Source organism: Panthera onca, chromosome E2 (genome assembly GCF_046562875.1).
Source record: "Panthera onca isolate mPanOnc1 chromosome E2, mPanOnc1 haplotype 2, whole genome shotgun sequence".
In the NCBI taxonomy this organism is placed as follows: domain Eukaryota; kingdom Metazoa; phylum Chordata; class Mammalia; order Carnivora; family Felidae; genus Panthera; species Panthera onca.
Genome location: NC_138353.1, coordinates 43,676,822 through 43,799,042, shown reverse-complemented (window position 1 = coordinate 43,799,042; position 122,221 = coordinate 43,676,822). Strand labels below are relative to the sequence as shown.

Below are 122,221 nucleotides of genomic sequence, written 5' to 3'. Positions count from 1 at the left end.
TGAATGCACAGGGGGAAAAGGTTGGAAGGACGCGTGCCAAACTGTTGCACCACAAAATATGAAGGATTAACATTCAGGTGGTCCTCACTGGTATGGCCAAACACACTGGTTATTTATGGGTGCTAAACTTTACTTGGATTCCTTATTATAGGCCCTAAAGGCCAGAGTCCTAAAATCCCATTTTGCAGATGAGAAGCAGGCCCAGAGTGAGAAAAGGATGTTATATATCCATCCCCATCCCAGAGCTCAGGTTCGTTTTCTCCAACTCACTCAGAGTCTGGTGACTAGTTCCAGTGCCAGGGGAATCTAGATCCATCCACAAAGACCAGCCTTGGCTAGAAAAGGCCACTTCTCCTCCTCAACACCTTCCAAAAATCCCAGGGGAGGAAGGCCAGTCTGCACAGTGGCTGTTTGGTTTTATTATTAGTCTCAGCTGAAGATAGGGTTTCAGGCTTTTCAGAGAGGAGTTTAAGATAAGGGGCAGCAGGTGTTTGCTGGCTGAGACACCGAATCCTCTCACCTTATCAGCAAAAGCAGCAGGGCCCTGAGACAGGGGAACCTGAGGCCACAGGAGCCAGAGGCTGCAGCTTGAGGGAGAGCCAGGAGGTAGCCTTGACCTGCAGGCTAAGGAGCTGTGGACCAAGGATGGATGAGAAGGTTTCTCACTTAACTTCGTTCCCCTTTGACTTCCCATCCATGATCTGAGACTTCGGACACCCTCAGTCACATCCTCCAGAGCCTTGGTGGCAAATCTGACTGGACATCAGAATTGCCTGGAAGGCTTGTTAAAGCAGATTGCAGGGTCCCACCTAGAGTTTCTGATTCGGCAAGAAATGCAGATGCTGGCAGTCCAGGAACTGCACTCTGAGTACCAGTGCTTTAAAGCATTAGTCCCTCTTGTGGAAAGAAAATTTTTAATTCAACTTCAGCAATCCCTATGGCTTCATTTGAGATTCTTCTCTCTTGGTTCATCGCAAAGAAAATGTTAAACTTCGCTTTAACAAAGGAACGCACGGAACAGTTCTTTCCCTGCTGTCTCTTCATCCTTATTCCTGCATCCGTGTATTGTTGGGATCGCTCCAATTTCACGTACATCCTGGGTGAGTTCTCTAATTTTCTGTCTGGCTTGATTTTGATGATGATCAGGTGTCATTAAAAAAAAAATACAATGAGGCCATTCTTTAAAGGAGGAAAATCCCCTCAGAGGGTGATTGTGACGATTTGTTTAAAGGAAACAGTGGAAGTTAAGTGGTATTTGGCCCTAAAATGTATCAAATAAATGGTAGCTATTACCAGTGAACACAAATTGCACCTACAGTGTGGCAGATATGAAGCCATCCGGTCTCCATAAAAATTCCCCATTTTATACATGAAAAATGTGAGGCAAGTAGCGGTTAAATTACGTTGCTAGGAAGTGGCAGTATCAGATCCTCCCCAAACCGCCCCCTCACCCCCCGGCCCCGGCTTTTCCTTATAGAGCCCACCACACAGAAGAGGAAATGCTTGCCCACATGACAGCAGCCACTGTTCCAGAAAAGATGTTGCCTGCAGTCCTGGTGGGGGCTCAGCCTGGAGGTAAGGGAGTTAATGTTTCTGTCCCACAGAAGAGAAGCTCAGAATTTGCAGAGAGATGGGTGCCTGGCTGATTTAGTCAGAAGAGCATGAGTCTTGACCTCAGAGTTGTGAGTTTGAGCACCACGTTGGGTGGTTAAACAAAAAAAAAAAAAAGAATTTGTAGAGAGAGGGCAGGCTCACCCTCATCAGGCCTCCTCGGGCACGTACACAAATCCTGAGCTTCCTCCATCAGCAGGACAAAGTTGGGTGAAGCCAGCAGGGTTAGATGTGCTCACTTCCCTTATAAAACTCTGAAAATTCTAAAAACCTCTGAATCGGACACCGAAGTAGGTGAATGGTATGGTATAGGACTCATAGGGCAATAAAATGGCAATAAAAAAAAGTTCACTCCCCAGGCACCTCTGGGAAAAATTCCTTTAATAAAAAAGTTGTAATACATTTACACGATTGTCATCACCCTTTTTCTACAACACTCAATAGGGAAAATAAAAAATAAAGGACAACCTAGTCGCGCTCAGTATAAAAACGCAGTAATTCATTCCAACAGGAGGCCTTATCGCCTGGAGAAGAGACACAAATCCATGAGGGCATGTAAGTTGAGCAGTTGAGGTCTGGACTTCTGGAGGAATCCAGAGGACAGCTGAAGACCCGCCTGTAACTTTTTGAAGACAGTATTTAAAAAAAAATTAAAAAAAAAAAAAATCCAGGTTGTGATAAGAGGCCTCATTCTAAGGAGCTGGGTCCATTTCAGAGAAAACATCATCACTGGGTGGGGGGGAGGGGGGGGGGCGGTGCAAGGGGGTGGTCAGAGTCTGTCCAGTCTCAGGACATAGAGCCAGGCATTTTATGGCAGGTTATAGACTCCTGGAAATTTGGTCTCAGAAGCAACCCTGGCCTAGTCTGAGAGGTTTTCAGAAGTGAAATCAAACTGCGCATGGCCCTCTATTCTGAAAGGCTCAGAAACCACCCCTTAATGTCAGACTTGACACCTCTCTCCTCCAAGTTGCTAAGGCCACTTCTTGACAAGCTCCCAAGTTCTTGGCTGAGGAGAGGACTCAGGCTCCTTGGAAATGCCCCTGCGGCCCACCTTTAGCCCGGGTCCTGTTGGAAGGCCTAGTCGTCCTGGCCACCACCATACATGTCTGCCAGCTTCTTGAAGCGACTGCCCCACTCGTTCAGATAGTCATAGTCTTGGTCCTGGTCAGAGGCTGAGGAGGTGAGGGAGCTCAGGGACGCGGCATCAGAGCCGCTGCCCTCGTAGTCAAACACCAGCAGGGAGTCGTAGGGCGGGGCTGTGGGGTCCGTGTTTGCCGCCTTCAGGTTCTGTGGTGACAAGAGCAGGTGGTTAGGGGCGGCGGTCAGACACTCAGCAGCTGTGGGAGCTCGGGCAAGGTAGCTCACGCTGCCGAGCCTGCGTTTCCTCATCTGTGAAGACCTCTCTTTCCTCCATTCAGGTTTCAAGGGTGAAATGAAATAATGCACATGGATACTTAGCACTGAGCCCAGCATACAGCAGGTGCTCACTGTGGCAGGTCAAGAGCAGGGAGGAACTCTGAAACCAGACAGCTCGATTCAGAACTCAGACTTCACATACTAGTTTTGTGACCTTGGGCAAGCCCCTTTTTATCTCTAGGTGCTGTTTTTGTCTGGTCTCCAAAACGGGAGACTTCAAATAGTTTTAGAGGAATACACTAATACATGTAAATATATGTAAAGTGTGTATTAGAATAGTACCTGGCATATAGGGGAACATCATTTTCCTCATTTGTAAAATCAGGACAACAATAGGATTCCTTCCCTGCAGTCGATGTGGGGATTGAATGACAGGGTATTTGCAAACTATCTGACACAGAGACATTCTGGAAATGGTCTTCATTTAACTGGAGGAAAAAGTTCCAGGTATTTAGTCCCAAGGCATCTTTTCAAACCATCTGCTCTGAGCAACTTTCCCCAGATGCTTTTGTTTTTGCACAGCTCTCTCAAATATGCTCATGCTAAACAATAGAGTCTAACCACCAGGCTACTTCTAGAAGGCAAGAAGGGGAAGCAGAAAGGTTCAAGCCAGAGTGAGGTATTTTGACAAGCCACTGGGCCCTCTGCCCATCATTGCTTCCCCAAACCCATCTATCTATCTTTCCTCCCTTCCTTCGTTCTTCCCTCCCTCTTACTGAGCACCTCTATTTTACAGAGCACCCAACTGGCTCAGTCAGTAGAGCAAGCAACTCTTGATCTAGGGGTCGTGAGTTCAAGCCCCACATTGGGTACAGAGCTTAAGGAAAAAAAAAGAAAGAAAAACCTCCATTTACTGCTAATGGGGTCCCAGGCTGTGAGAGGCTCCTATCATTTATTTCCTGTGTACCTAGGTCCGTGGTTATCACAACCATGCCTGTATATTTGATTTTAAGCTTGGGGAGCTTTAAAAAAATTGGAGTCTTAAAAAGAAATCCCTGGTTTCCAGGAATTGTTATTTTTCAAAATCCCACAGATGAATCAAATGTATGATCAGAATTAAGAACACTGGAGACACTCAGCTATTATCAACAATAACTATCATAACCTAATAAATGCCAGGGGTACCTGGGTGGCTCAGTTGGTTAGGCGTCCAACTTCAGCTCAGGTCATGATCTCACGGTTTGTGAGTTTGAACCCTGTGTTGGGCTCTGTGCCGACAATGCAGAGCCTGGAGCCTGCTTAGAGTTCTGTGTCTTCTTCTCTTTCTGACCCTCCCCACCTTACCCTCTGTCTCTCTCTCAAAAATGAATAAACAAATTTTTAAATAAAATAAAATAAATGCTACATGCCAGGCCATTGGTTCCTAGACTCAAATTACTTGGGAATATTTTAAAAATTCTGAAGCCCAGGCCATATCCAGATCAATTAAATCACAATCTCCATGGGGAGTCAGAAACGTCAGTAGTTTTTTAAGTTCCCCAGGAGATTTCAATGTTTGGAAACTACTGTTCTAGGTGCTTACTCATCTGACCCTTAAAGTGACCTATAACAGCGGGTCCCCAACTCTGTTCCACATTGGGATCAGCTGGGATCTTTAAAAATTTAAACCCAGGTAGTCTGGCTGCACAGTTTTCAACTGTTATGTGTGTTGCATAAATGAATAAATTATTCTTAACCTACTGTTAACCACTTTGCAACTTAGGGTTTTATGGAGGAGAAAACAGAAGCCCAGACGTTAGCCAAATGTCAGGAGATCACACAGCTGGTTGGCAGGGGAGCCAAGATTTGAACCCAGAGCCAAGACTCCAAGCCCATGCTTTTTTTCCCATGCTGCTGGTGCTTGAATCAAGGGCTCCCCTTGGCTAGCCCCCTATGCCTCACCTCGATGATGAAGTTCCCAATCTCATCTGGGTTGGCTGGACGTGGACGGTACATGGGTGTGGGGATGAAGGACGGCGCCACATCATTGCGGAGAATGACCTCAGGCCGGGCCTCCAGACCACGGTGGAGTTGGGTGATGTCATAGTCCTTCATGAAAGTGAAGGACAGCATGGGGTTGAGAAGTGAACTCCTCCACCATTTGTATGTCATCCCATTTCCCTGCCACTTGGATGTTCTGGTTCATGGGTAGGTCTTAAAAGATAGCCTTTGTCAGATATTTCTGAAAGCCCTTGTTCCCACAGCTCCTCCTCCAAAATTAAGCACAGGCTCAAGGTCACCTTAGCTGGGGCCAAAGGGACTACAGCAGTAGACCAGACACCCTCTCAGAAGAGAAGAGGTATCAATCTTACATGAAGATGGATGCTTTAGGCCAGAGTCTGGTCAACGTAGCTAATATGGTTAGTTGGTTAACCCAACCATCCCTGCCAGTGGCCCTGGAGGCATCCATTTCCCAACACTTAGACCTTCCCACTGCCTCACCTGGTCCTCCTCACCACCTCCCTCTTCGCCATAGTAGAAGACATTGTCACGAGTGTCATCTTCTGGGAGCAGAAGGGGCTCCTTGACCTTCCTCTTCTTCCTCACCAACAGGAGGAGGACCAGCAGGAGAACTGCAAGAGTTAGGGAGTGTGAATATTCACCCCCCACAACCACAGAGCTGGCCAATAGCCCCAAACCCTTAGCGACGTATCTAATTTTAGACCCCTTCACTCCGCAGCCAGGGTTGAAAACACTTCAGTGGCTCCCCTGCACCTAGGAAAACCCCTAACTCCTTATCAAAGTGTACCGGATTGGCCCCTGTCTTTCTCCACACATCTACACCCCCACGTGGGTCTGGTCACATTTCCCTCCTTGGAGTTCCTCAAATAACACCTAGCAGTTTACCACTTCAGGAGTTTCATGTGGGCTTTTCTCATCTGGAACATTTTGTACACATGGCTCTCACCCTTCAGGCCTCAGTCTACTATCCCCTCCTCCTAACAGCAAACTGACTTCATTCCCCCACCAACAATTCTGTACCATTTATTGTCAGTCTTCCCTTATCGGTGATACTGGTCCTCAAGGAAACACTCCTCTATGGGGATGGGAATCTCCTAGCAGATGTTACTTTTCAACAAGACTCTTTTTCAGTCCCCAGTGACCCCTACATTAGCCACAGATTTTAAGTTAAAAAGCGAGACAGTGAAACTCTGATATGGTGCAGTAATTTGAACTTAGGTGCAAATACTATTTTGGTATTTCAAGAGAGGAACTTAGCTTTTAGTAATATGGTTTGAAAGGTTGGCAGGCCATGTGGACATGGGAGTATTGGCCAACTAATGCCTAGCTGTTCTCCCTAATGCCAGGACTACCCCCAGCTGATCCCATATGAAGAAGCGACCCCAGGGTCTTCTCTGTGGCTGTCCAATATGAGAGGATACACCCACCATTTAGCTTTAGCACTTTTTTGGGCCTGTTTACACAATTCCTGTCCATCTCTGACCAGTCAAAACAGACCTAGCCTTCTTGGGGAGTCTGTGGGGTTATCAGCATGCACACCCTATGTGGGCCAGACTGTAATCTTTGCCTCCCCTTTTCCTCCTGAGTCTGGGGAAAGGCAGGAAGGAGGTGAAGTGGACTTCTCACCGGCACCAAAGTTACGTGTCTGCCTACTGATATCTCCATTTGGACCGTCTGGCAATTCTCTTCCCATGATCCTTTCCAAACTGGCTAATGGAAACTCCAGTTTCTACTTGTTTGGGCATTAGAATCATTGATGGTTCTTTTCTTCATACCACATATGAATCTGAATAGATTCTGCCTTGAAATACAACCACCTCTCACCATCTCACTCCTAGAATATGGCAATAGCTCCTTAATAGTCTCCCTGTCTCCACCCTTACCCCTGTACAGTCTGTTTACTGGGAATCCTATAAAATTCAAGTCAAATCACATCACTGCTTTGCTCTAAACCTTCTGATGACTTCTCATTTCACCACATCCTCACAATAGCCTACAAGGCCCAACAGGATGCTCTGCCACAACCATCACCTCTCTGACTTCATCTCCTACTTTTTTCCCTTTTGCTTTTTCCACTCCAGCAATTTATTGTTTCCACACACTAAGCACAGTGCTGCCTTAGGGCCTTTGCACTTGTTGTTCCTGAGATAGCTGCACGATTTGCTGCCTCACCCTTTTCAGGTCTTTACTCGAATGTCCCTTCTCACCAACGCCTTTCTCACCCATCCTACTTAAGATGGCAGACCTCCTCACTCCACTTCTTTTTCTCCATACCAATACCTATTTCTCTGCCAGATGATTTACTGTCTGCTCTCTGCATGCAAAGTAAGCTCCATGAGGGCACAGAGTGGTCTGTGTTATAAAATGCTGCACCCCCAGCGCTGAAACAGTGCTTAGAGCACAGTATGTGGATTCGTTAAAGTTTGCCCTTGTTGAATTCGTACCGGATTGTGTTTCTGTGTAAGGAATTCAGAGGGTAGAAAAAACAAAGGTGATAGGTGCTACCTTTAAAGAACTTAGCTTGTAACTAAACACTTCCGCCCACTAGACTCGTGACTCTCAAACTCTAGCATACATCAGAACCCGTGCTGGGCTTGTTAAAAAACAGGTTATTAGGTCTTACCCCTAAGTTTCTGAATCAATGGGACAGGAGTGGGCCTGAGAACTGGCCTTTTTAACAAGTTCCTGGGTAATTCTAATGTCGTTGGTCTGAAGATCATACTTTCAGAACCACTGCTCTAGCCTCTAGATGACATGACAGTCGGGCTGGGTCTGTCTGTTCACGACTGTATCCCCAAAGCCTGGCACATTCCAGAAGTTCCATCAACATCTATTGACTGAATGACACTCCTAGAATTAAGAGTATCAGGAACAGATATGCAATGTTGGGGATGTCTTAGTCCCAGCAGTCCAGGGTATAACTGGGCCTTCTAACTACCCCGTCCAGAGAGGGGAGAGGGCACGGGTACTCACGCAGCAGAGCCAGGACAGCCCCCAGGACCGGGAGGAGGAAGCCCCCCTTCCAGGGTTTGGGGCAGGTCTCCACATGGCCGTGGCAGTCACACACCGTGGCCCTGATCACTGTGAGCTGTTCCTTGTTGCCATGGTCAGATAGAGAAAGGTGCACATTGTATGTGTCTTGCTTCAGGAACTTCTTCAAGGACAGGGCCACTGTGTTTCCTGGAGTGGACAGATAACATTCACCCTGGGAGACCCCCAAGTGGAACTGGGCAGATCATGTTGGAGGTCTGAGGAGACAGCCTCTACATCTGGGCAACAGGGAGAAATATCCCAAAAGCACACTTATGTCAAGTGTTAAAAGTTGATATTTGGCCAAAGCCAAATATGCACCATCATGGAAAGAATTACTGGAATAGGAAAATTTATTTATTGGGGCACCTGGGTGACTCAGTCAGTTAAGCATCTGACTCTTGATTTTAGCAAAAGTCATGATCTCGCAGCCTGTGGGTGTAGGCCCTTGTGTCAGGCTCTGTGCTGACAGCATGGAGCCTGCTTGGGATTCTCCTTCTCTCTCTGCCCCTCCCCTTCTCACACTCCTTGTCTGCCCCCTCCCCTCTCTCAAAAGAAATAAACCTAAAATTTTTAAAAATAAGGGAAAAGAAATTCATCATTTTCCCCCTTAAAATCATTACACTATTTTTAAAATAACGAAGTTTTTTAAAAAGTCATGTCATGCAAGGCCAAAAATTTCTCAGCACCATTAGCTGCTAGACTGTTCTCTGCCTCAAAAAAGAATACATTGGAATAAATTCTTTCTGAGAGATAATTAACTCATGAACCATTAGATCATGACCTGAGCTGAAGTCAGAGACTCAACTGACTCAGCCACCCGGGCACCCCTCAAGCCATTTTTAGTTCAAAGTTTCTGCATGGGGTGCCTGGGTGGCTCAGTCGGTTAAGCGTCTAACTTCAGCTCAGGTCATGATCTCACAGTTCGTGAGTTCGAGCCCCGTGTCGGGCTCTTTGCTGACAGCTCAGAGCCTGAGCCTGTTTCTGATTCTGTGTCTCCCTCTCTCTCTGCCCCTTCCCAGCTCATGCTCTGTCTCTGTCTCAAAAATGAATAAAGCATTAAAAAAAATAATAAAAAAAAGTTTATGCAGACTCTCTGGCCTCCTCCTAGCAAGATGGCTAGAAGGGAGAATTTGCCCTGTTCCAATTCAGCGATGGCAAGCAGAGAGGGAGCTCTGCAGGCTGAGAATTTAGTCTACTACATAGAGGCCAACATGGTGTGTTTCCCTGAAACATCCCTACCACCATCCTATCCCCATGCTGGATGGCGATTTCTCAGGTGCTGATGACAATGGTGGTGCCAGTGACTAAGCAGGCACTAACTGGGAGCCACGCCCTACTCTTCTCCACTACCACTTTAAGAGGCAGGTACTATTTTTTTTAATGTTTATTTACCTTTGAGAGAGAAAGGGGGGGAGGGGCAGAGCAAGAGGGACAGAGGATCCAAAACAGGCTCCACTGACAGCAGAGAACCCAATGCAAGGCTCAAACTCGTGGACTGTGAGATCACGACCTGAGCTGAAGTCTGACATTCAACTGACTGAGCCACCCAGGTGCCCCAAGAGGCAGGTACTATTATTCTGATTTTACAAATGCAGAAATTGAAGCTCAGAGAGGTCAAGTAACTAATGTGAGATCACACTGGGGTAGGGGATGGATTAACTCCCCTGACAACAAGGACATGATCAGTTAGAAAAACTAATCTAAGCTGAGGCGCCTGGGTGGCTCAGTTGGTTAAGCAGCCGACTTCAGCTCAGGTCATGATCTTGCAGTCCATGAGTTCAAGCCCCGCATCGGGCTCTGTGCTGACAGCTTGGCGCCTACAGCCTGATTCATATTCTGTGTCTCCCTCTCTCTCTGCCCCTTCCCCATTCGCACTCTGTTTTTAAAAAATGAATAAATGTTAAAAAAAAAACAAAAAACAAAAAAAAAAAAACACAAAAACTTAAGGGGCCACTGGGTGGTGTCCAACTTTGGCTCATGTCATGATCTCACAGTTCCTGGGTTTAAGCCCTGTGTCAGGCACTATGCTGACAGCTCAGAGCCTGGAGCTTGTCTCGGATTCTGTGTCTTCCTCTCTCTCTCAGCCCCTCCCCTGCTTGTGCTTACTCTCTCTTTCAAAAATAAACAAACATACATTAAAAAAAAAAAAAAAAAGGAAAGAGAAACTAACTTAAAACCAAGAACCAGGTATCAATACTATCACCAGGTGTTGGTACCAGTGGGCTTTGGTCATAATGCTCACACCTGACTGAACCAGATCTGTGATTGCTGCTGGGAAATAGTGGTGATGAATGAAGGTGGCTGTTCACACACCTACTGAGCACTGATGTACCAAACAACGTGTCTCTTGTGTCATCACTTAATCTTCACAATAACCGTATGGAAGTAGGTACACTTATCGGCACCATTCTACAGATAGGGATAACTGAGGAACAGTGAGGTTCAGTAGCTTGTCCATAATCATAAAGCTAGTAAATGGAGAAACTGGGTCTTGAACTAAGGCATTCTGGTTCCAGAGTCCATGCTCTATAAATGATAAGGTCAGGGATGGGGAAAAAATGGCTTCCAGGCCACAACGGGGTAACAGGAGACCAACTTGCACTCCTCAAAGGAAAGGTGCTGGTCATACACAACCAAATCACAGGAATCACAAAATTGAGATCATGTGGGTATCTGAAGCAGGTCTCCTGACCTTTCAGGGATAGGCTCAGCAGCAGTAATAGACACTGGACATATCCAAGTAGGATATATAGATAAATATCCTATTTATAGGGGCAGAACCTATAGATACTGGTTCCCCATTTCCTTCCTAGGGGACCTTAGCCCCAAGAGGAAAGGGGACACATTTTAAACCAAAGTGAACAGTGTCTCTCCAGGGGCCTTCCTGGCACTTGAGGCTGGATCCACCTTTCTCACACACCCGGGTCCTCACCCACTTGATACCAAGTTAGACCCCTTTTCAGTCCTGTGACAACTAAAATACCATGACAGACTGAGAACCTCTGGGTGGATGGAAAGAGAAAGCACAGGGAGATGGATTGGAGCGGGGGTGTGGGGGAAAGGGACTGTGGCTTCAATTTCTGCTCCATACTTACCCACTCTGTGCCCTTGGGCATACTATTTAACCTCTCTGAGCCTCATTCTCATCTTTAAATAGGTATAAAAATACTGACCGCAGAAGGTGGTAGAAATATTACAGAAGGAAAGAAAAAGCATTTTGCATATTGTTCAATATGCATTCAATAAATGGTAGGAAGCAGAGATCTAATGATAAATCAGACTGTCTGGATCCAAATTCTGGTGGCCATCATTTTCTAGCCATAAAGCCTTTGGCAAGCTATTTAACCTTCTGTAAGCCTTGGTTTCGTCGTGTAGGATGGGTGCATACACATTTATGTGTGTTAATAGTACCTTCTTCACAGGGTTGTTGTGAGGATTAAGTCACCTAATCTATGAAGCATCTGAAGTGGTATAGTATATACCATATATAGTACATACCAGTGCTATACTAGCACATAGTAAGTATGCTCACGACATGTCAGCTATTATCACTGCAGGAATCCTAGCTCTTTCATTATGTGATACTGAGAAAGCCACACCCTCTCTCTCCCCGCCTCAGTTTTTCCATCTGTACGGGAAGGTGGTTGGACAAGAACAGTCTTAAAGGGCTGCTGTGGATTTCCACAGGCTAACACAAAGTCAAAAAGTAGCCAAAGTGTTGAATGGTGTCTCTCCAACATTTTTGGTCTTTTTTTCCCTTTTTTTAAAAAGTAGGCTTATGCCCAGCATGGAGCCCTATGTGGGGCTTGAACTCATGATTCTGAGATCAAGAGTTGGATGCTTAGGGGTACCTGGGTGGATTCTCCTTTTCTCTCTCTTTTTGCTCCTCCCCCTCTGGTTCATGCTCGCTCTCTCTCTCTCAAAATAAATAAATAAACTTAAAAAAAAGTCGATGCTTAACCAACTGAGCCACCCAGGCACCCATTGGTTGACGTCCTTAACTCAGTGACCCACAAGATGCTGGAATGTGTACAGGGTCCCGGTATGGGGCAGACACCCACCTACTACCCACCACCACTCAATTACCTTTCTCATTGACCTCTGCTGTCCAGTAGATATCCGAGTCATGTGTGAGCTGGGCCTGGAAAGGGGAGGTGTGGGGGGACAGGTCCTTGTCCGTGATGTTCAGCACTTGGGGTACAGGGCTTTGGTTGCAGATAGTGATCTGTTGGGGCTCAGGGACCGGGCCATGGTCGTTGATGTCCATAAGTGTTAGCAGGAGGGTCCCAGTGCCAGTGGTGGGAGGGCTCCCTGTTCATAATTACACATAGGATCCTTTTAGTATCTGCCGTTGGTTGGAGTGATGAATGAGTGTTAAGCTCTCCTATGACCTATCCAATCAGCCCCAGGGAGGTTCCTTTTTACGCCCAGCTGTAACTTTTCAAGACCTTCCATGCCCTGCCCTGGTCTCATCATAGATCAAACCAGTGATGGTAAATCCATGGCAGTTATGCCATCTTTCCCATAGCAGACATTACTAAGTGATCCTAGCACCCTTACAGCCACTTCATCCATATGGCCACTACCAATCTATCACAAAAGGAAACCTACTGGCCATCTCAGGGCTGATGCAGTGTTTGCTAATGAGCTTTAGGGATGCTTCCCTTCACAGTCCTGCGGGAACCTTTCATCTGCCTCCAGACCTTGCTTCACTGTGTCAAGCAGCAATGTCAAGTCACATCCTAACTCCCAATCCTGTCATGGTATGACATCACTAATCAATCATGGCACTTCCCAGGCAGCCCCTTTCAGTCAATCACAGGGCCAATTCTGGGCTCGGTGAACCACACACTTAGGCTAAAAGAAGTCATTCTCCTAACACTTGGGTCTTAGGGAAACCATAGCCAATCCTGGTCTTTGAAAGACTCCTCTCAAGTCCCCTTTGACCCTCCAGATTGGTTTGCTGACATCTTTCCCTGACACCATACACTGTGGAGGGGATGTGCTGTGTCATGGGCTCCAAAGGTACCCAAGTGGAGGGATTGGGAGGAAGCTCTCACCATCATCTGTGGCCAAGACCATGACTTCATAGACATTGTTCTTCACAAACCGTTCATCCTCACGGTCTAAAACCCCCGTGGCAGTGACCTGTCCACTGTCTGGGTCCATTGCTAGCCACCCTGCTGGGTCTCTGAGGATGTGGTAGCTGGAGTGGAAAAGTTGAAAAGAGTCATATCCAGAATACTTAGAATTCTGGTTGTCCTCCAAAGCCTACTCATTCAACTGGCAGATGCTGTTATGGGTCTCGGGGCTCCTAAGCAAGATCACATGAAGAATGCATCTCACCCCAAATGGAAGCAAGAGCGGCAGAAAGAGGGCCCAGCAGGGACACATGAGAGAGAGTGGGAATACCTGCCCCCTAGACCTCTGTTCAGAGTCTTCAGTGTTGGGGAGGGTAGGAAGGGAAGGTCCCGTGCGGGGATGATGTTCAAAATATTTAGCAATCTTTCTGGTAATGGGAGCAAATGCTGGCCGTAATAAATAACCCGTCCAATACTACTAATGCTTTTGGATGCATCTGAGCCCAGCTCCTGTGTACCTGATCTTCTGATTTCCCTCGTCAGGGTCCTGTGCAGTGTAGGTGCAGACAGACTCCCCGACAGAGATGCCCTCCTGGACCTCGATGACTTTGGAGGGTGGGACAAACACAGGTGCCTCATTCACATCCTCCACATGAACTACTATGGTGGCCGTGGAGGTTGGGAGCTTCACCACAAAGGGAGCCTCGTTGGTCACTTCAACGTACAGGGTGTGTTGGTTTTTGGCCTCGAAGTCCAAGCCCTGAGAGAGAAGAGGAAGGAGAACCTGAGCCACCAATTTGTGAGGAGACCCCATGCAATGCTTTGAGGTCAGAAGGAAAGGGCCCACAGTGAGGGGCTCAAGGTTTCCAGGAACAGCAACGTTGCCCTTTCCATATAGCCTCCTGCACTTTGAGTGGACAGCCAGTGGGGCCTCTCAGACCACCCCTAAACCAGAAAGCCCTACAGTTGGTTCCCAACAGGGTGGTGGAGAAACTCGTGGAGGCCTTTCCGGTGATCCTAATGACTGGGGATGCCGCTGGCATTTATAGGCTGGGGCAGGGAAACCAAGAACTGTTCCACAGGCCGTGTGACTTGCCAATATTCCCCTGAACATTCATGTACTTGTGGGTGTGAAAAATCTGTTGATAATTCCAGTCTAGAACACGTTTTATGTATTTCTGGTGCAGTTTTAATATATATGACTTTTCTAGGAATGCAAGCTTCTGAGGGGAGCCTGTAATTTGATTTGTTCAGGCCCTTCCCAAAAGCTGTTTATTTGCTGTCCTGTAAAGATACCAGTATGACTTGTGGTGTGTATGAGCCGACAGAGTGACACGCAGCATCCGCTACAGTTGGATGAGTCTCCAAAGAGAGGCAAGTAACTGACCACCTTCATTGTGTTTTCTAGTATGTTCTCAGAAGCTTGCGTACAGAAATATCTTATTATCAGTAAATTTTCCTGTAAAATTCTTCTTTATTTCACAGTTAGGGCAATCTCTTTTTCTAGAAATTATGTAAGTTAGGTAAGTTTAATTATAAATGAAATTCATTTCACAATGTAAAAAGGGCATTACAAAGTTTTTGTTGAAAGAAGGGGATAGTTTTTAAAGTATTATATATAAAACTCTGCTTCTCAAACTAGGCCATTCTAAAAGCATCAATTTTATTCAAAGACTTTTTGAGAGACAACCATATCTCAAACTACTAAGTAACATAAAACATTTTGCTATGCAAAAACCTAGATATGTGTTATGGATTAAATGCAAAATTTGCAAGCATTCCAATAAAACAGAGCCTCTCTGTTTAAGAAGGCTGACTGGGGACAGCCACTGGACACCAGGATCTGGGAGGAGGAGTTCTACTCATCTGCCTTAATCAAATCAGTGACTCCCACCTGCTTTTTTGAAAGGAGTCCCTGGTTAAGATTTAGTTTGAACAAAGCAATACACTGACACAAGAGGGATGGGAAAGGGTCAGAAGCCACCAGCTTGCTACACACCCAGTTGAATGGTTCAAAGTAGGTGTCCCCAGGCAGATGATACCTCCTTTTCCCAGAGGCTGCAGACCTGACTGCCCCAGGTGTGGGCTTGTCTAAAGCCCAAAATGACTCACCTTCCTGGTTGTCAGAATGCCCTGGTTGCTCTCGGGGTGGGTGGTGATGGTAAAATGGTCCCCATCGTCACCTTCCAAGATGCGGTAGGTGGCGTGCCACGCGGGTGAGTTGGGGGCATCCAGATCAGTCACCGTCAGCCTCTGCACCTCGTGCCCCACCACGTTCTCAGGCACTTGGGCCTCGTACTGTTGGTGTGGGAAGCACAGCACAGTCAGAGCAGAGACTGAACACCCTGAGACCGTTCCACGCTTCACCAGCTATGGATCCTCCATGTGATTCCATGGGAGCTCCGTTCCATGCCGCTTACTCTTTCTGGGATCACCCAATACCACACACCAGGGTTTCAGGGCACACACAGATGCAGAATGTCCTGAGACTCAGCCTTCCAGCTTCTGGGACAGACCACAGGGATGGGGAGCCTACTATTCGTACATCCAGGGCCTACTACTCCAGTAATCGCACTGGTCTGGGTGCCCTAAACCCTGCCATGCCTAGCCACCTATCTAGCTGAGATCAGAAAGGTATGGAGAAGGTGGCAAGAGGGACTAGCTGCCTGATTGCTTTACGGCACTGAGCAGGAACTTTTTTGGAAGCTCTGGAGTAAGTGGCCAAAGTTGGGAACTTGGCTGCTCAGAACACATTTCTAATCAAGCCTAAATAATGTTCAGTAGCCAGAATTATCGAAGGATGGAAGGGGGGGGTGGGTGTCATCTTGACTGGCACTGAATCCCCCGTCGCTGCAGGTGTACGAAGTATTCACTGGGTGAAGGTGGACAGGTATAGGTGTGAGGCAAATTATAAGTTTTCATAACAACACGGATTTTGTTCCTTTCTTTCCTCCTTCCTTCTTCCATTCTCTCTGTCTCTCCCTCTCTCTTTCTCTGTAAAGTAACCTCTGCCTCTAATGTGGGGCTAACAGTCACGACACCACGCTCAAGAGTCACAAGCTCCCCCTGACTGAGCCAGCCAGGGGCCCCTCAACAAAGATTTTCATATTAAGCACTTATGTACCAGGGATTGTGTTATGAACTGTACATAGATTATTTCATTTAAAACTCAGAACAATGCAGCAGGTATTATTATTATCTCCATTTCACAGATTAGGAAATGGGGCACAAAGAGGTTAGGTAGTTTGCCTCCGGTCTCACATCTAGTAAGTGGTGGTACAGGACTGGAAGCCATGTGGGCTGTTTCCAGAATTTCATGAGAAAGAAAAACCTCAGGGGCATCTGGGTGGCTCAGTCAGTTAAGTGGCTGACTCTTGATTTCGGCTCAAGTCATGATCTCACAGTTCAGGAGTTTGAGCCCTGCATGGGGCTCTGCACTGACAGTGCAGAACCTGCTAGGGATTCTCTCTCTGACCCTCCCCTGCTTGTGCGTGTGCTCACTTTCTCCCAAAATAAACAAACTTAGAAAAGAAAGAAAGCTCAGTCCTTCATCATCTGATGAGGAAAGAAGGACTGAAATCAAATTTACCTTCTGAGGATCAAACACAGGAGCATTGTCATTGGCATCGAGGATTTCCACTATGGCCACTGCTGTGGTGGTAGAACCATCTCCATCCATGTCTGTAGCCTGGATGGTCAGTGTGTACTCAGGGACTCTCTGGGGAGGAAAGGCAAGTTCAGGCCAAGAGGTCCCTCAGCCTGGGCTCACAGAGGCACAGCTCTGGATATACGTGGAAGGAAGGGGAATGTTTCCCCTTCTCACAGTGCTCTCTTGAATCCCTGCCCCACTACTCACCCATGGCAGAAAAGAACAGAGGCAAAGGGTGGAGGGGGAGGGGAAACACAGAACTAAATCGTTCTCCTGGGCCAACTGTGGGATGGAGCCTGGGGATTGCCCCCTGACCCCGGGCTGATACAGAATGGGAGCTTTGAGTGGGGATTCGGGTAAAGGTATTAATTAGGAAACAGTAGGCAGCTCCAATATCCATGGAGCTAATTCTACTTTGTAGCACACAAGGGACAAATCTGGGCAACGTGCATGCTAAGTGAGCCACTCCGAGAGGAAATGAGAAAACCTACAGAAAATATCAAACGCTTGCATTTTACAGCTGCCTCCTCAGCCTTAACGAGATCATTTGGCAGCAGGCCATTGGCCCAAGAGAGCTGTGGGACATGAACATGGGAACACAGCAGCAGCCATTCCCAGCTGACTTGGATTCTCACTGCTCCACCTTGGGCTTTGGAGGCTTGGCTTCTGCTCTTGAATGTCAGGCCCCGGCCTGAGAAAGCCTGGGTAGGCGGCACTTTCCCTAAGGGCCACTCACCTCCCGGTCCAGGCCACTGGAGATGACGCTGATGGTACCCGTGCTCCGGTGGACGGTGAACATGAGGTCATGTGGGTCCTTTGGCTCTTGGCTATGGATAGAGTAAGCAACCACCCCATTGTAAGTGTTGATGGCATCGTCCTCATCTGTGGCTGTCACCTGCATCACAGAAGTGCCTGAAGGGGAGAAGGAATGAGTGAGCACCCTTCTCTCCCAGCTCCGATTACAGCATTGCCTACTTCTGGAACTATGAGAGGCTCCACCTTGGACCCATCCTCTACTTTGTGGCCGATTGCTAGGTGGTGTCCTTTTTCCTTTCTCTGCTTCTTTCTTAAAAACAAAATGCTCATCATCATTTTAAGCTGAGCACAAGGTCTGCCTGGAACAAAGATTATTTCCTATCCCTTCTTGTAGCTAGCTGTGGCCTTGAGACTAAATTCTGACAAATGGGATATACGACTTTGGGAGAAGTGTTTTTCTGAGTATGGGGCTTATTCTTCCCATCGCTTCCCTCCTTCCAGGTGTAATGGTTGGAACTCCAGGAGCAACCACAAAGTAATCTTGGAAATAAAGCCCCAATAGCAGAGCAATAAGAGAGAAGGAGCCTAGGTCTCCAACACTGCAAAGCACAATCTAGTCTTGATTGTCCACCTCTAGATTTCCTGAATATAAGGAGAAAGTAAGGTTTCATCTCATTTAAGGTCCTGTTCTTCTTTGGGGGATTTCTGTATTGGCAGCATAACCAATCATACTTCTCAAATCTTCCACAACTCAGAGAGGAAGGAAGAGGAGAACCCCTCCCCACCAGCATCGGATTTTGAGGTCATTATGTGTTATATCCAATCTTCACAATTATGAGTAATATAATTCCCATTTTCAGATGTGAAGATTGAGGCTCAGAGATCATGAACTTGCCCAGGGTCACAGAAAAAGAGGTCACATGTAAAGAGGCAAATCAAGATTCAAATCTAGATCTTTGTAGCTCTAAAGCTAGTGGTTCCCAAACCTGAAGCTTCTGGGAAACTTTTAAATATACAGATTGCAAAGCTGTATATTTAAGATCATCCTTATTCAGGGATCTTGGGATAGAGTAGGGGGAATCTGAATTTTTAAAGATTTTTGCTTTATTTTTCTTTTTAAATTTTTAATTTATTTTTTTAGAGAATGTGTGTGCAAGTGGGGGAGAGTGTTGGAGGAAAGAAAGAGAGGGAGAAGGAGGGAGAGAGAGAAAGAAAGCATCTTAAGCAGGCTCCATGCTCAGCTGGATGCAGGGCTCAATCCCACAACCCTGGCATCATGACCTAAGCTGAAACCTAGAGTGGGATGCCCACCCTACTGAGCCACCCAAGCACCCCAGGAATCTGATTTTTTAAGATTATCCCAGGTGATCTGATATACAGCCAAGGAAATCAAGTATGGAGGGTTTTTCCAGCCTTTAACGGTCTTGGCTGACTTCCAGATGGTTCTAGAAGTTGACCCAAGGCTATGTCTGGGACTAGCAGACCTCTCTAGGTGTCCCCCCCCAGTCCTCTTACCGGGTAGTACCCCTTCCAAGACGCTCCCTCTGAAAACATCCTGGGTGAACTTGGGCTTGTGGTCGTTCTGGTCAGTTACAATGATGGAGATGTTCATGGGGTCTTCCACTGAGGCACCGTTCTCTGATACAGCGTGGCCAAAGAGCTGTGGGTGCACAGGTCTAGGGTCAGCCTGACCCCACCCTCCCCACCTGGCAACGGGGCCCTGCTTTTGTTGGATGCTCCAGATTACCTACCTCATACTTCGCAATCTTCTCCCGGTCCAGCGGCTTATTCAACAACAACCAGCCTGTTTCCTTCTCTATGGTGAAGACACCCTCAGGGGGGCTGTCTGCTCCAGGGCCTGTGATGCTGTAGAAAATCTTGGTGCCTCTGTCCTTATTAGATTTGAGCTGGAAGCACAAGAAAATAGCTGACAAAGTGACAAATCTCTCACGACTGCCAACAAAAGTGAGGAGAGGTGAAGCCTTATCAGAAACTGTTCCCAGTACAGAAGCTTTCAGGGTCAAGAAAACTTATAGTAAGGCCTTTGGATGAGGGTCCCTGTACCCACCAGTGACTCCCTGGGAGAAAGCACAGTCATACCTGATTGAGCTTCTGGGGGAAGGGACCCTTGCCATTCTCAGAGACGGATATCGGTGGAACCACCCATTCTCTCTTGCGTCTTCGTAAGATACGGTTGGATGGGGAGATCTTCAATGGTTTCCTCTCCTGCAAGGAGAGAAGACCCCTTAACCCAGACACGCAAACAACTGGCAGATACTCGACATCCTCTCACTTACAGACATTAAGGGTGAGGAGGGAGACCTAAATAGGTTTATTGCACAAGACAAATTGAAAAGAATCCTAAGTGTGTATTTACAGAGAACCAATTAAATACACTAGAATATATCCATCTAGTGGAACTGCTATACAGCTCTAAAAATTAGGAATGAATGAAAAAGAACAAAGTTGACCTACAGTATAACTAATTAAACTACAGTATAGTTTAGTATTTTATTTAACAACTTACATAATTAGTATGTACCAGCTTTTGTGTATAAGTGTAGCAAAATAAAGCCACATATTCATAGTGGCTTATATGTAAACAAAACCTATTTTTAGATGCAGAAAGAAAGTGCATACATGTAAATAATATATCTTTTTGCATAAAAGAGAGGAGAAAAAAGTATTTTTAGATCTGTAAATATATAAAATACATAACATATGTTTAATATAAATATAGAATATATAAATAAACTTCAAAAGGAAAAATAACTGGTAACAGTGGTTATCTGTATATTCTCTTGGAAAGGCATTAGGTAAATGCAGAGAAACAAAAGGAGGTTATTCACTGTGTAACTTTTTAATATTTTAAAATTGTTGAGCCACATGGATATATTAGCTATTCAAAAAATTAAAAGAAAGAAATGTGGCTGAGTGCCTCAGGTCTGTCTTCCCAGAGGCTCATGGGATGTTCATGGGGTCTTGAATCACCTTCCCTTGGGGTTTAGCAAGATGATATGGGAAAGAAGGAAAAGGTGATGGGAAAGGGAATGCGAGGGGCAAAAGGTACTGGGCCATGGTTCACAAGGCAGTTCTTTGCCCCACTGGCAGGACTCTCTGGCGCCCCTAATGGAAGGGTGCAGGCATTACCCTGCTTAGATCAGTAGCCACGCCCATAGGTGTGAGCAAACTGAGGGCTAACACTGCCTCTTCTGAAGGGGTAACATGGTTCATAACCCAGCAACCTCGAACTCCTGGCCAGCAGCAAGCTGGGCATGCACAGAGAACATCTTCCTTCCTCCTGGCAGGTGCACGTGGTATCTTACCTGGACTGTTCTACCATTCAGCACAGCAAAGTCACCATCAGTGCTAAGCAGGGCTGACTCTTGCCCAGGGCAGTCCACGAAAATCACTGTGGGTAAGACAGAAACAGAGTATTAGGAAGAAGAAGGCTTCCGGAAGCTACCCTAGTGGAAGCAACACCTGACGACAGCCTCCTGGCTGGATCAAAGATGGTTTCAAGCCACTGCAGGAGACCTGGCTTTGGTCTCCATTATAATCAAATACAAGTTTCAGATGGGGCTTCCAACTTTGGCCTCAAGAGGGAGGACTACATGGTGGTTTGTGGGCCAAGCTGCTTTCTTTGTTCATGAGACCAAAGAATCAAGATCATATACATTCAGCAACATCAGCCCCAGATGGCCTCATGAGACATAGGGTTGACCTGAGGTCATGGTTGAAGGCAGGAGATTTTCAGCATTTCAGAAGACCATGAGTCCACCTATATCCAATATGCATCCTGCTACACTGCTACTCACACAGATCATTCTGGACAATCTCTAGCTGTTTCAGTTTTTCATGTTCCCTCTGAACCCCCCTGCTTAGCCACCTTTTAAATAAGCACTCCGAGGTGATAACTACCACTCACTAAGCCAGAGACTGGGCCCATTTCATCCTAAACTACCTTAGCTAAGGTAGGTATTATCTCCTTTTCAAAGGTAAGAAACCTGAGGTTCAGAAGCCCTATCAGCCTGACTCCAAACCATTGGCTAGAGAGTACTTACAACCAATGTTCTTAACCACCCTTCTTTGAAGCCAAAGCAGGAAAAGAGGGTACCTGCTGAGGGAACACATGGGCCCATCAGCACCTGCTCTGGCCGAGACACCAGTCTGCATCGTTTTCCTAGGCTGCAGCACAACGAGGACCACAGGGACAGTGCTGTGCCACAGAGATGTCAGCGTGAGGCCTTCCAAATGTCCTTTTTCGAAAAATTGTCCTTTAGTCTCAGATGATGAAGATTGTTGTCTCCCCACCCCTGCCTCCACCATTCCCTCCCTCATTTTTTAAATTATTTTGAGAGAGAGAGAGAGAGCGAGCATGGTGGGGGGGGGGGAGGGGGAGAGAGAGAGAGAGAGAGAGAGAGAATATAAATGAATATGAATCCTAAGCAGGCTCTGTGCTGTAAGCATGGAGCTCAATGCGGGGCTCGAACTCACAAACTGAGATCAGGACCTGAGCCAAAACCAATAGTCAATCGTTAACCCACTGAGCCACCCAGGCACACCTACAATAACTGTTTTAAAAAAACCCTTCCTTGGGTTGCCTGGGCAGCTCAGTCAGTTAAGCCTCCAACTTTGGCTCAGGTCATGATCTCATGGTTCCTGAGTTTGAGCCCTGTGTTGGGCTCTATGCTGACAGCTCAGAGCCTTGCCTTCAGATCCTCTGTCCCCTTCTCTCTGGCCCTCCTCTGCTCGTTCTCTATCTCTCTTCATTGGGGTGCCTAGTTGGCTTAGTCTGTAGAACATGAGACACTTCATCTCAGTGTTGTGAGTTCAAGCCCCACATTGGCTGTAGAGATTACTTAAAAATAAAATCTTAAAATCTGGGGTGCCTGTCTGGCTCAGTCAGTAGAGTATGTGACTCTTGATGTTGGGGTCATGGGTTCAAGCCCCACATTTGGGGTAGAGATTACTTAAATAAAATCTTTTAAAAACTCCTTCCATAAAATAAGAAAGGGTAATAGATGAGTAAACTACAAATGTAATGTGAACATGCCAAAGAATTCAAACAGTATATGAGTATAATATAAAAAAGTAGAATTCTAAATTATAAGTATCCAAAATATAAAACCTCCTAAAACTCATATTCAACAAACATTCTTTTTTTTTTTTTTTTAATTTTTTTTTTTTTTTTTTTTTTTTTATTTATTTTTGGGACAGAGAGAGACATAGCATGAACGGGGGAGGGGCAGAGAGAGAGGGAGACACAGAATTGGAAACAGGCTCCAGGCTCCGAGCCATCAGCCCAGAGCCTGACGCGGGGCTCGAACTCACGGACCGCGAGATCGTGACCTGGCTGAAGTCGGACGCTTAACCGACTGCGCCACCCAGGCGCCCCTCAACAAACATTCTAATTAAAGAAAACAAAAAAACGGGGGCGCCTGGGTGGCTCGGTCGGTTGAGCATCCGACGTTGGCTCAGGTCATGATCTCAGTTCCTGAGTTTGCGCCCCGCATCTGGCTCTGTGCTGACAGCTCAGAGCCTGGAGCCTACTTCAGATTCTGTGTCTCCCTCTCTCTCTGCTCCTCCCCTGCTCATGCTGTGTGGGTCTGTCTCAAAAATGAATAAACTTAAAAAAAAATTTAAAAAAGAAGAAAAAGGGGGGACAAAACATAAGAGAGAGACTCTTAAGTACAGAGAACAAACTGAGAGTTGCTGGAGGGATTGTGGGTGGGGGGGATGGGCTAAATGGGTAAGGAGCATCAGGGGAAACACTAGTTGGGGTGAGCACTGACTGGGTGTTATACATAGGGAATGAATCACTGGAATCTACTCCTGAAATCATTACAGCACTACATGCTAACTAAATTGGAGGTAAATTAAAAAATAACTAAGTAAATAAATAAAAGCAAGAAAAAGAAAAAAGCAAAGGACCTGAAAAGACATTGACCTAAAGATATACAAATAACCAATAAGCATATGAAAAGATGCTCAGTATCATTAGTCATTAGGGAAATGCAAATCAGAATCACATTGTGGTACCACTTCACACTTGCTAGGAAAACTACTTTATTTTATTAAAAAAAATTTTTTTAATGTTTTATTTTTGAGAGAGAGAGAGAGCGCAAGCGAGGGGAGGGGAAAAGAGGGGTACAGAGGTCCAAAGCAGGCTCTGTGCTGACAGCAGAGCCTGACGTGGGGCTCGAACCCACCAACAGTGAGATCATGACCTAAGCTGAAGCTGGATGCCCCCAACAGACTGGTCCGCGCAGGCGCCCCTGGGAAAACTTTTTTTTTTTTTTTTAAAGAAAAACAAAGTCCTGCCAAGGTAGGAAGAAAATGGAACCCTCCTGTATTGGGAATGCAAAATGGTGTGAAAAAGTTTGGTGGTTCCTCACAAGGTAAACAGAATTACCGTATGATCCAGCAGTTCTACTTCTAGGGGTTTACCCCAAAGAAGTGAAAGCAGGAATGCACAAAGAAACTTGTACACTGATTTTCATAGCATCATTTTTCACAATAGCTGAAAGGTGCACACCACCCAAGACTCCATCAAGATATGAAGAGATAAACAAAATGTGTTATATACATGCAGTGGAATGCTATTGGGCTTTCAAAAGCAATATAATTCTGATACATGCTACAATATGGGTGAACCTTACCAACATTAAGCTAGGTGAAATAAGCCAGTCACAAAAGGACAAATACTGTAGAATTCTGTGTATATAAGGTACCTAGAATAGTTAACAGACATAGAAAATAGAATAGAGTTTACCAGGGGCTGGAGAGAGGGGCAAATGGGGAGTTACCATTCAATGAGTGCAGAGTTTCTGCTGGAAGTAATGAAAAAGTTCTGGAGATGGATTACGATGCCAGTTGCACAACAGTGTGAATGTGCTTTAACGCCACTGAATTGTTTACTTTAAAATGGTTAAAACAGCCAATTTTAGGTCATGGATATTTTACCTCAGTAAGAAAAAACAGCAGAAGTCTGATGTGGGAGTATAAAACGGAATAGTCATTTTGGAGAACTGTTGGGTGGTATTTACCAAAGCTAAATATACACATTCCCCAAGACCCAGCAATTCCCCTTTGCAGTAGAGACCCAACAAAAACACATTCACCGGAAGGCATGTGTTATAATGTTCACAGCAGCACTGTTTCTAATAGTGAAAAACTGGAAATAACCCAAAGGTCCATCAAGGGAGAATGGACAGAAACACTGTAGTATATTCACACAATGAGATCAACCACAAGGGACAGATAACAACGTGGATGAACCTTACAAATATACAGCTGAGTAACAGAGGCTAGGTGTAAGAGAGGACACAGGTATGATCACATGGACAGGAGGTTCAAGAACAGGCACAACCAACCTAGGTAAAAGAAGTTAAGACATTGGTCATCTTTTGGAGAGAGGGGGTCAGTGAATGGAACGGAAAAGAGGGGAGGCTTAAAGGCATACAGAGGTGCCTTCAGCTCCCCAGAGCCCAGGGCAAGCTCCCTAGAACCCAAGAGCCCCACAGAGAGAGGCAGGATCCAGTCGGGGAAGGCTGGAATGTGCCTGTGACAAAGAGAGAAGATGTTTAAAAATCAGATTGCCCTACTGACAAGGTCCCCACTGAGGGGTGGTGGCCTGTGTGTGATATGCTTGGCCAGTAGGGGAAGAAAGTGGGATCTAGGCCTGAGTCAGTTCCAGGAGGCCCTGGAAACCGCGAGACTCTCAGGCCACCTTTCAGGGTGACCCTGACCTTTGCCTCCTGAACACAGCTCATTGGTCTCATCATCTGAGGAATTTGCTCTAAGGCTAAAAGGCCCAGGAATGAGATGTGGCAAAGGTTAAATCACCTTAATATAGAGCAACAGTTAAATAATCCATGGATTTACACTCCAGTGTTTACACTCCATGGATTATTTATCCAACTATGCAAAATGGTATTTATAGTCGAGTTTTTAAGTTACCTAGGGAAGTTCTTATGCTATGAAGTGAAACCAAGTAAGCAGAATGTAAGCAGAATGTAGAAAGACCTATATAATATATGCAACTATGCACATATAAAAAGTTTGGAAGGGGACACCTGGGTGGCTTAGTCAGTTAAGCCTCCAACTTTGGCTCAGGTCACCATCTCACAGTTCCTGAGTTCGAGCCCCACATCGGGCTGTCTGCTGTCAGCGCAGAGTCTGCTTCAGATCCTGTCTCCCTCTCTCTCTGCCCCTCCCCCACTCACACTCTCACTCTCAAAGATAAACAAACATTAATATTTTTAAAAATAATAAATAAAATACCGGAAGGAGGGGCACCTGGCTGGCTCATTTGGTAGAGCACATGACTTTTTTTTCCTTTTTATTTTTGAGAAAGAAACAGAGCGTGAGTGGGGGAAGGGCAGAGACAGAGGGAGACTCAGAATCTGCAGCAGACTCCAGGCTCTAGCTGTCAGCACAGAGCCCGATGCGGGGCTGGAACTCAAGAACCACGGGATCATGACCTGAGCCAAAGCCCAACATGTAACCAACTGAGCCACCCAGGTGCCCCAAGCATGTGACTCTTGATCTGGAGGTTGGGTTTGAGCCCCTCTTAAAAATAAAAATCTTTTAAAAAGACTGGAAGGAAATAAACCTTTCTGATGACTGTGGTTACCAGCAACTACTGTTTACATTTTTCTGTAGATCCATTTTTCTTTTAACATGAATCGTCTCCCCACCTCCCGCCCCCACTTCAACTCATATGTTTAAGTCCTAACCCCAACTACCTCCAAATGTGACTGTATTTGGAGACAGGGCCTTTAAAGAGGTGACTAACTTAAAACGATGCCATTAGGTGGGCCCTAAGCTAGTATGACTATTGTCTTTATAGGAGAAAGGAATATGACCACAGATACAGAGAGAAGACCATGTAAAGACAGAGAAGACAGCCAACTACAAGCTAAGGAGAGAGGCCTGAAACAAAACCGACCTGGCTGATACCTTACTTTTTGTTAAGACCCTCAACCTGGGTTACTTTGTTACCCTAGCAAACGAACACAGCATACACCATTCTCAGCAGTCAAGACTCCCTGTGCTCCTGAATTCTCCCAACAGCTGACATTTAAATCTTTTTATTTTAAGATTTTATTTTTAAGTAATCTCTACAACCAACAAGGGGCTCAAACTCACAACCGTGAGATCAAGAATTACATGCTCTGCCAACCAAGCCAGGCAGGCGCCCCAACAGCTGACACTTAAATACATTTTTTGGGGGGGCGCCTGGCTGGCTCAGTCGGTTAAGCATCCGACTTCGGCTCAGGTCAGGATCTCACGGTCCGTGAGTTCGAGCCCCACGTCGGGCTCTGGGCTGACAGCTCAGAGCCTGGAGCCCATTTCAGATTCTGTGTCTCCCTCTCTCGCTGCCCCTCCCCTGTTCATACTCTGTCTCTCTCTGTCTCAAAAATAAATAAACGTTAAAAAAAAATTTTTTTTGCCTGACATGGGGCTTGATCCCACAACTCTGGGATCACCACCTGAGCCAAAATCAAGAGTCAGACGCTTAACTGACTGAGCCACCCAGGCACCCCTTAAATACTTATTTAATCTTCACCAAGCACTCTATGAAGTAGATTTAATGTCTATTTTCTAGAATGGAAAACCGAGAGGTTAAATGAATTCACTAAAGTTACGTAGCTAGGAAACAGAGGAGCTAGAAGTGGTATCCACATCTGTCACAGCCTGTCATTTTCTTACCCACTAAGGTTAATCTTTCTGATACACCCAAGACTTAATTAATATCTTTTCCCTACCTCCCATTACCTCTTCTCCTCCAACTACTGAAATAGCAGACTCTGATTTCTGGATGCCCAATGAGGCAGTGTGAGATTTGGAATAAAGCACTAAACTTGGAAGAAGTAACAGCACTTCTCTTACAGTGTTGATGTGAGCACTGAATGAGAACACCAGTAAAGGGCTGACAGAATAGGATGCATCGGGTCAGGGTCTGCTATTGATGCAGTTAATGGACACAGAGACCCCTGTAGGCATTGACATGAACTTGCTTGGTGCTCCTGGGTAAGGCACTTGAATTCTCCGGGTCTCACAATCAATCGTTAGCTCAAGCTTTGAACCTGAGGCCTGGTTTCCCTTGGGTTTGAAAAGAGAAATGCATGCTATTAGAGTTACTCAAGAGTAGTATGGGGGCACCTAAGTGGCTCAGTTGGTTAAGCATCTGACTCTTGATATTGGTTCAGGTCATGATCTTACGGTACTAGGATCAAGTCCCATGTTGGGCTCTGTGCTGGCAGCACAGTCTGCTTAGGATTCTCTCCCCCTCTCTCAAAATAAATAAACTTAAAAAAAAAAAAAATAGCAGTAGGACCAAACATATTTGCTCCTTGATGTAATAAGAGTAAGAAAGGCTTAAAAGGAATACCTAAACCTCCTTAGGTGATTCAGCACCCTGCAGGTGTTTTAAAGATGCATACAAAGATCCCACAAAACTGTCAGTTGGAAACATCATTATGTTCATGCAGAAGTTGAAGCAACTTATTAGGAATTTATGTTTTCTCATTTGGAAGATGGAAATTAGACTTTACAGAGCCATCTTCAACACCAAATAAGATAGGGCTCAGGTCATCAAGGTTCTTGAGTTCAAGCCCCACATCGGGCTCTCTGCTGTCAGCATGGAGCCCGCTTTGGATCCTCTGTCTGTCTGTCTGTCTCTCTCTCTCTCTCTCTCTCTCCCCCTCCCGAGTTTGCACTCTCTTAAATAAACATTTAAGATAAAAGTCTAGGGGCGCCTGGGTGGCTCAGTCGGTTGGGCATCTGACTTCGGCTCAGGTCAGGATCTCACAGTCTGTGAGTTCGAGCCCCGCGTCGGGCTCTGTGCTGACAGCTCAGAGCCTGGAGCCTGCTTCAGATTCTGGGTCACACTCTCTCTCTGCCCCTCCGCTGCTCATGCTCTGTCTCTGTCTCAAAAATAAAATAAAAGAACATTTAAAAAAAACCTTTATAAAAGTCTAAACTACAAATTTGTGAGCCCCAAAAGCTTACATGGATTCTTATGCCACATGAGGAAACTGAGGTTCAGAACTGAGATGATAGCCCAAGGTTACACAACTAGTGAGCAGAAGTGGAGTTAGAACCCAGGGTAGTCAGATTCTAAAGCCAGGTTCCTCTTGTTCATTCAAGAGCTAGTTGAGCCCTTCCTTTGTGCTCAATTTTCTTCTAGAAACTAGAGATGCATTGGGGAACAACTACCTATCCTCAAGTATCTTTATTTAAAATTTTTTTTCAAATGTTTGTTTATTTGAGAGAGCAAGAAAGTGAGTATGAGTGGGGAAGGGGCAGAGAGAGAGAGAGAAAGAAAATCCCAAGCAGGCTCTGTGCTATCAGCGCAGAGCCCGACTCAGGGCTCCATCAAACAAACCGTGAGATCCTGACCTGAGCTGAAATCAAGAGTTAGACACTTGACTGACTGAGCTACCCAGGCGCCCCTCAAGTACCTTCAATAAGTACAGGATACTGCCTCCTGTCCAAAATCAACTTTTTCAGCTACTTACCAAACTAATTAACAATGCATTGACTGTAATAGCAAAACTCCAGACAATCCAAATGCCCATCAATAAGAGATTAACTTTATGCTATAACAACATCTATATAAGAGAACACCATGCAACAACAAAAAAAAGCTATAAATGAGGAGCAATCTCCTACGTATTATATGGAAAGCTTTGTAAGACATACAATTAATTAAAAAAAGAGATACAGATCAATATAGTCTTTGCTAATTTGCTAACATTTGTATTTTTAATTTTGTTTGAAAATACCTTTGAAGGTAACCCCCAAACTGGGTTTATAGGTGGAAAAAACAGCAGGTAAGGAACAGAGATGAGTTTTTCTGTACACTATTCTGAATTCTGACATGCATGAATGCAGTAGTTATTCAAACACTGATAAAAAAAAAATTAAGTCACTTTTCCCATTCATTTTTTTTTTTTTAATGTTTATTTTTGAGAGACAGAGAGAAAGAGACAGAACGAGTGCAAACAGGGGAGGGGCAGAGAGAGAAACAGAGAGAGAGAATCCAAAGCAGGCTCCAGGCTCTGCTGTCATCACAGAGCCAGATGCAGGGCTTGAACTCATGGACCATGAGATCATGACCTGGGTTGAAGTCAGACACTTAACTGACTGAGGCACCCTGGTGCCCCTCCCACTCATTAAAAAAAAAAAAAAAATTATATATATATAGATATATATAGATATATAGATATATATATATATTTTTTTTTTTTTTTTTTTTTTTTTGAGAGAGACTACACACACTTGCACAAGAGGGGTAGGGTCAGAGAAAGAGGGGGGCAGAGAATCCAAAGCAGTCTCTGCTGACAGCAGTGAGCCTGATGTGGGGCTTGAACTCATGAATCGTGAGATAATGACCTGAACCAAAGTAGATTAACCTACTGAGCCACCCAGGTGCCCTGCACTTTTCCCATTCTTAAAACAGCCTTCTTCCTAAGGTTAGGTCTTCAGCTAGCAGAGGGCTGGCCAGGTACGTCTGTCAGCTGTTTCCCTTAACCAGAGACTATCAGCTTTCCAATCCTCTCCTATCAGGTTGTCCAGCCAACAGCTAATGGACTGACTCCCCCAAAAGAAGCCTTAATTCCCCAACTCTAAAAGTTGCCAGGAACCCAGAAACCCTCTCCATGTTTTCTACCAAATCTGCCCTGCCCCCCAAAATGTACAATACACTTCAGTGTCCTGTGTGCTGGCACATTTCCATTATCATATGGTTCCAAATATTTATAGTTGGCCTGTCCTATTGTTAGAGAGGACAGTGCAACAATCAAGAAGTCAACAGCGATGCACTCCAAGTGTACATGCCTCCCACTCAGGCTGCATATTCCAGTTGCGTCAGAGGGCCTGGCCCCATCAGCTCTAACCTGCATTCAGTTAGATACAGAGCACATCAAGGGGCATGATTCAGGCAGGCAGGAACAAGCTTCAACCCACTCTGCCTGAGACACCTGGCTAAGTGTTTTCCTATCCAAATCCTCAGAAAATAACCTGCAAGGTGGCTATTACTGCCCCCATTCTCACAAGTCAGGAAACAAGAGGCTGCCTGGAATTGAAGTGCCTTAGGAAGCAGCTTCAGAAGGATCTGAGGCCCCACAGGTAGGAAGCAGTAGGACCAGATTTCAAATCCTAATGGCAAGTAAATGATGTGGGATTTCAAGTCCAAAAGACTTGGGCTCAAATTCATATTGTGTGGGGTGCCTGGGTGGCTCAGTCGGTTAAGCATCCAACTTTAGCTCAGGGCATGATCTCACGGTCCGTGGGTTCAAGCCCCGCATCGGGCTCTGTGCCGACAGCTCGGAGCCTGGAGCCTGCTTTGGATTCTGTGTCTCCCTCTCTCTCTGCCCCTCCCCTGCTCATGCTCTGTCTCTCTCTGTCTCAAAAATAAACACTAAAAAAAATAAAAATAAAAAAACTTCATATTGTGTGAGCATATGGAAGTGGTTTCCTCATCTAAAAATGGAGATGCTACTACCTAAGTCATAAGATTTTGGGGAGGATTACGTAAGACAATGTTTGTAAAGCACTGAGCACTATGTCTGACCCACAGCAAGCCCTCAATAAAAGGCACCTCTAGCTTACTCACAACTAATCGAGGTTTCTGATTCCAACTCTGAGTCTCTCCCTACACCACAGAGAAACCATCAGCTACAGCCAAATGCTTTACCTGAGGGATGAAGCACCAAAGCAAGGAGGAGATACACAGGACCAAAGAGCCTAAGAGGGAGCTGGCAGTTGGAAAGGACTGTGTTGCAGGGGTGCTCCATGGTTTATCGGGGACCTCAACAGACAAGTTCAACTGCCCAGGGAAACTTGCAGAGGCACCTGTAGGAACATGAACAGTTTTTTTCTGCAAGCCATGAGTCACAGAAAGGCTGGTAAATGGTAAGCCCTGGGGCAGATCGTTACAACTTCCTCCCAGATGTTCCTGGCACCACTGGCTTGTATTACTGGTTTCAAAAGGTAATTGATCTGAAACCAGGTCTCATCATCACTCATCCCCTTCTACCCCACCTTGTAACAGCTAGTGAAGTAAGCTGATTCCCATTCCTGACTGCGCCTAGCTCCACAAGGCCACACATCTTGGCCAAGTCATGGGGGCATGAATGGACTTGTGTCAGACTCTTTCTGGGGCAAGCTGGTGAGCACTGATGAGCACATGGGGCAACAGTTCAGATCCTAATACTGGAAAAGACACCTAAACACAGCTCTCCCACACCCACCTGGACCTTAAAGTCATGTGACCGCTTTAGACTCAAGAGATTCTGAATCACAAAGTCAATGAACCTGATGGAGAGTTCTGTATCTCTACCAATATAAATTGATAGCTTTCAGCCCTGAGCTTAAGTACACAATTCCTAAAATATTGTTGGGGAAGGGATTAGAAACTTGAGACTGCTTCCCGACAAATAGTTAAAAAATCAGAGCTCTGTGTATCTGCACTAGATAGAAAGACATCCAAGGGAACCAGGAGTCTCTGGCCTGTGCTCAAAGCTCCTGTCTAAAGACCATCCTACCAAGCCCAGCCTCAGACCCTGAACTGGCACCACTATACAAGCTGGTCAAGAAGAAGAGTTGAGTCCCTTGGGGTAAAAGAACTGTTGAAAAAAAGAAAGCTTTTTTCTTAATATTTATTTTACGTAATTTTTTTAATGTTTATTTTTGAGAGACAGAGCGAGAGAGACACAGTATGAGCAAGGGAGGGGCAGAGAAAGAGGGAGACACAGAATCCGAAGCAGGCTCCAGGCTTTGAGCTGTCAGCGCAGAGCCTGAACTGGGACTTGAACCCATGAACCGTGATATCATGACCTGAGCTGAAGTCAGACGTTTAACCGGCTGAGCCACTCAGGTGCTCTTTCAAAAGAAAGCTTTTAAAGTAGACTTCTAGGAACTGATGGATACTGGGCTGAGAATTCATCCCAGGCCAGCTTTTAGGTCGAATTGCCTAGACACCTCCAAACTGCCAAGGGAACACCCTTGAAGGGCAGGTAATTGTCTTCTCAGCCATGACACACAGGTACCATATTGTCCCAAAGTTCAACCTTACAGGGTGTTCTGACAAAATAAAACCACCCATCTCTCGGGAAATAAAATGTCCTTCAAGTGATCAATCTTGGCCAGTTTCCTGCTGATCTTTGGGCATTTTGACTAGAATGGAAGGGTAATATCAGTTTTAAAGTATTGCAGCCCAAAGGAAGCTTGTGGGGGATGGAAGAAAGATAATCAAGTCTCCATTCTGGCTTGGCTTAGGGATAGACCTAGCTCATAAAGCAAACATGTGCTCATAGCTATCACTGCTTTCTGGCGTAAGTATGCAAAATTGCTTGAAAAAAAGATTCTGGCATTTTCCTGAGTAAAACTACATATAGAAAAAAGTTCACTAAGAAACACAAAAGAACAAGTGTTGTGGAATACTTTGGAAACAGGTGCTGCTATATACTATTAGGGAGGAGGGGAGTGTAAAGTGGCACAACGTTTTTGCCAATTAAGAAGCCTTAAACAAGCCCTTTGGCCCAGGAATTGTGCCAGAAAGCATCCCAGACAGGACAAAACCATACCTGCAATTATGTCCATAACTGTTGCTCAAATTTAAAAAAAAAATTAGGGGCACCTGGGTGGCTCAGTCGGTTGGGCGTCCGACCTCAGCTCAAGTCATGATCTCAGGCCCTGTGAGTTCAAGCCCGGCATCAGGCTCTGTGCTGACAGCTCAGAGCCTGGAGCCTGCTTTGAATTCTGAGTCTCCCTCTCTCTGCCCCTCCCCTGCTCATGCTCTCTCTCCCTCCCTCTCTCTCAGAAATAAACATTAAAAAAAAGATTGTAAAAAAATAAGTCAGTCTCAACCACTTAACGTTCAACAGAATAACTATGTGTGCCACTGTCACTCAAAGGTCTCACCTACAGCATTCAATGTCATAAAAGAAAACCTATGGGCAGGGGGTGGGGGGGTGGGGGGTAGCTGCTGGGTGCCTGTCAGTTAAACATTGGACTTCGGCTCAGGTTGTGATCTCACAATTTGTGATTTCGAGCCCCGCAGAGGGCTCACTGCTATCAGCGCAGGGCCTGCTTCGGATCCTCTGTCTGCCTCTCTCTCTGCCCCTCCCTGATTTGCACTCTCTCACTGTCTCTCAAAAGTAAATAAACATTTTTTAAAAAGTTAAAAAGAAAGGGGGCGCCTGGGTGGCTCACTCAGTTAAGTGTCCTACTTCAGCTCAGGTCATGATCTCACAGTGCGTGGGTTCAAGCCCTGCGTCGGGCTCTGTGCGGACAGCTCAGAGCCTGGAGCCTGCCTTGGATTCTGTGTCTCCCTCTCTCTCTGCCCCTCCCCTGCTCACACTCTTTCTCTCTCTCAAAAATAAATAAACATAAAAAAATTTTTTTAAGTTAAAAAGAAAGAAAGAAAGAAAGAAAGAAAGAAAGAGGGAAAGAGGGAAAGAAGGAAAGAAAAAAAGAAAGAAAACCTATAGGGTGCCTGGCTGGCTTAGTAAGAAGTGCGTGCAACTCTTGATCTTGGGCTCTTGAGTTAGAGCCCCACATTGGGTGTAGAGATTACTTAAATTAATAAAAACTTTTTTTTTTAAAAGAGCATTTATTAAAGAAAAACTGCTCTGCTCAGAAAAAAAAAAAAAACAAAAACAGGTCACAAAACAGCTATCTATTTATGTTTATTTATTTATTTATTTTTTAAAAATGTTTTATTTATTTTTGAGACAGGGAGAGACAGAGCATGAACAGGGGAGGGTCAGAGAGAGGGAGACACAGAATCTGAAACAGGCTCCAGGCTCTGAGCTGTCAGCACAGAGCCCGACACGGGGCTCGAATTCACAGACCACGAGATCATGACCTGAGCGAAGTCGGCCGCTCAACCGAGCCACCCAGGCGCCCCTATGTTTATTTATTTTTAGTAATCTCTACACCTAACATAGGGCTCAAACTCACAACTCCGAGATCAAGAGTCCCATGCTCTTCCAAATGAGCCAGCCAGGTGCCCCACAATGCAGTCATTCATAGTTTGACAATTACAAAATATTAGTATTTTTATACCTGTAAAAGAGAGCAGAGAGATGGGGGAAGAAAAGACACAGAAAGAGAATGGGGCTGAGTCTTGGCACCAGTAAGGTGGCCCAGCTATCCCCAGAACCAACAATCCCAGAAGCAAAAGAAACCAAGATGGCAGAGGGTGACCAAGACCTAACTTAAGGCACTTAGATTGGGTCAAGGGAGCAGGTGCAAAGGAAGCTGGGAGTGGGTGGGGAGAGTCCATAAGGCATGCTGGGAAGCCAAGGGGCTCCAGGGGTCCCCAAGGCCATCCTCAGGACGTAGACTCTCCTTCCAAAAGCTGAGAGCAGAGCTAGCCAACTTGCTGTCATAGAGGTGTTCCTGATGATTCATCACTACCAGATCACCATTTTAGGGCACGCCAAGGAGTCAAGCACTGTGCTCGAGTGGAAGCACTCGGTGGAAAGTGGCTACAGGGGCAGCAGTGGCTTTGCATAGACAGCCAGCTCCTGGACAACAGCGTGACCCTGGCAGAGTGTTGCCATACCTGGCAGATGGCCCCCTCAACGCACCACTCATTTTGGACCTGGGTCTTCCAGCAGATGGGGCCAATGGAGCTCTGGAGGCCCTCGGCATGGAGCCTTCTCCTACCCACCGAAGTAGAAGATGAAGCTGGATTGCTAGGGAAGTGGGACTGGAGGGTGAAGTGTAGGGCAGTGAAGGAGTGGAGTGGAACTCAGGCCTTTTCCCTCAGATCAGGCATCAGTGAACACTTGGTTAGGGAAACGGACCTGGAAGATCTATTGAAAATGTTCATTTGAAACGACAAAGGTCCTTTATGGATGGTGGGCTTCCATTTGCTTATCTTCCAGTTTTCCATAAACATGTTTTTGATTTGTTATCAGAATGAGACGTTGTGATTCCCCCCTCTCCTGACTAGAAAAGTTGTATGGTAACCCCATATTGTTGAGGAGAAAACAGTTCTTTCTAGCAAGTTCCTTTTGTCTCTCTGTTGAAAATTCTGCAAAGAGCTCCATTATTCAGGTTCCTCCTTACCCTTGGGAGCAGGGGGGTCCTCCCTTATAATCTGCAGAGAGAAACCCAAGATGGGCTGTACTCCACAGCACCCTGGAGTTTGGGATAGGGCTGACTCAGAATTAAGCATAAAGTGTGCTGTCTGGCTTAATGATTCCCACCCTCAACAACCATACCAGAACAGGGATCCTAGCTATCACCTTGGGACATCTGGGATAGCAACTAAGGGTCTGGTAGCTAAAAGCATTGGTTCCCAATCATAGCTGAATGGTTCACCTGGAGAATTTTTGAAAATCCAGATCCCCTACTTCTAGCCCACCCATCACTTCTTCTGAATCATCTGGAGGTAATCTTGGGAAGGCGGTTTATTGGTTTTTAAAAGTTCCCGGGGGTGCCTAGGGAGCTCAGTCGGTTAAGCATCTGACTTGGCTCAGTTCATGATCTCGCAGTCGATGAGTCCAAGCCCTGCATCAGGATCTGTGCTGATAGCTCAGAGCCTGGAGCCTGCTTCAGATTCTGTGTCTCCCTTTCTCTCTACCCCTACCCTGCTCATCCCTCTGTCTCTAGCTCTCTCAAAAGTAAATAAACACTAAAAAAAAATTTTCTTTTCACTTTACAGACAGGATACGTTTATTACCAAGTCTATACAAATAGTATTAAAATAAAACTTATAAACCAACCTCAGTATGAATATAGATCCAAACACTTTATTTTTAAAATTTTTTTAATGTTCATTAAAAAAAATTTTTTTTAAAGCTCCTAATTGTTTCATTTCTCTGAAATAGGCCAATTGGAATGGCTTTTTGAGGGCACTTCAAAAGATGTTATCAAGATTTCAAACATCCAGATCCTTCCTCTGAACAGCACATTTATCTGTTTATTCAGTATCACCCCCTGGAGGTTTTAAAGGTGACTTGAAATCAGTATGTCAAAAACCAAATCCATGATCTCAGCCTAAATATAGTTCTTTTCCACTGTCTCCTAGAGAAATGACATATCATGCACTTAGATACTCAAACCCAAAATCTGGGTCTCAGAAGCAGCTCAGTCTGGGTCTAGAGTACCTGGGCTCAAATTCTGGCTCCACCACCAACCCTGGGCAAATTTGTTTCCTCACCTATAAAATGAAATGATGCTAATAGTATCTATGTCAGTTAAATGAGTTAATACTTAGCACAGTGCCTGGCATATGGTTAGCTAGAGTCATCATCTTCTATGACCATTTCCCCTTCAGACTTTCCTTCCAAGTCAATCACCAAGACTCATTATGCCTCTTCATCTCTACTCATGGTACTTTAGTACATACCACATCATATTCACCCTGAGAGTGCAAATATTTCCCTTTTAAAAAAAGGATCTTTTAAAAATGCAACAAATGATACATTTGAGAAAATGAAATAAGATCACTTCTTTGTTTGAAACTCATGCATGGTGTGCCATTTTTGTTCTTTAATGTGCTCTCAGTTTCCACTGTCTAGTCACAGTAGTACTCTCCTTAAATACAGCATAACCCCCTTCCCACAGGACCTTTGCACATGCAGCTCCCTCTGTCTAGAACAGTGTCTCCCTACACTCTCACTCCAGTTTACCCAGTTAACTCCCACCATCTTTCACATCCCAAAGCAGGTTACTTTCTCAGGAAAGCTCTATGTAACTTCCTGCCGTATAACTCATTACAACTGTAATTATATGTTTACTTGTTATTATCTAAATGCCTATCTCCCTTAATACTCTCAATATATGCCCAAAGGCAAAGACTATGTTAGAATTTGCTTATCACTGTATCTCAACACTTAGCTCAGTGCCTGATACAAGGTAAGTGTTCAGTAATTGTTGAGTGAACTATCAAAGTCCTTTGACCTAGCAATTTTGCTTCTAGGAATTCATTCTTTTTTTTTTTTTTTAATTAATGTTTACTTATTTTTGAGAAAAAGCAAGAGCAGGGGAGAGGCAGAGAGGTGGGAAGAGGATCCGAAATAGGTTCTGTGCTGCCAGCAGGGAGCCCAATGTGGGGCTTGAACTCACAAACCGTGAGATAATGACCTGAGTGGAAGTCAGATGCCCAACTGACTGAGCCACCCAGGCGCCCCTGAATGCCACATTTTCAAGCTCTCAACACCCAAGGAAAATAATGCAAGTGCTAAGAGATTTGACAGTTTACTTCTGAATTAAGCAGTTTACATTTTTAAAATTTTTGATGATCTGAAACATTCAGATAATTAAGTCATCAAACAATAGTTGGTGTGAAAACTAATGATTTTTAAACAGCATAGTAACCTTACTAAGCTTACTGCAAAGCCTATCTTAAAGGTATTACTCAAACATAAAAGCTTAATTTATCTGAATGGGGTTAAGATGAACAATTCATGTGATCATCCTTCTCCAGCAGTCTTTCCTAATAAGGTGATTCCTGACAGATTTCTGAAAATCCAAACACTTTACAACTTTTATGTTAACTCCTCCCCACTTCCACATCTGCAAAAGATAAAAGTGGGGTTAGCTAAATAAATCATGTATATCCACCACATAGAGGACAATGGAGCTGTTAAAAACAAGATAGATGTGTATTTAACAGTCTGCAGAGATGCCTGTGATTCAATTAAAAAGGCAAGTTGCAGGGGCACCTGGGTGACTCAGTCAGTTAAACCTCCGACTTGTGGTTTTGGCTCAGGTCATGATCTCAGTTGTGAGTTCGAGCTCCATGTTGGCCTCCACGCTGGCAGTGTGGAGAGAGAGACACTCAACCGACTGAGCCACCCAGGAGCCCCCCTCCCAATTCTTGTTTTAAAAATTCCTGAATGCACACAGAAGCTTCCCCTAAAGAGAAAGGTCTACAAGGATTCACATTAAACCATTGGATGTGCTCATCCTTAGGCAGGAGAACTAAGAAAGGGAAGAACTTTCATGAGTTTATTTCTGGTTTGCTTCTATTGAGAGGCAGTGGCATTCAGTGGTTAAAGCTTGGGCTAGTTAGATTTTAATCCAAGCTCTGCTATTGACCACTTGTGTGATCTTGGGCAAGTTACTCAACCTCTCTGGCCTCAGTTTCCTCATCTGTAAAATGGGGATGATAACAGTACCTACTCACAAGCATGTTATGGTGATTAAACATTTTATATTTATATACACACACACACACACACACACAAATATAATTATATAACACATATAAGATGGTAAGAGCTGTACCTGTCACATACTAAGTGCTACATATTTTACTAAAAAACACGGTCTTTACAGTGAACATATATTCATGTATTAATGTAAAATTCCAACCAACCAGCCCAACCCTAATAAACAATATAAAATGGTACATATGGAGGGGGATGTGATAATAATAAAAAGCTCCCTAGGCAATTCTGATATTCAGCCAAGCTTGCAAACTACTGACTCAGGGGCCAAAGACACTGGTAAACCAGTTGGAGTGTGGTTGAGTCCCAGCTGGGGAATGCAGGAGAATTCTGGAAGCGGAAAAAGACCATAAAAGACAAGAAAATAGCAGGTCAGGCAGCCCTGGTGGGAAGTTCTGGCTGAGGCCGACTCCACAAAGAGAGGGCAGGGTGTGGGCCTGGCACCTTGTTCTGGCTTGTAGATGAAGAGCCCACAAGCAGCTATCTTTTCTCTCTGCCTGAAGCTACAACAAGATGAGACTCGTTATGAAAAGGCAGCCAGCCTTAAGCAAGATGCCCAGCACAGTAGCATAGCACTCCAATCCTGCCCTCTTAGTGACCAGCCAGCAGTCCACCTCCTCATAGCTCCAGGGACATGAAGGCACTTCTCACACACAGGACAGTTAGAGCCTCAAGGCCGAGGAGCTGGGACCGAAGTAACTTGCCTCAGACCACATAGTTTGGGATAAGAAACCAAGTTGAGAACCCCCATCTTCCCCTGCCTGTGCCCAGATGCACACCACCAGGTCTGTCCCCACCACTGGGTTTGACAAGACTCTGAAGAACTGAATGGACGTGGGCTGGCGGCAGGGGCGGGCGGTTTGTGGGGACAGTGTAGAATATGTTAGGTTTGCCAAATTTGCGGGGGGGGGGGGGGGGCGCGCGTCATCTCAGAAAAATACATAGGCAGTCTTGGACACAATGAATTCCAGGGGAACAAGGACTTCCTAAAACTAACATGAGACCCTGAGGTCAGAACTCTAGGCAAGATCAACCTACTTCTAGCCTCCACATAGGTTTAAGGTTTCTTGGTAAGAGAGATGGAACACTGAACTAATCTTACGTGCTCTTAAGCAAAAGTTAGGGTCCTGAGATGGAGAGGGAAGAGGAAACCTTGGGATTGTGCCTCCTTGGCCTGATCTCCTCATCCAGTTCTTGAGATGCCTGGGTGTCCCAGTGGAGAACAGATCTCTCCTCCCTGGAGGTCTGTTTAGCCTAGAGAGGCTCTCATGAAGGGAAAGCAGCCACCAACTTGCCCACCTCCTGGCTGTGGGGCCCTGGCTCTGAGCACTCTCCTCGGATGTCAGACAACAGAGTCAGAGTTCTGAGTTCAAAGGTGGGTAAGGGGAGAAAGGAAGGTGTCTGTTTGGCTTTATTTCCAGGATAAGGCATTTTGGTTTACTGAGAGCATAGCAGGATGCCGGCACCCCAGACCCACTACCATAGCCTGGAGGGGATTCTGTCAGCTTGAGGAATTTGCAGACCACTGATGCTCTAGTGACCCAGAATTGCGAGGATGCCCAGATTTGGCTGGGGGAGGGGGAGGGAGGCAGAGTATATCAAGCTCCTCCACTCAGAGCATGGTGGGGGTGGCGGGGAGGTTGGGGGTGGCGGGGAGGTTGGGGGTGGCGGGGAGGTTGGGGGTGGCGGGGAGGTGGGGTTGGCGGGGAGGTGGGGGTGGCGGGGAGGTGGGGGTGGCGGGGAGGTGGGGGTGGCGGGGAGGGTAGGGGTGGCGGGGAGGTGGGGGTGGCGGGGAGGGTAGGGGTGGGGTGAGGAGAGGCAGAAGATAACCAGCCAGAAGGCAGATTCTCTCTGAGAACTGTCGGAGACAGCGCTTGCTATCAGGCCTGGTATCTGAACCTGCCCTGTCCTCCCACATCCTAGAAGAGGCCAGGGGTCCTGGATGAAATACCCCTGCCCCCTAACTCCAGCTCCTGGTGATTAACAAGAGGCCTGTGGAGGGAAAAGGAATTCAAATCCCTTGGGTCAGAAGTTAACTATTTCTCATCTTCCTTTAGCATGCCTGGGGTCAGAGGACTCACAACCTCTTCCCCTCTCTCACACTCAGGGAGAGGGAGCTGGGTTCAAATCCTACCTCCACAATTCACTAGCTGGGGGACCTCGGATAGGTTACAAAGTTACATGCCTAGGTTTCCTGTCCAGCTAAATGGGGCCAATTTCACCCCTCCCCCAGTGGGGCTTTTAGGAGGATTTTAAGGGCTTATTACATAAAGTACATAGCATAGTCTCTGGAACTCAGTAAGCTCTCAGTAAATGGTATTTAGGTTGTGATTTTTTTTTGGTTGTTTTGTTTTGAGCCCTTCCTTGCGGGTAGCCCTGCTGCCTGGCAATGACAGGTAACTAAATGAAATGAGGGGGGAAATTTGACTGAGACTTATAACATCCCGAGGTCTGAGAAAGCCGGGAAGGGGAGTCAGGAAGATATGCTGGAGGTGGGGCCCAGCATCCTGGTTCCAAAGGAGACTTCAGCGACTCTGGCTTCCATGAAGGCATAATTGGGACTTCAGCCACATGTGCCTTTCCCAAACACCTTGCTGCCTCCCTGATGGGGTAGGTGACAGTCTAAACTGGACTGGGCCCTGCCTACTTCTTTTATTTACCTCTCCCCACCTTACACTCCATGGTCCAGCCAGACTAACTGTAGTTAAGTTCCTGGCCCCCATGCTGTTCCCTTGCCAGGAACACTCCCTGCTACCTCTCATACCTCAACTCCCCTGCAGAATTCTTCCTCAGCCTTCAGTGTGGACATCACTTCTTTCAGGTCCCCCCAAGAACATGTCAGCAGCCTTTCTTATCTGACTCCATATTTTTTCTCCCTCACTTCCTGCTGGATCATATGTATATACAACATGTGAGAGATATATATATATATAAACATATATATAACTTATATAAAAACATATATATAACTTATTTTGTCTATCTTTCTCCACTAGCAGGTAAATGGCCCCCAAAGCCTGGGTTTTGTGCATGTTTTCCTCATTAATAGCACCCTAGCACTTAGAACAGCAGTATCTGGCACTTAGTAGGTGCTCAATAAATACCTGTTCAGGTCAGATTCATAGTTAAAACTGCCTGGTGGCTGATCTGCTTCCTCCTCTAATTGCGGAGCTCATGATGTTAATGAGCTATGGGTTTTTGTCATCTCTGAACATCTACTAATATTCGTTGGCTGAATGACCACTCAGCTGGGCCTTGGGTCTCAGACACTTCACTGCCTCCCTAATGAGGCAGGAGCTAGATTTAACCACCTCATCCATGTGAGGAACTTGTTGCCCACTTATACACTGTCCAGGATAAACATCATCCAGGACGCCCTCATCTAAAAAACCCAGGGCCATTTCCAGATTCCCTTTATATTTGGGGGGACAATAACAGGCATTGGCTTAAGGACAAATAAAGGGAAGGATTTCTCCCTCAACACAAAGGATGTGACCAAAGACATAATAAGATTTGCTGTCTCTTAGCATAGTGCTAAGGGAGAATCAAAAATCCAGCAAGGGTGGGGCACCTAGGTGGCTCAGTTGGTTAAGCATCCAACTCCTGGTTTCGGCTCAGGTCATGATCTCACAGTTTGTGGGTTCGAGCCCCGCATCGGGCTCCGTGCTGATGGTGCGAGGCCTGGAGCCTGCTTCAGATTCTGTCTCCCTCTTTCTTTGCCCTTCCGCCACTCATGCTCTGTCTCTCTCTCTCTCTCTCCCTCCCTCCCTCCCTCCCTCTCAAAAATAAAAGCTGACTTCTCAGTACAACAGCCACAGTACTGAGATGCTCAGGTAATCCTCAGTTAACCCAGCAATTATGCTCGCAGGTATGTACCTAACAGATAGTGTATGCTGAGACCGTCCAAGGAGACTGGAACGATAATGTTCACAGCAGCACCAGTCATAATGGCCAAAACCCATAAACTCCTCAAATACCCATCGACAGTAAACGTGTCAATTGTCACATAATGGAATACTACAGGACAGTGAGAATCACCTACAACTACCTCCAGAACTATGGAAGCATCTCACAAATTGTGCGATACCCAAGAGGATATTCTGTATGGTTCTTTTACATAAAATTCAAATACAAGCAAGTTAACCTGTGGTATTAGAAGTCAAGATACTGGTTTTCTTGCTGGGAAGGGTAGAGAACAGGAAGGGGCATCTGAGGTGCTGGCAATGCTGTTTCTTGATCTTGGTATGTGGGTGTTTTAAATCTGTGACACTCATTGAGCTGTACACTTAGCATTTGGGCACTTTCCTCCATTTATGTTATTCTTCAATAACAGTGATTCTCTGAATGGAGACAGTTCAGCCTCAGAACCAAAGCCTCAACTGATTTGGACAGGGGAGGTCCTTCTCTCCCTCCTGCTCCTCCATCATCCTCCAAATGCTTTGCAGAACTATAGTTTCCAGCCTTAGAAACCCACTGCTTAATGTAAGCAATGCCTTCCTCATCACACAGCAGGGAGGTGAGGGCACCCTGCACTGGGTAACCTAGGAACAGAGTGCCATGTGAGGAAGTGGGAAGGGAGATTAGAGGTTTGGGACCTGCTCCCCAAGCACAAGCTAACAGTGATGTGCAACAGGCTTTAGCAACCTACCCCAGTCTGCTGCTGAGCCAGGAAGGCAGCCAGCCAGGCTCAAAGCCTGATTTCCCAAATAATTCATTCCTGAGGCAGATTTATTTGGCCCTGTGAAATCCCACTGGATTTAAAATCCTGGCCTTACTGCTGACTGCCCCCGTGACCTCACACCAAGTTGCTTACCCTCTTTTACAACAAAAGGGAGTTACCACCACCTGCTTCGCAAGACAATCGTAAGCATAAAAAATATTGGACTATAAGCTCCCCAAGGGCAAGAGCTTAGTTTTGTTAATTGCTTTAGCCGTAGTTCTAGAATCCTGGTAGTTCTAGAATCCTGCCCGATACATGCAGATGCTAAATATACGTTTACTGAAAGAACAAAATGTAAAAAACAGAGGACATGGCCCAGGCTGGAGGCCCCAAAACAAAAGGCAATTTTTACACAAGTTCAAATAGCCAAACCATCTTGAAGTGAATTCATGCTCAGTCAGATTCATTACTGAACTTTGAAGTTTCCTACCGAAGCTAATGAGGGTTAGCTTTAATCTTACTCAAACACTGACTAAGGGTGAGTTGAACCTGCTGAGAGGCCGTAACGAAGTACTGGATTTCTTTTACTGTAATTAAGCTGCCTCTCTCAACCGTTTGCCATTAATGATGTATAGACCACAGTTAGGTCAATCACTTTTAATCACTGTACTAATACCATGCAAATTCCTTCCTCCCACCTCTTCTTTGTCTTAGCTTCCAGACCACACTGGAAGGCAGCCCCCCAGACTGTGGGGTGGGGGTGGGGAGAACATTCCAACTCTTCCTCCAGATTAACCTCTTGCTCTCAGTCTAGGCACCCAAGCCCCATCACTAGGACACTTAGAGACTGTATCAAAGCCAGTTTCCCTACAGGAATGTTTCTGGAAAACCTTACGATAAGAATGAACAAATGATTAATTGCTCTTAGGACAGGGGGTGGTAACTGGTGTCTTTAGGATCTGGCGCTCCAACATTCTACTTCATTTCATCCACTTCCCACTTTCTGGTAGTAAAAAATGCCACTGAACTCAGGAGTCAGAAACTTCCATTCAAGTCACTGTAGTAATGACTTTCGTGAAGCCACAACCACTCAGGTTTCATTTGTAAAATAGTCAGACCTTCAGCAGATTGTCGTGATTCACGTGAACACCTACTGGGCATCCTGTGAAGTATCAGGTCCTGGGAATAAACCTAAAGGTACAAGTGATGGTTTGTGACCCTCACGGAAGCTCATGAGCTGTTCAGCCTAGCAAACGGAATCCATTAGCTGTTCCTGTTTCTCCACCTTTAAAACCTCCAGCAGGGCTGGGCTACAGGTTTTCTGAAGTACCAACTCTGAGATTAAGAGCTCAAGCTGTTTAATAGTTACCTTACCAGCTTTGAGAGAATGTCAGGAGGACAAAGCAAGCTCAGAGTTGTGGAAGTGCTTTGAAGAGGAAAGTGCACATGCAAACAAGGTATTAATTATATCAGATAATTTCTCTGAGCTCGACTTCATAGACACCTGTGATATTCATAACCCAGGGGCGAACAACAGAGGCAATTGTTCCTTAGCAATAAGGAAACTTGTCTGCTTGGCCAAACTTGAGAGTTTGTATGTACCCTCAGGATAACCCTTTCAACATGGCTGGATCCATCCTGTGCACAGAGGACAGAGAGCCTGGGGTGGAGGTGGGGAGGTAGAAAGATGTCAGCAACTGAGGACTAAGAAGAGAAATGCCAGTATTTTCTGTTGAGGTGTCTCAATTAGTTGAGACCAATTGGACTGAGAAACTTGCTTTTACTTAAAAAAGAAGGCAACAGTCTATTTCACAGGAAAACCACTCTAAGAACCAGTCATGTTGCAGGGAGGCTCAAGGTTAGCCAAGCACATTAACCCCCCCCCCTTTTTTTTTATAACCCAGGTGTGCTCCTGGCATGAACCCACCATTTTCACAACCATAAACCAGACATCCAAGAAAGCAGAATTTTCTCAAAAGGTTTAAAATGCCTGACGTCACTGGGAAGCATTCACCAGCCAACCGGACCATGAAATCGAAAACCTGATCACCGCTTCCCCTCGACAACCTCAAGCTTAGTGAAGTGACAGTTAATCTGATATTTCTTGCTTCAGTAAGAAAGATAAGGCACAGTCAACACTCAAAAGCCACGAGATTGTAGCCAGAGAACTTGACAATGAGGGGGAGTACAGATCTGGCAGAGGTCTGGTTAGCAATAAAGCTTCCTCAGGGAGCCGGAATTGGATTTGGGGCCCTGCCCAAGGTAACATTTTTACAGGTTGGCTGAGTTGCAGTTTGTTAGCCAGTCAGTAATAAACCCATGTGCAAGAATTTAAAGTTTATGAGGCATGGCCTCTTAATGCCTCTGCTTGGCTCCCTACAGCCAAGAGTTTAAGGAGCCTGTCCTAGCCTGGGTGTTAATTGTTTTGTCAATCTGCAAGGTTATTCGGGGAAAAGAAAAAAAAAAGGGCCCCCACAAACTCCAGACCCCAGTCCCCTTTTGGAGAAACAAAGGAGAGCCATCTGTCCCCTAGGCACTGACACCCCAACATTCAAACTGTGGAAATTTGTATGTGGGGTGAGGGGTATGCTGACGAGGGCATTAGATTAATGCTAGGTGGCAACAGTTTTTAGTTGTTTTGAAAGCCAGGTAAACTGTAGGTCCTCTCCCTGGGAAAATGCATACACAAATTCTTAAACAATCTCACAAGTTAGGGATCCTCTGGAACCCCACCCAAGGATCCTGGGTAATAGCTCTTTTTAAGAACTTGGGTTTGATCCGTGGAGAAACCCCCACTGTCCTGGATGTTGGGAAAGGGGCCCCCATCGGCCGGCAGCTGCAGGGGTCTCCTAACACCAAAGTGACTCCCCACTCTCCAGTTTTTGAACTTGGGGGGGGGGGGGGGGGAGAGGGAGACACAAGTAAACTGGGTGATCAAAAACATGCTTTGATCACCCAACCACCGCCCCCTCAGCTCAAGACCTTCCAGCTTGGGGACCCCCCCCCAATTCCCCCAAGTACCCTAACATTCCAGTCTCAACACGGGGGTGGGGTGGGGCGGGGGTGTCCCCAAGTGCGTGATGGCCCCAGCCCAGGTGTGCCAAGCCCAGTTTCCAGGAAGGCTGCGGGGGCTCAGGCCCTCCGGGAAGGGCAGGGTTAAGAGTGCATTCCAGAAGGCGGGGAAGAAGGGGGGCGGAGGAGGGGAGCGCGAAGAAGAGAAACAGACCCGGTCTGTCTGTCGGGAGACACAAAGCACGGTACACAAAGGGGGCCCGAGAGGGGCGAAGGGGGCTGCCCGGGGCACGGCTCATCCCCACACCTGCGCGGGGGTTGGGGGAGGAATGTGGACCGCGCATTCCTTTGCTGGGGCCAGTGGGGGAGAGCTTTCCACGTCCAGGCTGGGTGAGGAGCGCAGGCGCCTCGCACCCCGAAGCAGGTCAAGGTAAGCCGCCGCAGAGGGGCAAAGAGGGGTTGGACGTCAGAGGGCGCTATGCTCTCCATCCGCCTCGGTCCGCCATCCACCCGCGCGTTAGCCCCCGAGAGCCTTTCTGCGCCTTCTCCATACCTGAGGCGGAGCCGGCGGCGCCAGAAGTCCCCCGCCCCGGCCTGGACACCCCTCGCGCGGATCACACCGCGGCGGACCACGTGCGACCCCCCGCCCTGCGGTTCCACGGGGCTACCTCCCGGAGGGTCCTACCTCTCCTCGGCGCCTGGCCGGGCTCCAGCTCCGCGCCTCCCGACTCCAAAGTCACTTCAGCTTCCCCGAAGCCCGCCCGGCACGGCTCGGAGGCCACGCGAGGCAGCCAGCAGACCTGCGCCTGAAGGAAGAGGGGGAAAGAGGGAGGCCGGGTCACAGGCATGCCCGGTTTCTGCATACCCATCCCGAGATTCTTTACTGGCCTTTCGGGGCCACCTTGACTCCAAAGAGCCCAGCCCCGCACTCTCCCCGACGCCACCACCGCCTGCGGACCCCACGCAGCCAGAACTGCCCGGCCCGGGCTAGGGCAAGACAGTGGAGTACCTGAAGGAGGAGGAGGAGGCGGAGGAGGAGGGACGCGAGAAACCCATTAGGGAGTCCCATGGCTGGAGAGAGAAGAACGAAGCTGCCGCGACGGCTGGCTAGCGCTCGGCTAAGCTTTCCGCTCCCCTTTGCGAGCAGCAGCCCGCGGGAGCGAGCGGGAGGGGGCCAGGTGAGCGCAGGTGGGTGCTGATTGGTCCGGCGCCGCAGGGTCCCGCCCCCTCGCAGGTGGGGCCGCGGCTGGCTTGGTCGAGGCACCGGCGAACGCCCTCCGGTCCTCTTTGATGCCTTCCAGCGATCCCTCGGCTTTTTTGGAGCTCCTCCCGGCAGGCGCGGAGGCCTTGTCTCACGGATTCCGGGTTCGAGGGGAAAAAACAAAAAACAAACCAACAAAAACCCACCCCGTTCCTCAGCCTCCGCAGCACGCGAAGAAAAATGTTTTGTGCCTTGCGGCTACAGTGGAAAAAACAGTGGAGATGCATCTGAACCCGACTGGAAACAGAGGCGCCCCATTCATACTCCCCCGAGGCATTCTGTTATCCAAAGCTTTGATGGAGGCCGGGTGTGTCCGCCCCACACCCGGCTACAGCTCGGGCTGCCCACTGCCTCTTTCTCCACCTCCCACGCCAGCCAGCCCGCTTCGAGGACACAGAGTAAGGTTTAAAACTGGCAGTGAGGTGCAACTTGCGGAAGACTCATTACGTCCACTGCACAGCCGAACAAATGGAGGCTGGAGAGAAGGTCCCAGTTTGGGACAGAGTTCGGAGGCTGTCGTGGGGCCCAACTGGGCAAGGTAGAAGGGTGGTTATTAGCCCCACCATCTCCAGCAATCCCCTTCCCCCATTAAATATAAATAACACTTTCTCAACTTTAGGTAACTTTTATTTTAAGTTTTTTAGTGTTTTTGAGAGAGACACAACGCAAGCAGGGGAGGGTCAGAGAGAGAGGGAGACACAGAATCCAAAGCAGGCTCCAAGCTGTCAGCACAGAGCCCCAGGCGGGGCTGGAACCCACCAGCTGTGAGATCACGACCTGAGCGGAAGTCAGATGCTTAAGGGACTCAGCCACCCAGGCGTCCCAACTTTAAGTAATATTTAAATAAAAACTTAAAAAAAAACATAAAGACATTTACCTGTTCCTGAGTGGTTCAGTTGGTTGGGCGTCAGACTTCATTTGGCTCAGGTCTTGGTCTCAGGGTTCGTGGGATTGAGCCTGCTTGGGATTCTCTCCCTCCCTCCCTCTGCCTTGTCCCTTCCCACCCCACCTCAAAATAAAAAATAAAGACTTTTCAAAATGCGGCTATTTTTATTGATCTGAAATACTGATATAAGTGAAAACTGTTATATGCAAGCAGCCTTCCAGTGAGCCTCCTTTGGCAACCACTCTCCCACCACCCTTCTCCCACCAACCTTCTCGAGAAATGCTGAACCGCCCAGCGGGGCTGGGATTTAGACCTACTTTAGACCTGAAGTGCTTCCCTCTTCAGGAAACACAACTGGGCCCCAGGCACAGAAACTGTCCTGAGACTCAGTCCCTCCACTCTGCCAGCCTTCTCCCAATCAAGCCGAGTTTCCCCATCTTCCAGTTCCCTGAGGTCTCTCCACCTTCTCTAGATGCCCTGAGAACCCAAGCTGACACCTCCTCGACACTCTCCTTCGTCCTCCCCAGCTCAGATTCAGGGGTTTGAGGAGGGGACTAGAGTCTCTAATTAGAGATTGTTTGGCCCTCAAGGGCTAACCTGGTGGCCTCCCTGGCTTTCCAACTACCAGTCCTGTGGCTATGAGGATGACACTTGCCCTGAGACCATGGTAGTCCTCTCTCAAGCTGAGCATCAGCTCTGGGGCCCTACCACCTGCGTTCAAACCTGTGTTCCACCACGATTAGTGCTACAGCCTTGGGCAAGTGAAATACCTCTTTGAGGCTCAAATGGGACTGTGAGCATCAGATGGGACTATTAAGACATCTGCCCTGTAAAGTACTAGGATTAAGTGAGTTACTACATATAAATGAGGATTAAATTAATACGTTTAAAACCAAATCTCAGTACCTGGCACAGAACAAGTGCCCAAATGCTGCCTGGTATTATTGCTTTAGGATCTGGCTCATTTGTCCTCTGCCTCGTGAATGGTTTCTGTCCTCCTTAGCACCCTCACATTCCCCAAACTAAGAAATGAGAAACACCGCAACCCTTCAATTTCACGGCTGATGGTAGAAGCAAGCAATTGGCATCTGGTGTTAGGGGAGAGCTCCTTTATCTGGCCTGTGGTCCCAGCAGCTGTGGGTTGGGCGTGGACAAGGCGCAGGAATAGCCTGAGGCAGCTTGCTGAGCTCCAAGCCTGCCTTGCTTGCCACGCTCCTCCGCAGGGGTCGCTTCCCGCCCTCCGCAGGGGTCGCTTTCCGTGCAGGAGAGAAGGTTAGATGTCCGTGCTGGGGAGCATGGTGGCAGCGAAGACCCCAGAGGGTACCCCGTGGCTCCACCTATCTTCGCCTCGAAGGTTCCGCTGAGCCGGCCCGGAACCAGATGAAGCCATTAGGTGGACCGTTAAACACAGACGAGCCTCGAGATACAGGCCCTAATTAAGTAAACACCCGGCTAGAGGGCTGTTGAGCGCGCTCATTTCCGCCTCCTTCCAGGGCACTCAGCATTCCGGGAGAGGGCGGGGAGAGGAGAAATGGAGAGTCAGCTCTTCTGCCTGCAACTTGGACCACACTCCTGTCTTCTTTGTGGCTCCCCCTTATTGGTCATTTATTTATTCATTCATTCATTCAACAAATATTTGCTGGTAGCATGCTATGTGCCAAGCACCGGAGATACAATAGTGAACAAAACAGATAACTCTGCACCCTTGGACCTTCCATCCTCAAGTGTGGGGGTGGAGGGACTCAAGGAAAATAACCAAATAAGTAAATGTATGTTAGATAATACATGCTGTGTAGATGAACAAGAACCAAGTGGGAAGTGCCAATTCATGAGACATAAGGTAGGGTTGGAAATTGTACATAAAGTGATCTGGAAGGTGTTTCAGTCAGGGTCCAGCAGAAGACAGACTCCAGGTCAGGTGGTTCAAGTCTTAGTGAAGGGACTAGAGGAATGGGCAGGGTTCAGAGAATCAAGAGGGATGTTGAGGCACCAGGGACCCACAACAGAAGAAAGGCCTTAGAACTTTGAAGCCTGAAGGGCAAAGGGAAGAAATGGTGTCATTGAAAGTTGGGGGTTGGGGAGAGCTGGAGAATGAAGGACCACCCCTCCCAGATGCAGCTTGTGTCCAAGCAGACACAGGCACTGCCCAGAGCAGGGAGGATGTGGGAAAACTCCAACATCTCTCTCTGTTTGCCATTCATCTCCTGGCAGCGCTTCCCATGGACTAAACCCACCCAGAAGCCTGAGGGCAAGAAAGCCCAAGTAGTGGAGTGTCTAGGGGTCATTCTCCCCAATCACATGGCAGGATGGGGGAAGATAGAAAGAAAATGGATGAGGGGTGGGTGAGCAAGGGGCAAAGTCCAGAGGCCTCAATGAGAAATGGACATTTGAACAATACCTGAAGGAAGTGAAGAAGCAGGTTACACAAGCATTCTGAAGAAAGAGTATGCCAGGCAGAGAAATCTGGGCAAAGGCCCTGAGGCAGTAGTTTACTTGGGACAGAAAAAAAAAAAAAAAAAAGAGAGAGAGAGACAGTGGCTGGAGTAGAGTGAGCAAGTAGGAAATGAGTCAGAGTTGGAAGGGTGGGGAATAAATCATAGGCCACTGTCAGAACTTGGGTTTTACTGAGTGGGAAGGAAGGAAGGCACTGGAGACCTTGAGCAGAGGAGTAGTATTGAGACCGCAGAGGATGAGGGTAGAAGCAGGCAGGTCAGCTGGGATCCTACAGCAATCATCCAGGCAAAAACTGAAAAGGCTTGGTTTAGGGTGGACATTATAGAAGGGACAAGAAATGATCGGATTAAAAAACAAAACAAAACAGAAAATAACAAGTGTTGGTGAGGATATGGAAAAATTGGAACATTTGTGCATTGTTGGTGGGAATGTAAAATGGTGTAGCCAGTATGGAAAACAGTGGAAAACAGCATGACAGTTACTAAAAAAATTAAAAATAGAATTATCATATGGTCTAGCAATTCCACTTCTAGATACATACTCAAAAGAATTGAGAGCAGGGACTCAATTAGATATTTGAATATCCCTGTTCGGGGCGCCTGGGTGGCTCAGTAGGTTGAGTGTCGGACTGCGGGTCAGATCATGATCTCGCAATTCGTGAGTTCAAGCCCCGCGTCAGGCTCTGCGCTGATGGCTCGGAGCCTGGAGCCTGTTTCAGATTCTGTGTCTCCCTCTCTCTACCCTTTCCCCGCTCATACTCTGTCTCTCTCTGTCTCTCAAAAATGAATAAACGTTAAAAATTTTTTTTGAATATCCATGTTCTTTTTTTTTTAATGTTTATTTATTTTTGAGACCGAGAGAGACAGAGCATGAACGGGGGAGGGTCAGAGAGAGGGAGACACAGAATCTGAAACAGGCTCCAGGCTCTGAGCCATCAGCACAGAGCCCGATGCGGGCCTTGAACTCACGGACCGCGAGATCATGACCTGACCTGAAGTCAGCCCGCTTAACTGACTGAGCCACCCAGGGGCCCCTTGAATATCCATGTTCATAGCAGCATTATTTGCAATAGCCAAGAGGTGGGAGTAATCCAAGTGTCCATCCACACATGAATAAACAAGATGTTGAACAGGTACAGAGTTTTAGTTTTGCATGATGAAAAGAGTTCTGTGGATGGATGGTGGTGAGGGTTGCACAACAATGTGAATGTACTTAATGCCACTGAACTGTATGTTACATGAATCCTACCACGATTTTTAAGAAGTTACTTTAAAAGAGTGATTAGGCTCTGAGTATATTTTAAAGATACAGCCAGGACACCTGGCTGGCTCAGTCAGTAGAGCATGGGACTCTTGAGCTCCTGATCATGAAATCCAGCCCCATTTTGGGCGTAGAGATTACTTTAAAAAATTCTTTTTTTTTTTTTTTTTTATTTTTTTTTTTTTTTTTCAACGTTTTTTATTTATTTTTTTTGGGACAGAGAGAGACAGAGCATGAACGGGGGAGGGGCAGAGAGAGAGGGAGACACAGAATCGGAAACAGGCTCCAGGCTCCGAGCCATCAGCCCGGAGCCTGACGCGGGGCTCGAACTCACGGACCGCGAGATCGTGACCTGGCTGAAGTCGGACGCTTAACCGACTGCGCCACCCAGGCGCCCCAAAAATTCTTTTTTTTAATAAAGATATTGCCAACAACAAGATTGGCTAAAGGATTGGATATGGGTGTGATAGAAAGAGTAGGTCAAGGATGACTCCAGGGTTTGAGGCCTGAGCAACCAGCAGGATGGCAACACCATTTTTTGAGTTTGGGAAGGTATGTGTAGTAGACACGGCGAGGGTACCACTCAGATCCTCCCTGGGATCCCTTTGATGGTTTCTGAGCTCCCCTTTCTTGGCTTGTGTGTGCTGATGCTTCTAGCAGCCTGCACATGTGACCCTCTTCAGAGACCTGCCCGTCTGCTACTGGGGTTCCTTTGCTCTTGTAAGGAAGTGCCTAGGAGCTCACTTCCCCAACTCTTAGCCAATAACCAACTGGTACAGGAATATGGAAGCCCAGGTCCCTTTCCCCCAGCCTGACAAATTCAGAGTAACTTATATCTAGCATTCTTCTGTGGGATCAGGCTGAAGCTACTCTCTGGGGACTTGGTCTGAAATCACACCCCTGTTCAGCTTCTTGCCTCCCCGTCCTCCTTCTTCTTTTTCTTCTTCTCCTCTTCCTCCTCCTCCTGATCCTCCTCCTCTCCTTCTTCTTCTTCTCCTTCTTCTCTTTATCCATCTCCTTCCTCTTCTTCTTCTCCTTCCCCTCCTTCTCCTTCTTTTTTAAATTTATTTTTTTCATAATCTTACACCCAACATGGGGCTCCAACACACGACCCTGAGATCAACAGTCACATGCTCTTCTGACTGAGCAAGCCAGATGCCCCGCTAAAGGCCTTTTTTGTCCTGTTTCTCCCACTCCTTTACCTACTCCTCTTGGGATCGCTTCCTTAGTAAGTCATCCAGGCACATGAATCCATCTCAGGGTGGGCTTCTTGGAATCCCACTGCAGATGGAACAAGTTTGGAATTGGGGGAAGATCAGGACTTCAAATTGGGGCATGTTTAGAGATGCCTGGTAGTAGCATGTTGAGGAGGCTGTGGTTGGAGACACCAGGTCTGGGGGAGAGGTCTTGTCTGGGGATATACATTTGTCATGTTGGGAAAGCATCAGTTCTAGGGGCAGTCTGTAGAAAAAGACCTGCCTGGGTAGAATTCTGAGCCTCTGGGGCCTTCCCATCTCTGACAGAGCATGGCCTTCAGCAGTCAGAATGTCTATACTGTCCAGGACACCCTCCACGTACACAGAGCCAGGAGTCTTTCATTTTTTGCTTTTTCGAAAAGAAGTACACAAAATGAGAGAGAGAGAGAGAAGAAAAGAACATAAGAAAAGTAAACTTTTCTCTGATTAAAAAAACAAGAATTACACTTTTCCTGAGTTTCTTGTCTGCATTTAAACTCCTGGTAGGGGTACCTGGGTGGCTCAATCTATTAAGCATGCAACTTGATTTTGGCAGTCATGATCTCATAGTCAGGTCTTGAGATCCAGCCCTGTGTCAGCTCACACTGGGCATGGAGACTGCTTAAGATTCTGTCTCTCTCTCTCTCTCTCTCTCTCTCTCTCTTTCTCTGTACCTCTGCCCCTCCCCCAAGCATGCTCCCATGTGCTTGCTCTCTCTCGCTCTCTCTCAAAATAAATAAATAATAAACTCATGCTACTTACTGTGGTGTGCAGTCTCTGGCATTGTTACTTTCCTCTGTCTTTCTACCTCACTCTCTAGCACCCCTTTTCTCCCTCATTGGGAACTCCTTGGGTCAGGGATCAGAATATAACTTCTCCAGATTCCCCCACACCACCCAACCCGGGAAAGGCCTGTGGCATTGAAATTAAGGTTGACAGAGTCTGAACCTTGCCTTTAAAGACGACTGCCTGGGTGACCCGGGGTGAGTTATTTAATCCCTCAAAGCCCTCTGGAGTTAGTCGTTCCTATTTGATGGGTGATGGTGAGAATTATCCCAAACTGAACTCCTGACTTCCCCTACAAACCTGCTCCTCTCACAATCTGTCCATCTCAGTGAAAGGCAATTGCATCCTTCCAGCCTGAGGTGTCTTTCACTCCCTGACTCATCTTGTACTCACTCTGCTTTTCCAGCACTTGCCTCCCTGCGGTTCTGGGAACACACCAAGCACGGGCCTGCCTGCAGCCTTTGACTTGTGCTTCCCTCTGCTGGATCGCCCTTCCCAAAGACGTCCACCTGCCTCTCTCCCTCAGTCCTTCAGGCCTCTGCTCAGATGTTGCTCCTGTGAGATGGCTTCCCTGACCATCATGCATAGAGAGCATTCTCCCATCACCCTCTTTCGCCCTTCACCCTGCTTTATTTTTTCAGAGCATTTATCACACACTAATTTATTAGTACATACATTAATTTTTTTTTTCTTTTTGGAGGCAACACACAGTAATGATTAAGAGCAAGGACTCCAGGGGCGCCTGGGTAGCTTAGTCAGTTAAGTGTCTGACTCTTTATTTCGGCTCAAGACATGATCTCATGGTTTGTGGAATCGAGCCGTGTCTTGGGCTCTGTGCTGGGGGTAGAAACTACTTAAGATTCTCTCTCTCTCCCTCTGCCCCCTCTCCCCTGTGTACTCGCTTGCCTGTGTTCTCTCTTCCTCCCTCCCTCTCTCTCTCTCTAAGAAAAGAAAAAGAAAAAGAAAAAAGAGTAAGTGGCAAGAGCCACTGTCTGGCTTTGAATCCTGAATCCAGCTTTTCTGACCTATGGGATTAGGTAGGTGATTCTAACTCCCATGTGTTCCAGTATTCTCTAGGGGTTCCGGGCTGGCTCAGTTGGTAGAGCGTGAGACCCTTGATCAACTCTCTTGTGCTCCAGCAGTCTCATCTAGAAAATGGGATAAGCATAATAATACCTTCCTCATAGGTTATGATTTACTATTTGTAAAGCACTTTAGAACATTATAAACATAAGTGCTTATTAAATTGTATTTATTGTCACTCTCCCCTCATTGAGTGTATCCTCTGTGAAAGATAGGTAATTTTTTAAGTTTATTTATTTATTTTGGGAGAGAGGTGGGGGAGGGGGGAGAGAGAGAGCTGGAGAGGCCAGAGAGACAGAGGGAGAGAGAATCCCGAGCAAACTCCACGTTGTCAGTGCAGAGCCTGATGTCAGGCCTGAACTCATGAACCATGAGATCATGACCTGAACCAAAACCAAGAGATGAATGAAGGTTTAACCGACTGAGCCACCCAGATGCCCGTGAAAAGTATTTTTGTCTGCTGTTCACTGTTGTACATTCAGCGCCTAGAACAGCCTAGCATAAAATACTCAAGTATTTATTGAATGGATGAAATCAACAAGATCTTCCTGATGAGAGATCCAATGAGCTAATACAGAGATAAATGTTTTGCAAAGTGTCATACAAATAAAACAAGTCATAATCAAATGAACTACTGCTACTTCCTGAGCACGCACTGGACACAGACTCTGTACTAATTACTTTTATGCATGAACTCATTCGAATCCTCACAACTTGACATAGTAGTTCATATTATTCTCTTTTCACAGACAAGGAAACTGGGGTTAAGTCCCTTGCCCAAGACCACACAGCTAAGGCAGAGGCAGAGCCACAGTGCAACCCAGTTCTGCCTCACTCCAGCATTCATTGCCTGAACCAGTTGCCAAGCTGCTATCCATCAATATTTGCTGGAAGAATGAATTTGTGAAGCAGGTCTTTGGTATATTAGGAAGAATTCCACAATATCCAATCCTTTCTCTTAAAAACCTCTTAAAATAAACATATTTGCCCCTGGTTCAAGGTTAAATTCTGGGTCCTCCAAGAAACACTTAGAAAGAGCTTTCCTGCCCATTTTTGGTAGCAAAAATTCCCAGATCTCCACTCCCACACAGCACATTTATGGGGATGTGTCCCAAAGACAAGCGGGTATTTTGTAGTCTTTTCTAGGAAGTAGCCTTAAAACTGGGTGAGGTCCTATTTCCTGTCCCTCCCCTCCACTGCCCAGTGCTCTGAACAAACGATTCCATAGTCTTACTTCTTTATATTTGTTCTTGATTTTTCTGAGACCTTCCTTTTTGTCTGGCAATGTCACTGGCCAACTCCTTCCATCTATCACTTCTGAATCCTTTAAGGTGCTGAGACAGCTGATCCCCAGCAAGAAACTTGATCCATATGCCTTCCCTTTCCTTGAATCTTGGGAGGGGCTGTGCTGCCTTCAGCACTGGTGAAGTTTTGCCAAGGTCTGAGCTGTCAGTTTCCAGAGATCAGAGGCCAAGCATTTATGTATGTGTGTACACCGAGCACACAGAATCAATTAATCGATAAGCACTCACAAAGCCCTGAAGACTTGTGGTTGGCCAAGGTCTAGAGACTTTGAGAAGCGTATGGCCAAAAAGGGCCTTAAGGAAAATAATAATAACAATAAAATAATAATAATAATCTATCCTCCAAGCCATTCTTCATCCTTCCTCTAAGAGGCAGGTGACCTGCAATTTACATTTCCCAGGCTCCCTTGAGAGATAACTTCCTGCTGGGGTCGGACAGTGGGAAGCACTAGAGGGAGACTAGAGGGTGGGACAATGGAAAGGCCAGGGTATTTCTTCTCCTACAGCAGTGTCTTGGCAAAGGCTGTGTCTTGTCTACAGCTCCAGCTCCTGCTGTGGTTCCAGGTTCTGCCAGACTCTGGGCTCCAGTAACACCACCGTTTCCCTCTCTTCTTCCTGCTCAGTGGTGGATGATTTCTTGCTGCCTAATCTGTAGGTCACATCACTGTCCTCTATTTGACTTCTCAGCCTCTCCATCACTTCTGTATTAAGTTCCCTTTGCTTTAAAGACTCACAGTGTTTTTTGCCTTCCCTATTGGAACTTGACTGATAGAAGAGTTAAAACTTACACAGTGCTGGGGCACCTGGGTAGCTCAGTCAGTTGGGCACTTGACTCAGATCATGATCTTGAGGTTTGTGAGTTCAAGCTCCGCATGGAGCTCTCTGCTGTCAGCACAGGGCCCACTTCAGATCCTCTATCCCCCTCTTTCTCTGCCCCTGCTCCGCTCATGCTCGCGTGCTGTCTCTCTCTCTCTCAAAAATAATAAACATAAAAAAAAGAAAACTTACGAATACGTGCCAGTGTCCTAAGTGTATTATGCAAGATAACTTTCTCAATTCTACCATCTGAGGAATGATTACAGTCTACAGATCACATTTACATCACAAAACTGAGGCACAAAGAGTTTGATCTACCCTAGTAACATCCCAAATCTGGATGCATATCAAAAATTTGCTCAGGAAGCAAATTAAAAATAGAGGAGATGATGGATGCCATCCTATACCTACTGAATCAGACTCGTTGGTCCATGGGGCCCAGGAATCTGGATATTTAAAAGATCCCCAGGTGATTCAGATGCTGCTAACCCAGCAGGCCTCCATGAACTGGTATTCAGGAAACCCTGACCTTGTTCTGGTGATGAAGACACCTAGATCCAGATCAGGAAGGTGGCCTGCCCCAGCTGCACAGCAAGCTCTCTGGCAGACAAAAACACCGCCAAGGGCAGCAGTTTCTGCTATCTTCACTGCCTTCTCCTTCAAGGTCACATGGCTGGTTCTGACGTCTGGACTTGCTTTCCCTAGGAGGCATCTGAAGCCACTTCTTATAAGAACTGTTTTGGAAAATTCAGTGTATAAACAGACATGTACGCAGGATTTCTGACTGGCTGATCAGTGTTTGGGAAAGAAAAAAGGAGGCACTTTAATCCACATAATCTCTTATTTTCAGTCCTTTCTGAACAACTTCAGGGAGTTAGTTAATCCTGCATTCTACCTTCCCTATTCTGACCAAGACTCTGGTTGGGTGAAGAATATATACTTTTTAACAGGAGCCCATGGCGATCAGACAATTTTGAAAAGATGATCAAAATCCAAAAAGCCCACAATCTAAATGGACCTCATAATAACCAACCCCATAAGGGCTGGATTTTTGTCTCCTCTCCGCACACCATTACTATATTCCCAGCACCAACGGCAGTGCCTGGCACTTAGCAGATGCTTAATAAATATTTGTTGAATGAAATAATAATAGTAATACTTTTTCTTGAATTTTGAAAATATTTTTGGTACAGTTATTCCCTGATCCCCACGATGGACAGGATAGATATCAGAGTCTTCATTTTACAGATGAAACTGAGTTCGGAGAGACTGGGTGCCCAACCAGGTCACACAGCTAATGAGAAGTGTCAGAAGCTCTCTCTATGAAATTCTCCCTCCCAGCCAGTGGTGATGAGGAGAAACACAAGTGGGAAGACGCACATATGAATGAAGAATAAACTGTCAGAATACAGTTCAAATAACTTGACAAGGGAAGAAATTCTAGCCTTTCACCAGAGGAGGAGATTGGGGGCTCAAAAATTCCAGAGGATACACAAATCTCTCTCTCTCTCTGAACTCAGCACTTTCCTTAGTCAGTTCAGGCAGCCCTTGCTTGCCTGCTTTATTGGTAATAGTAACTCCCCCTTTGTCCATATCATCAAATGCTAAACGCTTTGTGCATCTTATTCTACCATCTCTCTCCTGGACGACTGCAGTAGCCTTCCTTAATTCCCCTCCTACCTGTTTTCCCCACTCATGTCAGACTGATCACTTAAAACTGCCTAAATAGGGGCGCCTGGGGGGCTCAGTAGGTTGAATGTCTGACTTTTGATTTTGGCTCAGGTCATGATCTCATGGTTTGTGAGTTTGAGCTCCGCGTCGGGCTCTGCGCTGACTGCATGGAGCCCGCTTGGGATTCTCTCTCTCTCTCTCTCTCTCTCTCTCTCTCTCTCTCTCTCCCTCTCTCTCTGCCCTCCCCTGCTTGCACTCTCTCTCTTTCTCAAAATAAAGAAACGTTTTAAAATAAAACTTCCTAAATGAATAAACAAATAAAACATAAAACATAAACAAACAAACAAACAAACTGATCACTTTATCTGATTAAAATTCCTAAAGGCCTCTGCACTATGCTCTGTCAGGGTTCTGCCTGGTCTAGTCCCCACCTACCTCTCCATTTATTACATTCAAGAAATACTTATTGAGGGCCTACCATGTGTCAGGTGCTATTTGGGGCATTGAGGATGCAGCAGTAAATCAAATAAACAAGGTCCTTTCAAGGAGTTTATAAGAAAAAAAGTAGAGAAGTTAACAAACAAGATAATTAGAGACTACTGAAAGTGCTAAGGTGGAGATAAAGTAACAAGAAAATCTCTAGGGAAGCCAATTTATTGACAAAATGGTCAGGGCAGATGCTCTGAGGAAGCAACACTGAAGCTAAGACCTGAAGGCTGAGAAGGAGTCAGTCATGGAAAAGTTGGGAGAAAGTATTCCAGGCAGAAGGAACAGGCATGTGCCAAGGTCCTGAGGTAAGCAACTTCTACAAACCAGGAACAGAGAAGTCAGTGTGGCCGAAGCAGAATGAATCAGAGAGACAGATGAGGTAACGGCAGAGAAACAGGTGTGCGCCAGATCATACAGGGCTCTGTAGCCACAGAGAGTAGTCTTTTATTCCAGAATAAAAGAAAATCACTGAAAAATTTTAAGCAGAGGAGGAATATTGCCTGATTTATATTTTGTAGCAATCCTTCCGGCTGCTGTGTGAAAATGAACTGGGGGCAGGAGGAATGAATGAAGGACAAGAGAGAAGGCTGGTGCTGGGTCCAGACAAGAGATGATGAGCTTGCCTGGGGCCACAAGACAAGATGAAGTAGAGTGGTCAGATTCCAGATAGAGCTTTGGGGTGAAATTGACAAGACTTGATGATAGATTGATTTTGAGGATGAAGGAAAAGAGGAGATGGTGCTATTTATGGAGACAAAATCAAGTGCAGGAGGAATCAAGTTACATCTGGATTGTGAAGTTGGAGCTAGCCAGATGCAGATGTCAAGTTCACCATGGGCTATGGGCAGGGTTGGATATACCAACATGGGTATCTCCGAACAGTCAACACTTAGATGCATTGGATTAGCCCTGTTGCCCTGTGACATTTGAAGACTGGGCAGGGAAGGAGGGACTAAGAGAGGTAAAAGGAAAACCAACCATAAGATTGAAGTCCACAAATGAAAGGGTTTCAGAAAAGAGGAAGTGATCAGTTGGGTCAAAGTTGCTGGGAGCTTGAAAGATGTGGTCAGAGATATGTCCATTGAATTTGGCTGCTCGAGTTTGTTGGGAGCATAGTTTTAGCAAGAAGTCAACCCAGTAACAATACTGGATTAGACAGAAGAGTAAATTAGAGGTGAGGAAAAATGTATGGACAATTCTTTTCAAGTTTCCTTCAACAGAGAGTGTAGCTGCAGGTGTGTATGTGCAGCCAAGTGACAGTTTGTTTTTCTAGCTCAAATTTACTAGAACCATGTTCTCCAAACTTCAGTCATTGAAGAATAGTCTTTGGGGGTGCCTGGGTGTCTCAGTCACTTGAGCATCTGACTTTTGATTTTGGTTCAGGTTACCATCCCAGGGTCATGAATTCAAGCTCCACATTGGGCTCCACACTCAACATCGATTCTCTCTCTCTCTCCCTCTGCCCCTCTCCCCTGACTCCTGCTCTCTCTCTTTCTAAAATTAAAAAAAAATAAAAAATAAAAAATAAAAAATTGTTAAAAAAAAAAAGAAAAGGAATCATTTTTGTTTTTGCCCCATCCATATCCCAGGAGTACTCTATATGTAAAATTAGTATTAAAATCAACTCACTTTTAATTTAAATTTGCTGGAAATATTTACTTAAAAAAAAAGCAACATTACTACATCAAATGGGAAACCAACACCACTTGCCATAAATAGTGAATCAGTTCAATAAAAATAAAACAATGTCACTAGGTTCCAGCTGGAGATTATTGCCTGCTGGGGGCCGAGCCTAGGATCAGCTCTGTTTAAAAAGGGAAATCACTAAGTGTTAGATGTTGAAGACATACGGACATCAAAGTGAAACTTTCTCCTTCAAGGACTGAAAGAGAATTAAAAGGAATTTTGGAGGGGCAGGGGGTGGCCTATGTGATTTAAAACCACCTAATGGTAGGCCTATACTCTGAGAAATACTTCTTAGAACATTTTATTTTATTGAGAAATAACTTACACTTAGTTGAGTGTGCAAATCTTAAATGTGAAGCTTGAATACTTTTTACAAATGTATATACCAGTGTAACCAGCACCCAGCTCAAGCTCTACAATTTCCCAGCAAGCAGGCCAGTGCCAACCTCGAAACATAACAGACAAGGTGTGTGTCTTCATGGGATTTACAGTTTGCTCCCCATGATATCGCTAGCTCCTAGCACAGTGCTAGTACATACTAGGTGCTCTCTCTCTTTCTTCCTTTTTGGCTTATCTATGTTTTGTGTGTTTTGTTTTTTTTTTCCTATTAGTTTTCTACAGAGAGCGTGTGTTATTTGTGAGTTAAATACGAGTCTTATCCAGGACACCTGGCTGGCTCATTTGGTTGAGTGTGCAACTCTTGATCTTGGGGTTGTAAGTTCGAGCCTGATGTTGGGTGCAGAGATTACTTAAAAATAAAATCCTAAAAGAACAAAAACAACCAGTCTTATCCAAACTCCAATTTTCCAGAATGTCTAACATTCCCACCAAACCAAATGAACAAATGTTAGAGTTTTAGCTTTAGTTTGCTTCCAAAATGATGCAACTTATCAAGGAAAACCAAAAAGAACATCAGGATCTCCCTGTGGATATAAAACCCTGGACTGACAAGAAAGAAGTGTCCAAACAGAAGAATCCAGGAGCAGGTCTCCTGATTCCAAGCCTCTCCCTCACCTACTAATCTGTATTTTATAGCCCTCTGCAGCGGTCTTTGCTCTCACACCCTCACACACAGTAGTTAAGGACACCAGAACCCATTTTTGTGCCCTCCTCGTTGAAACAGGGACAGCAAGACAAAACATCACCAACAAGTCTTTAAAAATTTAAAGAGCCTGATAAAGTCCTTCATTTGGCATCTGCCACGGAAGGAAATCGCCTCTGGCGTGTGTGTCTGTTGTGTTCCCCCTTTCCCAGACATCTTTTGTACAAACACCCCTCCCTAAGGTTTACCTGCAGCTGATTGTAGGAGGGTGTCAGGACCCCTTGCAGTGGAGGATGGGGAAAGCCCTTATTTTCAGACAGTGAAGCTAATGAGTTGATACTCTTCAAGCACGTTGAGGATCAAAGAGTGAGATCTGAAACTTCGGCAATAATACAGCCACCTGCGGGCATGGGTGGGCCCAAGCTGGGGGGCCCTGGAGAGCAGTACCAGGTGCTGTGCCCACTGGCTGAGCCTGCCTGTGACAAGACAGGTGTCAGGGCTGACTGGAGAAGGCCAGATCCCCAAGCTGCATGCAGGAAGAAAGAATTCAAAACAATTGTAATTAAATTAGTTACAGGAATTTGGGGGGTTGGAGAGGGGTGGAAGTAAAGGACAAGGAAGAAAAAAAACATTCCCACCAAACCAAATGAACAAATGTTAGAGTTTTAGCTTTAGTTTGCTTCCAAAATGATGTAACCAGTGTCCTTTGTGTCCAAAATGTGCAACCAGAATATCGTGATTAAGGTAAAAATACTTGATTTCTACTTAGAAATTCATTCCCATCTTTACCTCCAAAGATGCAAACACTCTGAAATGGTTTATGTGCTCCTCCCTGAATCTAAAAAATAGTTTTACATAATTGTAATAGCCCGACAACTTACTTTTCCCAATAAGTCACATATTTGTAAGAATTGTCCAAGTTGATATACATGAATTTACTCCTTTATCACCTCCAGCACATACATGGACCACATTTTGTTGGTGGCCATGTAATACCAATAGCCAACACTTAATAGCATTCCTCTCTCCCAGAAACGTTTCCAAGTCCTCTCTGCATATTAACCCCTTTAATTCTCACAAGGACCTAGGAGGGCATAGGCATAAATCAAATTTCTCATCATCACACAGCTGGTAAGTTGTCAGGGTATGATTTGGGGCCCAAGTCTGGAGCCAAAGTTAGGTTCTTAACCACTACATCATCCAGCCGGCACTTGGGTTGCTTCCCAAGTTTTGATCTTTCAGGCAAGTTGTCCCAGTATTGTATCAATCAGCTATTGCTGGGTAACAAACCATCCCCAAAATGTAGTGGCTTAAAACAATAATAGTTTGTTATTTCTCATGATACTGTGGGATGACAAGATAATTCTTCTGATCTCACCTGGACTCACTTAGTGGCTGTGGTTAACTGAAACAAGCTGCGGTTAACTGGCAGCTTGACTGATTGGCTTATGGTGGCCTCAATGACATGTCTGGAGCCTCAGCTGGGATTTCTGGCTGTCTCTTTCCAGCTGGACTTCTTCAGAAAATGGTGGCAATGTTCTAAGAAAGTGACAGCAGAAGCTCCAAGGTCTCAGCAATATTGGTTTAGGAAAGTCACAGGGGTGCCTGGGTGGCTCAGTCAGCTGAGCGCCCACCTTCAGCTCAGGTCATGATCTCACTGTTCCCAAGTTCGGGCCCCTCGTCAGGCTCTGTGCTGACAGCTCAAAGCCTGGAGCTTGTTTCAGATTCTCTCTCTCTCTCTCTCTCTCTCTCTCTCTCTGCCCCTCCTCTGCTTGCACTCTGTTTCTCTCTCTCAAAAATAAATAAACATTAAAAGAAGAAAGAAAGGAAGGAAGAAAGAAAAGAAGAAAGAAAGAGAAAGAGAAAGAAAGTCAAAAGACCAGCTCAGATTCAAAAAGTGGGAAAATAGACCCACCTTTGATGGGAGGGAAAGCAAAGAATTTGTGGTCACCTTGAATCTACTAAAGTAAACATCCTTATATATACCCCTGGTGCATGGGGAGTGTGTGTGTCCCTAAAGTGTACCAAGAACTAGAATTTCTGGAACTGGATTTTCTAACTTCATAGTTGTTTTTATTGAGATATAATTCACATACCATAAAACTCACCATTTTAAACTGGTGAATTCAAGAGTTTTTAGGCTGTACAACCATCACTGTTATCTAATTCTGGAACATTTTTATTAACCCCAAAATAAATTCCTAACTCATTGGTAGGAAATTTCCATTCCCCCTCATCCTCAGCCTTTGGAAAGCACCTTTAGATTTAACTATTCTGGACATTTCATATAAATGGAATCATGCAATATATGGTCTCATATCTGGCTTCTTAAACTTAGCATAATGTTCTCAAGGTTCATCTGCATTGTAGCATGAATCAGTACTTCATTCCTTTCTACGGCTGAATACTAGTCCATTTACTGACTAACCACATTTTGTTTATCCATTCACCAGTTGATGGACATCCACGTTGTTTCTACTTCTGAATAATGCTTCTATGAACATTCATGCACAAGCTTTTGTACAAAAACACATTTGCAATTCTCTTGGATATATATCTCAGAGTAGAACTGTTGGGTTGTGTGGTAACTCTATGTATAACTTTTTGGGGAACTGCGAAACTGGTTTCCATAGCGGCTGTCCCATTTTACATTTCTCCCAGCAATTCATGAAGTTTCTGAATGTTTCTGAAGTTTTCCTCCATGTCTTTGCCAACATTTGTTATTTTTCATTAAAAAAAAAATTATAGCTACGGGTCACCTGGCTGGCTCAACCTCACGACCCCAAGATCAAGAGTCATGTGCTCTTCTGACTGAGCCAGCCAGACACCTTCAATACTTTGTCCATTTTTGTTTTTAAAAAAGTTTTTAACATTTATTTTTTAATGATTTTTTTAATGTTTATTTATTTTCGAGAGAGAGAGAGAGAGTATTAACGGGAGAGGTGCAGAGAAAGAGAGAGGAAGACACAGAATCCGAAATGGGCTCCAGGCTCTGAGCTGTTGGCCCAGAGCCTGATGTGGGGCTGGAACTCATGAGCAGTGAAATCATGACCTGAACCGAAGTCAGACACTTAACTGACTAAGCCACCCAGGCGCCCTGTCATTTATTTATTTTTGAGAGACAGAGAGAGACAGAGTGCAAGCAGTGGAGGGGCAGAGAGAGAGAGGGAGACACAGAATCCGAAGCAAGCTTCAGGCTCTGAGTTGTCAGCACAGAGCCCGACGTGAGGCTTGAACCCATGAACCGTGAGATAATGACCTGCGCCAAGTCAAACGCTTAACCAACTGAGCCACTGAGGCACCTCTCCTTTGTCCATTTTTAAAATTTTTTATTGTTGAATTGTAAGAGTTCTTTATATATTCGTTAATAGACCCTAATCAAATATATGATGTCCAAATATTTTTTCCCATTCTGTGGGTTGTCTTTCCACTTTCTCAATAGTGTCCTTTAAAAAACACAAGTTTTGGGATACGTGGGTGGCTCAGTTGGTTGAGCGTCCAACTTCGGCTCAGGTCATGATCTCACCGTTGGTGAGTTCGAGCCCCGCGTCAGTCTTTGTGCATACAGCTCAGAGTCTGGAGCCTGTTTCATATTCTGTGTCTCCCTCTCTCTCTCTGCTCCTCCCCTGCTCGTGTTCTGTCTCTCTCTTTCTCAAAAATAAATAAACCTTAAAAAAAAAAAAAAAACTGAAAAGAAAAAAACCACACAAGTTTTGGAGCACCTGGGTGCTCAGTCAGTTGAGCATCCAATTCTTGATATTTGCTCAGGTCACCATCTCGGGATTGTGGGGTCGAGCCCTGCATCAGGCTCAGGGCTGAGCATGGGACTTCCTTGGGATTCTCTCTCTGTGCCCCTCCCCCACATGTGCTCTCTTTCTCTCGAAATAAATACATAAGCATTAAAAAAAAAAATAAAACACACAAGTATTTGTTTTGATTTATCTATTTTTTCTTTGGTTGCTCGTGCTTTTAGTGTCATATCTAAGAAATCATTGCCTAATCCCAGGTTATGAAAATGTGTACTTATATTTTCTTCTAAAAGTTTTACAGTTTTAGCTCTTACATGTAGGTCTTTAATCCATTTCTAGTTCATTCTTTTTTTTTTTAATTTTTTTAACATTTATTTATTTTTGAGACAGAGAGAGAGAGAGAGAGCATGAACAGGGGAGGGTCAGAGAAAGAGGGAGACACAGCATCTGAAGCAGGCTCCAGGCTCTGAGCTGTCAGCACAGAGCCGGACGCGGGGCTTGAACCCACGGACCGCGAGATCATGACCTGAGCCGAAGTCGGCCGCTTAACCGACTGAGTCACCCAGGCGCCCCTAGTTCATTCTTATATATGGTATAAGGTAAGAGTCCAGCTTCATTCCTTTGGATATCCACTACCATTTGCTGAAAAGACAATATTCTTTCCCTGTTGGGTAGTTTGGAGATGGTTGTTGAAAATCAGCTGGCTACTATTACAATATCAAATAGTAAGAATAATACCCAGCATCCTTGCCTTGTTCCTAGTCTGGGAATAGTTTTATTGTTTCACCATTATGTATGTTGTTTGATACGTATGTGTCAGGAACAGGACTTTCTCTTTAACTCTGGTTTACTAATGTTTAATCATAAATGAATATTGAATTTTATTACCTACTTTTTCCTGCAGTTATTGAGATGATCACATTTTTCTCCTTTAACCATACAGTGAGGTGCATGTATTACATTACATAGATTTTCTGTTGTTGAAATGCCTCTGCATTCCTGGGGTAACCAATTGCAATTATTTCCTATTCTGAGTTTCTTTTATAGCTCCCTGTCTCAGCTCATGCTTTGAGGGTCCATGTTGTTTCATGTTCTGGATCTACATCAAAAGCTCCAGTTTCTTAGTTGGAATGTTCTTCTAGAAGCTTCCAGAAGCTCAGGTTTGCTCATTAGTGATGTGGTGGAGGTGGCCAAGAGGCTCTAGGGCAGAGCCCAGTGCTTTAGGCTGTGTGCGTATTTGCCACAGAGGAGCCAGATAAAAGCCAGGTGCCGAGCAGGTAGCAGCCTTCCAAAGTCACTACTTTGGTCTTTAAGCAACAGAATTCAAATTCTCTGTCCTTGTCTGTAAAGTTTATTCTGTGTTGTAAGCACTGTGCTAACTGTTCTACAGTAGAGTTTCCTTTAATCCCCTTAACCTCCCTGTGGAGCAGGTATTATCATCTCTCATGTACACATGAGGAAACTGAGACTGAGAGAGGTTAACTTGCCAGTGGTCATCAGAGAGCCACGGTTCAAAATTAGGTTTGTGTCATCGCAGAGTCTGTGCCCTTAGCCACTGCTATATGTGCTATGTGTAATCAGCTCTGTCAGCCCGAGCTCCCATGATCGATGTTAAGTACCAACAGCTCCGTGTGACCAGAGCGTGACCAGGCATCGCCAAGTGTGATTGGCTGGAGTCGTTTGTGGTCGGCTTGGTCTCAATGTCAGGCTGTGACCCACGCTCACATGAGGTGTTCTGCAGTAACGGCCCCCTTAGGGAAATTGTGCTGTGTGCTTTTCTTTCAAGCCTTTAAGAAATAACAGCTTTATTTGTGATGTAACTAACCTACCATACAGTTCCCCAATTGAAAGTGCACAATTCAGGATTTTTTGTACATTCACAGACTTGAACAGCCATCACCATAATCAATCTTAGAGTATTTTCATCACCCCTAAAAAGAAGCTCTGTGCCCCTTAGTAGTCCTCATTTCCTCCCAGACTCCTCACTACCAATCTGCTTCCTGTCTCGACAGCCTCGTCTTTTCTGGATATTTCATCTAAATGGAATTGTACAATATGTGGTCTTTACTGACCGGTTTCTTTCACATTAAATAATGTTTTCAAAGATATGGTATATGTTTGTAGCATGTACCAGTATTTTATTTCTTTTTATTTTCAAGTAACATTCCAATGTATGGATATACCCCATTTTCTTTTTCCATTCATCATTTGGTGGACATTAGGGTTGTTTCTACTTGTCGACTATTAATAATAATGCTGCTATGAATATTTATACACAGGTTCTAATGTGGGCATATGTTTTGTGGGTTTTTTAATTTTATTTTTTAAGTAGGCTTCACAGCCAGCACAGAGCCCAAAGAGGAGCGTGAATTCACAATCCTAAGGTCGAGACCTGAGCTGAGATCGGGAGTCAGATGCTTAACGAACTGAACCACGCAGGCGCCCTGTGCACTTCTCACTTTCTAATGTAATATAATTTACCTTTTCTTATGATCATCGTTCTCGCATCCTCTTACACTGCCGTCCCCACCCTTGCCAAATCAGCACAAGGAGGGCTGAGATTTTTGAGTAATTTTTTCCAAAGTCTGGAACAGGCCTGGCACTGTTAGATGTTTAACAGATACTTGCTGAATGAATGATCCAGCTGCTAGGTTAGATCAGCCCATCCCAAGCTGCTCTCTTTCCTCCTTTTCTCTCTCCTGATACAAACACATCTTAGGGACACTCTTAGGTTCTTTGCTTTCTGCTCCCCACTTTCACACCAGCTAATTTCCCACCAGCAGGTAATGCCTGAAACTTCCTTTCAATGAAGCTGCACTTTGGGTTAACATTTTCTTTTAAGCTTATTATTTTGAGAGAGACAGAGAGCACAAGGGAGGGGCAGAGAGAAAGGGAGAGAGAGAGGGAGAGAGGGAGAATCCCAACCAGGCTTGATGCTGCCAGAGCAGAGCCCCACATGGGGCTTGAACCCATGAACTGTGAGATCATGACCTGAGCCAAAATCAAGATTCATTGGCTTAACTGACTGAGGCACCCAGGCGCCGCTGGGGAGGCCCACCCTCCCTAGTCCTTCCCTTCCCCTTCCCCTTCTTCCCCTACTCCTTCCCCTTCCCTTCTTCCCCTACTCCTTCCCCTTCCCCTACTCCTTCCCCTTCCCCTTCCCCTTCCCCTTCCCCTTCCCCTTCCCCTTCCCCTTCCCCTTCCCCTTCCCCTTCCCTCCCCTCCCCTCCCCTCTCCTCTCCTCTCCTCTCCTTTCCTTTCCTTTCCGGACTGGGAGCCTGACTGGCTCAGGCCAGCCTGAGAGTTACTGTCCCAACTCTCCCGGATCTGTTGTCCACTCTAAGTTCAGTCAGCCCTGGCCCAAGCGGTGAGTGATGAGACACAACACAGCAGCAGAGGTAGTGGGCTGAGATCCTCTCAAAACTGCATGTGGCTGAAAAGACAAGGAGCAGCTTCACTGGCTCCCCCAAGAAGCACAAACGCCAGATAAGAAAGCAGGGCAGCGGCTGTGCTCAGGATGTCTCCTGGCAATGCTGAGGTGGATCTCAGTTCTCCATGCTGCCTGCTGGCTGTCCTAGCCAAGGGACAGCAATAAACCATCAATCCTGCAGGGTCATCTCTGCCTGTCCAAAAAAAAGCCTAACTAATACACTCTCCTCTCACAAACCAGTGCTGGGGGATTTGCTGAGACCTTTTCCTCTCAATTCATAGAAATTTCAAGAAAGAGAAATTTTGTCAAGATAGGTCAGCTCCAACCACAGTGCTGCTAAAGCCCCTGACTGATTATTATGGTGAAGACAGTAAGAGGGGAAAATAAGAGCAATGAAAAGGAGTCTCCTAGACTCTGTAAATTTGGGGAGGACTGAAGGTAATTTTATTTTATTTTTGAAAAGTACTATGATAAAAAATAAATATACAACTCCAGTTGACTCCAGCAATCCATGTGGGAGAAGGGAAAAATTCAACTCCAGTCCACCCTAGCCATAATATCCCAACTACAGGGGGGAACAACTGAGAAGCACATGTGAAGTTCACAGTCCAGAGGCACAGGCTCACAAAGAGTCTGAGACCTAATCATAGGACTATAGAACACTTCTTCTCTCAGCAACACCTTACTACTGTATTACTTAGCCTATTTGCAGAAGTTCCTTTTACATAGTGCATCATGTCTGGCTATAAAAAAAAAAAATTACAAGACATACTAAAAGGCAAAAAACATAGTTTAAAGAGACAGAACAAGCATCAGAACCAGACTCAGAAATGGCAGGGATGTTGGAAGTATCAGATTAGGAATTTGCCACAACTGTAATTAAAATGCTAATAGCTCTGGGGTGCCTGGGTGGGTGGCTCAGTTGATTAGGCGTCTGACTTCAACTCAGGTCATGATCTCTGAGTTTGTGAGTTCGAGCCCTGTGTCGGGCTCTGTGCTGACAACTCAGAGCCTGGAACCTGCTTCGGATTCTGTGTCTCCCTCTCTCTCTGCCCCTCCCCCACTCAAGCTCTGTCTCTCTCTCTCTCAAAAATAAATAAACATTAAAAAAATTTTAATGCTAACAGCTCTAATGGATAAAGTAGACAACATACAAGAAGAGATGGGTAACCTACACGGAGAGTTAGAAATTCTAAGAAAGAACCCAAAGAAATGTTAGAGATTAAAAAAAAAAAAAGTGTAACAGAAATGAAGAAATGAAGAATACCTTTAATGGCTTATTAGTAGATTGGACACAGCTGAGGAAAGAATCTCTGAGCTTGAAGATATTTCAGGAGTAACTTCCAAAACTAAAAAGAAAACGGAAAAAGAGTGGGAAAAAACCCATAATATCCAAGAACTGTTGGACAACTACAAAAGGTGTTACAGACATGTAAATGGGAATGCCAGGAAGAGAAGAAGGAACAAAAGAAATCTTTGAAACAATAATGCCTGAGAATTTCCCCCAAATTAATGTCAGACACCAAACCACAGAACCAGGAAGCTCAGAGAACACCACATGGAATAAATGCCCCCGAAAAGCTATACCAAGGAATATCATCTTCAAACTATAGAAAGTCAAAGATAAAGAATAAAAAAGTAGAGGGGCACCTGGGTGGCTCAATCGGTTGGGCAGCCGACTTCGGCTCAGGTCATGATCTCGCGGTCCGTGAGTTCGAGCCCCTCCTCGGGCTCTGTGCTGACAGCTCAGAGCCTGGAGCCTGTTTCAGATTCTGTGTCTCCCTCTCTCTGACCCTCCCCCGTTCATGCTCTGTCTCTCTCTGTCTCAAAAATAAATAAATGTTAAAAAAAATTTTTTAAAAAAGAATAAAAAAGTAGAAAGTAAGAAGATAAATCCTGAAAGAAGACAGAGGAAAATATACCTTACTTATGGAGGATCAAAATTAGGAACTAAATTCATGTTCTCCTCAGAAACCATTCAAACAAGAAGAGAGTGGAGTGAAATATTCACAGTGTAGAGAGAAAAACTCCACCAACTTACAGTTCTGTACCCTGTGAAATTATCATTCAAAATGAAGGAGAAATAGGGACTCCTGGGTGGCTCAGTCAATGGAGTGTCCAACTTGGGCTCAGGTCATGATCTCCTGGTTGTTGTCAGTGCAGAGGCCGCTTCTGATCCTCTGTGCCCCTCTCTGCCCCTCCCCTGCTTGTGCTCTCTCTCTCAAAAAAAAAAAAAAAAAGTAAAGGAGAAATAAAGTTTTTCTCAGACAAACAAAAATTGAGAATTTGCTGCCAGTAGACCCGTTTTGCAAGAAATTTTCCTTTAGAGATAAGGAAACATATAGGTCAGAAGCCCAGATCTACATAAAGAAAGAAAGAGCATTGGGGCACCTGCATGGCTCAGTCAGTTAAGTGTCTGACTCTTGATTTCGTCTCAGGTCATGATTTCATGGTTCATGAGATTGAGCCCCACATTGGGCTCTGCACTGACTCTGTGGAGGCTACTTGGGATTCTCTCTCAATCCCTCTCTCTCTCTCTCTCTCTCTCTCTTTCTCTCTCAAAATCAATATACACTTTTAAAACAAGGACATCAAAGAAGGAATAAGTGAAATTAAAATACAAACTTTTCTTTTTCTTATTCTTTTTTAAATGTTTACTTATTTATTGAGAGAGGGAGAGAGCGAGAGCAAGGGAGGGGCAGAGAGAGAGAGAGAGAGAGAGAAGAAATCCCAAGCAGGCTCCACACTGTCAGTGCAGAGCCCAATGTGGGGTTCAATCTCATGAACTGTGAGATTATGACCTGTGCTGAAATCAAGAGTTGATGCTTAACTGACTGAACCACCAAGGAGTCCCTCTTTTTCTTACTCTTAATTGATCTACAGATAAATTTGTTCAAAATAATAAATAGCCACAATGTATTTGATTATGTATATATATGCTTATGTATATGTCAAATAAATGACATCAGTGATACAAGGGACAAGAGGGAGAATCAAGATTATTTTGTTATTATAAGGTACTCACACAACCTGTAAAGCAGTCTGGTGTTATTTGAAGGTAGACTTGGATTAGGTATAAATGTGTAGGGCAAACTTAAGGCAATTACAAAAAAAAGTAAAAAAAAAGAAAAGAACAAGAAGTAAATTAATATGCTAAGAAAGGAAAGAAAACGGAATTATATAAAATGCTCAATAAAAACCACAAAAGCAGAAAAAGAGCAGGAGACAAAAATAAGAACAAAGAACAAGGAGCACCTAGGTGGCTCAGTCAGTTAAGCATCTGACTCTTGATTTTGGCTTAGGTCATGATTTCATGGTTCATGAGTTGGAGCCTAGTGTTGGGCTCCATGTTGACAGTGTGGAGCCTGCTTGGAATTCTCTCTCTCTCTCTCTCTCTCTCTCTCTCTCTCTCTGCCCCTCCCCCACTTGTTCTCTCTCTCAAAATACATAAACATTAAAAAAAAAAGAACAAGGAGAGCAAATAGAAAACAGGTGCAAATATGGCAGATATTATTCCAACTATATCGATAATCACTTTGAACATCAATGGTCTAAATGCACCAATTAAAAGATACATTGTCAGAGAAGATCAAACCCAACTATATGTCATTTATGAAAAACCCTCCCTTTAAATATAAAGACACATATAGATTAAAAGTAAATGGATGGAGAAAGGTATACCATTCTAACACTAATTAAAAGAAAGCAAGAGTAACTATATTAACTTTAGACACAACAGGGGCGCCTGGGTGGCTCAGTCGGTTGAGCGACTGACTTCAGCTCAGGTCCCAATCTCACAGTTTATGAGTTCGAGCCCCGCATCGGGCTCTGTGCTAACAGCTCAGAGCCTGGAGCCTACTTCGGATTCTGTGCCTCCCTCTCTCTCTACCCCTCCCCTACTCATGCTCTGTCTCTATCTCAGAAATAAATAAACACTTAAAAAAATGTTTAAAAAAAAAACTTTAGACACAACGAACTTCAGAGCAAAAAAAGTCTTCAGGGTTAAAGAGGGGCACTGAATAATGATAAAGGGGTCAATTCTCCAAGAAGATATAACAATTCTTATTATATACATGTCTAACAACAGAGATTCAAAATCTGTGAGGCAATGACTGATAGAATTTCAGGGAGAAATAGATGAATCCAGTATTATGGTTGAAGATCTCAGCATTCCTCTATCAGAAATGGATAGTCCTCTCTGGGCTCAGATCTAGTTTGCAGCAACATGGCTAAATGCACCAAGAAGGATGGAATTGTCAGTAAATATGGGACACATTATGGTGCCTCTCTCAGGAAAATGGTGAAGAAGATGGAAATACGCCAGCACGCCAAGTACACTTGCTCCTTCTGTGGCAAAACCAAGATGAAAAGATGAGCTATGGAAATCTGGCATTGTGGTTCCTGCATGAAAACTATAGCTGTGGTGCCTGGACCTACAACACCACTACAACAGCACTTCTGCTGTCACAGTAAAGTCGGCCATCAGGAGACTGAAGGAGTTTTAAGACCAATAGAAACTCCACCATTCAAAATATTGCTAGCCTATAATAAATGGGTTTATATAACAACAACAACAAAAAGAAATGGATAGACCCAGCAGTCAGAAAATCAGTCAGTACACAGTTGAACTCAACATCACCATCAATCAACTGATATAATGGACATCTATAGACTACTTCATCCAACAAGAGCAGAATACACATTCTTCTCAAGCTCACATGGAACATTCACCAACATGGGCCACATTCTGGGCCATAAAATACACCTTAACAAATTTAAAAACATAGAAACCATACTATGTCTGCTATCAGACCACATGGAATTAAAATGAGACATCAATAACAGAGAGATAGCTGGAAAATCCCCCAAAATTTAGAGATTAAACAATATACTTCTAGATGAGTCAAAGAAGAAATCTCAAGGTAAATTTAAAAATATTTTGAACTAAAAAAATGAAAATACAACTTATCAAAATTTGTGAGATACAGCAAAAGTAGTGCTTAAAGGGAAACTTACAGTATTGAATCATAGAAAAGAAAGATTTAAAATCAATCATCTAAGCTTGAACCTTAAGAAGGTAGAAAAATAAAAGAAATTATTAAATCCAAAATAAGGAGAAGAAATAATATAAATTAGAGCAGAAATCAATGAAATTGAAAACAGGAAATCAAAGAGAAAATCAATAAAACCAAAACCTGGTTCTTTGAAAAGATCAATAAAATCAATAAGCCTATAGCCACGCTAAGAAAAAAAGAGAGGGTACAAATTGCTCATATCAGAAGTGAATGAGAGGACATTACTACAGATCCTGTGGATATAAAAAGGATAATCAAGGAACAAGCCTATGTCCACAAATATGATAACTAAATAAAATTAACCAATTCCCTGAAAGACACAATCTACTAAAACTCATACAAGAAGATATAGACAATCTGAATAGCTTTATATCAATTTAAAAATGGAATCAATAATCAATAACCTTTCAAAACAGAAAGCATCAAACCCAGATGGGTTCCCTAGTGACAACACTGAATTGAATGACAACATTCAAGGAAGAAATTATACCATCTCACCACAATCTTTTCCAGAAGATAGAAGCAGAGGGAATACTTCTGAACTCATTCTATGAGGACAACATTACTTTAATACCAAAACCAAAGACATTACAAGAAAAGAAAACTGAAGACAAATATCTCTCATGGACATATTTGTCATATCAACAAAACATTTGCAATTCAAATCCAACAATGTGTAAGAACTGTATACAATGATATTTATCCCAGGTATGCAAAGCTGGTTCAACATTCAAAAATCAATTAATGTGGGGTGTCTGGGTGGCTCAGTCACTTGAGCATCCGACTTCGGCTCAGGTCATGATCTCAAGGTTTGTGAGTTTGAGCCCTGTATCAGTTTGACCTCTGAGCTGTCAGCACAGAGCCTGGAGCCTGCCTTGGATTCTGCGTCTCCCTCTCTCTCTGCCCCTCCCCCACTCACGCTCTATCTCTCTCACAAATAAACATTAAAAAAAATCTATTAATGTAATCCATCACATCAACAGGCTAAAAAATATTTCATAATCATTATCAATAAATGCAGAAAAAGCATTTGACAAAATTCAATATCCATTAATGATAAAAATTCTCAGTAAACTAGGAATTGGGGGGAACTTCCTCAACTGGATAAATAGTATCTACAAAACACCTGCAGCTAACATCATAGTTAGAGGCAAGAAACTTAAAGCTTTCCCACCAAGATGAGGGACAAGGCAAGATGTTCCCTCTTACTACTGCCTTTCAACATCATACTGGAAGTACTAACTAATACAATAAGATGAGAAAAGGAGGGGCACCTTGGAGGCCTGATCAGTTGAGTGTCTGAATTCAGCTCAGGTCATGATCTCACAGTTTGTGAATTTGAGCCCCTCATTGGGCTCTCTCCTGTCAGCACAGAGCCTGCTTCGGATCCTCTGTCCCTCTCTCTCTCTGCCCCTTCTCCATGCTTGTGCTTGCTCTCTCTGTCTCTCTCTCTCTCTCCCCCTTTCTTTCTACCTCTCTCTCTCTCTCTCAAAAATAAATAAATATTTGGGGTGCTTGGTTGGCTTAGTCGGTTGAACGTCCAACTCCTGATTTCGACTCAGATCATGATCTTGTGGTTTGTGAGTTTGAACCCTGCGTCAGGCTCCATGCTGATGGTGCGGGTCCTGCTTGGGATTCAGTCTCTCTCCTTCTCTCTCTCTGCGCCTCCCCTGCTCACTCTCTCTCAAAAATAAATTTAAAAAATGGTCTTTTTTTTATTAAAAAATGAATATTTTAAAAAAGATGAGCAAAGGAAATAAAAAGGATACAGATTGGGAAGAAAGAAATAAAACTTTTTGTTCACAGATGACATGATCATCTATGCAAAAAATGAGAAAGAATCAACAAAAAAACCTCCTGGAACTACGTGATTAATAGCAAGCGGTAGGATATAAGGTTAATATATAAAGAAAAAAAGTCAATTTGTTTTCTATGTATCAGCAATGAACATGTGGAATTTGAAATTTAAAACATAATACTATTTATGTTAGCACCCCCCAAATAAAACTTACATATAAATCTAACAAAATATGTACAACATCTATACAAGGAAAACTATAAAATTCTGATAAAAGAAATCAAAGAAGTAACTAAATGGATAGTCCATGTTCCTGGATAGGAAGATTCAGTATTATCAAGGTGTCAGTTTTTCCAAACTTGATCTATAGATTCAATGTAATCCCATTCAAAATCCCACATAGTTATTTTGTGGATACTGACAAACTGATTCTAAAGTTTATACGGAGAAGAAAAATGAGACAAGAAAACTGAAGGGACCCCATGAAAGACTGCATCTTTGCTGTCTCTATTCTTGCCAGAACCTACATCCCTGCCCTACACAGGCCTCTGGTACAGATGAGGTATGTCCTCCTTATAAAGGTCAAGGACTTAATGATTTCTTTGGAGTCTTCCAGCACAAGAGATAACATCTAAGCATCTAAGGAGTGACTGAGTGAGGTCATCAGGTACCTTTTCCAAGACCACAGACTCATAAGACCCTTGGCTCCAGAGTATAAGTGACTTATGGAGGACACCTAAACACTTGCCTTTGTTTTAACCAGTTCCTGGACCCTTCAGGAGACACATCACCAGACCACAATCCTCAATAAAAACCCCAGATCCCAAGCAAAGATGAGACTCACTCTTCTTTCCTTTCTGAGTCTTCTGGACACTCTGTCCCTATCTATACTCTCTCTATATCTTTAACAAACTCTGCTCTCACTTCCTCTCAGCTTGCATTTGATTTCTATTCTATGACAAACCAAGGACCCTCCTGACTGGTCCTGCAGGACCCTCTCTGAGTTCTCAGACCCAGCCAGCCTGAATCAAAAATGTGAGAAATAAGCCCACCGACCCAATCAAAGGAGGGATGCAGAGACTCGGAGCACAGTGACGCGAGGCTTTAATCAATGTTCTTGTTGGGGAGCCTGGGTGGCTCAGTCGGTTGAGCATCTGACTTTGGCTCAGGTCATGATCTCACAGTTTGTGGGTGTGGGCCCTGTGTGTCAGGCTCTGGGCTGAAAGCTCAGAGTCTGGAGCCTGCTTTGTATTCTGTGTCTCCCTCTCTCCCTGTCCCTCCCCCACTCAGGCTCTGTCTGTCTGTCTCTCTCTCAAAAATGAATAAACATTAAAAAAAAACGTCCTTGCAAGATTGGGTGTCTGATGGACAGGCACACTCAGGGAGTCACAGCCTACAATTTATCTCCTAGCATGTATTGGCTAAGTACTATAGAGGTTACAGCCTTACTTGGATGTTGCCTATGCCCATGTAAGGCAAAAAGTAATCTGATTGGACACTCCCTGAGGTGACTCAGAGACTTTCAGTCCCTCCTCTCTCTGTTCTTCAGTGCAGGCTCATTTCAAAGCCCACAAAAATAAGCCCATGAAAGGGAGGGGGAAAGAATAGGAAGCAAAGTGTCTAAGGGTTTGGGACTCCATTGTGAGGGGGGTGGGTTTCGTACATATTTCCAATAGGTTGTAAACCTATTAATTAGATAGCACAGATTTTATTTGGTATTTCTGAAAATGAATCATCTCCCTTACTTCTCATAAAAAAGACCCATGGGGCGCCTGGGTGGCGCAGTCGGTTAAGCGTCCGACTTCAGCCAGGTCACGATCTCGCGGTCTGTGAGTTCGAGCCCCGCGTCAGGCTCTGGGCTGATGGCTCAGAGCCTGGAGCCTGTTTCCGATTCTGTGTCTCCCTCTCTCTCTGTCCCTCCCCCGTTCATGCTCTGTCTCTCTCTGTCCCAAAAAATAAAAAATAAACGTTGAAAAAAAAAAAAAAAAAAAAAAAAAAGACCCAGAATAGTCAACACAATAATGAAGAAGAACAAGGTTGGAGGACTGATACTACCCAACTTCAAGACTTAATGTTAACCTACAGTAATCAAGACAGTGTGATATTAGCAAAAGCATAGACAAGTAGATCAATAGAACAGAATGGAGTGCCCAGAAATAGACCAACATATAGTCAATTGATCTTTGAAAAGGAGCAAAGGTGTTGTGTTTCAACGGAGAACAGTCTTTTCAACAAATGGTGCTGGGACAATTGGACATCCACATGCAAAAAAAGAAAGAAAGGAAGGAAGGAAGGAAGGAAGGAAGGAAGGAAGGAAGGAAGAAACAAACAAAAAGAAATAAACACAGACCTTACACCCTTCACAAAAATTAACTCAAAATGCATCATAGACCTAAGAGTAAAATGTAAAACTATAAATCCTTTGTAGAAGATCACATAGGAGGAAATCTGGATGCCCTTGAGTTTGGCAATGACTTCTCTCTCTAAGTAAACTCTACCCCTAAGATGGGGCTCGAACCCACAACCCCAAGATCAAGAGTCACATGCTCCACCAACTGAGCCAGCCAGGCACCCCAGTAATGACCATTTACATACAATAGCAAAGGCATAATCCATGAAAGAAAGAATTGATAAGCTAGACTTCATTAAAATTAAAAACGTCTGCTCTGTGAAAGTCCCCTTGAAGAAAAGAAAAAGTCACAGACTGCATTTGCAAAAGACATACCTGATAAAGAACTATTCAAGAAAACAAACAACCCAATTAAGAAATGGGCAAAGGGGCGCCTGGGTGGCTCAGTTGGTTAAGCAACTGACTTCGGCTCAGGTCATCATCTCGCGGTTTGTCCTAGGTTTGGGCCCCATGTCAGGCTCTGTGCTGACAGCTCAGAGCCTGGAGCCTGCTTCAGATTCTGTGTCTCTCTCTCTCTCTCTCTGTTCCTCTCCTGCTCGTTCTCTGTCTCTCTCTGTCTCTCAAAAATAAATAAAGGCTAAAAAAAAAAAAAAAAAAGAAAGAAATGGGCAAAAAACTTGGGAAGATATACAGCTGGAAAATAAGCATTTGAAAAGATGCTTCACATCCAGTCTTCAGGGAAATGCAAATTAAAAAAACTTTTTTAATCCTTATTTATTTTTGAGAGAGAGAGAGAAAGAGCATGAAAAGGGGCAGAGAGAGAAGGAGACATAGAATCCGAAACAGGCTCCAGGCTCTGAGCTGGCCGCACAGAGCCCAACACGGGGCTTGAACTCACGAGCCAAGCTGTGAGTTCATGCCCTGAGCTGAAGTCAGGTGCTCGACCTACTGAGCCACAGAAGTGCCCCAGGGAAACACAAATTAAAACCACGAGATAACACTACACACCTAGTAGAATAAGCCAGCAGGCAGAACACTGATAACACCAAATGCAGACAGGGATGTGGAGCAACAGAAGTCTCATTCACTGAGGGTGGAACCCTCACTGCAAGGGAGTATGGGAAGTGTAGGGTTTAGCTTTCCTACATCTCCAGCTAGAAGAGGGTGGAATGAATGAGTTTGAGAGAGCCAATCTACTACACCCTCCACAAAGAGATGGCACCATATTACACTCCCAACAACACAGAATTTAACAACTCTTCGAGCTTTACCAATCTAGCACATGGAAACCTAGTACCTTCTTGTTTTAACTGGCCTTTCTTTTATTATGGGAGAGGTTGAGCATCCTCTCTTATAGACCACCACAATGTGCATCTCTGTGAATAGCATTCAGTGTGAATGCTGCCCCCTGGAGTTGTATAATATGGTGACCCTGTAATACGGTTACGTACCATTTGAATTTCCTTTTGTGAGTTCTTTATGTACTTTGCTCACATGCTGGCTTTCTTTTTTCATGATATATTTAACTGGAAATACATGGGGCCTGAGAATATGGTATCTCCAGTAGCACACTTTTCTAAACCTAAACCTTACCTAGTGTGATGTTTAACTTTTTTTTAAGTTTATTTTTATTTATTTTGAGAGACAGAGAGCATGCACGAGCAGGGGAGGGGCAGAGAGAGAGGGAGGGAGAGAATCCCAAGCAGGCTACTCACTCTCAGCGCAGAGCCCGACTCGGGGTTTGATCCCATGAACCTCGAGATCCTGACCTGAGCCAAGATCGAGTCAAACGCTCAACTTGACTGAGCCACCCAGGCGCCCTGGTGGTTAATTTTGTGTCAGCTTGACTTGGCTAAGGGATGCCTGCATAACTGGTTAAATATTACTTCTAAATATGTCTCTGAGGGTGTTTCTAGAAAAGATTAGCATTTGGGTCAGTAGACTGAGTAAAGAAGACTGTCCTCATCAATGCTGGTGGACATCATCACATTCACTGAGGGCCTGAATAGAACACAACGGCAGAGAGAGGGTGGCTTTGCTTTCTTTTTGAGCTGGAGACATCCATCATCTCCTGCCGTCAGATATTTGTGCTCCTGGTTCTCCGTCCCCTGGACTCAAACCGGGACTTACATCATTGCCCCTCCCCCACTTCTAAGGACTTCAGGTTTGAACGAGAACCACATCACCAGCTTTCCTGGGCTCCAGCTTGAGGACAGCAGACTGTGAGACTTCTCAGCCTCCACAAATGCATGAGCCAATCCCTCATCATAAATCTTGTTCTCTCTCTATACGTCTATCCTATCGGTTATGTTTCTCTAGAGAACTCTAACTAATATACCCGGTGACCCAACCTTTTTTTCTCCCTTTGGGTCATCTCCCTCCCAAGGGATGGTCCCAGGGAGGGGTAGGGAGGAACAGCCTCAACTCAGAATGCCACAAGAATTTCAAGGTCTGGAACACTAGACCTTTGAGATTAAATTGTCATCAAAATGCTTCTCCAACACCAGTGCACAAAATTCTAGTTTGCCTCCTGCCTGCCACAGATTTAATTATGAATCATGCTGGATGGACGGAAGAGGACACAGTGTGCCCAGTGAGCTGGGCGGCCATTCCTGTCTGCCAGGCTTGTGTTCTTGTGGTTTATAATGTCTTCGAGGGTGAATAAGAACCTCGCGTTCATGCCAGGCCCTTAGGTCTTTGCTGATGACCTATAGAGCCTGGAAGCCTGAGATCTCAAATTCAACAGCAGGCCTTTTAAGCCTGGTCAATCAATCAGGCCACATAGAGGCACAGAAAGCAGAATCTGCTGATACAGAAGGACCCAAGAACCCAGAGGAACATACCACTTGCCTGGAAGTGTGGGGCTGAATGTTTTTTTTTCTTGAAAATGCCCAGTTTCCAGGGGGCTTCAGGTGCTCAGTGGCAGGGCCAGCTAGTAAGAAGTATACTTAGGGACTTTCCTCTAATTCCTGATGTGATGCACCGAATTCCATCATTAGATATTCATTCCTTTGGCTTAAACCTTCCCCTGATAACTCAGTACTCCCTCCTGACTTACTGATTATTTCCCATTTGGTCAGGCTCAAAGTATCCCAGTCATTTTTAATCCCTTCCTCTTTTCTTCCCCTCCTCCCCTCCCTCATCTAATCATGAAGACTCCTTGATTATTCCTTCAAAGTATCTCTGGGGAAAGCCTACTGTAGTGGTAAGAATACTGGTTGTGTGGCCTTGAGCAAGGGATTAAAACTCTCTCTGAGCCTTAGTTTCTTCACCTGTAAAGTGAAGCTAACAACATCCTCCCTCAGAGGGTTTTCTGTAAAAATGAAAAATATATGGTCTTATTTTAAAAAACACCCACACCATTTCCTCCGAAGCCTCTTTGGCTGATTATTGTCAAGCTTAGAGATTTATAAGATGCTTTGTACATATTATATTTTAAAATACACACACAAATAGTACATGGTTTTATAAAAATGAGATCATATTCCATACTTTGAAAAAAGCAATGTGGCCCAAGCTGGTCCTTTCCTTTCTGTTTCCTCCTCCACGACCCTAATTTAGGTCCTCATTCATTTCTGTAACAGCTTCTTAACTTCTTAACCAGCCCCCGTGCCCCCACCCCCACCTGCAGTTTTCCCCTCTCCAAAACATCCTCCTCTTCACTGCTGCTGCTCAGTAATTTTTCTAAAACTCTCTTCTGATTATGACCTCCTGATGCTCAAAAATCTTCTATGGCTCCCATCACCTTTGAGTATTACGTCCCAACCCCTGGTAATGAAGGCTCTCCTAAAGTGGCCCCAACCTAGTCCAGTTCAACAGGCATTTCCTGAATGCCCACTGTGTGCCAGCCTCAGGCGTGGCTCAGGGATAGATTCAGCAAGAATAAGATGTTGTCTCCTCCACCATCTAGTGGGGAGTCAGATAGATGAACAGACATTTTCTAGAATACATGGTAAACAGTAGGATAAAGGTACTCCCAGGGAGCTACAGGATCTTCAGGAAGCATCTACCTTTCTGGTCATGTCCTCATCCCCTATTATGCAAATCCTCCCTATTCTGTATCTCAAACATATCATGGCAACTCTATCTTTACCCCCAGGTGGGTAGGGCCTGGTGACTCAGATAACACCTGCTGCACATTATTCCATTCATTTGTTGGGCCACTGTCAAGACTTCACATTCTTCAAGGGCATCAACAGTAGAATGGATAAATCAATTGATACAGTCACTCAGTGGAATACTGCACAGCAGTGAGATGAATGGGCTCCAGTAACGTGCAGTAACACAGATGAATCTCACAGACACAACATTGAGTGAAAGAATCCAGACAAAGGAGGGTACATAGCATTATGATTCCATTTACATAAATCCACGTATAGGCAAAATTAATCTGTGGTGTTAGAAGTCAAGACACCAAAGTTTCATGAAACAATGCTCACTCTTACTGTGTGTGATGTGTTCTATTGTTTCTTTTTGGCTCTATTTCTTTCTTTCCTTTTTAAGTGCTAGTCATCACTCATTTAATTGGCCCCATAAAGGATCAAAACCCACAGTTTGAAAAACACACTACTCTAGAGGTGCCTGGGTGGCTCAGTTGGTTAAGTGACTGACTCTTGATTTCAGCTCAGGTTATGATCTCACGGTTCATGAGATCGAGCCCCACATTGGGCTCTGTGCTGACAGCACAGAGCCTGCTTAGGATTCTCTCTCTCCCTCTCTCTCTGTCCCTCCCCTGCTTGTGCTCTCTCTCTCAAAATTAATAAACATTAAAAATAAATAAAAAGAAAGTGAGTGAACTAAGTAGTCCTCCTTCAACCCCACTTTTTCCTTGAGCTCCTACTTCATAGCATGCTTACCCTTCCCAAAAGAGCTTCTGCCCACACTGCTGTCCCTCTCTCCTCCTTCCTTCCTCACTCTGCACTGGCTAACTTTGACTTATCTGTTGCACTGAACCCACTCTAGCAGCCAACAACTTCCATGTCGCCAATCAAGAGGTCACTTTTCTGCTAGCTCTGACTTTGCTTCTCACTGGCATTAACCTCTCTTGGCATCTGTGATGGTTAATTTTATGAGTCAACTTGGCTAGTGTAATAGTGCCCAGATTTGGCCTAACATTATTCTGGATGTTTCTGTGAGGGTGTTTTTGGATGAGCTTTACATTTAAATCAGTGGACTTTGAGTAAAGCAGATTGCTCTCTATAATTGGGTGGTCCACATCCCATCAGTTGAAGGCCTGAGCAAAACAAATGGCTGACCTCTCTTGAGCAAGAGGGAATTCTGCCATCAGACTGCCTTTGGGTTTCATCTGCAACACTGGCTCTTCCTGGTTTGCCAGCAGACTGCCTTTGGACTTGAACTGCAAATCTTTCCTGTGTCTCCAGTCAACTGGTTCCCCCAGCAGATTTTTGACTCCCCAAGTCTTTGTTATTGTGTGAGCCAAATCCTTAAGAAATCTCTTTCTACATATATTCACATTCTGTTGGCTCAATTTCTCTGGAGAGCCTTGACTAATACGGTATCTAACTCTGCACCCCCTGGTCTGCTCCTTATTCACTGGCCTGTGGGAAGATTTTTATTCATTTAATAAATATAAATAAGGTTTAATACATACACAATATTTATAAATTGAATTATCATTGTCATTCCTCTTTAAAGAGCCCGTTTCCCCAAAGTACTACCCCCTGGCTCAGTGGGGAAGCGCCTCCATCAGCAGGTTTCTGAATGCCCATCTTCTGCCCCCAGTAGGTTCATAAGGTAGCTTTCTGGATTCTACTTTCTAGATCTTATTAATTGACTGGATGCCTGCCATTCCCAGCTGTGAGATCCTGAGCAAATCATTTACCTCTCTGCCTCAGTCCCCTCATTTATAGAATGGGAAAAATAGACGAACCTACCCCATAAGGTTGTGGTGAGGATTAAATTAAAATGCTCAGCATGCAGTAAGCATTAAGTAGATGCTTACTAAGTGTGGTCTTTCATCTGGAACATTGGGGCCATCCCAACTGCCTCCTACCTTGTCTCCTCTCTAAAGGGCTGTATTGGTTAGCTATTACTGCATAATAAGCCATCCCAAAACTCGATGGCCTGAAACAATTCCTTGTGACTCTGTGGGCCAGCTGGGCAGTTCTGCTGATCTGAGTGGACTTGCCTCATCTCTACTGGGCCCATTCATGTATCTACAGTCAGCCAGCAAGCAGCCTGCCAGTGGCTGGTGGGTCTAGGATGGCCTCTTTCACATGTCTGGCATTTGGCTGGGCAGCAAGAGTGACTGGGTCATGATCAGCACTCTAGCCTTCCTTGTTTTCATGGAAGAGGCAATGTGCCAAGAGAAAGAGCAGCAGCATGCAAGGTTTCTTGGGGCCCAGATGTGGTACCATTACTACCATTGCATTCTAATGCTGGTCTAGATCCAAGGGCTGCAGAAATAGACACTACCTTTTAGAGGGAGGAGGTACAAAGTCATATTATACAGGGTAAGGACACGGAGAAAGGTCAGGATGGCCAGTGTTGATATCAAACTACCACCAGAACATTGATGCTGGTGTGGGGAGTTCAGAATATCCATGCCACTTGAGGTAGCAGGGGCATCACCTCCTAGTTTTGAAGCCAGATCAAACTGGATTTAAACACCAGCTCCATCAGCTACCTTGGGAAGTCTTTGGGTGATTTACTCGACCTCCCCCAGCCTCGGTTTCCTCATAGGTTGTTGTGAGGATTACACAAGGTTATTCAGGGAAGGGGCAGAGCACACGCAGCCCATCCTGGGCTGTGCCAAATCCTCCCTCTGCTTCCCACAGCTGAGGAGATGGAAACCAGGCTAAGCAGGACTGTGATTTCAGATGGGGAACTATGAAATGGCAATTACAGAGTAAGAGCTTAATTACAGTTCTCTGGGGGGGAAAGCGAGGAATGCAGTCTGGTTGGTAGAGGGAAGGGGACTGGTGGGGGGGGGGGGTGTTAGTGGAGGGGAGAGAGAAAGGGAGGCCTGAAAATGGAAAAACTGAGCCATTGAAAAGGCATCTCCCCTCATCCTCTAAAAAAATATTAATGATATTTTTATGTCACCTTTTGTTGCTCTGATTACAAAATTACTCCAGGGTACTTGGCTGGTTCAGTTGGTTGGGCCTCTGACTTCGGCTTGGGTCCTTTGAGTCCCATATCAGGCTTGCTGCTGTCAGGGCACAGCTTGCTTCAGATCCTCTGTCCCCCTCTCTCTCTGCCCTCCCCATCCCCAAAATAAATATTTAAAAATTAAAAAATAAAATTGGGGCACCTGGGTGGCTCAGTCAGTTAAGCATCTGACTTCGGCTCAGGTCACGATCTCATAGTTCATGCGTTCAAGCCTCACGTCAGGCTCTGAGCTGTCAGCACAGCTGAGGAGCCTGCCTCAGATTCTGTGTCTTCCTCTCTCTCTGCCTCTTCCCTGCTTATACTCTGTCTCCTTCTCTCTCAAAAATAAATAAACATTTTTAAAATTTTTACATAAAATACAAACAAAACAAAAAAAATTACTGTGTGATCGCTTTATGCAGTTTAAAAAATACATACACTGAGGGAGTTTTGCTAAGTCATATAAGTCAGAGAATGACAAATTCTGTATGATCTCACTTATAGGAGAAATCTAAAAAAAACCAAAAAAACAAAATCCAATTCACAGACACAGAGGAAAAACAGGTGGTTGCCAGAGGTGGGTGGGCAAAATGGGTGAAGGTACAAAGTTTCAGTTAGAAGGTAAGTCAGTCTTGGGGCTGTAATGCACTGTATGTATGATGACTATAGTTAATACCATAATGTATATTTGAAAGTTGCTAAGGGAGTAGATCTTAAAAGTTCTCATCACAAGAAAAAAAAATTGTAACTATGTGTCATGATGGATGTCAGGTGGACTTATTTTGGTGATCCTTTCACAGTATATACAAATATTGAATCATTATGTTGTACACCTGAAACAAATACAATGTTATACGTCAATTATATCTCAATTAAGAAGTACAGAAACTATTTTACCCATAACCCCACCAATCATAGTGGCTGATATTTACATGCATCTCAATACAAGAGCCCCCACTCACAAATGCTTTATACTCCAGTGACTCATGTGACTACCCCACACTGCTATCCCTATTGCACAGGGGAGGGGCAGAAACAGGGGCACAGAGAATGTAAGTAACTCACCCAGGGTGTCACATCTAGTAAACAGCAGAGTGAATTCAATCCAAGCCACCTAGTGCCAGAGGCCTTGTGTGTCACCACTGGGTCACCGTACCACCTGGACACAGCCGACGCCTGGTATATCTCCCTCCATCGTCTTTCACTTTCAGGGAAGTGTACCACTATTTCATTACTTCTGAAAGGCTATGTGAAAAAACTTATCTTTCTCCAATTTTATTTTTGTTAGTACTATTCCCAGGAGAGTATTAGTTTATGTGCTTTTCTCCTTCCTGCCTTTTTTGGTAATTTATAATTTTGATACAATTTCCAACTTATATAAAAGTTGCAAGACTAGTGCAATAAACTCCCAGAAACTTTTATATTAACCAGTTGTTTACCATCTGCCTTATCATTTTCTCTCTCCATATAAATATATATAGGGGTGTGTGCATTTTTGTGAACAATCTGGGATTAAATTGAAGACATCAGGGCCTTTAACCCCTAAATACTTCAGTGTGTATTTCCTAAGAGATTTCCATCCATAACCACAGACCAATTGGCAAACTCAGGGAATTTAATATTGCAACAGTACTATTATTAACAGTACTGATCTACAGTCCATATTTAAACTAATCAATCAGGGGTGTGTGTGTGTGTGTGTGTGTGTGTGTGTGTGTGTGTATAATTCTTTCCCAATCTACTATCTACACTGGGATCTTTCTTTGCATGTAATTGTCATATTATTTTAGCCTCCTTTAAAAGGGAATAGTGTCTCAGCCTTTGTCTTTTTTGATCTTGACATTTTTTTATGATACAGCCCAGTTACTTTACAAAATGTCCCTCAATTTAGGTTCCTTCCTGTCTTTTTTCTACGCAAATATATACATCCATATTTTAAAAATTAGTATCACATAGTCGTGCTATGCTTTTAAATTTTTCATTTAAACAGAAAAGTGAACAGATCATAAGTGACACTGAACACATATGTCACCAACACCCAGAGTAAGAGACAAAACATGACCTGCCCCAGAAACACCCTTGTGCCCTCTGTCAGTCCCTGACCACCCGCCAACCCAAAGGTAACCACTAACTTGACTTTTAAAACAGAGATTAGTTTTGCCTAATTTTGGGCTTTATATAAATGGACTTGTACAGTGAGTAATACTATTTTTGAACCTGACTTTTTCACTTAAAAATGTTGTGAACACTTTTCCATATCATTGAAAGTTCTGCCCCAGCATCATATTTAATGATTTCAGAGTATCTCTTCCAAGAAGTACACCATAATTTATCTGGTCAGCGCCCTGTTTTGCAGCCTGTAGCTTATTTTCCATTTTTCCATATTATAACTCATACCGCAGAATCATCCTCCCAAGGAAAAAGCAGCACAGGGTAGTGGCTAAAGCACAGGCCTCAAAGCTGTCCTGCCTGGACATGAATCCTGGATCTAACACTTGCTATGTAACTTCAGGCAAACTGCCTCATGGCTTGGTGCCTCAGTTTCCCTACATGTAAAATGCGGGTGATGATAATGATGATGATGACACCCACGTCCTCTCTTGTTGTAAGGATCTAAATGTATTAATAGAAATATAGTGCTTAAAATAATGCCTGGCACAAAGAAAATGCTCAATAAGTGTTAATCACTATTATCAGTCATTGGGAATATTTTCTAGAAGGAAAAAAAAAAACATATTAAGTTGATCCTAAAAGGCATTCGATTTTTTTCCTTTTATGTACGGTATTTGTTGGTAAAGTCATTGAGTGGGATTTATGTCAGAATATGCTGAAGTGAGAAAGCCCTAGAGTGGAGGGAACAAAACCCTGGGCCTCAGCCTCGCTTGCTAGTTCAGGAGCTGCTGTATGATCTTTGAAAAGTCCTCTGATGTCTCTGAGCTCCTATTTCCTCATATGAAGTAGTGGGACAACTATTGCATATAGTCCAGGGTTAATTAGGCCGGCTTTGGGCTCATGCAAAATTGAGGTTCAATTCTTACTCTGCCACTTATTCTCCTAAAACCCTTGGGTAAGTTATTTAACTTACTTAAACCCGCTCACAAGGCTGCTGTGAGGACATAAAGATGCTCGGGAAAGCCTTGCAGAGGGCCAAGCACATGTAGATTCACTATTGCTGCCTTTTTTTTTTTTTTTTTTAAAGTAGGTTCCAACACCACATCAAGCCCAATGCAGGGCTGAACTCACAACCCTGAGATCAAGACCTGAGCTGAAATCAAGAGTCAGCTGCTTAGCCAACTGAGCCATGCAGGTGCCCCTATTGTTGCTAGTATTAATGTTACCAATCCTAGCCCCAAATTAAAGTAAGAAGAAATTATAAACTTTCAAGTGTTATTATTGACTAAGTTAGAAGCATGAGTTCTTAAATAGGGGGGCTGTTTGGTAAAGTGGCAAGTCAGGGTGAAACAGCAAACAACAGAAGTTCTAAAGTTTGGGGGGAAAGGGATAAATAAGAAGCAAAACAACTTCAAGTTGGGCCAGCCCCATTTCCCAAACTTGCCTGATTATAGGACTCACCTGGGGAGTTTTTAAAACCATAGATTCTGAGCAATAGGTCTGAAGTGGGGCCCCAGAATCTTTATTTTTAACAGATGCTCCAGATAATTCTTGGAATTATCAGTTTTGGAGACATAGGTTCTGAGCAGAGTAGAAAGCATGGACTTGCTCCCTGGGGCCGCTGGGAGGGGTCAGGTAACTACATGGAAATCATCGTGTACCCAGCACCTACTAGGGGCCACGTACCAAGCTCAGTATGTTCCTACAATGTTAATCGTTACAACAGATCTAAGAGACAGAGATTATTGTCCCAGTTTTACAGACAGCAGCCTAAGGATCAGAGTTGAATGGCTTGCCTGGGGTCATAGATAGCAAGATATCCTGGTGTCTCTGATTTCAAAAGTCTTAAGAACTACTCTAAACTGACTGACCAGAACACTCAGCTCTGCCCATTAGGATAGATCATTCGCTATGCAAGTGAGTATCACTGTATCTACTACTTTACACTTTTCAGAGCGCTTTAAGAATATTCTTTTTAATGTTTATTTATTTTTGAGAGACAAAGAGAGACAGAGCCTGAGTGGGGGAAGGGCAGAGAGAGAGGGAGACACAGAATCCAAAGTAGGCTCCAGGCTCTGAGCTGTCCGCACAGAGCCTGACGTGGGGCTGGAACCCATGAACCGTGAGATCATGACCTGAGCCAAAGTTGGATGTTCAACTGAATGAGCCACCCAGACTCCCCTCATAGCACCTTTTTTTTTAAAGTTTGTATGTTTGTTTATTTATTTATTTATTTATTTATTTATTTATTTATTTATTTTGAGACAGTGTGTGCAAGTGCTGGAGGGAGGGGCAGAGAGAGAGAGAATCTCAAGGAGGCTCCATCAGAGCCTGACGTGGGGCTTGAATCTACAAACCTGTGGATCGTGACCTGAGCCAAAACCAAGAGTTGGATGATTGACCGACTAAGACACCCAGGGGCCCCCAGAGCACTTTTACAAAACAGCCTTATTAAGGTATAATTTACATATAAAATTCATCCAGGTTAAGCATGCAGTTCTCTGGGGTTTTTTTATGAAAATTTTTTTTAAAGTTTATGTATTGAGAGAGAGAGAGAGAGCATGAGAAGGGGAGTGGCAGAGAGAGAGGGAGAGATAATCCCAAGCAGGCTCCACACTGTCAGCACAGAGCCCCATGAGGGACTGGATCCCACGAACCATGAGATCATGACCTGAGCTGAAACCTCGAGTAGGAGGTTTAACTGACAGAGCCCCCCAGGCACCCCAATTCACTGGTTTTTAAGTCTATTTACCGAGTTGGGTAACTATTACCACAACCAACTTTAGAACATTTCTATCACCCCAAACAGAAACCTCGTGTCCATTTGCAGCCAGTCCCATCCCCTCCCCAGCCCCTTGGCAACCACTAATCTATTTTCTGTCTCCACGGATTTGCCTATTCTGGACATTTCTTATTATTTTTTTTTAATATATGAAATTTATTGTCAAATTGGTTTCCATACAACACCCAGTGCTCATCCCAAAAGGTGCCCTCCTCAATACCCATCACCCACCCTCCCTTCCCTCCCACCCCCCATCAACCCTCAGTTTGTTCTCAGTTTTTAACAGTCTCTTATACTTTGGCTCTCTCCCACTCTAACCTCTTTTTTTTTTTTTTTTCCTTCCCCTCCCCCATGGCTTTCTGTTACGTTTCTCAGGATCCACATAAGAGTGAAAACACATGGTATCTGTCTTTCTCTGTATGGCTTATTTCACTTAGCATCACACTCTCCAGTTCCATCCACATTGCTACAAACGGCCATATTTCATTCTTTCTCATTGCCACGTAGTATTCCATTGTGTATATAAACCACAATTTCTTTATCCATTCATCAGTTGATGGACATTTAGGCTCTTTCCATAATTTGGCTATTGTTGAGAGTGCTGCTATAAACATTGGGGTACAAGTGCCCCTATGCATTAGTACTCCTGTATCCCTTGGATAAATTCCTAGCAGTGCTATTGCTGGGTCATAGGGTAGGTCTATTTGGACATTTCTTATAAATGCAGTCACATAATATGTGGCCTTTTTGTGTCTGGCTTCTTCCCTTTAACATAATGTTTTCAGGTTTGTCTCTGTTGTAGCACATGTCTGTTGCAATACTTCATTACTTTCTATGGCTGAATAATACTCCAATGTACGGATGTGCCACATTTTATTTGTCTTTATCAGTCGATGGATATTTGGGTTCTTTCTAATCCTTGGCCATTCTGAATAATGCTGCTGTGAATGTTTGTGTACAAGTTTTTGTGTGGACACACATGTTCATTTCTCTTGAACACATACCTAGCAATGCAATTGCTGGGCCATATGGTGACTCTACATTTAATCATGTGAGGAACCACCAGAATGTTTTCCCAAGTGGCTGTGCCATTTTGCCTTTCCACCGGCAGTGTAGGAGGGTTCCTTTCAGAACATTTTTATAGGTACAAACTTGGTTAATCTCCACAACAACCCCAGAGATAGGTATCCTTACTTGTATCTTCCTGATGAAGACAATGAGAGGCAGAGAGGGGACATGACTTCTCAGAAGACACCAGCTATGAGGCCTGGGCTCCAACTCCAGGACTCCCTTCTTTCCTTCAAGAAGCCTGTTTTGGGGGGCCAATTCAGTGGGTTCTGGGTCTTTAAGATGTGATGGATGATGGGCAGAGAGAAGGAATCTGTGGTGCAAAGCCTTGGAATGGAGAGGGAAGCTTCCAGTTTTCAGGATGGAGCGATCAAAGCCACTTCTGTTTGTGTTTTAATAGGCGACAGCTGGAGCCAGGTTCTGACTAATTAATGATGATCAAAGTGCTCTGACAAGATGGAGTGCTCTGCAAACGCCAGCCATGAATTATTCACAGCCGGTCTTCCTAGCTGGAGGGAAGGAGGCTGCCCAGGAGTAGAAGAACAAGAGGCCCTTACTCCTTCCTTATTTTGCAAGAGCCTGAGCCTTCCCACATGACTCAGTTTCTCAGTCCAGAAAATGGGTCCAGCTGTGAACTCTCATTCCTTTATGCTCCAAGCCAGGACCTGACAGAGAGGGGCTGGTGACCTGAGTCCTGTTCCCATCAAGGCAGCACACACTCAAGCTGCCTCCACCAAACAATAAATAATTAATAATAATAACACCAACATATAGTTCAGGGGGTGGCAAACATTTTCTGTAAAAGGCCAGTTGGTAGTGCACCTGGGTTGAGCATCTGACTCTTGATTTCAGCTCATGATCCCAGGGTCATGGAATTGAGCCCAGTGTTAGGCTCCATGCTGGGTGTGGAGCCTACTTGAGATTCTCTCTCCCCTTCTCTTTCTACACCTCTCCCTTACTCACAATCTCTCTTTCAAAAGAAAGAAAGAAAGAAAGAAAGAAAGAAAGAAAGAAAGAAAGAAAGAAAGAAAGAAAAGAAAGAAAAAAAAGAAAGGGAGAGAAAGATCAGAAGGTAAATATCTTAGGCTTTGCAGGCCGGTCACACAACTCAACTCTACCACTATAGCTTGAAAGCATCACAAACAATACATAGCGAATGATGTAACGGTCCAGTGAAACTTTAGTAGTGGCCACTGAAAGTTGACTTCTATGTGATTTTCACATGTTACAAAATATCATTCTCTATTTTATTTTTCTCAACCTTTTAAAAACATAAAAACCACTCAGCATCTAGACTGTATGAAAACAGGCGTCGCCGCAAAGTGTGAAACATAGGGGTGCCTGGGTGGCTCAGTTGGTTAAGGGTCTGACTCTTGATCTCAGCTCAGGTCTTGATTTCAGGGTTGTGAGTTCGAGCCCTGCTTTGGGCTCCATGCTGGGTGTGCAGCCTACTTTAAAAAAAAAGTGTGGAATATAATTACTCTTTGATCCAGTGATTCCATTCCTGTCTCCAAAGGAAATGAAAACATACGTCCATATCAAATGTGTCCATCCAAGTATATCCGCACTATTCGTGATAGCCAAAAAGTAGAAGGAAAAAAAATATGTGGTCTATCAGCTAATGAACAGAGAAACAAAATATACAATGAAATATTGCTCAGCTGTAAAAGGGAAAGGGTTTTATATATGCTACAACATGGACGAGGCTTAAAAACATGCTGGCTAAATGAAGAGCAGTGTGTGACTGCACGGACAGGAAATGTCTGACTAATTAATGATGATCAGATTAATTAATGATACAGACAGAAAGCACAGGAGTTGTTGCTTGGGGCTGAGAGGGAGAGGGGTCTGGGGGTGATGGCTGAAGGGTACGGTGTTTCCTTTGGGGTGAGAAAATGTTCTAAAATTGATTGTGGTGATGGTAGCACAACTCTGTGAATGTACCAAGATCCACTGAAGTATACACCCTAAATGGGTGAATGTGTGGTAAGTTAGATCTCAATAAAGCTGTGAAAAAGGAAGGACAAGAGGTGCAGTGTAGTTTGCGGACCCCTGACACAGCGCATACTTGTTTAGCTTTTCATGAAGCACCTTTCCTCATGCTGTCACAAACAGCCAGGCATTCACACCTTCAACCTTGAAGAAAGCCAAGGCTCAAGAAGGGACCGACTTGCTCTAGGACACAGGTTACCAATGGTGAGGTGTGAGCACAACTCAGGTCTTTAGACTCCCTCTCCAGTGCTCACTGCAGCGCAGACCTTCCCAGAGTTACAGAGTCTAGGTAGTCACTCCTCAAAGCCCCAGAGGGGAGATGAGAGGCAGACCCCTCCCTAGACCTGTCTGTCCCAGTGGCTGGCTCCTCTGCCACTCCCCTTCACTTTCCTTCCCAGCACTACTAAGCAAGGCTTTCCCTCCTTATGCCTCACTCAGGGGGCTGGGAAGGGATTGGGGGAGAAAGAAAGAGCAGGCTTCTTCAGAAATTCAGTCCATAGGACATAGCTGGAAAATGGCTCAGGAGGGAGGAGCAACGGGTCCAAGGTTGTATAGCTGATATCTGACCTTTGATTTCCTTGATCTGAATGAAATGGGAGGGTTTGGGGCTGGGGTAGGATCCGAGGCAAGCAAAGCTCCATCCTATTCCTGATTCTTTGCCCCATGCTGTTTACCCCAGCATCTCCTGAAGTTGCCATTTCCAAAGGCATCAACACCTACAAGGGAGCTAGGGTGGAGAATCCTCCTAAAAAAATTAGTTGTAGAAAAATCAGGAAATAAAGATAAAGTAAATAAGGATCACCTTGGTCTGTCTCACTTCCCAGGAGTAACTATTCCTTGGGGGTATTTTGTGGTGGCTCTGGGGCCAGTGTCTGGGTTCAAATCCTGGATTCATCACTTACCATCTGTGTGACCTTGAGCAGCTCATTTCACCCCTCTTGGCCTCAGTTTCTTCACCTGTAAAATGGGAATAACAACAGGAGCACCTGGGTGGCTCAGTTGGTTAGGTGTCCGACTTTGGCTCAGGTCATGATCTCACAGTTTGTGGGTTTGAGCCCCATGTTGGGCTCTGTGCTGACAGCTCGGAGCCTGGAGCCTGCTTCGGATTCTGTGTCTCCCTCTCTCTCTGCTCCTCCCCCACTCACGCTGTCTCTCTCTGTCTCTCAAAAATAAAATATTTAAAAAAAATTTTTTTAATAAAAATAATGGGAATGACAACAGCGCCTATGCAAAGAGTTGTGTGAGAATTAAGTGATGCTGTAAAGCACTAAAAACAGTGTGTGGCCCTTAGCAGTACATTATTGCATTTTCCCAGCATTTTCTACTCACATACATATTTTCCTTACAAAAATGAGACCATTCTGTATCCACTATTTTATAACATGAATCTCTCCCCCCATCGTAAAGGAATTACTAAAATTTTTCCATTAGCATTAGAAATCCTATAGAATATTTTTCTTGTTTTTTTAATCTTTTTTTAAATGTTTATTTATTTTTGAGAGAGAGAGAGCACAAGTGGAGGAGGGGCAGACAGAGAGAAACAGAGAATCTGAAGCCGACTCCGCACTGACAGCACAGAGCCTGCTGCAGGGCTCCAACTCACAAACTCCGAGATCCTGACCTGAGCCAAAGTTGGACGTTTAACCAAATGAGCCACTCAGGTGCCCCTAGAATATCTTTCTTAAGATAGCATACATAGTGTAGCAAAGGTGGTCATAAGAGGGAAGTATTTAGCAATCCAGGCCTTCCTAAAGAAGGAAGAAAGGTCTCAGATACACAACCTAACCTTACACCTTAAAGAGCTGGAAAAAGAACAGCAAATAAAACCCAAAACGGTAGGACACAGGAAATAAGAAAGATTAAAGCAGAAATCAATGCTATCAAAACCAAAAAAAAACCAGTAGGACAGAATGAAACCAGGAACTGGTTCTTTGAAAGAACTAACAAATTAATAAACCCCCAGACAGTTTGATCAAAAAGAAAAAGGAAAGGACCCAAATAAATAAAATCAAGAATGAAAGAGGACAGATCACAACCAGCACAGCAGAAATAAAAATAATAAAAGAGAATATTATGAGCAATTATATGCCAATAAAATAGGCAATCTGGAAGAAATGGACAAATTCCTAGAAACATATAAACTACCAAAACTGAAACAGGAAGAAACAGAAAATTTGAACAGACCCATAACCAGTAAAGAAATCGAATTAGTAATCAAAAATCTCCCAAAAAACAAGAGTCCAGGGTCGAATGGCTTTCCAGGGGAATTCTTCCTAACATTTAAAGAAGAGTTAACTCCTCTTCTTGAAGCTATTGCAAAAAATAGAAATGGAAGGAAAACTTCCAAATTCTTTCTATGAAGCCAGCATTATCTTGATTCCAAACTAGACAAAGACCCCAATAAAAAGGAGAACTACAGATCAATTTCCCTGATGAACATGGATGCAAAAATCCTCAACATGATACTAGTCAACTGGATCCAACAATATAAAAGAATTATTCACCACAACCAAGTGGGATTTATACCTGGGATGCAGGGCTGGTTCAATATCCGCAAAACAATTAACGTGATTCCTCACATCAATAAAAGAAAGGACAAGAACCATATGGTCCTCTCAATAGATGCAGAGAAAGCATTTGACAAAATACAGTATCGTTTCTTGATAAAAACCCTCAAGAAAGTAGGGATAGAAGGAGTATACCTCAAGATCATAAAAGCCATCTATGAACGACCCAACGCTAATATCATCCTCAATGGGGAAAAACTGAGAGCTTTCCCCCTAAGGTCAGGAACATGACAGGGATGTCCACTCTTGCCACTGTTATTCAACATAGTATTGGAAGTCTTAGCCTCAGCAATCAGACAACACAAAGGAATAAAAGGCATCCAAATCAGCCAGGAGGAAGTCAAACTTTTGCTCTTCACAGATACTCTATATGGAAAACCCAAAAGATTCCACCAAAAAACTGCTAGAACTGATCCACGAATTCAGCAAAGTCACAGGATATAAAATTAATGCACAGAAATTGGATGCATTCCTATACACCAATAATGAAGCAACAAAAAGAGAAATCAAGGAGTCGATTCCAATTACAATTGCACCAAAACCCATAAAATACCCAGGAATAAATCTAAACAAAGAGGTGAAAAATCTATACACTGAAAACCATAGAAAGCTTATGAAAGAAATTGAAGAAGACACACACATAAAAAAAGGAAAAATATTCCATGCTCCTGGATAGGAGGAACAAATACTGTTAAAATGTCAATACTACCCAAAGCAATATACATATTCAATGGAATCCCTATCAAAATAACACCAGCATTCTTCACAGAGCTAGAACAAACACTCCTAAAATTTGTATGGACCAGAAAAGACCCCTAATAGCCAAAGCAATCCTGAAAAAGAAAACCAAAGCTGGAGGCATCACAATCCCGGACTTCAAGCTGTATTACAAAGCTGTAATCATCAAGACAGTATGGTACTGGCACAAAAACACTCAGATTAATGGAACAGAATAGAGAACCCAGAAATGGATCCACAAACGTATGGCCAACTAATCTGTGACAAAGCAGAAAAGAATATCCAATGGAATAAAGACAGTCTCTTCAGCAAATGGTGCTGGGAAAACTGGACAGCAACATGCAGAAAAATGAACCTGGACCACTTTCTTACACCATACACAAAAATAAACTCAAAATGGATGAAAGACCTAAACATAAGACAGGCAGCCATTAAAATCCTAGAGGAGAAAGCAGGCAAAAACCTCTTTGACCTCAGCCACAGCAACTTCTTACTCAATATGTCTCTGGAGGCAAGGGAAATAAAAGCAAAAATTGAACTGTTGGGACCTCATCAAAATAAAAACCTTCTGCACAGTGAAGGAAACAATCAGCAAAACTAAAAGGCAACCGACAGAATGGGAGAAGATATTTGCAAATGACATATCAGATAAGGGTTAGTATCCAAAATCTATAAAGAACTTATCAAACTCAACATCTGAAAAACAAATAATCCAGTGAAGAAAGGGGCAAAAGACACGAATAGACGCTTCTCCAAAGAAGACATCCAGATGGCCAACTGACACATGAAAAAATGCTCAACATCATTCATCATCAGGGAAATACAAATCACAACCACAATGAGATACCACCTCATACCTGTCAGAATGGCTAACATCAACAACTCAGGCAACAACAGATGTTGGCGAAGATGCAAAGAAAGAGGATTTCTTTTGCACCGCTGGTGGGAATGCAAACTGGTGCAGCCACTCTGGAAACAGTATGAAGGCTCTTCAAAAAATTAAAAATAGAACTACCCTACGACCCAGCAATTGCACTACTAGGTATTTATCCAAGGGATGCAGGTGTGCTGTTTCTAAAGGGGACACACACATGTTTATAGCAGTGCTATCAACAATAGCCAAAGTATGGAAACAGCCCAAATGTCCATCGATGGATGAATGGACAAAGAAGATGTGGTATATATATATACAATGGAGTATTACTCGACAATCAAAAAGAATGAAATCTTGCCATTTGCAACTACGTGGATGGGACTGGAGGGTATTATGCTAAGTGAAATTAGTCAGAGAAAGACAAAAATCATATGACTTCACTCATATGAGGACTTTAAGAGGCAAAACAGATGAACACAAGGAAAGGGAAGCAAAAATAATATAAAAACAGGGAGGGGGACAAAACGTAAGAGACTTTTAAATACAGAGAATGAACAGAGCGTTGCTGGAGGGGTTGTAGGAGGGGGGATGGGCTAAATGGGTAATTCCTTAAGGGGCATCAAGGAATCTACTCCTGAAATCATTGTTGCATTATATGCTAACTAACTTGGATGTAAATTTAAGAATTAATGAATTAATTAATTAATTAAAGGTTCCTATCACCTCCTTAAAAAAAAAAAAAAAAAAGATAGCACATGTAGTATTTCATCTCCTAAAGTCAGATATTTAGGAGTGATTTTTTTTTTCCCCCAGCTACCAAACACTTTTCTCCTTGTCTTTCACCAGTTACTGCTTCAGGACAAATTCCTAGGAAATTTTCTGAGTCAAAGTGTGTGCAGGTATTTAAGGCTTTTGTCAGACTGGCCTTCAGAAAGGTTTAGAACTAGTTTCACTTCTGAGCTGGAAAAAGAAGGCCCCATCCTCTGCAGCATCATTTCCAGTTTGACCTAGAAGTGCTATTTGTTGTCTTACTCTGATTTGCAGTCCAAGCTCTTCCTAATGGTACTCAGCTTCAGCATCTTTTCAACACCATCATCCCTGTGGGTGGCCCTGGGCTGGAAATCAACCTCCCTGAACCCAGAAGTCTCAGTTGTAGTCTCCGAGATTTCTAAATTGAGATGATATAAGTAAAAACCCAACTCAAGGCCCAATTCTTATTATTTGAAACATAAGATTTCAGAAACAGGGATGGCATTTCGGAAGAGCCTTGTAGGTAACTGTGGTGCAGAAGTGGAAACTGAGGCCGAGGAAGGGGGAAGTCTTCCCAATAAGAAAAAGTCAGAAACATCTGCTAGAAAAATGGGTAAAGAACATGAACAGACAATTTAGAGAGGTAACCTAAATGGATGCTAGTATACAAAGAAATGTCCCCACCCATTAGCCGTTAGGGAAATCCAGGCCAAAACAAGGAGGAGATACAAATTCAGACTGGCAAACATCAGAACGTTGGAAAACACCAAGTGTCAGGAGGGTGTGGAGGAAATGGGGCTCTTGTGCACCACTGCCGAGTGTAGACTAATACCCTGAAATCCAGCAATTCCACGCCTGGGCAAGTATCCCAGGGATCTTCCCACGCAACCAAGGATGTTCACTGCAGCTGTTCATGGTAGCTGTGGGAGTAGGAAATAAACAAATGCCCCTCATTGGGAATAGATATGGGATCTATTGGCAAATAGATCCAATATCGGCAAATATTGGCAAAGTATGGGATATTTTGGAATTATGGAATTATTGTGCAGCAGTTCAAAACAATGAAACAGACCAGAGGTCAATACACAAAGGACCTCTGGACCAAATTTGACTTGTTGCCTGTTTTTGTGCAGCTTGGCTCATGAGCGGAGAATGATGATTACATTTTTTAGTGGTGGGGGAAAAAAAATCAAAAGAATATTTTGTGACACATAAAAATTGTATGAAATTCAAATTTCAGCATCCATGAAGTTTTATTAGAAATACAGCCATACTCATTCATTTATGTATTGTCTGTGGCTGCTTTTGCACTACATCAGCAGACTTGAGTTGCTGCAACAGAGACCATATGGCCTACAAAGCCTAGAATATTTACAGGTAGCTCTTGACAGTAAAACTTTACTGACTTCTAAACTAGACAAACACAAAGAAACCTGAATGAATCCACAAATGTTATAGCTAAATTTAAAAAGTAAGTATCAGGCCACCTGGCTGGCTCAGTTGGTAGAGAGTCTGACTCTTGATTACAGGGTGGTGAGTTCAAGCCCCACGTTGGGCATAGAGCTTGCTTAAAAAAATAAAAGATGAAAGAGAACAACGACAATAAAGTAAGTATCGGTTTATCCATTCCTGTGTAACAAATTACCAAAAATCCTAATGACTTAAAACAAGATAAACATTTATTATCCTACATAGTTCCTATGGGTCAGGAATTTGGGAATGGCTTGACTGAGTGGTTTTGGCTTGGGATCTATCATGAGAATGCAGTTAAGATGTCGCTGGGGCTGATGTCATCTGAAGGCTTGACTAGGGTTTGAGCATCATTCAAGGTGGTTCACTTACATGGCTGGAAAATTGGTGCTAACTGTTGGCAGGAGGTCTCATTTCCTCTTAGACCTCTCCATAGGTCTGCTTCAGCGTCTTCACACCGTGACAGCTGGCTTCCCTTAAGGTTGGTGACCCAAGAGATGGCAGGGAGGATGTTGCAATGTCTTTTATCACCCAGTCTTGGAAATCACACACTGTTACTCTTGCAATATTCTCTTTTGAGTAGGGTCAGCTCTGTTCAATGCAAGAAGGGACTGCTCAAAGATGTGAATACCAGGAGATTTACTGGGAACCATCTTGGAGGCTGGCTACCACAGTAAGAAATAGAACGTGATCTATAGCCAGATACTTTTTAATTAAAAAACTAAATTCATATTAGCAGGAAACAACACTATATATTTGACAAAGCTACATACAAATTAAAAGATATTTATTAGGGGTTCCTGGGTGGCTCCATCATTGAGCGTCTGACTCTTGATTTCAGCTCAGGTCATGATGTCACAGTTTGTGGGATCAAGCTCCATGTAGGGCTCTGCGTTGACAGCACGGAGCCTGCTTGGGATTCTCTCTCTCCCTTGCTCTGTGCCCCTCCCCTGCTCACCTGTGTGCATGCATGCCCACTCTCTCAAAATAAATAAATAATTAAAACATTAAAATATATTTAATTATATATCTCACGAATTGTGAGATCATGACCTGAGCTGAAGTCGGACGCTTAACCACCTGAGCCACCCAGGCACCCCAAAAATATTTTTAAAAAGATATTTATTGAACAGAGTGGGGGAGGAGGGTAATGGAAGTGGAAGATAGGGATAAAAAAAAAAAAAAAGAATGAGTGAGTGAATTAATAAAACCAGAAAGGAGTCTTACACAATTAATTCAACTCTCTTTACTCAAGTTCCCCCCTCCCTTGAAAAAAGAGAGAGAGAGATTGAAAAAACAGTTTCCTTGTCCAAGATCACAACCAAGATCACAAGAACCCAGCCTCCCTAACCAAGTCTGTCTCTCTCTGCCACACTCTCCTTCAATTCAGGGTTGACCTGCAGAGACTTCAGAGAGCTCTGGTTCCTGGCTAAGTAGGGAAGATTTTTGCCTGCGGGGAGGGGTGTGGGGACCAGCAGAACTAGCCTGGGAAGAAAAGGCTTAGTTATTACCCAAATAGTGGTGCTGGTGGATTGCTCACCCTTCCTGCCAGGGTTCTGCCTTCTCTGGAGACAAAGGACTCTCACAGCCCAGAGCCCTGTGAACACCCCCAGGTCCAGCCTGTTAGTAGTGGGAGAATTGAAACTCTCAGTTCTTTAAAAATATATCCTGGGGCTCTAGGCCTTGTGACTTCTTTTATTTATTTCTTTTTATCTTCATAAGCTCACCAGGTAAGAACTGTTATTTCAAGAAGTGAGTTGAATGGATCATTTCTGTTTTACCTCCCTGTGAAGTCACTCACTCGTCATTTCAGCAAATCCTTATTGAGCATCTACTGTGTGCCGGTACTGGGGATACAGCAATAGACAAAGCTGGCAAAGCCCCTGTCTTCATGAGGGGTGGGAGTAATAGGAACAGACATTCGACAGCAAACAAATAAACAAAAAAAAGTAAAGATAAAGTAAAAGAGGTGAAGGAAAGGAAAATTATTGTGTTATCAGGGAAGACTTGTATTTGAACTGAGATCTGAAGGTGAGAAAGAGCCTGCTCACTGGAATGAAGAGCAATTTACAGCAGGTGTAAAAGCCCTGAGGTGGAATTCAATGTGCTGGGTTTGTGGAGATTAGGGAGGCAGGCAAGGCCCAGATCAGACAGGCCCTCGTAGCCATTTGTCAAAAGAGTTTGGAATTTATTCTGGGCATCAGATGGAACTCACTCCACCATCATTAGTTATATGATCTCAGACAAGTTACTTCACTCCTCTAAGCCTCAGCTTACCTTTCTATAAAGTAGAGTTAATAATTATGTCATTGTAGTAGACAGCCTCTAAAGTCCCCCTACAACAACTGTGCGTCCTGGTGTTCACACCCCATGAATGTGGGCTGATTCGCTTCTAACCAGTACAGTATGGCAGAAGTGATGGTGTAATCATCTCCTCTTCCTGCTGGAAAAAATCACCACAAACATAGCAGCTTAAAACAGCACAAATCTACTACCTTGAAGTTCTGGGGGTCAGACATCTGCGTGGGTCTTACTGGGCTAAAATCAAGTTGTTGGAAGTTCCCGGGGAGAATCCACGTCCTTGCCTTTTCCAGCTTGTAGAAGATGCCTGAATTCTTCAGCTCATGGCCCCTTTCTCCATCTTCACAGGGTATCACTCCAACCTCTGCTCCCATTGTCACCTCTCCTTTTTTGTCACCACTGTCCTGCCTCCCTCTTTCCCATATAAGAACCCCGTGATTACATTGGGACCCATGTGGCCAATGCAGGATAATCTCCCCCACTTTAACTAAATCCTTAACTTTATCTGTTACCTTGCCATGTAAGGTAACAAATTCACAGGTTCTAGGGATTAGGACTTGGACATCTTCGGGGACCATTATTTTGTCTGCCACAGATGGTAGGTCAATTTTGTGATTAGGTAATAAAAGACTGTATCTTTTGTCTCAAGTGCTTTTGTCCTCTACCTCCTTTCCCTTTTTCTTTCTTTCCCCTCCCTTCCTCATTTCCACTCTCTCTCCCTTCCCCCTTTCTTTCTTTCGCTTATCACTTTGCGGGGAGCCAGCTGCCATGACATGAGGCAGCCTTGTGGAAAGGTCCGTGTGGCTAGGAACTGAAACTCCCAGCCAACAGCCAGTGAGGAATGAGGTTTGCCAACAACCATGTTTGTAAGCTTTGAAGTGGGTTCTACAGCCCCAGCCAAGCTTTGTGATTGCTATAGCTCTGGCCAACACTTGACTGCAGTCTCATGGGGAACTTGAACTTAAACCACCCAGCTAAGCAGCAACTAGATTCATGACCCTCAGAAACCATGTGAGAGAGTCGTGATCTCATGGTTGAGAGTTCAAGCCTCACATTGAACTCCATATTGGGCGTGGAGCCTACTTTAAAAATACATACGCACACACACATACAGACATAAATACACAGACTAAAACTAAAAAGTGCCTGGGTGGCTAAACTAAAGTGCCTGGGTGGCTCAGTCAGTCAAGTATCACTTTTTTAAAAAAAAATTTTTAATGTTTATTTAATTTTGAGAGAGAGAAAGAGACAGAACATTAGTGGGGGATGGGCAGAGAGAGAGGGAGACACAGTATCTGAAGCAGGCTCCAGCCTCTGAGCTACCAGCACAGAGCCTGACATGGGGCTCGAACTCACAAACCACGAGATCATGACCTGAGCCAAAGTCGGATGCTTAACCAAATGAGACACCCAGGCACCCCCTAAGTGTCTGACTCTTGATCTCAGCTCAGGTCTTGATCTCAGGGTCATGAGTTCAAGCCCTGCATTGGGCTCCTACTTAAAGGAAGGAAGGAAGGAAGGAAGGAAGGAACGAACGAAGGAACGAAGGAACGAAGGAGCAAGGAAGGAACCATGTGAGAGAATGTTTGTGGTTTAAGCTGCTAAATTTTGGGGTGATTTGTAATGCAGTAATAGATAACAAATACATTCATTCATTGAATCAGCATATATGTATTAAGTACTATACTATGCACCAAGTTGTTTGAGGTGCTGGGAACATAACAGTGAATAAAGCAGAGAAAAATCCCTGCTCTTATGGAGTTTACATACTATCAAGGGGAGATGGACAGCAAACATGGCCAGTTATGTGATCTGTCAGAAGGTGACAATTGCTAGGAGGAAAAAGTAGAGCAGGGTAAGGGAGATAGGCTAGTCAAAGAAAGCTTTGCTGAAAAGGTGCTGTTTGAGCAAAGACTTGAAGGAAATGAGGGAGGAAACCATGCTCTTCATGGGGAAGAGTATTCCAGGTGGAGGGAAGAGCAGGTACAAAGGTCTCGTGGCAGGACAATGCCAAACTCTTAAGAAAAGCAGTATGGAGACCAGTATGATTGAAATGAAGAGTACAGAGGGCAGAGTGGTGGCAGATGATAAGAGAAATGAGGTGGGGATTAAAGTAGATAGTGCATGTTAAGCTTTTTGAACCTAGTAGTTGCTCAATAAATTAAAGCCTTTGTTTTCTTTAAGAAGCTACATTTTATTTTATTTTTTAAAGTAGTCTCTGCATCCAATGTGGGGCTCACACTCACAACCCTGAGATCAAGAGTCACATGCTCTATTGACTGAGCCAGCCAGGTGCTGTGCTACACTTTTTTTTTTTTTTAATTTGTGAAATAATCTAAGGAGAACACAAAAAAGGAAAGATAATAACATAATGAACACCCATTTAACCATGACCTACTCTAATAAATAAAACCCAAGAGCTACTACTGAAGCCTCCAACATACCTTCCCATATCCCAATCCTCTACCCCAAATATCACTCACTGAATACAGCGTTATCATTCATATACATGGCTTTATATTTTTACTATATGTGTGTATCCATAAAGAATCTCCAGCACTGTTTTTCAGGAAATAAATAAATAAATCTGATAAGGGATGAATATCCAGAATATATAGAGAACTCCTAAAACTCAACAACAACAAAAAACCAAAGAGCCTCAAAATGGACAAAGGACTTGAATAGGCATTTCTCTGAAGAAGATAGGTGAATGGCCAATAAGTACATGAAAAGATGTTCAACATCACTAATCATTAGGGAAATGCAAATCAAAACCAAAAAGATACCACTTCACACCCATTAGGATAGCTATTATTAAAAAACAGAAAATAGGGATGCCTGGGTGGCCTGGTGGGTTAAGCTTCTGCCTTTGGCTCAGCTCATAATTTCATGGTTCATGAGTTTGAGCCCCTTCAGCTCAGGTCACGATCTCATGGTTTGTGAGTTCAAACCCCACAGCACAGAGACCGCTTCAGTTCCTCTGTCCCCCTCTCTCTGCCCCTCCCCAACTCGTGTACTCGCGTGCTCTCTCTCACACTGTCTCTCTCTCTCTTAAAAATAAATAAACTTAAAAAAAAAACCAGCAAACACGTATTGATGAGGATATGGAGAACTTGGAACCCTTGTGTACTGTTGGTGGGAATGTAAAATGGTATATAGCCTCTGTGAAAAACAGCATAAAGTTTCCTCAAAAAAATTAAAAAATAGGGGTGCCTTGATGACTCAGTTGGTTAAGCGTCCAACTCTTGACATCAGCTCAGGTCATGACCTCACAGTTCGTGAGTTCAAGCCCTGCTGAACTCTGTGCTGACAGCACAGAGCCTGCTTGGGATTCTGTCTCTCTCCCTTTCTGCCCCTCCCCTGTTTGCTTTCTATCTCTCTCTCAAAATAAATAAAAATAAACTGTAAAAAAATAAAAAAATAGAATTTCCATATGACCCAGCGATTCTACTTTTGGGTTTATACCCCAAATAAGTGAAAATAGTCCCAAAAAGATATTTGTACACCTATGTTCATAGCAGCATATTTACAATAGCTAAAACATGGAAGCAACTCAAGTGTCCATCGACCAATGAATGGATTACTGAAATGCAGTATATACAGCCCCTGTATTATTATTTGGTCTTAAAAATGAAGGAGATTCTGCAATATGCTACAACATGGATGAACTGGAGAGCATTGTGCTAATAATGTGAAATAAGCCAGTCACAAAAACCAAATAGAGAATAATTCCACTTATGTGAGGTATTTAGAGTAGTCAAAATTTAAAGAAAGTATAATGGTAATTGCCAGGGGCTGGAGACAGGGGAGAACAGAGAATTGTTTCCAAATAGGTATTGAGTTTCAGATTTAGAAGATGAAAAGAATTATGGGGATGGATGGTTGGTAATGGGTTGGATGGGGAGGGGATGGCTACATGACAATGGGGATATATTTAATACCATTGAACTGCACACTTAAAAACTGTTAAGATGGCTAATTTTATGTTATTTGTATTTTAACACAATAAAAAAGAGAGAAAAGCAAATCCTGTATATCATATATATTATATCCTCCCTATATATAAGGGTATCATTGGTATATCAATTGTATCACTCTATAATTTATTTTTTTCCACTCAACATGTTATTCCTGAGATTTATCCAGCATGATAAATCTTTTTCCATTCTTTTTGGCTGTATAATATTCCATTGCATGCATATATTATAATTTAATATATTAAAATGTTTTGAAATGATAGCCATGCCATTATCACACCAACAAATTCTCAGTGATTTTTAAATATTATCTATACCCAGTCCATATTAAAATGTCTCCAATTATCTCAAGGATGTCTTTTTACAATTAGTTTATTCAAATCAGGATTCAAACAAGATCTATCCAATATATGTGGCCATATGTCTCTTCAATCTTTCATTCTAAAACAGCCTTTTCTTCTCCTCCCCACCCACACCATTACATAGATGGTTAGAGAAACTGGGACATCTGTTTCACATTCTGGATTTAGCTGTTTGGTTTTTTGCTTGTTTTGTGTTTTAAAGTTTATTTATTTATTTTGAGGGAGGGAGAGATAGCACACAAGTGAGGGAAGGGCACAGAGAGAGGGGGAGAGAGAGAGAATCTTAAGCAAGCTCCACACTGACAGCACAGAGCCTGACACGGGCTTGATCCCACGAACCGTGAGATCATGACCTGAGCTGAAATCTTGAGTTGGATGCTTAACTGACTGGGCTACCCAGACACCCCCACACACCCTTTTTTTTTAATGTTTATTTATTTTGAGAGAGAGAGAGCATGAGTGAGGGAGGAGCAGAGAGGAAGAGACAGAGAGAGCAAGAGATAATCCCAAGCAGTCTCTGTGCTGTCAGTGCACAGCTTGACTCAGGGGTCAAACTCATGAACTGTGAGATCATGACCAGAGCCTAAATCAAAAGTTGACCTGAAACTAAATCAAGAGTCAGACACTTATCTGACTGAGCTACCCAGGCATCCTAGCTGGTTGCTTCTGACAGTGTCTTGATCAGATTCAGTTTTGTTGGGGAGATAAAGGGAAGTACAGGAAACTCATGTAGCCCAGTGACCAAACCTCGTGTCACCAATATGCTACAAGTCTACAAGATGGGCTTCCTGATAATGATGTAATGGGAAATAGATAACAAGGGCTGTTATCTATTTTACCAAAAGTGATGTCACTTGGGGTGCCTGGGTGGCTCAGTCGGGTAAGCGTCTGACTCGGTTTCGGCTCAGGTCATGATCTCAGGGTTGGTGGGTTGGAGCCCTGCATCGGGCTCCGCACTGCCACTGCTGTTAAGGGCCTGCTTGGAATTCTCTTTCTCGTCCCTCTCTCTGCCTCTCCCCTGCTCGAATGTTCTAAGTAAAAAAACTTAAAAAAAAAAAAAAAAAAGTGTACCTGAATCTAATTATGAAGAATAAATAGGACAAATTCAGATTGTGGAGTTTTCTACAACTTGTTTGGATTCTTCAAAAATGTCATAAAAGAAAAAATGAGATGAACATTGATCAGATCTTGGATCACAAACAAAACAAAACTACAGCTATACAGGACATAACTGGACAAATTGCGGAAATTTAAATGTATATAAATGTGGAGTTTCTTAGATGTGATAACGGCATTGTAGCTATATGGGAGAATGTCCTTGTTGTTAGGAGACACAGGCTTAAGTATTTAGGGGTAAAATGTCAGAATGTCTGCAAGTAACTGTCAAATGATTTAGCCAAAAATAAAATATATGTGTGTGTATATAAATAACCTGGTAAGGTGTATTGACAATTGATGAATACAGATGAAAGGTATAAGGATATTTATTCATTGCAGTTTTTAAAACATTGCTATTGGTTTGAATTTTTCTTAAAGAAAAAGTTGTGGGAAGAAAAAAAAAAACCCTCCTTTGCTCTCAGAACTGCTGGGCACCCTCTGCATTATTACCACAGGGGCGCCTTGGATTTGCGAGTCTTCACCATAGCTGACATTGACGCCAATCTCTTTTATTGCCGAGCGCTCCCCCCCCCCCCGCCCCCCCGGCGCCAACCCACTCCCGTTGCAAGAGCCATGGTTAGAAGCCCCAAGAGCCCGGGTCCTATCACTTCCAGGCTGCTAAATTCCAAACACTAGAGGAGGAAGAAAAGAAGAGGAAGGCCCTGACGGTCCCCTGGCACCCTCTGCGGTCAGGCACCGCCCCCTGGTGGCCGCCAGCATGCGCGCGGCGTGGGTGCCGGGAGGTGGGCACTTCCGGGGAAAGATTCCGCCCACCCCCCCAACCCCCCAGACTAGCGCCCTCGCAACCCCAGCCTGTTCACCCTGGGACTGCACATTTTAAAGAACACCAACTACGTGCCCAGCATGGTGCAAAGTGCTTAACAGATGTTATCTCGCTTAAGTCTCACATCATCGGCCCTTACAGGTGTGAGTATGGCAGGCCCCATTTTAAGGACAAAGTGAGGTGCAGAGAGGGGAGGGGAAGTGCACAAAGACTGCAAGGCTAATGTCACATTTTTTCTTTCTCTTTCGTTTCATTTCTTTCTTTCTCTTTCTTTCTTTCTTTTTCTAAATTTACTTTTGAGAGAGAGTGTGAGTGAGCAAGGGGCAGAGAAAGGGAGAATGCAGAGCCCAAAGCAGGACTCAAGACCTGAGCCAAGTCACATGCTTAACCGACTGAACCACCCAGGCTCCCCTAGTGTCACATTTTCTAACTCAGGTCCAATGCCCATTACACTATGTGCCCATTACAGCCCAGTTGATTCCAATGATGGTGACGTGATGAGAATTACCACAAAATAATAGCAAGATAACCTACAGCGCTTTGAGCCATGCACTGTGGGACATTAACACATTTAGTCTACAATAGCCCCAAGGGGTAGGTTCTATTAATATGCCCATTTTACAGTTGAGGAAATTGAGGTACAGAGAGTATTAAGAAATTTGTCCCAGGGCACCTGGGTGGCTCAGTCAGTTAAGTGTCCAACTCTTGATTTGGGCACAAGTCATGATCTCATGGTTTGTGAGATGGAGCCTCACATCAGGCTCTATGCTGACAGTGGGGAGCCTGCTTGGGATTCTCTCTCTTCCTCTCTCTCTCTCAAAATAAATACATTTTTTAACTTAAAAAAAAAAAAAAGAAAAGAAAGAAATTCATCCCAGGTAGCTCAGAGAGTAAAGAGTACTGTGAAGGCATCAGGAGACGTGGAATTGTCCAATGGCTCTGTTCATAAATCTTTACTGCACACCTACTAGGTGCAGGCCCCTGAGCTGAGGCCTGAGTGCAGCACAGAGGAGGACTAAACAATGCTAGCACAATGAAGCATGAGAAACTACAGAGCAAGTCTAAACACCAGAAATCTATTATTGAAAATGAGATCCTCAATGAGGAAAATGGTTTAGGATCAGCCAGAAATAAAAGTAAACACGAACAAGTGACCACTTCTGGGGGAAAAGAGGATAGTTTAAGTAAATATAAACACTGTCACTGCAACATGCCAGCAGGGATAACACAATGGTAACACCTAATTTGAGGCTTGGCTGAGCATTTGCTTTGAAGAAAAGTAAAAGGCGCTGCCATTCTCCTGAGAAATTCGGAAAAGGAGTAGTATTTTAGACACGAATTAAAATTCCTACTCCTAATAAACAGAATCTAGCGATTCAATCTGACTCTCAGAGAAGGCCATTAGACCACCACCTACAACCAACTCCTCCTGCTCCAAGCCTGGGGCCTCAAGAATCCCCTCCCTGGTTCTAGGGAAGTCCACTGTTCTCTGGCCCAGCCGCCTACCCTCTCCCTCCCTCGGGTGCCTCCCAAGCTGGCTGCTGAGCACGTCTCCTTAGGAAGGTTCCAGACTTGGGGCCGCCGGTTCATTGCCAGAGATACACCCCTTCCTTACCCGGGTGAGACCCCAGGGCAAAGGGACTGTCGCAGGAGGCCAGGTCTAGGGCCCACCGTGGGCTGCCGCTGGGACTGGAGCACTCTCAGGGCCAGCCCAGCGCTGCCCCTCTCTGCCCACACATTTTTCTCTTGTAGACATTTTGTAAAAAAATGAAGAACATAAAGCTTTATCATTTTCATTAACCACCCCCCCCCCCACTTTATTAAGGTATGATGGGCACACTTTAGCTGTACATAATGTTTACAACATGTTGTTTGGGTACCATTTTTTTATTGAAGTATAATTAACATACAATGTTTTATCAGTTTCAGGTGTACAGCATAGTGATTCAGTGCTCACCAGGATTAGTGTAGTCACCATGCAACATTATTACAATATTACTGAATATATTCCTTATGCTGTACTTTCCATTTCCCTTAGCTTATAACTGGAAGTTTGTACCTCTTAATCTTCTTTACCTATTTTGCCCATTCCACCCCCCACCAACCTCCCCTCTGGCAACCACAGATTTGTTCTCTGCATTTAAGAGCGTGGAGTATCATTTTCATTCTTGCCATTCTTGTTACTATTTTGGTCTGTATCATCCATGAAATGTTGTTTGGACATATTTGAGGGAGAGATAAGGCTGGAAAAATTGGCTAAGAGTTTGAATAAACTGGAGAAGAGTGTTTGAAAAACAAAACAAATACAGCTTCCCCTAAAAGTAGCTGTAGTTTTGATAACCTAGATTAGCAGGGCTCAAAGTGTGGTCCCTGGACCAGCAGTGTCGGCATCATCTGCAGATTTTTTAGATCTGCAAATGCTCTGGAAGAGATCTGCTGAATAAGAAAACAGCAGGCTGGAGCCCAGAAATCTGTTTCAACCAGTGCTCCAAGAGATTCTGATGCGTGTTCAAATTTGAAAACCACTCTACTACACAATAACCAAATCTCCTGTGAATTCAGTCATATTTAAAAAATGAATTTATATTTCCCTAGCCATAACAACTTCTATCTGAGACACTATGGAAAGAGGAGCCTGGAAAATGCCTGGTGTGGGGACAGAGTTTTCCCACCCAGAATTTCTCCTGGAGGTAACAAGTAGTATGAGTTACAGGCACCCAGATGGGTTGGGCAATGTCAAGGGTGTGGTTCCTTAATCCCCACCCCCCACAAAGTGTTTGTAATGAAACTGGAAAATAAAATGAAAGTGGAAAAGGACCAAAAATGTCCTTCCTGAGCCTGGCTAAAGGTAGGAGTGGATGGGCATGGAGGAAAGGGTTACTGTAGTTTGTGCAAGATCTCCCTTAACTGAACACCCTTGAGCTCCCAGGAGGGGTCCCCTGTGTGTTTTTTAGGCTCCCACCCCTCTGTCACTTGTCTTCCTCTCTTCATCCCTTTCAGGTCTCCTTTTGATCACCCTGGGGCCCATTTTCCCTGGCTCCATCTTTTTACTCTCTACCTTTTCCTGCACCCCACCACACACAAGCTCCTGGGTCTCCAGCTGCTGACTCTTCAGCACAGAGAGCACAGAAGTCATCACCTCCTTTTGATCCCTACATAACCCTTCACGGACTTCAGGGGCAGAGGGCAGAAGCGGTGCAGGTGAAGGAGGATGTGCAGAATCCTGCTAGGCCTGGAAGGAGAGGGGGACCCCTGTAGGGCCTGCAGGGGTTCATAAAGCTCCCCAATTTGGAAGCCGTTTTTGTCCCAAGGAAAGGCCACAAAGCCACTACCTTTTGGGGAGGCTCACCACTGCTGTTCTGCTGGGTCTTTGAGTCAGTGAAGTCACCCCCACCTCTGGCTGGATCCCTGAGCCAAGAAATGCCACTGACCTGGCAACCTTTGGGGAATGTCACACATTAAAAGGGGAGGCAAATAAGTACTCCTTTTCTCTCCCTGCCTTTGACTGTTTCCTTGCTGGACTCCTGTGCCTTTGCCCCCCACTCTTATGGACACAGGGACTATTTCTGGGCAGAGGCGTGGTAGGTGAAAGCCACTCCTTTCCAGAAGCTGCAGAATTTCTTCCAGATCAAGTTGGGATAGTGAGGCAGGGTGTCTGTGGCTGTGGAATCCTGGGATTTCTCTAGGCCAGGGCTGGCATCCAGCCCATTACCCAGGTCACAAGTTCCGGTTCAAGCCTGGGTCTCAGATGAAACTTCATCTGTCCACTGACTCCCACAAATAAGAGTCAAATTGCCCATGGTGACTCCTCAGCTGGATTTGCTACATTTGTGGCTATTCAGAAGGCTCTTGACATGTTTTTTTCTCACCTTATGAATTAATGAAATATTTTTATTTTGTTCTTTCCATTAGCTTGTTAGACACCTGTGAGGTTTTATTTTGTTTTGACCATTCTTTCAGTATTTACTCTTTAAAGGTAAAATGCCTTTTTTTTCCTTTTGCTGTTTTTAATGTTTTCTAGTCTTTTTCAACCGTTTTACAATTATATGACTAGTACAGTCAATTGTCTCTGTGGGAGAGGAGGCACTGAGAATGCTGGGCTTGCCTCAGTGAACAACCCTTCTCTTTGGTATCTTGGATCCTCAGTTCCTGCTGCTTTGGGAGCTCTCTAATGCCTTCAAATATATATATATATATATATATATACATATATATATATATGTATATATATACATATATATATATGTATATATATATATATATATATATTTGTATTTTATCCATCTCTTCTAGCTATCTCTAGTAGATGTGTTAGTTTATGACACGCTATTCTGTTAACACTAGAAATGGAAGCATCACTGTCTTGGATTTTAATTCTGTATGTTCATTTTTTTTAATGTTTATTTTTGAGAGAGAGAGAGAGAGCGCACAAGTGGGGGGGGGGGTTGGTGCAGAGAGAGAGGAAGACAGATGACCCCAAGCAGGCTCAATGCTGACAGCAGAGAGTCCGATGTGGGGCTCGAACTCACAAACCCTGAGATCATGACCTGAGCTGAAGTCAGACACTCAACTGACTGAGCCACCCAGGTGCCCCTAATTCTGTAATGTTTAAAGACATATAAATAATACTGTTGTTTTGTACACTTAATTATTTATTCACATATGATCACTTTCTTTGGGCTTGATTCTTTCTTATGTCTCTGATCATCCATCTGGGATTATCTTCCCTTTGTCTGAAATACAGCCTTTACAACTTCATTTAGGGTCTGCTCATGATGAAATTCCTGTTTTTAGCTGCATAAATAGGTCCCCATTCCTGAAAGATTTTTGCTATACACAGAGTTCTAATTAGGCACATATTTTAAGTGAAGATTTCATTCCTCACTCAAGTGGCTTCCCTTAATGCTACTGGGAAGTCAGATGTTACATCTCTAAAGTTAATTGATCTTTTTGTCTAATTGTTTTAAGATTTTATGTACCTTTTATATTCTTTAACCATGATGTGTATAGTTGTGGACTTATTTTTATTTATACTCTTTTGAGTTTCATTTGGCTTCTTGAATCTGGAGCTTGGTAGGTCTTTCATCAGTTCTGGAAAACTCATAGCTATTAACTCCAAATATTTCTTATTTTCCTCTGGAATCTAATTAAACTTATGTTGGGCTTTCCTACCCAAAGGTTTCATGTGTCTTACTTTGTCTTGTCCCTTCTTCTTCTGTCTCTTCATCTCACTGTCTCTGCCCACCAGTTTCTGGACAATTTCTTCCTACCCATATTCCAGTTGATTCTCTTTTATGTGTAATTTGCTGTTAAAAAAGTTGTTTCATTTTTTTTTTCCAAAGGTCAATCTTTTCAATTTTTTTTTAACATTTATTTATTTTTGAGAGACAGAGACAGAGCATGAGCAGGGAAGGGGCAGAGAGAGAGGGAGACACAGAACCCAAAGCAGGCTCCAAGCTGTCAGCGCAGAGCCCGACGCGGGGCTCCAACTCACAAACCGCAAGTTCATGACCTGAGCCAAAGTCGGACGCTTAACCGACTGAGCCACCGAGGCGCCCCAAGTTGTTTCATTTTTAATTAGCTATTTTTTAAAGTTGTATGGTCACTTTTCCAAACCTACTACATGAATTTTTTAAGCTTTTTTGGTTTTGTAGGTATTTTCTAGTTTTTTTTTTTTTTTTAATAACTCTTTAAAAATACTAAAAATTTCTATTTTATACTCTGATAAACAATTCTAGTATTTGGAGTTTTTGCGTATTTGTTGTGCGTTATTTCTGTATGTTCTCTTTCATGATGTCCTACATCTTTGTGTATCTGGTTATCTTTGAGAATGTGCTGGAAGTTACTAAGAAAAGGGCTGTGTGTGAATACTCTGATGTCTGAGATGACAATACCTTTCTCTAAGGGTCATTTTCATTTGCTTCTGTCAACACGTGGACACAACACTAGTGTGGTAAATACTGAAGGTTGAGATTCCTTTACACGTCCAAGATAACCTGAATTTGGGAGACATGTCTGCGCCAGGGCCTTTTTATCTCAACATTTACTTGAGGGTACCTACATTTGGGGGTCCCTGTTCAAATGTGGGGTGATTATTCAGACTCCCAACTTTCAGCACTTTTATACTTGTACCCCTTATACTGCAAGTCCACCAATCTTACAGCTGGAATTGTCAGTTGTCTTCTTCCATCAGCAAATGCCTTCAGGCAAAAGCAGCTTGAGTGACGGATTTATGAAGTCAGTCTGTTTCATCTCCTGGAGTTTGATTCCTAATTCTTCACTCTTCTTGTTAGCTCTTTTGAATGCTGTCGTTTTTCAACATTTCAACCAGCTCAGGTTATTTTGTATGTTAGAGTTGGTCCTAATTACCTAGACTACCATTATTGGGAGTGTGGCCCTTCACTCAAGGCTTTATTATTCTCCCTCCAGCCTGCCTGCACAGGACCGCTCCTATCCAGAGTTAGGGAGAAAGGAGAGCGGAAGAGGAGACGGTGTCTCTCTTTTTACAGCCTTGTTTCAGGGGAGCAGAAACTTACACTTCCTCAGGAAGAGCCACATTTTCTCAGAGAGATAAAATATGGTTACCTGGTTTCTCCACTTACCTACACAATCCCATTTGGTTGAACTTATCCCCATTTTGTCGGGTAGGTCACATGATCGGAAACGGTCGTGCTATTAGGGCGAAGCGCGGGGAGAAGAGGGGCGGGGCCTGGCCTGGGGTTTTCTGGTCATGGGACTCCCGTGGCTGGTGGCGGCCACTGGAAGAGGGTAGCCTGGCCCCGGGAGCAGGACGCTGGGCACAGGTCGCGAACGCCCTTGCTCCTTTGCACTCCGCGCACACAGCGCGATGGCCACGCCGACGCAGACTGGAACTGGGTGTGCCATCCGCCGCCGGCGGATGACGTCAGACACGGTGGCATAGTGCGCCGACGCGAAGGCTTTCGGGGAATGTAGTCTCCAGCCGCGCCACGCGTCTCGGCAGGCGGAGGCCCTCTTGGTGCGCGTACTCACCCCGCTTCCCACTTAGCGCCCGTAAAATGTGAGGGGACGCAAGTGGGCCTCCTTTGACCTCTTTAAAAGGGCACACTTAGCTCTTCCTATTACTAATTCGAAATTTGGTGGTACAAACCCTTCTAACCTGCCTTCTCACCGCCGCCACGCTGTCACATCCCCTTTTAAGATGCTTAACCTGAGGGAAAGCCAATTTGTGCTTACTAATGGATATTGAAACTTACAGTCTAGCCCTGTTTAAAACTCCAAACTCATACCTTACTCTCAGATGGCCGAATGCCCTGCCTGCTCCGCGCATGGGTGAGGGGAGAGTGAAGGAGAAAGAAGATGCCCGTTTGCTGCGTTAGGTCCTGTTTGGGGGCCGGTGGCCTGCCCTCATCGGGAGATGGGCACCTGTCTGGGCGCGGCATTCAACTTCGCCCCAGTCCCAAGTGTTCATTCACAGCGGGCGGTCTCTCATCTCTTTGGCCTCATGCAGTGCTTGCATTTTTTTTAACCCCTTGGCAGATGGGTCATCCCCCAGCTTGGTGCGGCAGTCACTGGGTCACATCCCTATGGCTCCTGCCATCCTATTTTCCTTCCCTCTTCTGAGACCCCCAGGCACAGAGAAAAGATTTGCCGCGGTTTTCGAGAACCGCCCCCAGCTTCTTGTTTGGTTAGCTCCCCATTCATTCTCAAGGGTCTTGGTTTCAATGGTCAATTTATATAGTCACCCTCTTCAGCGTCTAGTGAAATCCTGCCTTGGGATCTTTGGCAGCAAAGAAAACAGTTGGAGTGGCCTTATCCCTTGCTTCCTAGGCACAACATGAACTCGGACCCTTAGAGGGCTTCATGATCTGCTGGTAGGGGCTACTCCAGCAGCAGCCGCCCCTCCTTCAGAAATCTCGTTTCGCCCCTGCCTGTGTTTTGTTCCTCCCCACCCCCTCACCACCGCATATACACTCTTCAGAGGTAGGTACACGGCAAGCTCTCCCAAGAAGGGGGCCTGTGGCTTGCTGGAGATGGAGCCACCAAGCTCCAAGGATTTCTGACGTCCCCAATATCTCCAGTTATTCTCTTGGTGTCGGAGTCCCCCCCCACCCCTCCCCATCCTATGGAAAGGGCAGAGGCCTTCACCCCAGGGCTATAAGGCCCCTCTCCTCTGGATCTGAACCTAGTTATATGGTAACATGTCAGTGGAGGCCCAAGAGCAAGAGGTTGTGTGAATCTTAAACCTCCTAGAGTCTCCTGTGGGACAGGGTGTCCGAGCCTTGTGGTACCCTTTAGAATGCAGAACACGAGATTTTGCCTTTGGGGTTTTATCAGCAACTCCCAGCCAACAGAAAAGTTCCTGTCAAAATCCTGTGATAACTCTTCTGAAAACAAGCACTAAAATTCAAGAGCAAATGCTAATTGCTAGTTTCTTAATGCATACAGTGTAACAAAAACCCCGTTAATTATAATTAATACTTATCTGTTCATAGTGCAATAAAATACCATGTATACTTCAGGTCCAAATTCTTGGTTCCTTTATCCACTGTGTCCAAAAACTGTTCAAAGGAGTGTTTTTCCAAAATAACAAGGTTTTTACTGAAATGTATTATCAAAAATCAGTTTTCTCCTCCCACCAACTCCTGCAAATAATCACTTGGGTTCTGGATCTAAAGGAAGTTCTCTGCTCCCCTGCCCTTCCCCCCCTTCTTTTTAACTGGTCCCTAAAGAGGCATTTACAGGGAGTGGAAATGACTTTGCTTGATCTTGACAGTGCCAAGAACCTTTTTTCATTCTTAGGGTTGGATCAGCTTTTCACCCTTGAGAAAAGGAATGTCTATTTTCCTTCTCCTAAATCCTCCCAAATGTTTGATGTACAGGTCAAACAGGCTCATACCCTGAGGGGAACCAAGCTTTGAGGGAGGAGGGACCGGATAAAAGCAAGGAGGCAGACTTTAAAAGAGTTTGAACATTCAGAGTTGCACATACGACATATGCAACATCCTTTAACACATGTTAGTATTTTGCCATGTTTGCTTTTAAAAAAGAGAAATGATGCTTTAAGCTTTATTGTATTCCTTCCTACCCTCTCCTCTGTAGCCCCAGAGGAAACTACCATTCTGAAGCTGATATTTTAATACTTCCCTACTTTTACTTCATATGTTTATTAAAAATAGGTATTTAAAGATTTTTAAGTTATAACACCTCACACTTTACGTATCCCTCAACTTTATTTTCTACACTAGCCTCATTAAGACATGTACATCCAGCACAACCATTTATTACATATTTGAGTATCTCCTGTGCTGAGGACACAGCACCGAATAAGATGCAAACATTGCTGCCCTCGATCACCACGCTGTTTACTTGCCATTTGTGCACTTTTCTTTTTGTTATGCTTCAATAATTTGTCTCCTCTTCCCCCCACCCCCAAATTCCTACTTTCATGGAGTTTACCTTCTAGAGAAAGACGTATAATAAGTAAAATATTTAGATGGTGGTAAGTATTATGGGAAAAAATGAAGCTGAGAAGGGGGATAGGGTGTGCCATGGAGACGGCAGTCTCTTTTGATAGGGTAGTCAAAAAAGGGCTGTTGAGAAAATCTGGAGCAAAGATTTGGAGGAGATCAGGGATAGACTGTGTGACATCTAGGGCAATGGACTCCAGGAAAGGGAACAGCAAACGTACAGGCTCTAAGGTGGAAGCTTGTTGTGTGTGTAAGTTACTGAAGAGGTTCAGTGGGCCCAGAGCAGTGATAAGGAAGTCGTAGTGGGGGGTGCCTGGGTGGCTGTCAGTTAGGTATCCAACTTTGCCTCAGGTCATGATCTCATGGTTCGTGGGTTCGAGCCCCAAGTCGGGCTCTGTGCTGACAGTGCAGAGCCTGGAGCCTGCTTCGGATTGTGGCTCCTTCTCTCTCTGCCCCTCCCCCACTCACGCTGTCTCTCTCAAACATTAAAAAGAAATTTTTTTTAAAAAGGTAGTAGTGGGACGCCTGGGTGGCTTGGTCGGTTAAGCGTCCAACTTCGGCTCAGGTCATGATCTCACGGTCTGTGAGTTCGAGCCCCGCGTCGGGCTCTGTGCTGACAGCTCAGAGCCTGGAGCCTGTTTCAGATTCTGTGTCTCCCTCTCTCTCTGCCCCTCCCCTGTTCATGCTCTGTCTCTCTCTGTCTCAAAAATAAATAAACGTTAAAAAAAAAAAAAAAGGTAGTAGTGCGTCAGAAAGATCAAATAGGGAAGCAGGTGGTAGCAATATTATGTACAGGTTTTTAATTTTTATTCAGTGAAACGAAAGCTATTTGAGTACTTGAGGAGATGAATGACATGATCTTAGGTCACTAAACTATCACTCTAGCTGCTAAACTGTAAACAAAGGGGGGCAAGGATGGAAGCAGAGAAACCAATTAGGCCTTTACAAATATCTGGGCCAGAGATGATGATGGTGACTTGGGTTAGGGTGGCAGAGGGAACAAGAAATGGTCATCTGCAGGGGCGCCTGGGTGGCTCAGTCAGCTGGGCGTCCGACTTTAGCTCAGGTCATGATCTCACAACTCGTGAGTTCGAGCCCTGCATCGGGCTGTGCTGACATCTCGGAGCCTGGAACCTGCTTCGGATTCTGTGCCTCCCTCTCTCTCTGCCCCTAACCCACTCACATTCTGTCTCTGTCTCTCTCAAAAGCAAACATTAAAAAAATTTATTTAGAAATGGTCATCCGCATATACCCTGGAAGTTAGCATACAGGACTTACTGAGGCTTGGATGTGGGGTGCAAAAGAAAAGAATCAAGAACAGTTCCCCAGTTTGGGGACTGAGCAACCAGAAAAATGGGGTTCTTTCTCCAGAAGGAAAGACTGAGGGAAGAACATGATTATGATAGGGCTGGGAGGAGGAGATCATGAGTTAGTTCATGGACACATTAAATTCAAGATGTGTTAGGCATCCAAGTAGGGATGTCACATACGCAGCCGATCATACAAGTATGGAATCCTGTGCTAGAGATACAAACTTTAAAGTTGCCAACAAGTAGATATTTAAAGCCATGAGACACAGTGAAAGGCACAATGAGTGTGACTGTAGAAAAAGAATCCTAAAGATTGAGCCCTAGAATTCCCATGTTTAAAGAAAGAAATTTAAAAAAACTGGAAATAGCTGTCAATAAAATATAAGGGGAAGTGTGATAACCCAGAAGCAAGCAAAAGAAATGTGTCAAGGGTGAGGAAGAGATGAACTGTAACAAATAATGCCGAAAGATCAAGCAAAAGGACTGACAAAAAAAACCCAGTGCATTTAGCTACATGGAGTCCCTCACTGCCCTTTAGCAAGAGCAGAAACAAAGACCTGACTGGGAGGGTTGCAAGAAAGAATGGAAGGAGAGGAAGTGGAGACCATGCGCATTGGAATATTCCTCTTAAGTGAAGAAATGGAGTGGCAGGTGGAGGGGGATGCAGTGCGTATATTTACAAATATATATTTAAGATGAGAAAAACCACACATTACTATGTTAATGGGAAAGATTCAGTAGACAAGGGGGAAAAAAGATACAGAAAAGAGGACACCTGTAGGAGCGATGTCCTAGTTTAAGGACAGGATCTAATACAAGAGAAGTTGGCCGTAAAGAGAACCAAGCATCACCCATAGTAACAGGAAGAGCAGGAAGAACACAGACAAGATGCACATAAGTGACAGTAGTTATCTTCTAAATGCTTTTATTTCTCACTTAACTAGGACACAAGGTCTCCAGCTGAGTGAGGACTGGGTAGAAATGCTGGAAGCTGAGAAGAGAAAAACTATAAAATAATAGTTCAGGAGACTGGGACCTTAGGAGACTGGGACAAATGACTGGACTAGGGAAACAAAAGTTTGAAGTTTGCAGTCAGGAATTTAAGGTCTGGCTACTCACCATGGCTCTGTTTTTCTGCAGTCTCATCTAGCTCCATGGGGACAGGAGTGATATAAGCAGAACTAGAATTTTTTTTTTTTCTTTTGGCCAGATGCTCTGGTTACTTCACTTAAAACTGTTTTGTATTTAATTATAATATGCCACAACCTATTAACCACTTCACTTACTGATAGACATCTATCATGCGTCCGTATTTTTACTACTGCAAACACTGCTGCAATAAACATCCTTGTGCATCTTTGTGCTCACGCAGGAGTTTCCAGTCCAGGGTACACACCAAGTAGTGGAAATGCTGGGCCATGAGGTACGCTCAGCTTTACTCTTAACTGGATATTGCCAAGTTACTCCCCCAAATCATTATGTTTATCCTCTCACCAGCACTGTGTACATGTTCTCATTACTCCCCCTCCCAGACTTCTAAATTTTTGCCACCCTAATGGGTATGAACTAGTATGATGGCTCAGTTTTAAGCATCCGACTCTTGATTTCAGGTCATGATCTCACAGTTTGTGAGATCGAGCCCCGTATGGGCTCTGCGCTGACAGCATGGAGCCTGCTTGGGATTCTGTCTCTCCCTTTCTCTCTGCGCGCACCCCCCCCCCCCCCCCGCCTCACCAAATAAACTTTAAAAAATATATAGTATCTTATTGTCTTCTTTTGTAAAATTCTGATTTCAAGATTAAACATCTTTTCATTTATAAGCCAGTCTTCTTTGTCTAACAACAGATCTCCATTCCATCGCTCACTTAGTAAAACTACAAAAGTACCTACTATGTGCCTGGCATTGTGATGAGCAGGGGAACAAAAAAGTTACCAAAATAGAAATAGACCCTGACTTCCCAGAACTCACAATCTAGTGTGAGGTGGAGGTGGGGAGAACACCAAATAATCACAAATACATACCACGGTAACATAAAGCACATTAACAGTAATCTCTGAAAATTTAAAAGAGAGTGACCAATTTAGTTGAAGTAGGGAGGCAAAACCTTCCCTGAAGTGACATTTGCATTTCAACAGCTGAGTAAGAATTAGCTAGTTCAGCAGCTACAAAGAACCAGGCACCATCATCAGCATGGCTAAGAACTGGAAAAGTGTTTTCTATCTTTCCATGCTGGCACAGAGGTGTGCTAGATGCTGTGACAGAAATAATGCCTGCCCTGGGGTCCTTCCCCAGACATACCCAGGGACCAGGAATGGGAGGTTTTCTCCTGGCTCCCTTCTGCAATTTTGGACTATTACTCCTGTGCTATTGTATCCAGTTTATTCCTGTACGAGTCTCACACCATCTGATTATACTAACATATACACACTGACCCAGAAAACTCATTTTTGGATATTTTAAGAAAAATTCTATAAAAAGGAAGGGGTGTTTCAAAAGATAAAAGTATTAAATGTCATTATTATGAAAGCCAATAACAAAGCCAATCCAAATGTGTCCCAACAGTAAGGGATTTAAGGAGATCTTGAGACTGTATAGCAACACAGAAAATATTTACGAAAAATGGTGCTTCATGTATGGGCAAATGTAAATAACAACTTGATATATTAAGGTATGAGGGTT

The 122,221-nt window shown here is 44.3% G+C and overlaps 1 protein-coding gene and 1 pseudogene across 4 annotated transcripts; one reads left to right on the top strand and one right to left on the bottom strand.

Annotated features, from left to right (window-relative positions):
• Positions 1 to 1,975: 1,975 nt before the first annotated feature.
• Positions 1,976 to 115,653, bottom strand: CDH3 (cadherin 3). Of its 4 annotated transcripts, XM_078438922.2 has the most exons (19): positions 115,385 to 115,653; positions 94,704 to 94,758; positions 62,584 to 62,861; positions 60,892 to 61,101; positions 47,048 to 47,168; positions 20,814 to 20,899; positions 19,588 to 19,713; positions 19,239 to 19,394; positions 19,003 to 19,147; positions 17,468 to 17,643; positions 16,672 to 16,800; positions 15,195 to 15,380; positions 13,601 to 13,842; positions 13,062 to 13,207; positions 12,088 to 12,312; positions 7,942 to 8,148; positions 5,449 to 5,579; positions 4,909 to 5,055; positions 1,976 to 2,898 (listed from the first exon to the last, which is right to left on the bottom strand). In XM_078438922.2, the coding sequence occupies exons 4-19, from the start codon at positions 60,898 to 60,900 to the stop codon at positions 2,689 to 2,691; spliced, it is 2,442 nt and encodes an 813-aa protein (XP_078295048.2). In that variant the 5' UTR covers positions 60,901 to 61,101; positions 62,584 to 62,861; positions 94,704 to 94,758; positions 115,385 to 115,653; the 3' UTR covers positions 1,976 to 2,688. The 4 variants fall into 4 exon arrangements, with proteins under 4 accessions (XP_078295048.2, XP_078295049.2, XP_078295047.2 ...); XM_078438923.2 differs by lacking the exon at positions 94,704 to 94,758; XM_078438921.2 differs by lacking the exons at positions 60,892 to 61,101; positions 62,584 to 62,861; positions 94,704 to 94,758; positions 115,385 to 115,653 and adding an exon at positions 47,372 to 47,921.
• LOC132690226 (large ribosomal subunit protein eL43 pseudogene) lies at positions 73,666 to 74,053 on the top strand (annotated as a pseudogene).
• Positions 115,654 to 122,221: the final 6,568 nt, after the last annotated feature.

Coding starts and splice junctions, on each gene's coding strand:
- CDH3 (XM_078438920.2), bottom strand. CDS start 47,231: ATGGGTATGCAGAAACCGGGCATGCCTGTGACCCGGCCTCCCTCTTTC. Junction 19,395..19,587: donor TCCCCCAGAAGCTCAATCAG/GTATGACTGTGC, acceptor TTGTGCTTCCAG/CTCAAATCTAATAAGGACAG. Junction 12,313..13,061: donor GGTCTTGGCCACAGATGATG/GTGAGAGCTTCC, acceptor AATTATGAACAG/GGAGCCCTCCCACCACTGGC.